General features: G+C 40.5%; 6 protein-coding genes across 12 annotated transcripts; 3 read left to right on the top strand and 3 right to left on the bottom strand.

The window, feature by feature from the left end:
* Positions 1-10,301: 10,301 nt before the first annotated feature.
* Positions 10,302-45,753, top strand: tmem131 (transmembrane protein 131). Its single transcript, XM_006790394.3, has 41 exons — positions 10,302-10,591; positions 15,922-15,983; positions 16,121-16,161; positions 19,151-19,219; positions 21,108-21,228; positions 26,137-26,253; positions 26,350-26,472; positions 26,561-26,641; positions 26,933-27,083; positions 27,165-27,221; positions 27,325-27,386; positions 27,475-27,583; positions 29,020-29,128; positions 29,228-29,381; positions 29,729-29,899; positions 30,153-30,263; positions 30,620-30,754; positions 32,754-32,858; positions 32,935-33,021; positions 33,170-33,322; positions 33,413-33,488; positions 34,786-34,900; positions 34,993-35,131; positions 35,220-35,329; positions 35,414-35,486; positions 35,631-35,782; positions 35,868-36,010; positions 36,483-36,669; positions 38,571-38,756; positions 39,496-39,651; positions 41,207-41,625; positions 41,709-41,890; positions 41,968-42,098; positions 42,348-42,466; positions 43,196-43,330; positions 43,423-43,573; positions 43,745-43,863; positions 43,955-44,036; positions 44,452-44,555; positions 44,638-44,795; positions 44,879-45,753. The coding sequence occupies exons 1-41, from the start codon at positions 10,423-10,425 to the stop codon at positions 45,155-45,157; spliced, it is 5,403 nt and encodes a 1,800-aa protein (XP_006790457.1). The 5' UTR covers positions 10,302-10,422; the 3' UTR covers positions 45,158-45,753.
* A 1,017-nt stretch (positions 45,754-46,770) lies between these two features.
* Positions 46,771-52,089, bottom strand: si:ch211-201h21.5 (inosine-uridine preferring nucleoside hydrolase). Of its 5 annotated transcripts, none has more exons than XM_087835892.1 (7): positions 51,975-52,089; positions 50,831-51,023; positions 48,757-48,945; positions 47,861-48,043; positions 47,605-47,716; positions 47,392-47,528; positions 46,771-47,314 (listed from the first exon to the last, which is right to left on the bottom strand). In XM_087835892.1, exons 2-7 carry the CDS (start codon positions 50,966-50,968, stop codon positions 46,949-46,951), a joined length of 1,125 nt encoding a protein of 374 aa, XP_087692018.1. In that variant the 5' UTR covers positions 50,969-51,023; positions 51,975-52,089; the 3' UTR covers positions 46,771-46,948. The 5 variants fall into 5 exon arrangements, with proteins under 5 accessions (XP_087692018.1, XP_006790465.2, XP_035763446.2 ...); XM_006790402.3 differs by having other exon boundaries at positions 50,831-51,039; XM_035907553.2 differs by having other exon boundaries at positions 50,831-51,043.
* LOC102783789 (basic immunoglobulin-like variable motif-containing protein) lies at positions 50,607-61,437 on the top strand. Of its 3 annotated transcripts, none has more exons than XM_087835890.1 (10): positions 50,607-50,654; positions 54,865-55,407; positions 55,491-55,620; positions 57,495-57,590; positions 57,685-57,789; positions 57,874-57,968; positions 58,047-58,179; positions 59,015-59,098; positions 59,176-59,272; positions 59,351-61,437. In XM_087835890.1, the coding sequence occupies exons 2-10, from the start codon at positions 54,933-54,935 to the stop codon at positions 59,645-59,647; spliced, it is 1,512 nt and encodes a 503-aa protein (XP_087692016.1). In that variant the 5' UTR covers positions 50,607-50,654; positions 54,865-54,932; the 3' UTR covers positions 59,648-61,437. The 3 variants fall into 3 exon arrangements, with proteins under 3 accessions (XP_087692016.1, XP_087692015.1, XP_087692017.1); XM_087835889.1 differs by lacking the exon at positions 50,607-50,654 and adding an exon at positions 52,200-52,594; XM_087835891.1 differs by lacking the exon at positions 50,607-50,654 and adding an exon at positions 52,200-52,434.
* zgc:172121 (uncharacterized) lies at positions 61,301-66,379 on the bottom strand. Its single transcript, XM_087835893.1, has 8 exons — positions 65,965-66,379; positions 64,221-64,288; positions 63,993-64,150; positions 63,811-63,914; positions 62,992-63,153; positions 62,704-62,909; positions 62,453-62,532; positions 61,301-62,370 (listed from the first exon to the last, which is right to left on the bottom strand). Exons 1-8 carry the CDS (start codon positions 66,121-66,123, stop codon positions 62,306-62,308), a joined length of 1,002 nt encoding a protein of 333 aa, XP_087692019.1. The 5' UTR covers positions 66,124-66,379; the 3' UTR covers positions 61,301-62,305.
* Positions 66,380-66,562: 183 nt separating this feature from the next.
* Positions 66,563-89,296, top strand: nme7 (NME/NM23 family member 7). The gene is made up of 12 exons (XM_006790405.3): positions 66,563-66,686; positions 68,778-68,879; positions 69,082-69,248; positions 70,797-70,907; positions 72,273-72,323; positions 72,443-72,650; positions 72,744-72,849; positions 79,074-79,138; positions 79,748-79,816; positions 80,572-80,673; positions 88,158-88,265; positions 88,770-89,296. The coding sequence occupies exons 1-12, from the start codon at positions 66,684-66,686 to the stop codon at positions 88,800-88,802; spliced, it is 1,125 nt and encodes a 374-aa protein (XP_006790468.1). The 5' UTR covers positions 66,563-66,683; the 3' UTR covers positions 88,803-89,296.
* A 103-nt stretch (positions 89,297-89,399) lies between these two features.
* On the bottom strand, positions 89,400-97,488 carry atp1b1a (ATPase Na+/K+ transporting subunit beta 1a). The gene is made up of 6 exons (XM_006790407.3): positions 97,253-97,488; positions 92,913-93,041; positions 91,514-91,666; positions 91,241-91,410; positions 90,319-90,396; positions 89,400-90,205 (listed from the first exon to the last, which is right to left on the bottom strand). Exons 1-6 carry the CDS (start codon positions 97,344-97,346, stop codon positions 89,951-89,953), a joined length of 879 nt encoding a protein of 292 aa, XP_006790470.1. The 5' UTR covers positions 97,347-97,488; the 3' UTR covers positions 89,400-89,950.
* Between the last annotated feature and the right edge of the window lie 46,050 nt (positions 97,489-143,538).

A 143,538-nucleotide genomic window follows, 5' to 3' on the forward strand; every position in this document is an offset into this window, starting at 1 on the left:
AGATTCATCACAGATAATTAGATGTTACTGGAGATGGGCTTCATGTGATGACTCCATGGTGACATTATCACAGGGTCCTAGGGGAAGGAGGAAATTTAAAGTAATATTAGTGAAGCAATCGCTGAGGGAGGAGGTGCTACTGAAGGTTTAGCCAAATATTACAGCTGTGAATGCGTACAGAAAAACAGAAGTGGTCCAAGGTCAGAGCCTTGAGGTATCCCCAATGAGAGGAGCAGATATGACTTTCATATGTGAATAAGAAATGAACAGGGAGTCTGTCACCTGATGAACAATAATGTGGGTGATCAAAGAGAGAGGCATCATTATGCTCACTCTGCCACATAGCCCCGCCTCCACTCATACATCACCTGCACACATAAGGTTAAAAGAAAAATCCCTTGGCAATATACGGAGCTTCAGTTCTAATCCCAGATTAGACTTGAGCACCTATTTCAGCCAGCTAATGCTCCCTTGGGGCAGGGGAACATTTTATCTTCTATGGGAATAATTTAGAGATAAAAATGTAATATTACTTTTTTTAAAAACTGACATATGTTTGTGTATTTTAACCAACAGGTGACATATGCAGCGAAATTGTATGCCAGTATTTTATTTTTCTGTATTTCAGCTGAGAGAACTATCGGTGTATTGTGTGCTATTTGTGTCTCATCAAAAGCATTTGCCAACACATTTTCAGCCTCTAAAATTATTGTTTTTAAATTATAATTCATATTATTATAATTATTTTAAAGTCATCACATTTAGCTTGATTGAATTTGAGATCTTTTATATTTTAAAGCTGTTTTCTTTTTAACTGCTAGTTAACTTAAATATAATTTAACTGTTAAATAATATTTTCATTTGGACAGTAGAGATGAAAAACTTGTGGATTTTGCTGTGTTTCGTCTGCCAGAAGGATTTAGCTATGTAATAGACTTTGGGATTGTCCTTAAAGTGGCTTTAGGGCAATCCAGATACACAGAAAAGGTGATTATGGTGTACAAAGAGGGGTTGGCCGTGAGATCATTACTTTCACTAAGAGACACTTTCACAGATGACAGACCAAACATAAAGTTAGTTTTTTGTTTGATTCCAGTTCAGTGTTGTGGTGAACCGGTCGAGCAGTGACTGTCTCGGTCCGCACGCCTCATTGGGTTTACTGTCCAGGTGCACCGGGATCTGTGAAAAGCGTCTTTAGTTCTCTGCCAGGAGGCACATGGTAATTACTGCATGCTAAACCCTGTCAGAGTGCAATTGTCTCTTGCATGTTGGCTTGACTATGCATTTCCAAATCAATCAGACAGGCATCAAATTCATTTACAGCCCTCAGCCTGTCATCGACAAGCTAAATATAAACTGAGGTGAACAGTCTCTAATCAGACCTGATTAACAGCTGGCAGCACACTTGTTCTGAGCTAAACAAGAAGCGGGGAACAGTCCCAAATAAAGAGGATCAGATGACCCGTGGAGAGTGGTGCAACCAAACTGCTGGTATACAGCAGCTTTTGTTAGGCTGACCTAAAGCCTGACCAGGACCATCAGCTTCCATCAACATCTTCATGTCCCAGATTGGTTCATTTCACCTGATTTTAAGTGCTTCTCATTATAAAAACATGAAAATCAGCAAAGAAACTCCTCTGACCATTTTCAATGGAATGTCTTTTATTTGCAAACTCATTTAAACAATGACCTAAGCAAACAGGAAAAGGGACCAAACTCAAGGAATAAACAAATGTTGTTTTTACGCATAACATCTAATTTAGCAACAAACCCATTTTAAATGGTATCTTCTGGCACTTTGTTACTAGCAGCATGTCACAAAAACACAACACACATTTGTTTCCATTTCTTGTGGCTCGTTTTGTGTCCATATCCATTTTAACCCACATGAAGCCATTTTTATGGCACAGGCACATGGCCAAAACATGCTCCTAATCAGAAAGCAGCTAAATAATACCAGGAGACAGTGGGAGAGAGTGAAAATGACCAAAGACCACTGCAGAATTAGCCTAGAAACTCTCTGAGTGGATTTTCATTTTGCTTGCTTCACTCATTATTCAGTTGTTTGAATGAACAGTATCACTGAAGAATGAAGCTGAGGACCGTTAGCCAGAGCTCGGGGCCTGCAACAGGATAACAAGATTAAGCTAATGTAACGAAACCGAAGGACAGCAGCCCCCTGAGGCTATTCTTGAACTAAATGGTGCTTTTCATGTTAAACATGCTGATGTGTTTGGGTTTATTGCCATATAAAACCATCATATATACTGAGCAAATTACAATATAGCTGAAGATTATGAGAGTGTCTTTATCTATTTGGTTAAATGTTGAACAAATTTGACCAAAAGATGGCAGCAAGTTAAAAACTGTGGATCAGATTGATATTTTTGTCTTCAGTCTACGCCATAGATCCCCACACCAAAACCAGACATCCACCACTGCCGCTGTATGGTTTGCTGAGTCCCACTGTTTCCACCAGTGCTTCTCCAGCTGCTTCTAATTCCCCTGTTTGTTTGTTTGTTTTTAACCTACTGGAAGAGAATGGATGATTTGGTGTTTTGGTGGTAAAATGGTGCAGAGATGTCACTGCCAAAACAGCAGCACAAGTATAACTGCTAGCATCTGCAATGTCCACCTACTCGGGTGTTAAATTAAACACAAATGCACAAATTAATACTCATAAAATAGAGAGAGAGAGAGTTTTTTGAACAAAAGTTGTTAACCACGATTACCATTTTAATTTAGCATATTATCAAGCTAGCATTTGCTAATTAAAAAAAGCACAGTTGCAGGAAATTAATGCTCTGCATGCACACATATATATAAATCTTATCAAACTACTGGGTATATTTTAAGCTTATTATGGCACAAGCATAAACTTCAGAAAGGAAAAAAAAGATAGAGAAACATTTTGTGGGATTACAAGGTTCTACTAAGATGGAGACAAAATGAAATCCGCCTTCCTTTGATTCGTCACCCATCTGCACACAATAAGCAGGGCCTCAGATGTGTCACGGCAGCCGATATCAGCTCAAGTGTCCGTGGCGCTGCCGTGGGTCCTTTTGTTCTGATTAGCTGCAGCCTGTTCATCAGTTGCTGGAGATAAGTACTTTCACTCGTCTGTATTTCATACCAAACAGAGGAGATGATTTATCCTCCTCCAAGCACTTAGCCTACACAGAGTTTCTATGACAACCTGAAGGAAACCTGTGTGGGCCTTTAGGGCTGCATTAATAATTACAGCTGCACATTGCTGTGGAAGTGCAGATTAACAGAATTCAGAGGCAGCACAGAGACCTTCCTGACCCTCTGACCTTCTCTCGGGAGACTTTCAGTTGTAAATAGTAATTCTAAGAGGTAATACAAAAGAAAAATAGTATGGAGAGGGCATCATGCCTTTACATTTTCTAAAATGTGCTGATCCTCTTTGAAGCTCTCTGATCACCAAATCACACCAACAGTCAACTCAAGTGGCTTTATATTGTAAAGGAAAGACCCTCAGAGAAGCCCAGAAGAGAAACCACTTGGCGACAGTGGGAAGGAAAAACTTTCTTTTAACAGGAAGAAGCCTCCAGCAGAACCAGGCTCAAGGAGGGACAGCAATCTCCTACAACCAGTTGGAAAACAGGGTAAAAGACCAAATGTGAAAGAAAGCCTGAGATTAATAATAACTAGCATACTAAATAAGTAGTAGTAATAATAATAAAAAGAAGAAAAAGAAAAAGAAGAAACTTAAGAACAGGAATCAGCAACATGAATGTGGTTCTCTGGGCGTTTGCTTCTGACACTTGCTGGCACCAGTGAATCGAGACCCCAGCAGGAAAACAGCTGTTAACTGCTGGTGATAGGTTAAAGATGCTGTTTTATAATCCACTCATAATCAGTTATTTTACCTGTGCCCTAATCAGCTGCTGTTTATTCAGTTTGCACTCGCAATCAGTGGACCACACAAGTGTTTGTGTACGTGATTCACATCAAAATCACAAGAGAATTTCATTCATTGAGCTCCTTGACAACACTGGTTTCACAAACAGAGAATGAAGACTTCGGTCTAAAAATCTAAAGAATGTTTTGCAATCATGTCAACATGAACTGGAATGTCACAGGAATGAATGCATCCTGAACAGGAAGAGTGGAGGGTGTTTGAGGGAAAGGGAAGGCACTTCATGATGTGGCTTTTGCTGTAAGTGCATGAGTGTACGTGCCATTACAACAGTGTGCCATGTTCCGATGGCTGCTTCCAGCAAGATAACAGACCGTGTCACAAAACTCAAGTATTATAAAACTGATATCTTAAGCTAGTTTCTTGACAATAAGTTCACTGTGCTCAAATCTCCTCCACACGCATCAGCACCTTACTCCTTACACCTTACCAACTAAGCACCTTACTCTGCTAAGCTAGGCTAGTAAGGTTTTAGAATGAAAACTTTATCTAGTGTTTGTAATTTTACACATAGTGCTTTAGGTTTATGTATGCAGTGGAAATACTGTGCAAAAAGCCACTAAACCTTAAAGAGGCTCAGAATGTCATTTGCCTTTAAAATGCAGTGCTAGTCTTTTTCACATCTTATTTTAATCAGATTTATGCAGATTTAGCCTAAAAGCTTTTACTCTTCCCTGCTCGTCTTAAATTTTTGTTTACAGTCTTTCTGTAGGGAAAATAAGGGTGATGACATGATTTCAGGACCCTGTTTACTCTCATAGTGTGAGCAGCTCATGGAGCTGTGGGTATTACATGTCTGCCCTCTGCTGGAGGCTTGTGAGATTAAACACACTCATTTGATGATTACATTAGATTAGATTATATAAAACTTTATTAATCGGTCAGGTGGGTTCCAGGTGGGGAAATTCAGTTTCCAGTATGGTAACTGCACTAGTTATTTCCAGTCCAGCTGTATTTCACATAATGCCACGTAAACTTTGCATAAGAATGTTTTGATACATCAGAAATCTAACACTTGGACTGCAAATAGCCCAAAACATTAATACATGCATAAGTACATGCAGCCATGCACGCATGACTTACGCTGTGAGTTGTGAGGTATTGTTACAGTCAGAACAAAGCGAAAGAAATATGAGTTACTTGCCAATAAATCTTCCAAATATTTACAGTGTTGCTTCAGGTTTTCCGATAGCAGGTGCTGCAGGTTTCTCTGAGCTAAAACATTCAAAGCATCAAAATAGCACAGACCCAAACAAAGTCACACCATTTTTGTGTCACGCTAAATATCTAAGGCACTCCAACAAGGCAGATGTGACCAATCAGATCTAAAATGAACAGATTTTACTTTATGATATGCTTCACAGAAACCTGAAGGTACACATTCCTGCATATATGAAAAGGCGTTGCCTTATGAAACACAGCATTTCAATATTGGAGCTCTATAGAAGGAAGTTGTGACAGTGTTTTTCCCCTATGTGTCAGCCCTGCTGCAAAGAATACCTCCAGAAGAGTTTCATCCGTCAAATCATGGCCACTAACTAGAACGTAACTGAATCAGCACAGCCAAAATGCTCTAACTCTATGAAATTAAACTACCCAGAAGCTGATTAAATAATAAATTACCTAATAGTTAATACTTTTATGATAAATAATCCTCAAAAAATCACTAATACCAGCTTCTGTGCCTGAAAAAAAGGACGCTGAGCTGCGATGTTTTGCATTTCCAAAAACTGGGCCTGTGTGTCTTGTATGTTTGTTGTAGAAGGAAATAAGCTGCTGCTAAACAGATTTTGTTTTTGTTTTTTTACTAAAAACAGATGGTTCGTTATGCCTGGAAAACAGTAACAAGATCACTATATTTGGCACTGACTTCCAAAGTGACAGTTGTTACTCCGCCAAAGGGGTTATGTTTTGGTAGCTTTTGCATGCATGTATGAATATGTGTCCCCAGTCTGTCTTTAAACACGATAGCTCGAAACATTTTAAATGAATTCTGACTTTGTAGGAGTGCAGAGTAGGGTCATGTTAAAAATTCATTAACATTTGGCTTACATCCACCCAGGTCTTTAGGGTCTGAGAAAAAGCCTTATAACTTTGATGATTCTTACTTGTAATAATAATGGATTGCATTTATACAGCGCTTTTCGGGACCCCTCAAAGCGCTTTACAATACCACTATTCATTCACTCTCACATTCATACACTGGTGAAGGCAAGCTACAGTTGTAGCCACAGCTGCCCTGGGGCAGACTGACAGAAGCGAGGCTGCCATATTGCGCCATTGGCCCCTCTGGCCATCACCAGTAGGTGGCAGGTGAAGTGTCTTGCCCAAGGACACAACAACCGAGACTGTCCGAGCCGGGGCTCGAACCCGCAACCTTCCGATTACAAGACGAACACCCAACTCTTCAGCCACGATCACCCCAGTGTGATGAATATTGTCAACATTTAGAGTATCATGTCACATTTGACCTCTGACCTGTCTTTTAAGGTCAGCAGACTGGTATTAAGGTCAAAGTGATATTTAAAGCTATATAGAACTACTTAAAACTGTTTCTTACTGCCATATTTGTACTGACCACATTTAACAAGTTGATTCCGAAACATGTTAAATTTTTAAAGAAAGTATTGTGTAGAGAGAGCGAATGAGCTGCCTAGTTAGTTAGAAACATACTGTAGTATAACTTATATTATAAGCTCAAGCTTTTCATGTCTAGTTATTTATAAATCAGCACCTACTATCCATTACCTACTCCTACATAATGTTTGCATAGTCAAAGTTAATGTCAGTGTTGCTACCCTTATCTGACATTTACTGAACTACAAACTTGTGAAAGTATGTTTAAAAAGGCAGAAGAAAATGAAATTAATATACAAAATGCAATACAGTTACCTTACAAGTAAATATTGCCCAGAGACTGAGGTGCCTGGGACAGATGTTCATGCTTTAAACGGGATGATGTATCAAGCCTGGGTGATTCCATGACTCCATACAATTTTACCTCTGAATGTGCTAAAGACATGACATGGGCAAAGTTGCTTTAAAGCCCCTGAAGATTAAGGATAACAGTTTGAAACATCATGCACTCATAAAAAAAATATTTATATATATTGTAAATGTGGCAGACTGTTGCATCATTCACTGGTTGGAGGTTTGCTTTTGTTTTGTTTTTTTAACTCGGTTGATGTTTTTGTTGCGATTTCATTATCTTTCCTGTAATGCTGACCTTCAGTTTTTGGTTTTTCGTTTGTGTTATCTCTCTCAGGGTGATATTTCTCTGTCCTCTCTCTATCTACAATGTATGAAAGCTGGAATATACAAGCCAAGGCAGAAGGAGGACTCAACTAAGCAGCAGTCTTTTGTTATTCAAATGTTGTTTCAGTTCTGTAAGATGAACCACCTTTCTGCGCTTCTCTGTTTCAGTGTGATTGAAATAGGTGACATATTGTCACATTGCACTCTGCTGTGAATTGAATTCAAAGTGACCCTAAATAGAAAAAATGTCATCAGCACTGTTAGATCTGAAATCAGAGATCACAGTTAAGCCGTTAAAAATATTTTGTATTACAAATGTGCCAAATGACTCTTTACTGACATCACATTAAAGGATTGCGGTGTAGGGATAAAAGGAATTTCCTGCAGAAGGCTAAATCAAGCTTAAGATGAGTTGGCAAGAAGTCCACGGTGTGCAATCTAGGAAATGAGAGAGGAGGTATCTGTTAGTGTTGCTCTCTATCCTTTGGTTGTTTTACTTTGAAGGTCAGACTTCTGTTGTGTCCTTTTTTAGTTTTACTTTTTTTTCTCTCTTGAGTAATCAGTCCACTGTGTATATATAGTCCCGTGTTCCACTTTGGAATTTTTATTTTTTTATTTTTTTGTGGCTTCTTATTGTTTTGGATTGTGTTTTATCTCTTGGACTTTGCTGTTTTTGGATTTGGTTATCAGATACTAAATTGCATCGTTCCTAGGAATATTCTGTTTCAGGCATCTGACATTTGGATCGGCACACATCACATGGTGACACGTGTAGATGGTTATTTGTCAGTGACACAGCACTATTACCTCAATAAAGATGTCAGCTACTCTGTTTCACTAACAATGGAACTGATCTCATTTAGTGACTTGTAGTTCTAGTTCAGATATTACAGAAATGCCTGGAAAACATGGAGACGTTCCTCTTTTATGTTTCACAAGCAAGTAAAACATCTAATTGCACCATAACTTCTTTATTCATCATTGAGACATGCTTCTAGAACCTCACATTTATATTAAAAAATGAACAAATTGTAGACACACTGTTGATTACTTTATTGATTTTTTTTTTTACCAGGTTTAAAAATATACAAAGACTGCTTGATAATAAATCAAATAAACCTATACAACACTAACTAACTTAAAAAATCTGTGTGTCACAGATTTGTGCATCATATCAATACTTGATGCTACATATAGTGTAAATGAGTAATACAGTTTATCCCCTGGGTAAAATTACTGACGATAACAAGAAGCTTTGCAGCCAGCAGTAAATCACCAACCTTTGTCCTCGTAATGAAACAAGTCCAATCTTTGTGTTATCTTACTATAGGTTTTGCAGATAGTCACTGTCCTGTAAAAGCTCTAGCGCTGCTTTTTTCAGTACAAGAGACTCTCTTATTCAGTTCAAGGTTCACAAGGAAACATTTGTTTACACCCATAGACAAGGCGTGAAGTGAAAGTAAACACTGATCCACGGACATCAGAGGGTTAAAGAGCACCAAGCAGAGCAGGTTGTGTCAGCAACAGCAATCTTCAGGCTCCACGACCTTGTGTTATCTCCATTTTTACCTCTAAAAGATTCACTGCGCACCTGTCAGCACTTGTCTGGATTTATCTCTTTCAATCAGTAACCTCTGTACTCCATAGTTACATTTATCTATAGGCGATGTTTTTTCTATATAAGTAAATTCTGTGAAGCCAGTATTTGGAGGATGTTCACTGCTGCTTTTCTGCTTTATTGAAAATGTTTGGACCAAAGGAAGATCACAGCACATGTACGAGCATAGTTCAGTGTGTACACACTGGTGTTGTTTGTCACATCGGTTGAGGTGTTTTGCTTTAAACAAAAATAGTAAAGCTCAGGAATTACTTACCTTAGAAATAATTAGTTGACGTAAATGGCAAAGAATTAGGGGAGATGTCATTTGTCTAAAACACTTGTCTGACACAAGTGACTTTGGTCTTTTGTAGCACTGAAATAATAATAATTCTGTAATGGAAACATTACAGCTTAGGAACACATTTTATTACTGCACCCAAGTCAGAGATGCAAACTGGAACCATTTAATAGAGAAACCCCAGAAGCCCGAGTAACTAAGGTATTATTTTCACCTTTATATCTTGTTCCTCTTGCAGAGAGATCGTATGCTGTGCATGTTGAAGGACTCCTGCTAAGGACAATCCGTGTCCACAGTCCATGTCTACAAGCAAGGGCTGGAAAACTTCAGCACCCAGTTTTTCTTTTTATAATTTAAATGATTACAGCACATAAATGGCAATTAAAAGTCTCTTTTTTCCAATAAACTTTATTTCAAGTGGTTAAGAAAGATCAAAGGAAAACCTCAGAATCATACGTTTTTAACAAAGAGGACAAAAATGCAGGAGAAAAGTCGACTTACACACAGGACTGACAGCGTTTACTATTATTACTATTTTCATTTCCTTTGTAAACACAAGAATAGTTGGATTTTTATTTACATTTACAAAAAAAAAGTTGAAGGACTATATGCAGCAATCTCATTTTCAACTATAGTCCATCCATCCTTTTCCACTTATCTGGGTCTGGGTCTAAGCGGACACTGAGGGATTCTCAAGCAGCTGACAGCATGTTCTGGAGGAGCGTTGTCTTTGCTTTGAGCACTTCTGTCTCACCCTATATATAAAGACCAAAATTCAAGACAGTTTTCTATTAGAAATATATATTCTGCACAAACAAGATGTAAAATATGACCAAAGTGAGAAGAATGAGAGCTGTGGTGGTGCTCAGGTCAGCATTGGTCCTTTCTTTGTGGAGTTTGCATGTTATGTTCTGATTGAGGCAGTTAAAGTGACTAACCTGTCTACTATGAATGAATGAATGAATAAATAAAGCTTTAAAGTATATATTCCAAAAATGACAGATTCTGTTACCAAATATTCCTCGTTTTTCAATTTAAATGTAGTTAGTTTTATACGTTTACGGTGTCATTCCTTTCTAGCGTTTAATTTGTGTTGTCTGAAAGGTCTCCGCTGGGCTTTGATCCTGTTATTGATCCCGGTGATAAGGTTGTTTAATGACCGCTTGCTGTCCGTGGCAGCCGGTGACGCGTCACATGGAGCGGAAGAGGAAGAGGGAGCTGAGAGAGGCCGACGTCCTGTTGGTAGTTAGCCGCCGCCGCTGCTCTCGGGAGTTTTTTTTTTCTTCACTGCTATGATTGACAGAGGCAGCAGAGGTTTACACGGGCATGTCCGCACACTTGCTCGTTTGTTATCGTAACAGAAAGACGTGCAGCATGGCGACTGAAGCCGGAGCCCAGAGCTGTCGCCAGAGGAGGAAACGGAGAGCTGCCTGCGTGGGGCTCCTGAGGATCTTATTTATTGCTTTTATTCACACGACGCGGGCGAATAAACAAGGTTTGGAACTTAGCTTTAGCAGGAGCTAACTTCCGCAGACATCTCACCAAGTGTGTGCTGTGCTTAGCGCTACCTTTGCGGGCCAACTTTACACCAGCTCGGTGCTAACAGTGACCCAGCAGTGCTGAATTATTATTAAACGCTAACAGGGAGCAGGCTGTGTTTAAACTGACAAAGAACTGCCGTTAGTTAGCCAAATGTATTTGGCCTTACTCTGGACGTTAGCTTCGTCTGTAGCATGTTGTCATGTTGTCATTCTTTCCTTATATGGCTTAGTTCGGCTAATAATTTACCTGTGAGATATGACAGGGTTTACAGCCTCGGCTAGCCCTAGAGCTGGCTCAGAGGAGCCTCTGGGGGAGCTTGAAGCACAGACAGAGGGGAGTTGTAGGGGACAAGCTGCCCAGCAGTACTTCCTCATACCGGGCTCAGTGAGGAAAAGCCTCGACTGTTTGTTTGATTGGGCTCCAGCCGCTTGTTATCGATCTTCTGATCGTGTCAGGTCACTGTGACTGGCACACAGCTGTCATCCAGGGCCAAGGTGGTCCCAGCCAGCCCCGAAACGTGCCTGTGAATTAGTCCACATGAACCTGGACCTCACAAGAAGTGCACTCAGGTGATTGCGTTACTTGTTGAGCAACTCTCAGAGCAGAGGTGTCAGACTCACAGTGGTTCATGGACCAAGCAAGAAAAAACCATTGCGTAATGTTAATATTCAAGCTTTATGAAAAACATTCCCCCAGCCCAAACGGACACCACTTATTTTAAAAACTATCAGATACTTGTTATATTATTATTTTTGTAGTTCATGGATGATGTATTGAGAAAACGAGTGTAAAAGGCACACGGGGACAGTTTGAGCTTTGTATCTCTGTCCAAATTCACGAGTCATCCTCTGTATATTACAGTATATTACACTCTTTATAAATAAATAATACAAGTACTTAACGTCTTTGTAATTCAATCAGCTCGTCTAGGTCGAGAAATCTAGAAATACTAAAAGTTTTCCCCTGTGAAACATTTTACAGATAATTTGTGTTGCTGTTTTGCTTATTCAATGACTTCACTGCAGTTTTCACAGTCTGCACTGGATTTAGGCTCGCCCTTTAACAACATTATTTTTGGTTAAAATGATTCAGAATCACAGTACTGCATTAGATTAACAAATATAATCCACAATTTTTTAGTTGATATTGTGATTTTGATTTGTGACAACAAACTCTGGGGAATAATGGATTTGTTCACCCTAAAAATTGATCCAACAAGTTGTAGTTCAACTAAAATGAATTTCTATAAAAACCAAAGCGTGTGAAGTTAATTAAAAATAGGGGCTTTTAATTAACTAACACTTAATTATTTTTTGCTGCCTGAAAATAATGCCTCACACTCCAGTATGGCACTTGAATGAATTCATGAGTTATTTAGCAACTCTTAGAGTCTGACTTCATCTTGTCATGCTTTTTACCAACAGTGCAAACTGAGTCAGCTGATTAAATTTAGGCTGTTCGCATATCAGAGGTTCACTACAACATTATTGTGGTCAAACTGACTCACAATCACATTTTTTTAAATTGGAGTAAGCCTGCTCGATCGTGACAATATTATAATCTCAATTTCGGTAGATATTGTAATCTAATTTTTTTCATTATGATTATTCATTAACTTGATAAGCATCATGCAAGTTTTTACCAAGTATTTCCTCAAACTTTAAACATAATTCAACAGAAGAAGAGGAAAAACGGAGGGTGGCGATGGGCTCAGGGTCATCCAGCTGGGAGTTAGATCCTGTACGGGATTTGAAGACTACGAGTGATCCAGAGACAAAGGCGACCGTTTCATTAATCCTCACAGAGGAAATGTTGAGTTTTACTTCCTCTGCATCGACCTTGTTGACTGAACGCTCTCTTTTATTCAGCTAAACTCAACAGTGAGTTTGCATTTTTAGGGAGGGGGAAAAGGGTGTGATTTGATTTATAACAGGAGCAAAAGTGAGAGCGTTGCATCAAAAACAAACTTCACGATGTAATAATTTTACCCTTTGTTTAGTATTCATGATTATTTAGCATCATCTTTTAGACGGTTAAGCTCTGGATAGGTTTAAATGGTCCTTCCCCAGGGTCATCCACAGAAACCTTTGAGTTTTACTACCTTTAGATCATTTTTGTTTGTTCCACAGACAAAGTGGCAGTGAAATTTTACCTTTCTGATTCAAACGCCCAGTGTAAATCTAGGAATTATGATTTTTAAGGATAATGTTTTGCATGACAGATCAGTAGAGACAGGAAAGCAGGGAGAGAAGTGGGTAATGCCATGCAGGGACTTTAACTCTGGGGTAAACTTGAACCCCGGCCCTTGCAATAGCTTCTGGAAAATGAGTCACCTGCTCAATCAGGTGAGCTACAATATGACCTTGAGGAATGATTTTCTTTCCTCTGGAATAATGCTGGCATCTCCAAACCAAAGATAGAAATGCATTTTGTTGAAAAGTTTGAGTAACTGCTGTCTTTACTGCAGTTTTTTTTTCATACTTTGTACAACATCCATGAGGCTGAATAGGCTGTTTTGGTGTGGATGGATCTAATCCTAACCCTTTGTTCACCTTAGCTGGAGCTGAACTAAACAGCGGCGAGTTTGAGCTCCTAGGGCGAGAGAAACGGACACGATTGAATAACAACACAAGAAAAACAACGAGAGCTTTGTAGCTAAAGTTAAACGCTAAGAAGTTATCTTTCTATCGTGACTGTTTTAGGTAAGAAAGTTGAGAGAGGAAAAAAAAATACTCGACAGCTGCTCGCTTTCGTGTTCTCTTATCATACTGATCTACTCGATTCAGACATTGATCTGTCTGTAATCTGGAGGTGGTGAGGCAGTGGCTATGACAGACACGTTAGTGTCACTGTGCAGCAAATAAGACAGAATTTGCATGTAGATTTACATAAATGGCTTAGAAGTGTTGTAGTTTTTATTTTTATTTTTTAAAGACTGGCGTCCTCTACGTGGAAACATTATCAGCATGTCTGCCTGCAAAGTACTTTTCACTCTCGTACCAGTTTCACTGCTTGTTTCTCCGGGTGTCCATTCTGAGACGATTTCAAGATCTCCTGACAAACTCGTAAGCTCAGGACGCCGAGAGCTAAAGCGGTGGAGTTTCATGTAAAAATCTGATGCCATGGAGTTTTGCATCTCTACCAATGCCACATCATCCTTGTGGACCACAGACTGGTGACACTGTATAATGAAACACCCACAGAGGTGTTGCCGGTGCTATTCCTGCCAGTCAAATGGCGACATCCACCCCTTTTTCAAGCCACTGTAAAGACATATAATTTTAACAGACAGTGAGCACGGCATACTGAGCTGAGGTTGGTTTTACTCTGCTGTAGAGATGGGATTGAGCTTAACATTTTTTATTTAGGACTTAAAAGATGCAGGACATCTGAGTGATTCGGTTTAATTTTGTGCAGACGTGTATTCAGAGCTTGAGACTTTCATTATTTGTTAGCTTTTTTTCGTGATGTACAGCAGAAAGTGTAGCTTTTTCACACCTCTGCTCAGCCTGATGTTGGCTCTGTCTCATCAGCTCAATGAAGTTGTGAAATGTTTCTTAACTGCTTAGATCCCCCGATTCTGCTCAGATATTCGAATTTAAAACATACATTGTAGCTTGCAGGGTGTTATTAAATATAGCAGTTAGTTTAACGTAACAATTACGCTTGCCGACAGTGAGCTGTGAACACAGAAAAAGGTCGATCTTGTAGCACAACTTGTGAGATCTGTTAAGTTTAAGGCAAAATTTAAAGCTCTGCAGATGGAAGGGACATCCGGCCTTTTAAAACCATGTCGATAATGGTGGTTGCTGAAGATTCACTTCACTTAACCCCACCCTGGCATTTATATAACACCCTGAAACAAACATGCAGAGTTGCTCTGTGTTCACAGCAGTGATTGAGACCTGGGTTATGCTCAGGTTTTGCTCCCGCAGTTGTGTCTGTTTGCGTATGTATTTTTTTTTAATGCTTTACAGAGAGCCTTTGGAGAAAAATGCTCTGGTGTAGTCCTCCAAAATCCCAACTACATATCGCTCAATGTGTGTGGCACTGCGCATCGTTCATATGCTGATTGGTTGATGAATGTGCCAGATCAGAGACGAGACTAACAGTGAAGTTCACCAGAGTGGGAGAAGCACAGAAAAAAACGTTAAAGAAAACAAAAACAAAACTGGTGGCTGCAGTGGACATGGCATTATTTTTAACGCTCAGCTCTTTAGCTCTTTGAATGTTAGAGTTTCGCTCTCTCCGTGGCTGACTAACACAACTTGAACACATTGGTTGTACCACATACTTTGGCACTGCCCCCCGGTACACCCCACTTCCCGAGACTGTTGGTGGCAAAACCTGTACACCTAACTGAGACTAAACTTAAACACAAAAAAAGTGTGAAAGAATGTTTTAGTTTAATGAAATCTGAATGAAAATTGGAGTTGAGAATCAAACTAAGAAAGTAAAATAAGATAGCTGGGTTTATTGGGTTGGTCAGGTAAATGCAGTATTGAAGCACATTTTAGCTGGAGACTGGGGTGAGGCTGTTCCCTCTCTACACTCTTAATTCAGATGTTTTGTATTTTTTGATTTGTTTTGTTTCCTTTTTCTACATTTTTTATATACTTAATGAAGGTTTTCAAATTTCAGAGCTGAAAAACACATTTAAGTTAAAAAACTGCAACCAGATCACTTTCACACCCACTCAAAAATCCGGTTTTGATCTGATCTCTTAGCTAATGAATGAGCTGCTTTTCTACTATGGTATATTTGAGATCAGGCTCATCACCTAGCCTTCTGGTGAAAGTAGCTTTGGATTAGATCCTTCTTTCGCCGCACGTGGAGCCGAAAAGGAGCACAGATCTGAAGGCTGAACTTTCTCTTGTCTCTAGTTCAGTACACAAGATTAAAGTTCATACAGGAAGTTTATCTTATTATCTAGTGGTAATATTATCTAAAGCAGGGAAGGACTGACTGACTTGTTTATGGGGAGCCACTATCAGAAAGGTTTATTTAATAATATTGTGAACTTGGTTTTTATTTTGTTAAATTCGACGGCAATTGGCAGCTGCTGCCATCTCCAGTCCATAAATCAGTCTGTACCTTTTCAGGGATTTCAAAAAGGCGCTTTGCCATGCAAATGAAGCGTTAGTTGGTTTTGGTAACCCAATCAGCAGCTCACACACATCAGTATGCTATGATTTTATTTATTGAACATTTACCCCTTTTAGCTTTGTTTTATGTAGTGTAAAAATGTGTTTCTCTCTGATCTTCCTATTTTTCTCTTTGCAGCATTCATTCAGTCAGACACAATACTAGAAGTTCTACATTTTGGCGAGGGCAGCCTTTTACAGGTAAGGCCATTAAAATGGTATTGTAACGGACCTTCACAGAGCAAGAAGAGGCTAAAGCCCTGCTCAACTACCAAATTAATCCCCTGGTTTTTGATATTGTGATTAATTCTTACTGTATGTTTGTGTTGTGCTTGCAGGGAGAGTCTGACATCGATTTTAGTTTATATCATCAACAAAGGTATGAGAAATCCTCCCTTTTTTATACTAGCATGAATTCAATAAAATGTTGTAGTTGTATATTTAAACTGTGTGCTTCTACATTAACTTGCCTGGACAACAAGCAAACACAAAGTGTATTGTGTTAAAGCAAAACAGGTTTTACTGCTTCAATGCGGCTGCTGTGACAGCATGTTAAGATCATTTAGGGGGTAAAATTATACAAAAAAAATGAAATTGTGGGTAAAAAGGGCAAATTTGTTTTTTTTAAAAAGTTATTTTCCTGCTTGAAAGCATTTCTGTCTTATAAATTTGCAATTTTTTGTCTTCTTTCTTAAGATTAAAGTCATATATTTACTCTAAATAAACTAGGAAAATGTTCTGTTATTTCTATTTCCTTCTTTTTTGAGAGAATTCCGTGACTCTATTGTGTCATGTAGTAAAGTCATTTACCAACCAGCGATGAAGTGTAAGCATCATCACAAGCTGATGGAGTTGACCACACCTTGAAGTGATGCAGATAATGTTTTTTTTTTTTTTTTTACGTGTGATGATCCACAAATATCTGTGCCGTTGATCATCAAAGGAACCTCTCTGTCTGTGTCACCCTGAGTGCTTTTCTGGCCACATGTTCTAGGATGAGTCGAGTCTAGCAGAGCAAACCACAGTGGCATTGGTTTTCTAGCCTGCAGCAGCTGTTAGAAGCAGGCAGGATTCTTTCATGCAGTCGAATGTGACTGAAGTGTTTTTTGTTTTTTTTTTGAGGAAGTTATTATTTGCTTCAGGCTCTTTTTATCCCAGCTTTGGCACAACAACAGGCAGAAGTGCTCAAACAAGTAAGGACTATTTTCATTACAGGAAGTGTGTAAAAAGTCAGTTGGTTGCATCATGTTCCTGTATAGCGGTTCTGAAGTGTCACAGAGGGCTCGCATACCTTTCAGATGGATGTTTTTATCAGGGTCCAGCATACAGCTCAGACAGCATGTAAACCATAAAAAGGTTATCTTTAGGGGCATGGCGTGACCACTCCCTAGACAGTTATGTTTGAGGTCAGTGTGTGTGTTCCAGTCCTTTTTAGATGTTAAACTTCCCCTTTTTTTCTTATTTTATGTGTATGTGTGTGTGGTGTTTCAAACCGGTCTGTCTGCGATATGAATTTGTCAGATAACCTCTGTACTGGTGAACAAACAGCTACAGTGGTGTTGTATATTTGGTGTGGCAATGCAGAGGCAGGCAGGTAAGAAACAAAAGGAGTCTTTATTCAGTGAAGGCAAAAAAACTGACTTAGTCTGAAAAATTTTTTTAAAAAAGGGGAAACCCAGCAATACACAAGGAAACATAAGGGAGGGAATCCAGCAAAAAAAAAAAAAGGAAGTAAAACGGGAATGAGACACCGGTGAGACTGAGCTTACAAAGTAAAACAGGAAGTAACCAAAAGATAAACAACTAATACTAAAACACCAACTAACAGTAACCAGGGAGCACAGAAGTCACAGGAAATGAAACACAAACTGAAAACAGAAAGTGGTACAACAGAACTACAGAACGCCAGAGGTCTGGTGTAGTAAGCAGGAGTAGGTGTTTTCACTGTTGTGAATATGGTTCTCTTCTTACTGGTGTAAATAACCACTGTAACTTGTGCTGGACCCCTGTTCTGCTCTGGAGCAGCTTGTGTTTGAGAGAAGAGATCAACAGGTACCTACTGATCAGTCAGAACACCACGTTTTTCATGCGAACGTGCTTATCGCCACATTAGGAAACCTGGTGTTGACTTATGCCGTTGATAACCACCTTTGTGACCACTTGGCGAGATTAAGATTAGCCACTGTTAGAGTAAGCGAAGCCTGGTGACGGAAAGATGATGGATTTCTTGATCACAGCCAAGCCCCTGGCAGCTTCTTAAGGTCTGTATTTAAGAGCCAGAGAGGATAATATTTATTATTTTAGTTGTGTTAAGTTTGTTTTATTATGATGACCTTACTTTAAAAAAAAAAAAAAATACACGCTCTCCTGACAGAAAAACACCGACAAATGGTTTTAATGATAATGTGATGTACCACAAAACCAACAGAATCTTTAAAAAACGACGTTTTTGACGTCTTTGGCCATGCTGATGTTAACTTGTCACTGCACATATGGAGATCTGTGGCCAGCAGGCCCAGTCCTAACTGTGAACTCCTCAGGCTGCTCCAGTTACATGCCGGCATTCAGCACATTAGCGCTGAGCCCAGTGACAGGATTCACAGCCAGGACCCATTTGACTCCTTAATGTCACGAAATTTGTCAGTAGTTGTTTCATCGATGGCAGAAGCAGATGGCAGTGTGCTGTGTGCTGCGGGAAGCTCATTGTGTCTCCTCACTGCTGATTCCTTTGTCTGGGTAGTAAAAAGGTGAAACTGATCTCCTGTAAGTTGCCAGGTAGTGTTAGAGCAGTTACCTGTGAGAGATTCTTGAAAAATAACAATGAAACATTTTCACTTGTATGCTGTGGTGTTTGTAAAGGCGGTACATATTTTACCCGAGGCTCCGCTGAGTGCCACGTCTGCATTGCTGATGAATTTTTCTTTTCATGCGATTTGCATAAAGGCCAAAAAGACGAGTTGCCTGTATTTAGGGACGGCCCTCTCTCTTGTTAAGATACACCTGCTGTCAAACAGGTTTGGCGAGCTGCGCGACGGGGCCAGTTTTACCCGATTCTCAAAACTAGTTGTTATTGTAAGGGGAGTGATACACACCAAGGGTGACACAAAGAGAGAGGTGGGGTTTTTTGTTGTTGTTTTTTTGCCTTTCCTGTGAATCTTTACATTTTCATGGAGACTTTACATATGGAAATCATGCTCTGCCAATGGGAGTGGTCACACTGCTGGTTAACGCACTCACAAAAAAAGTCTGAAGACTGACCGTGCGCTCATGTTTTTGACCTCTCAGTTGTTTGAAATGCACACCAACATGGAGGCTGTTTTTCCTATTTTGATTTTTCTGCTGCTGTCACACCTTCCTGTCTCTCGCAGCACGTCCACACACCGTGGGAATTGTCGACCTATACGATTTGAACCTCCAATGTTGGATTTTCATGAACAGTGAGTCTCTCTTTCTCTTTGGAGTGGTGTGATTTACGCTTTGATTCTCACATTGTTTGTTTGGTCCTGTTTGAACTTGCACTTGAGTGAATATTGGATCAGACTTCAATTTGCCTTACGGCAATTTTTAAAAGATAAAACCAGTATCGTGCCAAAGTCTTTTTTTGCTTTTTACCACATCCTTCACTAAAATGTTAGTCACCACAAGGCTGTGAAAGTTTTGATTAACGCCACATTTACATATTTACGGAGTTGAAATATGATCGTAATTCAAGGAAATTCACTTAATTCTCGCTCAGGTAACCAAACTATTTCATCGCTCAGTCATATTTTATACAGAAACGTACTTTTTCAACTCCTGAAATCAAGACATCTGCTACAGGAAATGTCACGATTCACTGCAAAACATCCCAGTGTAGTCTATAGAGAAACATACAATCAAAAAAGCTAAAGTATAATTAAACATACATATCAAAGGTTGTAGGAGAAGTTGACAAATTCATGGTAAACAAACCCCCCCCCCAAAAACTATAACCATACATGGAAATATAGAGCTGACCCCATTCAATCGTTCGAAAGATAAAAAGACAGGTTTCTTCTTCTCCTGTTTTTTAAAAAGTTTAATAAATTTACTGTTTGTTTCTGTGGGTCTGAGAGTAAACATGTTAAATAACTGATCATAATATTAACCAGTATTAGTCGTACTCATACAGCTCTTAGGTATTAGTCGTTCTGCAGTGCACTTCCACTCAGAGTGCACCTGCATGTCCACAATAAATTCTAAGAAAATATTTGAGCAATCTGTGGAATTCATTTTACAAACCACATATGCTTTAGCTCTTACAGACCCAAGCTTCACCTACGCAGGACTTAATATGTCACATTCCAGTCAGGCACACCCACCCAGCGTGGCTAAGTTTTACACGACCAGGGTGCAGGTTCAGGAGCGCTCGGAGGAGCGGGGGTCACTCGCACTCAGACACCCGGCTGTCGCCGGCCTGTCCTACTTTCTTAGTAAACAATTCGCTTATCAGCTGTGATTGTTTTAAGGGCATAAAAATTGTGTCACTGTGGTTGTGATGATGGTGGCTCGACTTTAGAATGATGACTTTTTAAAATGTATTTAATACATTTTTTGTGTCAAAGAGCATTCAGGGGATTATTTCAGATTCAACCAGCAGACAAAATATTTTTAGCAGAATTTGAAAACTAACTTCCCTCAATTTTATTTCACTCAGTAACGAGAATCATAAACACGCAGAGTTCCGAGTATCTGCGAGCTGATTTTCATAGCATACCGATATAACAGAAATCACAGGTTCACTCTGAGGCAGGAAATCAAAGAGTTTATGATGAGCTTGGGGTGTTGGGTTAACAATGCAGAGATAGTCACTCTTTTGAATGTCAAATCCTGTCCCCACAGGAAAGTTACACCTGTAGGTTAATGTACAAAAATCTCTGAAGTATCTGTTAACGTAAGACAGTCTAAACTGGTCGGTTCCCCAAGCTCATAAACCTTTAATTTTCCAGGCATGTTTATAAGTGCTGCTCGGTTTCTTCTTTGAATGCGTCATGGTGGATGCTCATATTAAACATGGCCAGTGTTTCAAACATTGGGGTCAGCATATGTAGTCCAAATTTTCCTGTCTTGGATCTCTTTGATCTGTATTATCTCAGTGAGAGGGGATATCCCTAATATGCTAATATGTTTACACAGAGGCACGAAGCCCAGGATAATGCAAAAACGATTAATTTGAGCTGTGAATCATGCAAAGCTATTGTAATACAGTCCAAGAATATAAAAATGGAAAGCTGGAGATGTGAGTTATGGCTCCACTTTACATATATTGTTATATACTTTAACCAAGCCTTCTCTTCTTCCTTCCAGGCCCGTTGGAATGCCAAAAATGGAAAAAGTTTATTTACATAACCCTAGCTCTGAAGAAATTAGTTTGATATCAATATCAGCAACAACAGCACATTTTCACGCATCCTTCTTCCAGAATAGGGTAAGTAGCTATCACTTTAAAATCTTTGAAACCACATTTATTTTGTGCGTTTGTGTGTGTGTGTGTGTGTGTGTGTGTTATTGCTGTGTGTAAGCAAGTTGATCGCTTATAATCTTGAAAATGAATTCAGTGGACTGACTTTGTGTTTATCAGTATTATCATTTTCTGTGTCTTCATACACACGAGTCAGACTGCATGGATGAATAGTGCACAGTAAACACACAGGAGAGAGGATAGACCTGTGACTCTCATGAAGTGTCTTTACTGATTGGTTGTCACTGGTAATGTGATGCTCTGCAACATACGGAAGCAGTGAGGAGTTTTTAATGTGTTTATTTTTGTCTCTTTTTTTAAAATTGTAGAATCAAAATTAAAGCCATCAAACTTATTTATTGACACATCAAATTATGTAAGCAAAGCAAAATATCTGTTATGTATTATGAGCGCAGTCCTTTAGAGTTGCGTTCACGCTGTTCTGACTCATGCAGTGTCTTTGTTCCCACACTGAGTGGAAAAATCCAGTTGAAATTCAATCATCAGTAAAATGTATTTCATACAAAAGACAAGAACATGTCATGTTTTCAGGTTACCAAAATATCCTTTAAACCTAAAAAAAAAAAAAAAAAAATGAAAACAAATGTTAACCAAATTAAAGTCTCAAGGATTTTCTTGTTAAACATTTGCAGGAACTTTTTAAATAAAACTTTGAATATTCACCACTTCATGAAACATGAATATCTGCTTTCATTTAGCCTGTAAATGTTGTTCTATTGCAACTAGGGAAAAAAAGGGGGGAGGGAAATCATCCTGCAGGGAAAATATGGGAGAAGAGGCTGAAGATCATGATGATGATATTTATGAGCTATTTGTAAAGTTAGTCTTGGATTTGATCATGCGCTCAGACATAGTTTAGTAAAGTGTGGAAAAATGATCACAGTGCCCTCACAGAGCCTGCTGGGAAAACAAAAAGTTGTTTTTGGGAATTTTCATCTGCACAGAGAGAACGATTATGGGATTTTGATCAATGCAGAGGCTACCCACAAGAAGGGAAGCCCTGGGGTTGCTGCAAGTAACAAGAATCACACAAAAAAAGAAAATGCCAAAGATCAAGAAATTAAAGAAAAGCACAAACGGTGTCTGCAGTGGCAAAGTTGTGTTTTTGTTGTTTTAAACTCCTCTATTAGGTTCTTTGTACCTCATGACTTTTTCTTCACTGCAGGGCTTAAGCTGAAGGCAGGCTTTTATACATGTTTTTGTGATTTCCCCTTTATGATAGTAGACACAAACAACGCTGCATGGACTGTGTTTCCCTGTATGCACACCAAAGCCTGCTCCAACATGATCAGAAATCAGAGTTGGAAAAAAACAAAGAAAAAAAAAAAAAAAAAATTCAAACGTTTCTTTGAAATGTAAATAATTTGTTTTAATTGAGTAAAAAAAACAATTACATTTAATTTAATAAATAAAAATAATGCTACAGTTTATTTTTTTTTATTTTATAAGTAGAAAATTTAAAACTCATATCTTTCTATGTGTGTTTACATATATTTGGTTGTTTTATGTTTTTCCTGCTCCATACCTGTCCTGTTTAAAATGTGTGTGTAATGTTTTATGATGACTACAAGTCTAGATGTGTTGGGCACGTGCTGCTGGAGCTTTAACCTTTCCGAGATGTCATTGAGGCAAACGGGACACTTTTGACTTGTTTACACTTTTTTTTTAAAATCTGCTTTTGTCATTTGGTAGTTTTGATGTATTTAGTTGTTTAGAAAATAGTAAAAAAAAAAAAAAAAAAAGAAAGAATAGCCCATGAATAAGAAGGTGTGTGCATCATGTGTACGTGCTTTTTGAATGCTTTTCTGTGCTTCATTAGAGTCCTCCCTTTATATGAGAAACCTGTTCTGTGGCTTCACAATAGGCAGTTTGTGTCTTAGAGGCTGAGACGCTGTCAAGGTGTTGCCAGTGAATCATCTTCTAGAACAAGGTGTTTGTGGTGACAACAGCCTATACAGGTGTGCAGCAGGGGAATCTGAGTCAGATCTTTTTGTGCGCTATTCTTTGAATTGGTGAATGCACACATTCTTAGGATTCCTATCTGTCATGGAGTGAGGCCTTGCTGAGATAAATGTGCTTGCTTTTTTTTTTTTTTTTTTTTTTTTTTTTTGTTATCATCTTGCATCATAACCTGAGGAAATATTTTCTGTACAAAAGTATGTTTGAGCAGTCAGCAGGAAGATCAAAGTCCTTTTAATAGCTGCATTTAAATGGAAGTACAACTTGAGAAACACCGAGTCGCTCTGTGGGACTGAAGCCAGTGCAGATTTTAAGGCGACGTTAAGGCTTGTTTGAATAGGCTTACTGATTCTAGGCCAGACAGGTTCACTCCTCCAGGGAGATTTCTTTTTTTTCTTTTTTTTTATTAACCATTAGAGAATTAGGCAGAATTAGGTAACCACACAAATATGAGAGCTCACATTTCAGTGCATTCCATCCCCTCCCATTCAGCCAGACTTTTCCACTCACCCTTATTCATGCAGGCCAGTCATAACTGTTTATGCAACGTGGCAGTTCTTCAACAATCACGGCCTTCTTTGCCGTTTCCCGTTCAGCTCTAGGTCACACATGTCATTGCTCTGATCGGTTAAAGTTGTGTCTAAAATGGATTTGAACTCATTGATGCCACTCATTTTAAAAAATCAGAAGTGAGAGGTTCTAGCTCATTCATATTTGTAGCTTTCTTGTGGTGTCCATTAATCTGGAACAAGTTTGGGTTTTTTGTTTTGTTTTTTTCTGTAGGAAAAGTGTCGCATTTTGAGCATATTTACTAAACGGGGCAAGTTGGTGTGAGCTTGCAACCGCGGAAATGTGCCGATGGGAGTGAAAGATTATGCAAAAACCGAAGACGCAGCTCACTTTCTTTTAATAACGCAGCACACATCAGCAGGTCTGATGAGAGGGCGACAAATGTACAAACCAGAATAGTGCAGCGTAAACTTTATGCTTTATGTTTCCCTCAAGAAACGACATGTGAACTGAGATCAACGAGTCTTTACGTTTTTGAGATAAAGGCAAACTCTTCTGTTAGAACTTGCTGGGAACTGTGCTATTAAATGTGAAATCTGACAGCTTAGGAGGACAACTGCACCATTACAAACTTCACACGAGCTTGTATGCAGTTAGCCTGTATGTGCTGCTGTAGCAGATATGTTTGGGGATCCTTCCTCTGATCACATGCTGTAGAACAACATGTGCTTTGAATCTTAGTTATGGTTGTACTAACAAGAGATTGCCAACAGGTCCCAACCTCATGAGTCTCTGCTTTAAAGTATGCGGTAATATTTTCTACCCATGCCTTTATCACTTGAATATATTGTAGAGTACATTTTTTCAAAATCCTTTATTTCATCACCTTCACTTTTGTTTTCCTAGTAATGTCTCTTTGAACGCAGCAAAGAGCAAGTTACAGTTTTTTTTTTTTTTTAAAAATGAACAGAGCATCATATTATTATTTATTTGTTTTGAGGAAAGAGTTGAATTGTTAGTCAGGCGATCAACTGTTTTTCGTTGCACGTGAATGGATACCTTTGGATTTTGGACTCAAATAGGTACAGGGTTTATTGCCCCTGACATGTGGTTTTTGTTTTGTTTTCCCTCCTCACATCCTACTAACATTAGGTTAGTGGTATATTAGCTTATTTTTTTACACACACAGAAACCAGAAAAAGGTTTGTAGACTGAAAAGACAAACTGGGTAATGTGCTAATCTGAATACCTGTTCATCTGGTATCCCTCCATGGCCATATGCCACTACACAGTCAGCTTCTTCCCTTTTGCACAATGTTCAGAGATTGTTGTGCACAAAAAGCTTGAAATTGTTAAGTCTGCTTAATTCCTGTTTGATGAAGGTTCAGAGTTAAAAACTTGATCACATAATAAACGAATAATGCACATCTTAAAGTGCATGTTTTGGATTAATCTCTGATCGGGCTTTTATTATTTAACCTATTACGTATCATCTAACACCCCTTTTTCAACATTTGACCTCCAACAGCAGGAGATTCTGCTTTGGCTGTAGTCTATACGAGTATATTTGAGAATGATTTTAGTATACAAACATAGATAATTTATTCCTCTTTTTTTAAAGGCAGCTCATGTTGTGGATTACTCATGTTGTTATAAATGCAGCAGGATGGAATCCACCTCAGAAATCCCCCTGAGCAATCGCCCACTGAAAAACCGTCACCACCAAAATGCTAAAGTTACCATGGAGCTGTGATGTTTTCATAGCACTGGACCTTTTTACGATCAGGTGTTGTGGAAGTGGGCGTTGAGATCTGTGAGGTTAGAAGTTTGTTGGTCAGTGCATGTGAATAACCTCATGGGATCTGTTTGGGTTCTCTTTTTAGAGCTGGAGTTGGTGACGTTATCCTTCAGGGTCAGAGTGGCTTAGCTATTGAAGTGAAGGGCCACATTTTCTTTAAGGATGGTCCACTAACCAGTTATCAGGCTGTATTCACCTACACCTACATACCTCTGCAGGCTTAGGGCACAGGTGTCGAACTGCAGGCCTCGAGGGCCAATGTCCTGCAGGTTTTAGATGTGTCCTTGATCCAACACAGCTGATTTAAATGACCTCCTCAACATGTCTTGAAGTTCCCCAGAGGCCTGGTAAGGAACTAATCATTTGATTCAGGCGTGCTGACCCAGGGTGAGATCTAAAACCTGCAGGACACCGGCCCTCGAGGCCTGGAATTCGACACCCCTGTGCTAGGGCATAAAAACTTTGTGTACAGAATCATCATCAATTAGCCAAATGTAACGAGGGGGGGGTAATTCTTTTACAGATTTGTATTCAGGGTTCTTTGGTGTCTCTTTATTAATGTCTTTTTTTTTTTTTTTTCTCAACAGATAATACCACCAGGAGGGAACACATCATTTGATGTGGTATTTCTTGCTCGAGTAGTTGGGAATGTAGAAAATACATTATTTATTAATACATCACATCATGGAGTGTTTACATACCAGGTACAAATTAAGTGGCACACCTTCTTTTCTCTCTCTCTCATTTTCTTTTGTGTGAAACATGTGATTAATGTTGCGTATCTGTCTTTGAAACTGAAGGTTTTCGGAGTTGGTATACCAAACCCCTACAGACTGCGACCCTTCATTGGGGCCCGAGTCCCAGTAAACAGCAGCTTCTCACCTCTTATAAACATCCACAACCCGTACAGTGAACCACTGCAGGTAATACGGACACATTGTACCCTTTGTTTATTTTATTTGCACATTTTATTTGATGATTGATTTGGTCTGCTTCTTGTCTTTGCTTCAGGTGGTTGAGATGTACTCCAGTGGTGGGGATTTGCATCTAGAGCTTCCCACAGGCCAACAAGGAGGCACTATAAAATTATGGGTGAGTCCTCCTTTTGATTTTAAAGCTATGGACCTGTTGTGCTTGTTCACATTAAACATGGCCGGTGTTTCCAATAATGAGGTCATTGTATGCTGTTAGTGATGTGGGAAACCCCACCCACCTGCTGTTCAAGCCAATCAGGCAAAAGTTGTCTTAAAGCGAGAGTAGCTAAAGGATTATTTTGACCCATGAATCATACAGATTAGAGTAAAATGGGAATGAGAGCAAGATGAGGTTTTTAAAGGACAGTAGGCGGTCCCACTGACGCTGACCAACCCTCCCCTCCTCCAGGAGATTCCCCCATTTGAGACAAAAGGGGTGATGAGAGCCAGCTTCTCGTCCAGAGATGTGGACAACCACACGGCTTTCATCAGAATCAAAACCAATGCTCCCAATGAGGACCAGTTCATCATCCTCCCCGTAGAGGTGGAGGTCACATCAGGTGTGCTGCTAAACCTTTGTGCGACAGTTCTTTTTAATCATTATTCCCTTCTAACACTCGTGTTTCACTCATTGTTTGCAGCCCCTGGTATATACTCCTCCACAGAGATGCTCGACTTTGGTACACTCAGATCACAAGGTTTGCTTTCCCTAAAGAAACGACATCTTTCAGTATTTTTCTTTTTCAAACTATCCCCCGACTCCTCCCTCTGATCTCTGCCTCCTACTTCCTCGTGTTGCAGATCGTCCAAAGCTGCTGAATCTACACCTTTTAAATTCAGGGACAAAAGATGTTCCCATTACGGTGCGTATCCAAAGCAAAATAAAGCATGAACACAACAATTATCTCAAGGCCACTAAGAATCCATGACTGTATTCATGCTGCTTTTCAGAGTGTACGTACAACACCGTCAAATGAAGCCGTCACAATAGACTTCAAAGCAGTTACACTCAAAGCTGGAGAGAACAGATATACCAAAGTCGCAAGTATTAGTTTTGATGGTAAGTTGAGTTTTACTTCAGTTCTCTTACTTGGCAGGTCACAGGAAGCTGAACTTGTCGCCGTCTCTAACACTGACCTGTGACGTGGTCATTCATAAGAGTTCAGCTGAATCAGCTGTTTCTTCTTCCTCAGGAAACTCATGAACATGATGCTTCTTTGGCAGCTTTCTTTATAAATTTATGTTAAGTAACATAACGTCACCTTCAAGATACTCATCTGTAGGGATGGGTATTGATAAGATTTTCACGATTCCGATTCCATTTTCTATTCTGTTTAACAATTCGATTCTTTATCGATTCTCTTATCGATTCTTTTTTTAAAAAAAGGAGAACACTAAGGTCAATTAGCTTAGAACTTTGTTTTATATCTTCTCTTTGAACAAGATAGAAATTTAGGAGTAACATGGCCTTACAAACCCAACAGTGAGATCTTAAGAGATCCAGCCTACAGCTCTTCAATGGGGTGTCACAGGGTCCCCGGGGAAAAAAATTGTAAATGTAAAATAATAAAATAAATATTCTTCTGTAGCAATAACAAAGTATAACATAAATTATTCTGTAGCAATTACAGAAGAATATCCAGTAATGTCCCTGCCTACAATTAAACACATTCACTTACCGAAAATTGGGGGCATCTGCTGTGGCAGCCTTTTACCACAAACTTAGTCACTGCTCGGTGACATTCGTCTATCCTGGCCTGAAAGGAGAAGCTACCGGTAGACTGCAGCGAGAACTGCCAGCATCTGAGCCAGCCAGACTCTGTCTCTCTCATCATGGTCACCTAAACGCACAGTAATGGCAGGTTTTGTAATAAGGCAGATTGCGCTAACATAATATGCACTGTTAGTTGATTATTTACCTGCCGCATTAACGGGAGAGGACGTGCAAACGTTACCGCTGCTGCTGGGTTGAGATTCACGAATCCGGAGCGGAATTAAAAACACGACATTCATTTAAGGTCATCGTGTGTTTTGTGAGCAAATGCTTTTGCATGTTCGTAGTGTTTCATCCCTTAAATGAAATATCTACTTTGCAAGTATTGCAAGTTGCCCTGTTGTCATCTGTTCTCGTAAAGTATAATCAAACTTTTGAGCGTTTGAGCCGCCATGTTTCCTGCCAGGTAAATGACGCTCCGCAACGTGGTGACGTCATTTGAGGCGACTGGAATCGATAAGGGAATCGTTTGCAAAAATGGAAAACAATTCCAAGGAATTGAAACAGTGGGAACCGGTTCTCAACAAGAACCGGTTTTCGATACCCATCCCTACACATCCGTATAAATGATCAAAAGCTTTAGTTGTTCTCCTTTGACTTAGTTTTTAGAAGTTCCTTCCATTTTCTTCCTTTCTGTTGCGCAACTTCCTCCTGCATGCCCTTGGATGTGTTTTGCAGTGTCTTATCTGCTCTCTGAATCTTTTTTTTTTTTTTTCCTGTAGCCTCAAAAGCCAGAAGACCATATCAGTTATCTGGAAAAATAACAGTTAAAGCAAAAGAGAAGAGTTATTCCAAGCTTGAAATCCCATACCAAGCAGAGGTTTTAGACGGGTAAGTTTTTCTGAGGATGAACAAGGAGAGAAATGAAAATGTTGCTGTAAGAGTTAATTTGAAGCTTCACTGCTGTGTGTGTGCTTCCTCTTGTGGCAGCTACCTGGGCTTTGACCACACAGCCACATTGTTCCACATCAGGGACAGCCCCGTGGACCCGGTGGACAGACCCATCTTCCTCACGAATGCCTTCAGCTTCGCAATCCGGATACACAACGTGTCCCTCCCCGAAGAGGCCAAAACAATGTTTAATGTGAGTAGAAATGCATTAAACAAAGAAACATAAAACAGTCAAAGCTGAGAAAAGTTCAACTGAATCTTTTTGGGTAAAATAATTTGAATAGACATGCAAAATGTTACCCTCGTAATATGAATATTTTCCACGTTACAGCCTCTCAAAGTACATTGTGCATATGCTCTCATGGAATTTATCATTGTTTATTGTAGTAAAACAATCACCTGCTTGTCGGGTCTCGGGTTGGAGATACTCACTGATTTCTCTGGAACGACCCATCCAAGGTCAACCCGACTGTGAAGTCTGATCTTCCAGCATCGCGCTGACATCGCTTTCATTTATTTATGTTTTTCTTTCTGTTTTAGGTGCAGAACTTCAGCACGCCCATCCTCATCCCCCCACACGAGTCGCGTTACATCTTCTCCCTCCTCTTCCGACCAGTTCGACCATCAATCCATATAGACAGCAACATCCTGCTCATCACAAACGCATCAAAGTTTCACCTGCCTGTTCGGGCTTACACTGGCTTCTTGGAGGTACGCAGTGAACGTGAAGTGGGTGCAGACGGGCGAACTCGGTCTATCATTGTAAATACAATTGTTTACTCTTAAACAATAAAATAATATCCACTGAAAGCTCCTGTGCTGGTTATAGATGCTCTTGCCTCTCAGTGGTTTGGTTCACTAATGCCAGACTGCATCATAGCTTCATAATACATCGCTGTTGAATCTGGTACTTAAATCTACTTTAGAGTGTGTAACATGCTGTTTTTACTGCCTGTTTTTACAGCCTCTGGTTCTGCCTCCCAGTCTGAAGGAGAACCTGCTGGACTTTGGTGTCCGCAGTGCAACAGACACCAGCAGCATCATATTTGTAGTGGTCAACAGTAACCCCATAGAGGTGAGAAGCCGTACAAGTTAATATTGGAGTGATCGATTGTAAATTGTCATAGCTCGGCATCTCGGGATGAAAGTTTCAGGCCTTTATGTGTCCTTAGGCTTCTAAAGCTTTTCCCCCCATGGACGTGCTCAATTTCATAAGATTGCAAAGTGCTGAGTAAAACTGAGTTAGCTGTCGTGTCCTTATCTTCAGATAAACCTGGTTGTGGTTTGTTGGTTAAAAATTCCACTGTAGATGAACGGATGCTGGTTAGGGTTAGGCTGTTGGGTTGTTTCCACAGTGTAAACCAAGTAAAGTAAACACATGCTGCTTGGCAAAAGTGAAAAAGTGCCACTTTGTTCTTTTCTGTCCTCCAGCTGGAGATTAAGTCCTGGTTGGTCACAGGAGACAGTCTCTCCATGGAGCTGCTGAAGACCGAAAAAGGAAACACAACGGTGGCCCAGGGTCACCTGGAAGAGCTGCAGAACACCTCAGCCTCCCATCATAAAACGGTGAGACCTCCACAGCCCGAACGCCATCACGCTAATCCCCACAGGAAGCTAGAGTGAGCAGAGCAAGCTTCAGTCTGATGCAATCAGTCCAGTGAAATCCTACGACATGAGTTTCACTTCAGCTTTTGTGGTTGTAGTTTGTGAGGACGGGAGTTTCTCGTGAGGCACACGAACAAGGTCATCACTTCTGTATTAAATTATGAAAATTCAAACTTAAAAATTGTGACAGTTTATAAATATCTATGTTCATGTTTTTTGAGAAAAAACATGAATCTCACATGAAAAGGTTAATAAATAACAAATAACTGTTTACAGTTTACAATTTTGACTTTTTTGGTTCTAATAATTAACATAAGCAAAAGTATTTCATTAATCTGAAGCTCCCGGTTCTGTTTTTCAATGCTGACCATAAATGCCCTGTTATGGAGGCTTAAAGAAGATGCAGCTTAGCTGGGCCTGGTGTCCTCCAGTCAGTGCCCCCCATCCTCACAAACGGCTGACTCACATTAACCTTAGTATATTTAATGAATGCAAAATGCAGAATTTTACCTCTTTGCATTATAAAACCTCAAGTACAAAAGATTTTTGTATTTTTAGCAAGTAATTTGAGGTCCCACCTCGTCCACAGGGTGATGTGAAACTTGAAAGTTTACCCAAAATGCACTATTTCAGGTTTTCTCCAGAGAGTTATCAGGAAACCGATCAAACACACAGCCCACTGCCGCTTGTTTCTGTTCCTGTGTCACAGGCGTTAAACTGCTGCAGTTGGCTGAAACTGTTGATCTAAGATTTGAGCTTTAATTTGAGAGGTTTCTCTCTTTGTACAGATTTTATCTGGAATGAGGTTTGTAACACAGATCAGGCTGCTGCCTGGCTGAGTTAATGTTGTTTTTAGTAATTCAGACTACTGTGAGTAGTTAAGAGATCACAAGAAACAGGAAGTTGTTTAAAAGTAGAAATGAGAGACGCTGAGCAGAAGTTGGCAGAACCACAAAAGTATCATAAAAAAAGTCTAGAAATCTGTAGTTCCTAAATAGATAAGACGTTACTAGCCGAGGAATAAATGGTGTAATGAACTATTTCTCTAATCTTAAAAAGCATAAAGATAATAACACTGGACAAAAACAAAAAAGAGACTTAATTATTGGAGGAAACGGCTGAGACAAACTTCATGTAGCAGCATATTTTCCTCAGTGTTGCTGGTAGCTAATACACCACTTGGCCTGCTGATTAATGAAGAAACATCTTCTCATATTACTGAGGCTGCCAGACCAGCTGAGCTTGTAAAGTAGGCCCTGAAAGCCATTCTAGCTACCGTTTGAAGCACTCAGAGATTCCCTCAAGTCAATTTATCGAAAAGCTCCGTGAACCGCAGTGTCGTACAGCTAAACAAATCAGAAAATGAAACAAAACGATTAAAAAAAAAAGAAACCTCTCAAGGTTTCTCAAACTCCAAAGAGTTTGGAAAGTATTAAAATAAAATAATAAAAAAACTGTGACATGCATCATGTTGTTCAAGTAGTATGCATGTCACAATTTGTCATTGATATAAAAAAATCAAAGAATTAAGTTTTGTTTGTTCTTTGATTTCAAGTTTTTTCCTTCTAAGCAGCATCTCAGTTTGAATCTGAGAGGCCTTCTTACTCAGATAATCTTTTCCGTCATTTGGTTGTTTGGTTTTAAACATTTTAATCATCTTAAATCCAAATTGAAACTATGTTCTTGATTGTTTTTGGCTTTTAGAGACCCATTTCAGTATTTATTTCCTTTTTAAAGGGAAGGCTCTGGAACCTGTGAAAGAAATTTACTGCCTGTGTGCTTTGCTGTCTCGGATGTGGAAGCTCTTCAACCACAGTGTCAAGATCGGAGATAAAACATTGTTATTCCAAGCAATTTGATGATGTGTGCAAAGAAAACAAAACAAGAGGGGACGGACTTTAGAGAAACTGTAGCTTGTTCACAAAGTGCTGAGAGACAGAAAACCCTTTTGTTTTCACAGGTTATATTAGCATCCGGATATTACGCAGCATTCAGAGTGACACTAGTGGCCAAAGCTCTGGAGGGCACGTACGACGGGGCTGTACACCTCACCACAGATTATGAGGTAGGCTGGCTGGTGTGTAGTTTTCAGGCAGTTTCTTCAACATAAAAGCATAACCTGGTGTTGTTTTTGGCCTCAGATATTAACCATCCCAGTGAAAGCTGTCGTCGCAGTGGGCACATTAAACAGCTCTCCCAAACACATCATTTTGCCACCTTCATTTCCGGTAAGTAACACCAAATTGATTTCACAACTGAATTCACAGCCGTCATGTGCTGGCAGCATGCAGAAGTGTTTAAGTTAAAAAAAAAAAAAAAAAGCCAGCTTCCTGTTTAATGCCTGAGGTGTTGGATTAAGTTACTTGTCTTCTTTAGGGGAAGGTAGTTCACCAAAGCTTTAGCATACAGAGCTCCTTCACACAGAAAGTGAGACTGCAGCAGATCCGCTCCCTGACAGAAGACATCCGATTTTATTACAAACGTCTCCGCAACAGCAAAGACGAGCTGGAGCCCAGACGGAAGTCTAAGGTACAAAAATCCTCCCAGTCCTCAACAACACAAAAAGTGGGTCACGCTTTCTTTTGAGACACAAACGTACTTTTATTACTTGTTTTACAGGTGGCAAACATTTATTTTGACGCCGGCTTGCAGTGTGGTGATCACTGTTATGTGGGCCTGCCATTTGTGCTTAAATGTAAGTTTTAGTTGTTATTAAACTCTGTGTTTGTGTGCACGTCTGTGTTTTTAACAACAAACCCTTCAGACCGGACTTATGTCTCTGTGAGGAGGTGGGATCCTTTTAGTGTCTCAAATTTTGATGTTTACTGATGATTTGATCCAGAGGAAGTATGTATAGAGAGAACAGGATGGGACCGAAGATGGAACCCTACACCAGCACAGTGCTGCTGGTGAAGAAGAATAGTTTACAGTAAACATAGAGAAGGATCTATTATTCAGGTATAGGATGAACCAGCGTAGTGCAGATACCAGCACTGATGTGCACGCGTTGTGGTCAGTGCTGTTAAATGCAGCAGTGGAGCCAAGGAGGATGAGGATGGCACAGTCCCCAGAGCCCGAGCAGATCATTGCAAACTTTTATCAGTGGATTCTGTTAATGACTTTTCCCCAGACTTTTAAAAGAAATGGAAGTGTGGAAGACAGGCTGGTAGTTTTTTGGGTAAGATGGGGTCCAGGTGGTTCTTCAGCAGGGCTTGAACAACTATCTGCTTAAAGAGAGATGGAGCAGTACCAGTAGCCATAGAACTGTTGTTTAATACAGTTTTACAAACTCGTTGCAGCCCTTTTGGGTGAATTCCATCTGGAGCAACATCTGCTCATTTTGAAGTGACGTTTTTTTCCTTCCCTAACGTCGCTAAGTGAGAACTGGAGGATTCAGAGTAAATTTGGATTTACTCTGGATTGAATATTGAGTCTGATACTGTCAATTCAGTTGATTTCATTGTTCTGTGTTTAATAAAAGTTAGCTGCAGGAGTGCTAACACAGCATGAAGAAGCTATTCTTTGTTTGCAGTCATTTTTTTTTCCCCACGACTACAAGTTTTGGTCAGACGATGATTTTTCCACCGTAGCAGCTTCAATCTTTCCTTATTTAGTTTATTTGGACTCTTTCATCGCAGCTTCATTAATATTATTTGATCTCTCCACTCTGTATGTGAGGAGGTGCACACACTGAGACTGAGAGCAAGGAAAGGAGATGTGAGGTGTCTGTAAACAACAGCAGTAAAGTCGACTCAGAAATATATAAAAAGAACAACTGAAGTGTTATTTCTGATATTATTATACATGCATAGCAGACAGATAATACCGATGTTTCATTTTTAAATCTCACATAATCATCAGCACGTGGCATCCCTAATCCTCGAGAGATGTGGGTTTATGGTCGAGTCCCATCCCTAAAATATAAATCTAGTCTGAGCCCATGGTTGAGAATTCAGTGGTTAATTTATTATTATTTTTTTTTCCTTCCACAGCTGAGGCTAAACCTCATGGGCTGGCGTTACAGGAGGATATCTGGGACGCCGATGTCGATCTTCACCAGAAGCTCCTCAGACGTTGGAAAGAGCTCAAGGAGCGCTCTGTGCACAAGTAAGCATGTTGTGCATTCAAAGCGCACTATGAAATAAAAGTTCTTTCCAGGATAAAATAAAGTAAAAATGTAACTTCTTTTCTCACCAAAGGATCGAAGCTGTCTTTGAAGTTAACACAGATCTCCAGAAAAACGTGCAGGCTAAAATAACCGCACACCTGACGTGGCCTTCACTGGTCAACTCTTCACAGAGAATCACGTTCCCCCTGACCAACACCAACAGCTCCTCTGTGAGTACTCGCCCATTAGCACACGGCACACAGGTTTTGCGTGTTTTAAACATGTTTCAAACTCAGGCATGACATCGTTTCTCCGCAGGATGAGGAGGTGATTTTGCAGAACCCTGCAGATGTCCCTGTTTATGTCCAAGTACTCCCCTTGGCGCTTTTACCAAACCCCTCTGTGTTTTCTGGAAAACTGGCCGACAGGTAAGAAGTCACAACAAAACTCCTGCTTATTCTTTTTTCCCTCAGCTTACACTGACAGTCTTCTTTACTACTTTTCTTTTTCAGGTTTCCTTTAGGAAACTTATCCAACATCAATATAAACACAAACACCTTCGAGTTCCAGGTTCACAGAAATCAAGTAAGTCCATTGTTTATTTGGTGGCTTTTCAGGAAATCGGAGAATCGGCTGCTTATTGTGCTGCTAATCACTGTCCTCTTGTCCGTGGATCTGACAGCACGTGGAAGCTGTTTGTCTCTAACAGTCTCTCTGTTTGTGTGACAGACATCGCTAATGAGGAGCAGTACAGGCTTTGTAGAAGGCTCAACCAGGCCCTTTGTGTACAACCTCCTCCTGCTGCCTGGAGAAGTCAAGTCTTTCAACATAAGATTTACTCCCATTGGAAACCACAGCGTCTCCTCCCTCCTCATAGTCAGGTAATACCACATTTTAATGTTAGAAACTAAAACAAAAATGCACTCCTCCATTGAAATGAATCACTTTACTGGGGCATCTGTTTAGAAACAACCTGACGGTGATCGACACGATCATACTTCACGGACGAGGCACGACAGAGAGCCTGAAGGTCGGAGGGAAGCTTCCAGGACAAGGCAGCTCGCTGAGGTTTAAAATGACTGAAGCTCTGTTGAAAGACTGCACAGAGAGTGAGTTTATAAACGATGCAAGAGAGCGGTGTCACCCAATCAATGTGAGCTAGTCGTGTTGCAGCGTTGTAGAGGTTCTTAAGTTCAACTGTCTGTTGGCAGGAATATGTACTCATTATGTTAGTAATTGGCCTGCTGGTCTATTTTTCTAAAGATCAGTAAATCTGCCAGTGTTCAATTTCAAAGGCAGCCCCATCCACGAGAACTCATAGATGTGCAAAGTAAAGCTCAATAAATGCAATGAAATAAAACAGATTAGGCATGTAAAATATCACAGAGAAAAAGACAACATTATGTATTAATTAAACTTCCTAAATGAAAATATCCAAACACGCAGGGAGCCCTGCTGTTAATAGGATTTATTCCAGTACATTTACTGTGTGTGTGTTTGTGTTTCAGTATGTTCTATCTATTTTTTCCTCTTTTGAAACATTAAGTTGAATCTTTTGATTGTCCCTGTTTTTTGTTTCAGAAACGAAAGTGAAAGAGCCAAACTTCACTCTGAAAAGGACGTTCAGAGTGGAGAACACGGGTTTGCTCCCGATCACCATCAAATCGGCAGAAATCAATGGACAAGCCTGCGAAGGATTCGGATTCAAAGTTCTCAACTGTCAAGAATTTGCACTCAAGCCAAATGCTTCGAAAGACCTCGTCATACTGTAAGGACTCACTGCTACACATATACCTCCATCATCAGTGGTTTTCCTGTGTGGGTGTGGGCGTGCGTGCGTGCGTGCGTGCGTGCGTGCGTGCGTGCGTGCGTGCGTGCGTGCGTGCGTGCGTGCGTTCCCCCCTTCGCCACACGAGCCATCCCTAATATGGCCATCTGAGGCGCAGAAGCTCATTTAAGTGCTGTTTAAATGTTCTCTTTGTTGGTGTTAGCCAGTCTGAAGAAAGTTAGCTTCACTGGGGAGTAGTTAAAAGTGCTTTTGTCAGGCAGGGGAATCAATAATGGAAACACCTGCATTAATTCAACTTTGTCCAGTAATGCTACAAAAACACAGTCACTGATACTGAAACGTTGCTTCCCTAAATTTGTAAAATAAAACGTAACAAAGAGGTGTCAGAATCTGGCCCAGCGGTGTGGTCAGGAGAGCCATGCTGTGATTGGAGAAGAATTTACGGCTGCAGAAGCCCTGAGGCAGAAATTTAGCCTTTCTTTACCCTGCCCTGACAGGTGTTTGAAAAGAGTGCTCAAACCCACATAGCAGTGAGACTGAAGAGTGGGAATATAGGACACTATGACAATGACTTATCAAACCTATTAGGGAATGACAGTTTATAAAGCTTTTTCACTCGTATTTGAGGCTTACTTTATGCTAAAGCTAATCTATTCTGCTAATTTCTAGCTCTTTGTGGTCGCCCTCTCTTTAAAGCTGCTTTATAGATCAGCTTTCAACCTTTCGTTTTTGATAATGTTTACAGTTGAAGCTAGATTGGTCAACCCTGTTGGGTTTTTGGGGGTTTTTTTCATTAAAAGTTTGCTTCAGAAGCACTTTGAAATCTCTCCTATAGGGTCGTTGGTGTGCATTTTATTGTGTACTAAATTTTTCCATATTCAACCTCAGGAGGTCCTCTGAATGATGAAGAATTTTTACTGTTGTTCCTTTTTTGCTTTGTGATAAAAGTTTCGTGTTTATGGTTGCACCACCCGTGAAAACATACAAATGGACGGATATCAGAATATAAAAGAATATATATTATTTGAATGAAGTGAAAATGTATTCAAAGTGAAAAGGGTTCCAGAATAAACTCCTGCAAGTCATGACTCGAACATTCCAAATAGGAACAATGCACTTGGACACAAAGTGTGTGTGTGTGTGTGTGTGTGTGTGTGTGTGTGTGTGTGTGTGTGTGTGTGTGTGTGTGTGTGTGTGTGTGTGTGTGTGTGTGTGTGAGATATGAAAAGAATAAGCTGAGTGAATTCCATAAATGTGTTTTCATGGCTTTGTTTCGTTTGAATTCCTGTACTTTTCCAGGGCGCTGTTGTTATTGTGCAGACACAGAAACACCCAGGTGCTGACACACCTGAATACAATTCAAACATTAATAATGCATCTCATGTCCCAATAGTAATACTTATTACTGTAGATCTTTCTAACTGGTGTATTTGTCATATTTACCCACCTATTTGATGAGTTTGAATAACAAGGCTTTGTTTTTGGTAGTTTTTATATGTACGCAACCTTCTTGCTGTCCTTGGTTTGTTTCTGCCTCTGTAAGAGTTTACCTGTGATATTGGGCTGTAAATATAATTTTTGATCGGGACAGTCAGATGAAACACAATGGATGTTTTTAAAGATTTAGACACAGAGAGAAATTTGTCTGGATCCTCTGAGGCGTGTACGTTCAGACAAAAGCCTCTCAGATGTTTATTAAAGGCAAAGAAACATTGAAACCAGACACACCCTTCATCTTTATACTGTACATATCTTTGTGTATATAAATAACTCATTAGCTCATAAATCATAAAGATACCTTCCAGGTGTTTCCTCCCACGAGCAGGTTTCACGTGGATCGCAGGACAGGCTGCTCAGTGTTCTCTCTCCTTTATTGTCAGGTTTACACCCGATTTCACTTCCTCTCGAGTGATCCGGGAGCTGAAGCTGGTGTCGTGCGGCGGCTCAGAATTTGTGTTTGTCCTCAATGCCTCGTTGCCCTATCACATGTTAGCCACATGTGCAGAGACCCTGCCCAGGCCCACCTGGGAGCTCCAGCTCTACATTATTGTGTCTATCATTATGAGGTGGGTGTCGCCGCACAACGCAAGCAAAACATGCAGAACACGGTTCCATGTGACAATCAATTCATTACAAAAAACTGAGTAGCTGTAGAGTTGACTTCAGGGTTTTAACCTGAATTTCTGCAGTTAGGCCATCAAGATTATGTTACCCTTAATGTAACTTTTAATATTAATACCTCTTCTCCTGCTCATAACCAATGCTCTTCTTTCTTTATCATTGGGATTGCTCTTTTTTATTTTAAAGCAGGATTAGATTTACATAAAACTTTATTTGCTTGCCAGAAAAGTAACAGCAAAGACTGTATGTTCACTAAAGACAGATGAGGATGAGGAAAGAGCAGAGAGGATCTGTGTGCACGCATTTCTGCTCTCAGCTATTCATGCAGCTCCACCTTCACACACCCACAGGGAACAGGGTGGTGTTCAAGGCTAGCAGGTGCTCTTACCTGGAGACAGAGCTGCACTTTTATTAATGAGCCCGATGTTTGTTTAAAACACTGAAACAAAAAGTGTTGTTATAGCAGCAGCCTTGTCACGCTCACGCTGTAACCCTGCACTCAGGTTTAATGGTAGGATACTTAATCTAGTTCTGCAGATAGGTCACATGTTTGCATGGGATTGTTTATAAGCCTCAATTATGCTTGTATAGCAACGGCTTTGGAATACAGTTTAAACTAAGTTAGCAGAAAGCTTGATCTCAATCTGACAAACGGTTCATGTGTGCTGTTTGTTTGTGTTACAGTTCCATGTTTCTGATAGTGATCACCACGGCCTACCTGGAGGCTCAGAGCATATGGGAGCCCTTCAAGAGGCGCGTGTCTGTGGAATCCAACTCCACCTTGGAGACTGGGAGACCCTTCAATCTCAGGGACATTGTGCAAATTCACACTGATTCAAAGTAAGTGTAAATGCTCAGTGACAACCTGGGCAAAGCCCGATCACGTGGCACAAGCGGGTGTGTTCAAAGGTGCGAGCACATCTCGGTAAAGAGAACTGATTTTTGAGATGAGAAAGAGGACGTAAAAGTGGTGCAGCAAACGCACATTAAAAATGGGCCTTTCAAATGTTTGTGTGCAGAACTTAGAACAATTTTTAAAGATAAAACAGGATCAGTGTCCAACCTCTAAACATCTGAATGTGAGGGTGAGCGTAATATTATTATTATTATTAGTGTCGTTTTCACACCAAACTGAATTTTTTTTTGGCTCCTAGCCACCTAACCACAAAAAGAGCTGGTGCACACTTACCTGCGTGACTCTCACCTGGACACGTTAAGCCCGTCCAAGCGTCCGTAGCCAGCTTTTCAGTCCTTTTCAGCATGTTGAAGTCATTTATTAGGATGCTGTTCGCACATAGTTCGGATCTCACCAAACCTGGAAACCGACCGTCCATCACCTCCAGCTGTTCTTCCCCGGGAGCGTGAAGCTTTTGTGTGTGTGTGTGTTTATTGTAGACTAAGAGCTGCTTTCTTGTAGAGTTGGCAGCTGAAGTTAAAATACATTTTTGATCCACAACCTTGATGGGCACCCCAGCATTTCCCATTTGTTAACATCCTTAGCTCTACACATTGCGTCCATGTGAGCTCTCCTTATATAGGTATCATTGAAATTTATAGAATTCACAGATTAATAAATTACTCCAATGAGCATCATTTCTCTGTAATGTCATTTTTCATTCATTCAAAATTTAGACCTGCAGTCCAGATCTGGCCCTTATAATCAGGCACTCCTTAAACTTCAGGCTTCAGTCATTAAAATGTCCAAACATTTGAAGATTTTAGCTGTTTTTTAACTGGATTAATTGCCTCTGACACACCAAGAAGATTGCTGATGGCCGTTTGCCTGTGGCTAACCGCTTCCTGCAGTTTTTACCATATCTGGCACTGAAACAGCTTGTTGGCCGTTATCACCGGCCATTCAGTCGATTTGAATTTTAATCGGAGGCGCACTGAGATGGAGCACAAAGCAAAACTTTATGGTTGCGGATCAACTTTTTTTATCTCGTGCTTGTTCTCAGTACAGCCGAGAATTCAAATCGAGAGCAAATAGTTCTACATGCAAATCTTCTCACTCAGCAGCCATCTTTAAAGTGTTCTGGGAGCCTATTTGAGCATTTATTTCAAGAAATTATGAAATTATTTTAAATAATCTATAGACTCGGCAGTCAAACCTCCGAGAAGGTTTGATGATTTTGCCTCAAAATAAGATTTTGAAAAGCTTTTTTCCCCTGAAAGTTAAGCTTCTGTCACCGTTGTTCCTGTTAATGCTCACTTAGTGCTCAGTGTGTCACTCAGAGGATGAAGTGCTTCTGCCTGCAGAGAGCAGGGGCTTCACAGATTTGAACCGCCGTGTTTGACGCTCTTTATCACCGCCCAGAGACAGTTTAAATGTTAAAACTATAAATGTGCATGTACAGAGTTACTTACAGACTTCTTTGTGAACACTCATCTATAGCGACCCACCACAAAACTCCAGAGGTTTATACGCATCCACCAACGGGTCAGCTCGGGGAGGCCGACAGAACAGCAGCCGTCCCTCGCCGGACTCCGACGGCCAGGGTAACAGGTCCAGGATCAGCTTCACCCGCCCACCTATGCAACCTCCTTCCTCCCAGCTCACCAAAGGAAGTTCAGCCTCTGGCAACGAAGGCCCTCCAGCTCCCTGCCAGGTGACCAACCGCAAAGGTCGCAGCACCAAACAGCCTGACCTCCAGAATCCAAGCTTAGGCGGCCCGTCGCTGCCTCACAGAGGCATCTGCCCCGACGACGAGTTCGCCAACCTCATTGGTGCCATGGACAACGACCTCGACCGTCCAGAGCCGCTCAGTCCCGAAACTCTTCAGGAGCAGAGTTCTCAGTCCATACCAAGCAAAGGTACAGACACAACTTTTAATGAGAGGAGAAATTCTCTGTGGTCGTTCACAGCGTTTTACAGTGTGTGCTGATATCGTTTGCAGTGTCTGAATCCAAAGGGAAGCTGCGCGCTAAAGCAAAAGCCCAGAGAAAGAAGGAAGAGAAGGAGAAAAAGTCAACAGTAAAGACTCAGGGAGACGAGCTCAAAGATCTCGCCGACAACGACGACAGCTCCTCCACGACTACAGAGACCTCCAATCCAGATGTGGAGACAAACATTAAAGAGGTAAAAATGTTGAAAAGTACGCGCCAGCTCATGGTCTCTGTTTGTTGTTTGCTAAAAATATGCATCACTTTTTCCAGGAACCAGTAAAAAAGAAAGGAAGGACAATAACCCCGGAAATGGCAAAAGAAGAAACATCAAATTTTCTGATAAAACCCAAAACGAAGAAACAAGTAATCACAAAGAAGGAGAACCAAGCTGAAAAATCCAGGTTTGAGTCCTTTTTTTTTTTTTTCTTCTTCATCCTAAAGTGACTAAAATAACACAGTGGACTCATTTATGACCTCACGTTTTCCACAGAAGGCTTTTCTTAATGTTCTATTTGCATCTGATATCTGACCAAAAACATCAGTGGCACACAGAAATGCTCAGTGTGACTCCACGCAGTCACCTACAAGTTAAAGTACAAGCCACTGCTTCCACTTTGTTCTCTTTCTGAACAAATCGTTTGTGTTCTCAGTTCTCTCGAGCTGCCCTACGTAACACCACTGGAGACCAAGCAGCGGAAGAACTTCCCCTCCAAATCTCTCCATCCTCTCACCAGCATCACAAAGACGAGACCTCTACAGAAACCTAGATGTAAGTTTTGTATACAATAACTTTATTTAATTATGCCATCCAGAATTTGACCTTCATACTGTGAATATTTTCAGTATTACAGGCCTTCGAAGTACATAAGGGTTTTCTCCTTGTTTTTACTGCCATTTTTGAGGCTTCATAAATACAGCAGATATTTACCTGAAATTTCCAGAGCTGAAAAACACATTTAAAGACGGCTCAGTCCTTTAACTTTTAATCGGTGTAGCACCTGATTATTTATCTATCTGATGGTCTAAAGCCAAGATATAATCATGTTTTTGTTCTTTATGGGTTTTTTTTCCTTTGAGCGTCACTATGATGGGCTCATACTTTGAATAAAAAGCAGCAGTTTAATGTCTGTGATGTAGAGGAGCAGAATCAGAAAGCATTAGTACCCTGCATCTGTTTCTAAAAATTCACTGCGGGGTCATATTTTCATGTGGGCTGGGTGGCTGCTCAAAACAACTTACAGAATATTAAACGTCTCCTTTATACCTTTAAACATAGATTTCATGTGTCTGTCTTCGAAATTACGAGGAAGTAAAAATAACACGAATAAGCAGTGCCAAAGTTCAGTCATATTATAAAGGTAAAACTTTGCATGGTGTCATGTAACATGCTGAAAAAAAAATCAGCCAATTCCTAGAGTCAGATCCACTAAGGCCAGCAGGCAGCTAAGAGGCACTTTCCACAGAATGACCTTGGTGGTTTTGGCGTGTTTTTCCACAGTAGACGGAAAGCTGGAGGACGGGCGGCCTTCCTTTTTCCCCAAAGCGTCAGAGCTGGGACACAGCAGCAGCTCTGAAGGAGAGAAGGACTGCGCTTCACCCGAGTGGGACGTCCCTCTTTCCAAAAACAGCATCCGTAAGTCCAGACCCAATCGGTGGCGTCAGCTCGCGTTCAGACCGGTCTTCGACGAGTCTAACAAGCTGCTTTACTCCCGTCTCCTTTTGCAGCAGCTGACAGTCTTCAGCAGATCTCCCTGCAGACGATAAATGCAGATCCTTTCCTGAAGCGATCGGCCACAGCTGGGACCTGCTCCCCTCCACCCACCTCCCCCAGCTTACTGTCTCGAGGAACCTACAGCAGTGTGGTCAGCAGCAACAGGTGATTCACATGCAGGACAGTCAGTCGTTTAGGACTCTTGTTAACAGTGAGAGGCGCCAAGGCCATAGACAGGACATGTTTTATCTTGATTTGTCAGAATAAAGCATGCTGCAATTCTAACAAGAGAGTACTGAACACATGCTGTTTTAGTAACGTGCTGTATATTCACAGTGAGATAAACCAGAAGAAAGCCCCAGGAAATAAACTGCCTGCAGCCCTCCCGCAGCCGGGCAAAAACGGGAACCTCACCTTTGCTGACGCTGTAACTAAAGGTTATGACAAAAGCCCAGGTGAATATGGAGCGCTGAATCAATCCTTTATGTTAGTGGGAACATTTTTCCCACTGTGCTTTGTTTACGGGATGTTTTCTGCCTCCCTCAGGTGGCTCTGGTGCAGGTAAAACTGACAGCCAAGGCAAGAGTCTGGAGCACATGAGATCCTTTGAAAGCGACAGCTCAGACAGGTAACAGGAAGGAAAGTGTGCACCAGCACAAATATCTCATTTTAGAGGCAGTTTACTGCAAATTGAGCTGAAATTAGTGTTGAAATAAGCATGAGGTGATATTCTGCTCTGCCACAGGAGTGTTCATTTATTTGGAATGACAGAGCAGATATTATGATGCTATTGGCGCAGGTGAATGGCTCAAAGCTGTGAACAGGTGCCAAGGCTTCGGTTCTGTCCTGAAACTCGTCAGAGTTCTCTCCACAAATGTTTGGATTGGATTGAAAGGAAGTGGCTGTGTCCTTGTTTGTAGATCTGCACACTGCTGCACAAATTTCCACTCTCTTGCGATCGTGGCCTGACAGTAATGTGCAGTACTCTGGATCGGTGTCCCAGGGCCAGCTCTATTAACTGAGCGTTCCTTTTTATCTTAAAGCTCTGGACTGTGGAGTCCAATCGACACGACCAGCAGTCCAAACTACCAGTCGGCCAACTCTTTCTCCGCTTTTGGCTCCAACAACCACTTCAACCTGACAGGAGGTAAGCAGACGGACGCAGAGCATCGTGTTCAGATTGTTCACAGCCTTCCAGCTAAAATGTGTGTGGTGTCTGTTGTTTTTAGTGTTCAGTGGAATGAGTCTCCAAAAGCCATCTGAGCCTCAGCAGAGCTGGCCAGAGTTCACTACCGCCGTCCCCTCCTCCATCTGGGACATACCGAGCCCCACTGATCCCCTGCACTCCTGGACCAGCACCCCCAGCTCTACGCCCGCCTCAACCACAGTGAGATCTTTTCTATGACATGATGCAGTTCGCAGATACTCCGACTTCCTGTTCATGATTTTATTAATTTTTTTTCCCCTTAGTCACTCCTGGGAAATGGCCGCAACCCATGGTCTACGACCACACCCTTCGGCAGCTCCATTTGGTCAACGAGTGCAGAGCCAGCCTTAAACCCTTTCCCTCCAACCACCACCTCGACACCTCTGACGGATCTCGTCAGCAGCTCCGCCCCATCGCCACCGCCAGCCGTGGTGGCTTCCACCGAGATGAGTCGGACCTTCAACCCCTGGAGCATGTGGGGCCCCACCGTGAGCAGGCGCAGCTCTGAGCCGTGGCCCAGCTCCTCCAACAACACCAACTAAGAAGGCCACGCCGTAGCACTTAAGTTCTCTGTACTCATAAAGCAAATTCTCATGTAATCAGATTCCCGACATGAAGCAGCCTGGAGCGATCGCCAGCCTGGCGCTGCGAATAGGTCTCTGCAGCTTTTTATTCCCGAGGGGTGGGGGTGGGGAGTGATGCTCACTTTTATTTGAATTTCTTTTAACAGGTTTCCCTAAAGTTAAGAGGCTGATAGCATGGCGAAGGCTGCGTTGGTCCTTTAAAAGTGACACTTGGAGCAAAATCTCTAAAGTTCAGTATTAATGTTGGAACAGACGTCTATTTGAAGCCATAAGTCCTGCTTTCACCATCACTTGGATTCCTATTGGTGGCTTTGAGGTCTGTCATTGCACCAGGCTTTTATTTGGCTGCAGGGATCTTGACTAAATCCAGAGTTGTTCTTCATGAAACAGCCCCCAAAAAAGCTTCAAGAAAATTCATGTACCCCCTACTTTTTTTTCTTCTTCAAAGCCTTCTGTGGGAATAAATTGGTCAGGTGATCAAAAAAATATTTAAGTTTGAGGTTTGTATTGTACATCACCTCGATTTGTCAGCAAAATTAAATAAAGGATTTCAGCAGAAACGCTCATGTTTCAGGTTTTTTTATTCCATTGAAACATTTCAAGCTTTAGGATTTTACAACAGCTTTGCATGATTCAAAATGATCCTTCTTTATATGACACTGGGCCTCATTGCAGCCCCTCAGTGCATTCTGTGTCTAAAGCCAGGCTTTATGACCCAAGACGTAGAAAAACCTCAGAATGAGTGAAGAGCCGTCTGAAGCTTCGGGTACAGACACTGACCTCATTACACAGAGCATCCATGACTGGACGTGGAACAGCAGAGAGGTTTAGGTGGTTGTGCGCTTCACCTGAAAGCCTGAGCCCTAAAAGTTTACCCAAAACTACTATTTGAAGAAAACCGATCAAATATCCACGGTAACAATGCTGGTTCTGTTCCTCATACATAAATATGTGTATATGACACGATATCCCATTATCCTAAAAAACAAAGTAAAAAGTCGATTGACAAAGTTATGATAGGAAACATTTTTAGTTAGGAATATTATATAATTACTGGCACACAGTAACATACAGCCAATGAAACCCTCCAAAGGGTATTTCTAAAGTTAACGTAACACGTGTTTAGTGGAGCATCCTCATCTTATGTCTCAGATTGTAATTTTTAATGTAAAAGATTTTACGTTAGTGCTGTTACGTTACATGTTACTGATGCTAAAAGTATACAATTTTATTCTTTTTCCAATAATAATCAGTATGATTTGGTGTGTTTGTGAGATGAGTACAAACAACTTTCATGTGACAAAGTTTCAAGCTTTGTTACCCTCAATGTTCGATCCGTTTTCTGATTATTAATCGTAGAAAAACTTTACCAAGTGCATTCTTTGTAAAAAAAATTCACTCATCTTTTAGCTGTGAATCCTCCTATGTCCAAATAATTTTCTGATATAGCTTTTATTTTTAGATTGTGACACTTGAAGTGGGTCTAAAATTGATTTGGTTGCAGTTTAAATGTCCTTAGCTCTGATGTACTCTTGAGGGATTTTAACTCAGAAAATAATCACAATTGCCTATAACAGTAAACGGTTGCATTGCTTTATTAAATAAAACATTCCAAAAAATCCAGCTTATTGTGATGGGTCAGGTGGTTAAATTTAGTAACCATCCTCCCTGACATCATTTGTGGCTATAAAATGATGTCAGTCAAAGGGCACTTAGTGATGCAGCCGTTAAATGAAGGAAGTCCAGACTTTACTTCTTGCAGGGCTGTCTGAGGGACTCCTTCAGAAGCTCGCTGAACTTGGCTGTGTCACATTTAGTCAACACAAACACGCTGTGGCTCTTCTTCAACTGATTTGTGCGATCCAGCGCCAACATGCCTCGAGCAATGGAGCCCTGGAGCTCCACGCGGACGGGACACTCGATGCTCTCCGTCACCACGCTGCGGTCGATGCAGGCCGCCATCGCGTAGGAATCATAGGAGACAAAGCCCGGCCCAAAGTACACGTCTCTCTTAGTCGTCATGGCCTCTCTGGAATAAGCCCAGCATTTAGACGTTATCATCCTCATGAAGCGTGCAGCTGGAGCGTCCTGATTGACGAGCTCCTCAAGGAACTCCTGCACAAATCAGGAATTTCAGTTTAAAGTGACCCACACAGCAGGGCCATGCACTTCTCTAAGCGTGGAGATCTTACCCACGTCAGTGCGTTTCTGCACGCATATTCCCACGATGCCAGGTAGGTAGGACAGAGGAACTCCTCAAGAACAATATAGGCTGACTCTGGATCCATGGCGAAGTTAAACTCTGCACACAGAGTCACGTTTCCTTTTCCTATAAAGGCAGAAGCACCATTATTCACTCCTGAACGCCTCACGCTCGAACACCGGTCACCACGAGGCCGTTTTACCTTCCATGTTGCCGCCCATGATGTACACGTCCCTGAGCTTTTGGGGGAAATGGGGGTCAAGTCTGACCGCCAGCGCCAGATTAGTGAGCGGGCCGAGAGCCACCAAGGAGACCTGTGGAGGACATGTTTTCTTCCATTAGTGTTTTCTCAAAGGGAATTGTTGAGATCTGTGCCTAACTGAGTAAAGAATCATGCTCATTGGGAAACGCATCACAATTTAGGATCAAATTGTGACTAAACGAAGGAGTTTTTGAACCTGGTTCTGGTTTTCGGACACCAGTCTCATCATTGCGCTAACTGCATGCTCCTTTTGGATTTTCTCCTCCCAACGAGGATCTTTCTCCTTTATCACATCTCCGAGTCCATCACTTCCAAAGTGGTCAGTGGGTGAGTTTCCCGCTCCAACCAGAGGGCCAGCAGAACCTCGAAACACTGGAATCTACAGGAGGAAGTTCAGATTAGTGCAGCTTTCCTTACAGATTAACACCTGAGTTCTGCCGACACAACACTGCTGGTCAGGCTCAGCAAGACTTGTCACAAAAATACCAAAGATTACAATATATTAAACTCCGCCAAGGAGGTTACTTTAATGCTGCCATTTGTGTTTATGTGAGCAGAAATTCACTAGTCCAGGAGCCTTTCTCCTAATCTGGTTAAACTAACATTTTATGAACATGCATGACAGGAAGTCTGTTACTGACCCTCAAAGGCAGACAAATCCCATCTGTTTAAACAACCAATGGATGATTTACAAAGGTATAAAAAAAAATCCTTAAAGGGACCTCAGAGAGGGGAGTTTAGAAACAGATCATTGTTTCTAAACATAACATCTGTGTGTGTGATGCTGTTTTTATTTAATAATTGATATTTGAATAGCTGGAGGTCTGTGCTCTTCTAATTTCGACAATACTCTAATTGTTGTGACTAATGAGTCTGTGTGCTACATCAATACTTTGAAAAGTAACAACTTAAAGTCAGACTGTTTCTAAAGCACATTTAAACACACGTGAACCAAAGTGCTGCACAGCAGGTGAAACATTCAGTAAACAATTCATATAAAATGAATCATTTAAGAACATTACATCTATATTAAAATACACAAATCTGCATTTTCTCAGATTGTGATTGTTCAGACAGCTTCAGTAAACGTACCCCGTTACGCTCACAGACTGAGAGCACCCTCAAAACGTTCTGACACACGTTGTCGACCGTCGTGTTCCCAAACACGCAGGTGACGCCCAGGATGTGGATGTTAGGCGCCGCCAACGCCATCATTATTGCCTGAGCATCGTCTATGCCGCAATCGGTGTCGATGATGATTAGCTTCTTTTCCATGGTCTCCTGTAAGATTACAAACAACACAATACATTGACAGTAAACCAGTAAAATATGATGAGCTCCTAACAGGCGGACATATGCACCACCTGGTTTTTCATTAGAGAGCAGTTTTTCACTGCTCTGCCTATCAAATATCTCCAGGATCCTGATTCTCAGCTCACACACTAGATCCTGCTCAGTATTCAGAGCTGTCTGAAGGACCTTTGTCATCATTACCTGTATCTGCTGAGAGAAACTCCTCAAGTGGACTTCTGTACCTTTGGAGCCTGCCTCGGTTCTTGTTGCCTCACACCTGGCTGTGGCAGCACAGGTAGGTGGAGACACTCATACAGATTAACTTCTCCTCAGTGACCCTTTGGACTCTGAGGTTACTCTTTCTGGCCACAGACAGTTTTGTTTTGTTGTTTTTTTTTTTTTGACATTTTAATCTTCAAGTCTTCAATCAAAGATTAAACAGCAGTTTAATATTCCTCACCATGACCTCTGAGGAGTGTTATCCTGTTATCAGGTTTGATTTACCCCTCAGCGGTCTTTGGGTTGACTGGCCCTTTTTCTTTTCTGTGTTTGTTAAAACAAGAAATGCCAGGGAAATGCTCTATTAGCAATGAAAATCCTACAGATAATACTAGAGTCAGTGGTGTCATTTTAGTTCAGAAAGGTACTGAAAGGCGCATTTAAAATATTTTTACAGAAAAAAAAAGAAGTTTTGACACCAATATCACATCAATCATATTTGTTACTTGTTACGAAGAGCAAAATATCCCACACAAATCTGACTAAACTGGGAGCTGCTTCCACAAAAGAGAGCCCTGAAAACTGAAGGCTTTTCAGAATGTTTTTTAAAACAACCTAATAATAATGAACTCAATTACTTCTGGGCTGAATTAATAAAGTATTTAAGTAAGTAAATAAGTGAGGTTTGCTCATAGGGGGTCATCTTGATTGTTAGCTCTTTGTCTTACAATGAAAAGCATCTTGATGCAACTGTTGATCTGATTTGGCGTTATGTAAATAACGTAAAGTGTTATTGGTTATTCAAATAATATTATCAACTCAAATGTGTTAAATAAATTCTAGTATTGGAACTGAAAAAAACCCATATCTTAACCATGAACAAATATTTAAAAGAGAAGTTGACCCAAGGTTCTTTAAAACCCGGTTTCTAAAAAAAATTAAATGAAATTAGATTTTTTTTAAAACAAAAAAACGTTTCAAACTACATGACAAGCTGAAAGGGTTGTTTTGTTGTGTTAACTAATTATTATGGAAAGTTATGATCACTGTGATTTAGTGACCATTGTAACATGTTCAAGCACACTGCTCTGTATAAACTGCTTTTATAACTTTGAAGTATCCGTATCGGTAAGACTGGCCCTGTATTTTACTTGTTATCATATAGCACACCACCAGGGACAGGAGAAGTCATGCTGCTAGTGATTCGGCTAAGCTAAGCTAATAGCAATTAGGTTAGCTTCCTAAACAAACAATGAGTGAATATTATGCGTATAATTTGCAGATGATTCAGCAAAGAGTGTGTTTCTGATAAAGGACGTGAAGGTTACAATGTGAAATGAGCCGTTACACAAAAGCATGTAAGGATGTAATGCACAGATTGACCTGCTGAAAAACACCACTGTAAGTAGTAACAGGAACCGGAAGTGATCCAATAGCAAGCCACGACCGCCAGAGGACGCGCAAAGATCAAAGTTCAGGTTTGCTTATAGTTTTTAGAGTCAGGTCACCTGTTAGAAGAAAGAAATCACAGTATGTCCACTACAAAAACGGCCAATCTGTATTTATAGAGTGGTCGTGCGGTTTAAACTGCAAGTAATGTAATTATGTTTTCGCTTTTAAAGGTTTAAGTCGGATCTCCAATGAACAGACTCACCTTAGATCTGCGTGCGTGAGCTTCAAAAAGCCACCGCAGGCGCTCGAGCAATTCGTTAGCCGCAGAGGGACACATTTCCGGTCTCTTTCTTATAGCCGTCTCCCCTCTGTCACACTGTCTTGTCTCAATCTCTTCCATTTTTCTTTCCTCAGTCTTTCTTACTGGTATGAGTACAGGGCGTGGCACTGGTAACCTTTAAACGTTTAAAACTGCCTTGAAATAATGCAGAAAAATATTAACCGTTATGTTATTATTCATGCTGTCATTATTAACATTTTTGTAGCTATACTGTTAAAAGTGACATACACTTTTAACAGTATAGCTGTGATCAGCAGCTATGCACTCTGTGTTTGTGTGCATTGTGGTACAGGGGTCGTCCTCTGGACCACAGGGCGATGTATAAAGATGCTTGGGACAGCGTCTGCCTTCAGTCTCAACTTTCCCTTTTTAGTACAAACTGATCTGCCTCAAAATGTGCCTACAGACTAACTTCATTATATTTATTTCCATATACACAGAAACTAACTCTACAGTAGATAGTTTCATTTACAGGAAATGCAGCTCTACATGTCATTACATGTCTATAGGTTTATAAAAGTTTATGTTACATTAGTAACTGATGATTCTTTGCTAAATATCAGCAGGCAGTTTCCCATTCAAGCCTACTGCATGTCTGCATTTAACCTGTTCTCGGCAATACCAATGGAGGTATTGAGATTCTCAACTCCTGGGTTTTTGGAAAATGTTTTAAGTATATGCCTTTCTGTGTGGAGTTTGCATGTTGTCTCCGTGTTTGCGTGGGTTCTCTCCGGGTACTCCGGCTTCCTCCCACAGTCCAAAGACATAACTCTAAATTAGCCCTGTGACAAACTGGCGACCTGTCCAGGGTGTACCCTGCCTCTCGCCCTATGACAACTGGGATAGGCTCCAGCCCCCCACCCTGAAAAAGGATAAGCGGAGGAGAATGGATGGGTGGATGGAAAAACAATGTTAACTTGTTACAATGACGTTAAAGCCATAGTAACAACTGTTAACGCCGCGGGTAACGGTGACCGTTTACTCACCGCATACATATATATTAATGAAACTACATATAAGATAGTATTTTTTTTTTAAACTAATGCATTTAGAGATTAATAATTACCACAAATAATAAATGTATCGACGGATGTGTCTCTGAGTCTACAAATTTAAATTGTCCGGTATGCACTTTCAGGAACTATCTGAATGTATCACGTGACGCTGACGAGACTCGTCCATTCAAGTGCTCTACTGTGATTGGTTTAAACTGAGAAATAATTTTACTGAGACGGGAAGAGGAGGCGCCAAACTGGACACGTCCAAATATGTAGTAAATTTAATGCAGTGCAATAACATACACATGTGTGCGATGAAAAGTGTTTTTACTCATTTAAACTTTCTGTTTTTTTAACAATCTTATAAGAATTTAACAACGTTGATATTTCCCTTCCTCCCGGTTGCTCCTCAGAATGGTATAGTCCGATGGACCTGCTCAGGAAGAGGCTGCGGGTCAGGAGGACGACGTTTGTTGCTTATTTTCGGCTATTTTCCACATTTTTCGTGCTAATGTGTGCGGCGATTTGGTAGTTTGCTCTCAGCTTTATCTTTTTCCGCCTCCCCGCATAGGGTTGTCATTACTGAAGATTTTATGAGTCTATCTGTGATGCTGAAAATGACGGCTGGGCGTGTTTACGTCCGCTAACCAAATTTGGATGTTTGTGGGTGATCGCAGCAGCTTTACAGGTGAACCGTTAGTTAATGTTTATGTGGATATCAAGAGCCATGCTGTCTGTGTCTATGATAGGTGACTCATTGTAGGCTAAAGGCTAAGAGGAACAGTGCTTGTTTGTCTCTCCGTGAGCCTGACAAGTGACACTCGGGGTTATGGCTTTGAAATTTGTTATGTTCATAGTTTCAGGTGTTTTCGTTAACGTGGACCAACATTGGGTTTGCCAGGGGACAATTTAAAGACTCTATATAAATGAAGGAGCTAGCTTGCTTTACAATTGTATAAGACTCTCTGCCTATTAACACTCCACTTTGTCTATAAAATTTCTTTTTTGATATCTGCTTCATGTTTTTCCACCATCCCTTCCAATGAAGATCTGAGCATCTTCAGCTCTACCTCCTGTCTCCAAACCATACATGAGAGCAGGTCTCATTACCATCTTGTAAACCTTCCCTCTCACTCTTGCTGCTCTCCTGTCTTCACCTCGAGTTAGTTACCCCAGTTATTTAAACCGATCTATCTTCGTTACCTGTGCTCCATCCGACTCTCTTTCATCCACAAACATGTATTCAGGCTTGCTTTTACGGATCTCCATTCATCCTCTCTCCAGTATATACTTCCACCTCTGCTGCCACTTCGCAAACGCATGGCACAACATATAAGAGCCACCTCCACGTGACAAGACTCAGCAGTCCATCTGCATCTAAAGGACAAAGGTCACTCTTTCGAAAATGCCAGTGTTCACATTTTGGACAGAGAAGACAGATGGTTTGAAAGAGGAGTAAAAGAAGCCATTCATGTCCACTGTGAGCGACCATCTTTGAACAGAGGCGGTGGCTTACGACACCAACTGTCTGCCATCTATAATCCAGTTTTGAGATCCCTTCCCAGACGCCTTAACGCCCACTCACATCCTGGGCCATATGACCTCAGGAAATCACATGATAGGGTGGGGCTAGGTTTCCCAATGAGCTCACCCGAAACCTTGGCTGATTATGACCTACACCCGTTTTCACACCTTGGCTCATGTGATTGGGTAGAGGATCATTAGGGGGTCCTTTTGTCCCTCTTGGGGGGAAACTCCCACAGGGTTTAAATCTGGGACTCTCCACCATTTGACCCTTAGAACTGAAGAAGCTTCTCGGATGAGAGATGAAACGTCTTCAAGCAACTTAAAGAAGTCCAGACGCTTTTCTTTCCTTAGACTTCCACCTCTGCAGACTCCACTTGCTCACTACGGATCAGTGTCATCTGCAAACTCCTGCCTGACCTCATCCATCAGCCTCTCCATCACCACTGCAAAAAATGTAATCTCACCCCCAACTTGAACCCATCTTTCACTCTTAACACACATCTGCCCACTGTCTTGCTGTCCTCATACATGTCCTGCACGACCTTAACATACTTTTCTGCCACTCCTGACTTCCTCATGCAGTTCCTCTTTTGGGGCCTTATAATATCCTTTCTCTGATCCATGCAGAGACCGTCAATCTCCTTCTGACCTTTTCTGTACTCCCCCATCAATACTCCCTAAGCACACATTACATCTGTAGAGCTCTTTCTCAGCATGAAGGCATACTGCTGCTACTTAACCTAGCTTCAACAATTCTTTCCCACAGCTTCGTGGTGTGGAGTTCTGCACACCACCCTTGTTCTTGAAGATCAGTACCAGTGCACTTCTTCTCCATTCCTCAGGCATCCCCTCACTCTGTAGGACTTAATTACATAATTATTAAGCAATCTTGTTGAAAACTCCATTGGCAATTTTTGATAATGATGGATTTTGCTAGTTATGGTAACTGTTAGACTAAGAAAGTTGGTTCATGTGTTTCAGGAGCTTTTTGGTTCTGCATTCTCTCCAATGTATGATCCAAATACATTTGAAGGCAGGTGATTGGATGCAAATTCCTTTCACAGAAGCAAAAATATTAAACATCACGTGCAACAAAAAGGCAAAAATAAAGTAGAATAGTTTGGTAAAATAAAATACAGTAATGGAAGACAAGCTCAGTGTGGTAAAAATTACAAAGAAGAAGGAGGGGGAGAACAAATACTCAGAAAGAGCTTGGTGAATAAAAATCTGTTGTGATATGTAACATATGTAAGATGTGTCTGTTTGTGGCAGCAGAGCTGAGCTATCCTGATGTAATACAGATGCTTCTGTGTCAGATAAAACTGTTAGCTGACTGATTTCTCCTATCTGAGTGCACAGCGTGAGGTCTCTATCTCTGCACTTTCATCTTCTTCTCGTATATTTTGAATAACCTCCTTTTCTTCCCTGCAGAGGTCACTTCTCCATCATTGCGTTCCGCCTCGTCCGGTTCTGTTGCCAGTCAGCTCAGCGGCCGCTCAATGCCTAACACCTCAGAGGGTCAGGGAACAAACCTGTCTGGGTCTGTGGAGCCATCAGGGCTGCAGCGGACCGCAGACAGGGAGGAGGAGCACAGCCTGATTCGGTCCCTGGCCCGGGATGCCGCGAGGGTGAGGCGGGCTTCTAGTGCTGAGCTCCACCTGCCGTGGACCTGCCCGGTCACGCACTCCCGTGAGAAGTTCTACACAGTCTGCTCTGATTATGCCCTCTTAAACCAGGCTGCCTCCGTGTACTGCCCCCCAAACGCAGGCAGGGACGCGCTCTCGAAGAAGCAGGATGACGGATCCCCACGTGTAAAGCCCAAACCCTCCACAGAGCTCAGTGCCGCACACACTGGAGGTTCCCATGGGGGGGCAGGCGAGGACTGTGACATGGAGGACGTGTCCAAGCCTATTTTGGCCTGGGAGATTGACACGGCAGACTTCAACACTGCATATACAAGGAAAATAAGAGCAAGTAAGAAAGGTCTGGAAGCGAATTTAATCAGTTTGGTTTACATGATGTCACACTTTGATGTTTTTTTTGAAACACTTTTTCAGGCAATGGTAAGAAATGCGGCGCTAAGAAGATGAAGTCATCCGACAGACCCAGCAGGAACCTGCAAGATGTCCCTCCTCACGCCTCACTGGAGGAGATCAAACAGAGGAAAGTGCTCGACCTCAGAAGATGGTAATGTTATATTTAGCCTCCATTTTCATTTCCTCCATTTTCGTGCAGTGACTTTTACAGAAAGGAAAGCAGAGACCACCCCCTCCATCTCCTTGTACACACAAACAAAAAACATCTCTCTTTACTATTTACTCACTATTTAACAAGATAAACTGGATCAGATTAAAACATACCATTCATGCTGTCTATCTGCTCTCTACATGGACATCTTCACATTTTTGTATCTACTATCTGTTTAGAAAAAGAACCAATAAAACGCTATGAAAACACCTCAGTATACATGAAACTGTTTTACTGGAAAGTCGTGGCCAAAATATCAAAAGTAAAAATAATCACTCTACAGAATAATGTTCTCTCTCGGTGTTAAATTGTGTATTATTTATATTACCTTAAACATATAACTGCTGTGTATGTTTAAGGTTGAACGCATTTTAAATAGTTATTCTGTTTAATGTTTAATGTCCAACATCACATGTTTGCGATGATCTCTAAAAAAGTTAATGAGCTGATAAATACAGGTCTACAAAAGTATATTAAAATATTAATCACAAAAAAATAATCGGAATTAAAAGCGTTGTGTGACGTGGTTAATGGTCAATATCTATCGGGGGATTAAAATATGGATGGAAAATGTTGGTGGAGTGTTGGCAAAACAGCTGGTTAAACCTATTACATTTAGAGATTTTTATAGATGCTATTCTGAAAGTGCTGCTGAGCCTGCACCTGCTCAGCTTGCCTGTTTTATTAGACCAGACATGGTCAGCGCCACTGTCCATTATGTCCATTATGGTTATAGCTTCCCTTGCTAATGTACTAAAGGAGTTATTAACATCCTTTTCAAACTTCATCTTCTCTACATCACACATGTCGGCTGAGGTGATTAGCCGACGGTAAATCACTGAAGCTCTTTTACTTGCTACTCCACCACTAAGCTGTGTTTCCACACAAAGGGTCAATCATAATTGATATCAGAGCAGTGAAAGCAGAGCCGGGGTTGCTTCCCTTGCATTCTTGTTTCCTATCAGACCAGACCAGAGGTTTGTCCAAAATGTGCATATGCAAACCATCAGAAAAAAGCTGCTGGCCTCTCAGCTCCGGTCAGTGTTACTGGGAGACGGACACGACTATATAACAGTGGGAGCTATGGTCTCCAATGTGCATGAAATAAGCGCAGCTTTAGCGACAACTGCTGACTGTGGCCACAAGATGGCAGTCATGTAGAGGATGGATGGAAACATGCCAGGAGCTTTTTGATTGTCTGAGATAAAAGGGGAGAGATTGATTTGACTCTCTGCACTCTCCATTTTCACTGCAGAGCTTTAGAGCCAGCTCAATGCCCTTTTTTGTCCCCTGGGGTCAGGATTTCCTAAAGAAGGGCAGTAAAGTTTAGAAACCAAAGAGCGAGGACACGGTCAGCGCATTTGTGTTTATTTGAATGAGTTTTTCTTTCACAGCACAGACAACAGCTGTCTCGTTTTGTTGTCGCTGTGGCTGTGACAGCTGCATCTAGAAGTGTTCATTTATCTGAAATAGTAATTGCACAGGCGGATGACTGAAAGCTGTGAGGCCAGTGCCAAATGTTTGCCTCTGTCCTCCGGGTTTTTTCTGGAGTAAGACTCTGCCATTCTGCTGAATGGTTGCACATTGATTTAAGGCAGTGAATATTTGTTACCTTCCTACTGTAGTCCAGCATTTCCTGTTATTTCTGGCAATTTTGATCAACCACGATGAATACTTGAAGAAATTAAACCCCACATAAAAAAGTATTTTCATTGCAACCCCGGTGATTCTCCAGAAGCTCTTGTCTTCTTTCGGAGAGGACCTGTTACCTTAACAGAAGTCTGTCTTTTGTGTTATAATCCATTTTTCTGCAGGTACTGCATCAGTCGGCCACAGTATAAGACGTCTTGTGGGATCTCCTCGCTGGTTTCCTGCTGGAACTTCCTGTACAGCACGCTTGGCGCAGGAAAGTGAGCAGCCTGCATCTTATCTCATATTAAAAAAAATCAGCTTATGAAGTGTGGGCGATGAATAAAAGGTGTAAATGTTTGTTTGCATTGCCAGTCTGCCACCCATCTCTCAGGAGGAAGCTCTGCATATTCTGGGGTTTCAGCCGCCGTTTGAAGAAATCAAGTTTGGTCCTTTCACCGGCAACGCTACACTGATGCGGTACACAAACCTCCCGTCTTTTACTTTTTAAAAAAAAAAATTGAAAGAGTGCGCAGGTCTGCAGTCAGTGCGTTTTCCTCACAGGTGGTTCAGACAAATCAACGACAACTTCCGAGTGCGAGGTTGCTCCTATATTCTGTACAAACCACATGGAAAGCACAAGACAGCAGGAGAAACAGGCGAGTCAGCTGATCCACTCAGCGCTGTTATTCTTACAGGTGTGCAGCTTGAGTGATTAAACTCGTTCTTCTTTTCAGCTGAAGGAGCTCTGATGAAACTGACACAAGGCCTGAAGGACGAGTCCATGGCCTACATTTACCACTGTCAGAACCACTACTTTTGCCCCGTGGGGTTCGAAGCCACGCCGCTCAAAGCAGCAAAGGCGTACAGGTAACGCCACGTCACAGCAGTTAGAACTGCTCGTTTAGATCAGTGCTCACTAAAAGCTGTGTTTTGAGATTTTTCTGCTAGCCCCTGCACGAAATATAATGAATGAGGTTTCGGTTTACTGCATTGATCCACATTGAAGGCTCATTTTATTTTATGTTGATATTTACTTGATGATGCTCGTTCATTTTTTTAAAACTTTTTTTTTAACTTTTTAATTTAGCTTATTTCTTTTTGTGTAGAGTTGTTTTGTTTTGTCATATTTCTTTGTTGCATTGTTTGCTGTAAGTTTACGTTTGTTAGAGATTTTATTTGATCTTTTGGCTGCGTGAAAAAGACGTTTTAATGGGACTCTTTGCAAAGTCTTGACTTGAATTAGAGGGTAAGTAACAGGAAACTGTTTATTCTTAGAGGTGCTCAGGAAGTGTGAACACCTCTTTAAAAGCAGAGGCTTCGGCACATTGTTGGTTTGGAACATTCAGGTGTGTGCTAGGTCTTCCCAGGAGTGGACATCCCAGCATATTCACTCCGTGCTCAAACCCTGCAGTGCTCAGAAAAACTCCATAACTCTACAGGCCACATAAGCATGTTAAAGGTTAAATCCATGAAAGCACACTTTAAAAAACTTAATTTACCTAATTTTATGACCCTCTGAAGAACAGCAGATTTTTTTTATTATGTCCTGAGATGTAAAATCTTATGGACTTAAACAAGAGACTTTACATTCTTAATATCGCCATATGAAGATCTGTAGTCTTAATAGCTCTTTTTATAAAAAAATATTAACAAATTAGTTGACTAGTTTTTAGTAACAGATGTTGTCCTGTTTTCTGTGAAGGGGCGCTCTTCCCACTAACGAAATGGAATACTGGATCTTAATCGGGGAACCCAGCAGAAAACATCCGGCTATTCATTGTAAAAAGTATGTTCCTGTTCAGTTTTTACTCCATTTCCACGTCTGCTGCTGTTAAGCAGTTTAACGGGCAGTTCTCTCTGCAGGTGGCTGGATATCGTGACTGACCTCAACACCCAAAATCCAGAATACCTGGACATTCGCCACACAGAGAGGGGGATTCAGCGCCGCAAAACCAAAAAGGTTCCAATTCTCAGACCAGCTGTTTAAATGTTTGTGTGTCTGAGATGGTGAATAACTAAAAGGCTTCTTCATTCTCAGGTAGGTGGAAACCTGCACTGCATCATGGCCTTCCAGAGGGTCAACTGGCAGAAGCTTGGCCCCTGGGCACTGAATTTGGAAAACCTGCGGCACGACTTTCACCAATCTGCCACGGAAAGGGCCCACGCGAGCGACGACAGCGAAGAGAGGACGTCAGCCAAGCGGATGGCCCAGCTGGGACGCTCGCACAGCATGGGAAGCCAGAAAGACACCAGCTGGAAACGCCAGTCCAACAGCACAGAGTACAGACAGCGCAGCTCGCCCGACAGCGACCTCGAAGAAGACATCACAGACTGAAAGGTTCTTAGGGATGAGCAGGATGAGGACTGAGTATCTAAACAGTAGTGAAGTTAGGAAGTTAAAGAATAGGTCTGGAGTTTTCTGCAGTTTACTGTTGATAAACGGCATGAAAACACCAAAATGCACTGTTAGTGAAGCGTTAGGACTCTTTAAATCTCCAAAAACAGCTCAGATACGTAGTTTTATTTTTTAAAATCATCTCCTAAAACGGCTCGATGCCTCCATTTCTTCTGCTTATCCAAAGTCGGATCACTTCTAGGCTCAGCAGGTTATGCCAGATATCCTTTTTCCCCAGTGACCTTTCCCATTCCCCCTGCGGCATCCCAAGGTGTTCCCAGTCAAAATGAGATAAGGGTCTGCTAGGGGGTCTCCTCCCAGTTAAAAACCTATAGAGGGAAGTGACCAGGAAGCAGTTTTTATTGAATTTATTGACAGTAGAAGCTTTACAGAAATCACAAGAGTCCTTTTTGAATATTTAAGACTACCACATGTTCAGCTCATTTTAGATAGATAGATATCTATATTCTATACCCTAAAGAATATTCTCTTTAGGGTGTTTTCACTTCTTGTTTGTGAAAACACCCGTGGCCATATCCTTTTTCTTTGCTCATTTTGTCCTTTAGCAGTGAAGACAAGCAATATGGAGACAGCTGCTTCACAATCATTACAGAGGCAGTTCCATGACTGATCCACATGACATCTCTGGCCCATGTAGCATTGCGTGCAGCTTTCAGGTCAGCAGTAACTTGAAATGGTTTTCCAGCCTTGTGTTTTCAGTCGGAAGCAGTAAACCGACAAACTAAAGAAGTAAACTTTGAGGCCATCAGTCGTCTGCGTCCTTCTAATCGGGGCGACATTGACGCAGTTACAGTCATTTCCTCTGGAAAAAGGTTGAGTGTTGGGGCCAAAATGCCCAACCTTTAAAAATTCAGCAATAATTCTCAAATACATGTTTCCCATGTAAATCGTCCCGACTTTCTCTTTGTAACACTACGGCAAGTTTAGTTCTTCGGTCTGTGGAAATCTGGATTGGCAGCAGCAGAATTTCTTCAGTAGCTCTGTGCTGTTGTGTCGAGACGCAGCAGCAGAACTGAAATTAATAAACTCATTTGTAGCCGCCTGTTGCGAAAAGCTCAAATATTTGACCAATCAGAAAATGTGAAACACTTCTGCAAAATATCCGAGCAGAACATTTTCTTCTAATAGAAACAGGGAGGATGCTTTGGTTTGCTGTAATCATTCCCGCTTTTCATACTGGGTCCGAAGAGATTTGGCCGCAGATCATAAATGAATAAATCTAAAAATAATAAATAAAAGGAGCTTTGGGAAGTCGGACCCACTCAAAGCAAACCTCACAGCGTTGCCGCTCATCACAAACATGTTTCTGCAGGTTTAATCTAAACTGCACCGACACATCCACTGTACATTCTTTCAGACGAAGCTCATCGTTCAGGTACAGGAGGTGGGCTCGTTTCTCACCTGGCGTTCAGCAGCTCGTCCAGTTAAAGTGTCGTGAAAGCTGCTAGCGTTGTGTTGTGTTTCGTGAACTCTCCGGGGGGACGGTAGACAATCCTGGTGTTTAAACACAGGAGCTGTAGAAACTTCGGACACTCAGAGTGACACTCATGGTTTATTTCAGACACGAGCAGTTCCTTTACATGTTTCTTTGCACCTTTTGTGGGTCCGTTTGTCTCTGACCCACACACACAGTCATTGTGTACCTAAGTGGGTTTGATGTAGTGGTTTATTTATTGACTTATTTTACAATAAAATGGGATTTTTAAGAATTCCTGCAGCATTCGTATTTTTTTGTTTAACATTTATTGTGACTCTTCCGGTGTTGCTTTTATTCACACGGCTCTGAGTCTCATTTCACGTCAAATAAAGCATGTAGAACCCTTTTTACCATGAAAGTCTTAGTCACAAAATGTTTTTATTTACCTTTCCTGCTGGATTGAGCAAATATGACAAATTCATCAATCCATTCTCTTCATCCATCCACTTATCTTTGTCAGGGATGCAGGGAGGATGTAGCGTATCCTAGATACCATCAGGCGAGAGGCGGGATACACCCTGGACAGGTCACCAGCCAGACGCAGGGCTAACACAGAGAGACAGACAACCGCTCGCACTCATAGTCACACCTATGGGCAATTTAGATTCTCCAATTAACCTAACCCCACTAACTGCATGTCTTTGGGCTGTGGGACTGTGGGAGGAAGGCTGAGTACCCGGAGAGAACTCACGCAAACGCACAGAAATTTGTGAATCAGATTTGGACCCACCTGCATGTTTGCAACTAGGAAAGCTTATTTTATAAAACAAAACAGCTGATTCTGAGCTGGTGTTGGATGGGAGCCACTAATTTTAACTTGCTCACTGGCATGTTTAAGCAACTTAGTCACAACACGACTGAATCAGAAATGATAATTTATTCTCTCTCTTCTGAGTCTCCTCACGCTCTTATAGTGAACATAAGCTCTGCATAAACAAGAAGGCCCGCTCAGCCAGAGTGTGAGCACCAGCATCATGTCATCAATCACAGATTTCATTATAATTTGCAGAAAGTCAGCAGTGACAGGTTTCTGCCTCCTTCGGCTTGTCCTGTTCTTGTAGGCAGCCAAGTTTTGAGGCCTCTCTGCAGAGGCTGGAGGTTCAACGCCCCTTTAACTGCTGTCTTAGCTCTGCTATGTGAGCAGGGCCGATACGACAGCATCCCCCTGTAAGACAGAGAAGAGCTGCTCAGAGAAAATGCTGCAAAACAGAAGAAGACTGAGTATAAGAGAAAGCAGCTGAGCTCACCTATCAGAGCAGCGCCCTGCTTCACCCACATGTGGCTCAGATCAGGCGTCCATCCTGATGGTTTTCCTGATGTTTGCCACCTTTGCATGAAAAAAGATTCTTTACTGAATCCACACAGATATTTAGCAGATTTTCTTTTTTTCTCTTTAAGGAATCAAGTTTTTATGGTAGCTTTATGTTGTATTTACAGAATGTAAACACGTTGATGTGAGGCGTTTAGACAGTCGTGTGTTATTTAGCTTCAGACTCACCCCCGCTCAGTGTCCCACTCCTCTCCGCTGTTAGGGTACACCACCCAGCTCGTGTTTGAGACGTGCAGCGGTCCAGCAGAGTCCAGCAGCGACTCCACCACGTCTGGAGGACAGCAGTTGACTCCCACAGCGAGCAGCTGCGTGGATCTCTCAGCGACCCGCACGGCGTCAGCGAACAGGCTGCCGTCCGATATACGCTTCTCGTCCTGATGGCGAGGCGAGTCATTGTGTGACTAACAACGAACTAATACGGATCTTTCGTCATCGCTGTTCACCGGCAGCGATTACCTTACAGGAGAACGACAGCCAGGCTTTCGAGTTTGGAAACTCCCTCAGCAGCTCCACCACAGCCTCCGCCTCTTTGATGCTCGGGATTGTTTCAAAGGCGATGAGATCAACTCCCGCAGCTGCTAAGCAGTCAATGTGAGGCCGGTGCCAAACTTTAAGCTCCTTCAAATAGATTAAAGACACCTGAGAACATTTATTCACACCTGTCTCAGCAGTAAATGGATCTATAAACTTACTGAGAACAACATCAGAAGGATCAGGCAACATAAATAATCAAATCTGACCCCCTTAGATTCAGAATTGTGCAAAATGTTCCCTTCATACTGTGAATATTTTCAGTTTAAGGCAAAGTACAGAAGACCTTTCATATGCTCATATGGTAATATGAGCTGAACGTTTACCCAGAATCCACGTTTTGAAGTATTCTCCAATGGATTATCCAAAAACATCCAGGGTACCTATGCTGGTTTTTGTTCTCCTGCGTCAGAGATGTTAAACTGCTGCAGTTTTGCTGCTAATTATTAGTGTACACAGCTTAAATGTTTAAAATTACAATTAAAATGTCATATAGATCTCTGTTGTACTCAAAATGCTAAAATTTGTTTGTAATTCTGAAAATAGCCATAGTATTAAGGTAAAAAGTGTCATAGTGTCATTAAATATACTGAAGTTATTGTCCCAAAAAAGAAGGTACTTAATGATTTTTCATGAAACGAACCGAAAATATAAACAGAACCAGAACCAGAGATATAAACAACTATTCTGGGCAATCTTCTCAAAGCAGGCATAAAGTCCAGTAGGTGGCTGAGGGGTACTTACTTCAACACTCATCTGCTCTGCGTAAGCTCCAGTGTACTCCGAGCCATCGTGGAGAAAGGCCCCGTACGGCCCCACAGAGCCTGCCACCAGGGGGCGTCTCTTCCCTTTACAGAGAAATAAACAGTGAGATTATATCACAGTTTACAGCAAGAGTGGGCTCAGCTCAGCGTAAGCTCTCCTACCTGACTCAAACCTCTTCACCGTCTCTTTGGCCAGATGAACTCCGGACATCAGCAGCTCTCTGGCGCGTTCAGCGCTCACCTCCAGGTGGCTGATGAATCCTGGGATACTTGCCTGGTATGTGGCTGTCGTGATGACATCAGCACCACTGAGGAGGAACCTGTTCACACAAAGTGTATACATTGAGCGCTGATTGATTTGTATTTACCAACATTTTTGCATGGACACACCTGTAATGAGCATCTCTTATGGCCTGAGGATCAGTGTGCAAAAGCCTGGCGCTCCACAGAGGGTCTCCCTGCATATGTAACACACACACACACGAATTTCAGTCCAGATTCACAGAGCAATATTAATAAAAAAAATCTTATATTTGATCTGTAAAGACCAGATAAAAATATTCTTCACCAGTTTACGTACTTTATATTTAATAAAAACACAAGTTTTGGTATAGATCATGTACTGGAAAGTAACAATACAGCATCTCAACCTTCAGAGTTATTATAGTTTTATATTTTCTAGTTTTAATCTTTTTAGTTTTTGTAATTATTATAATTTACATTATAGGGAGGGAATGTGTCAAGAGGGCAGATTTGGGAAATTTAGTAAAGATAATACAATGGAAAAAAAAAAAAGCTGTGAAAATCAAGTGACTCACAGTCACAGACAGGCTGTGAGAACAAGGCCAGAGGATATATTCAGGTCATTTAACCATTTCTCTGAAAATAAATACAAAACCATGCAGGTATTTTCTTCTGTAAAGATACAGAGTACACTCAGATCACAGATGGGCCTTTGATGCTCAGGTTTGACTGACTCTGTAAAGTTCAGCAAGCTGTGATTCTAAGTAGGGAATATCTGCAGTCTACATCCCAGGTGAAGCATTGTGAGCAACTAACAAGTCCCAAGTTGCACAAGTTTCACCAGCACGTGTAAAAGGAAATGCAGGTGTGGTGACGACTGGAAGCTTCTGGGGTGGAGTTTTTCTAACTTCACAAACAGATGTGCTGTAGACAAAGAAACTTAACGTGAGAAGAAAAAAACACTTCTGTTTTGTTTTGTGCGCTTTTGAATCTCTTAGGATTCAGTGGGTTGGACTTCTCAGGGCCACATATGCTCCCATCCAGGTGACGTCTTTTTCAGGGAAGGCCTTGCGTATTTCAGCAGGATGATGGTAAACAGCATACTTCATCAAATCTGAGTCTGGGTGCTGAACTGCAGGCCTGTAGTCCAGACCTTTCATCAAGCAAAGCGTCTGGAGCATCATGAAACCAAAAACGCAACAAAGCAGATTCAGGACTGCTGAGCAACTAGAATCCTGTATCAGACCAAAATGGGATGATATTCCTCTCCTGGTAAGTCCAGCAGCTGCTCTCCTCAGTTCCCAGACACATGGCCTCGTCCCACCCTTTTTTTAAAATAGATATGTTGCTCCCATCAACTTCAAAATAACCTTGTTGTTAATGTTTTTTCTCTTAAAATGGTACTCAGTTTTCTGTGTTCTACTGTGAATAAGATATGGGCTTATGATTTGCAGTCATTTAACTGTGTTTTTATTTACATCTTACACACCGTTCTGTAGACTGTTGCTTTAATGCTTGTATTTAAATTTAACCCTAATAATCCTAACTTCAAATTTTATTTTATTTTATTGAACATTCTCTTTATTTAGAGTATTTTGCTACATGTTTGATGTTTAAAATTGTAAATATACAGAAATAAAACACTAAACAGACTTTTCACATATTTAGTTTGTTGGGATCTGATAAGCCTGGCTAAGGTCTCTGAACCACAGCTTTAAAATTACTTTTAAATTACTTGTATAAGTCAGTAACACAACTACAAAACAAATAGCACAGCCACCATGGAGACATGGATTGACTGAAAATAGACACAAAACATCTCCAGAGAGAAATTAAATTAGTCTAATCAATAGAAAATGGTGACCTGTTGCAGGTTATTTTTATGATTTACCTGCAGTTTGGCTCCATGCGCTTCGAGATCAGTTGCCAGTCCACCATCTAGGATCAATGGCCCTTCATCATTAACCATTTGTGTGAGAAGAGCAGAGGAGCCCATGGAGCAACACTTAATTAAAAAATTTACTGGAGAATTCTTTGCACTGCTTTTCATAAGAAGATCATTCAGTCAAGTTACTAACGCTGACTCCTCTGAAATAACACCACCGGGCAGCTTAATTATTCACACAGAAGAGAGTGAAGTGCAACATCAGATCCTTCATGTTTCATAATGTTGTTCTTCCGGGTAACAGTGGAATGAAAAGGTGCGTTTATGGCCGCTCAAAACTGAACTTCTTCGCAGCATCAGCAGACCGCCACTAGATGTCCTCCTACACAATAAATGCACAGTGTATTTCACCAGAATCCGATTCTTGCTCGGTCCTTTACTTTATAAACAACCACTTGAGCAAGACAGCGCAGCTTTTCTTTTGTACTGCTTTATAATTATCATGTATACAGTTTAATTAATGATATTCATCCAATCATTTATGACTAATATATTACATTTTAAGGTCTGCATAAAAACAAATAACAAAAACTGTGCTGAAAGGTCAGACTTGCCATGAACACGTGAATGCACCTCTGCAGTTACTATAGAAACGAAGTACGGCTAATGTTTGCTAGCTAACAACAGTGTGCTGTCACGCAGAGTTTACAGGGATGTTTTAAAAGATGGTGAGTAAATTCCCTCCTGTCATCAAACCGGGGGGCGTGAGGGTTTCGGTGAAGGTAAAAACTTCCGTTAGAGCCTGAAACAGGTTGCTGTTTGCTACTGTTAGCATAATAAATACAAGCTAGCCGAGTAGTTCTACACATCAGTGCTTCAGGCTAACGGGTTAGCCGTTAGCTCCTTTAAAAATATCATTTATGGCTTATACACAGTTTAACTACAGATACTACAGGTAGCTGTGTGGTTAATGTCTAACGGTGAACATCAGCTATGATTAAATTAGCTAAAGGTGTAGCTGAGCAGGTGCTTTTAATGTTGGTATACCTGGCATCAAACATGTTTCTACTCAAAGAGTTTCTATCCATTCAGCTGGTGCCCATGTTTTCTGTTTATTCTATTAACTAGGATGAGTGGAGGAGGTGGTCTGAGCTTTTAGTGGTGAGAGACATCCTTATCTCTCACACGGTGCGTTAGACGACTGATTAATGCTAAACTGCAGACTGGTTAATCAATCAATCAAATTATATTTGTGTAGCACCTGTAGGAGGTGGGTGCAGATACTTTAAAGAAAACAAAATGCAATGAAACAGAATATGAGAGGAAGAAAATTATGAGCATCTTAAAAATAATTGAAAACATAAAACATTACAAAGTAATGATATTACTGATATTTTAAGAGCTAATTGAAGAAATAGTAGATATAGAGTGTCTTAAAAGAGGGGGAGGAGGGCAGTCATTTATTATGAAAAAATAACCCACTTTGAATTTTTCTTAATTAATCAGACTAACAGCACCAAAACACTGTTACTGATTTATTTGTCCTTGAAGAAATTGTATTTATTTAGCCTACATTTTACTGCCTCTGTGCCTTTCCAGTGGTGCCATCCCACATTGAAGGAGCACTGCTTTGAATATACAAACTAAGAAAGTAATAGTAACACTGATGTTTTGCTTGTTTGGGATAAGACCCGGATCATCGCCAGGCTTCATGAAGCAGTGGGGCAAGAGATAGGGAGCGTTTTCTTTGCAAAACCAATTGGATTAATGATGAGCAGAAGACCAGGAGACACCTTCACCAAATCATCCTTTAAACATGATAACATTGGCCTGGCGGTGATTAGGACAATCACTGCAGCAAAATAGTCTGTGAAATCACTTCCTGTGTCTTCCTAACTGCTTAATCTTAATAGGAAATGTCATGAGGAAGATAAGGAGTGTGGAAACGCAAACTTCAATGTCCTGAAGATAGAAGACAGAATGCAGAATGCAATATTTGCAAATCTCATGAGCCCATATTTTATTCGCTGTAGAACACCCAAAAAATGATCTTCTCTGTGGTATTTTTGGTTTTGTGATGCTCGAAATGTTTTCGTTTGGCGAAAGGTCTGATCTGCAGGAAGTGACTTGCAAACCGAATCCAGGCTTGTGTTGCTTAGTGGCAACAGTGCTAACCGATCGTTATCCGTGTTTACTGAATTGTTTTTGGTTGACAAGGTGAAGTGAATAAAGTCTGCTACTAGTCAGGTGAGCATACCTAATCATATTGAGTCATAACATTTCTGTGCTTATTAATAACAGACGCCTTTGGTTTGTAAAAAGACAGATTTTGTAAATATTGACCACCTTATGTACTGCATTCATTTTCTGTTAATAAACACATTTGTGGAAATGGACCAAAATGTAAAAATAAACCTGAACTGTGTGGATTCATGCCTCCTAGTTTACATCTGTGAGGCTTGCGCATTCACCTGAACATTGGCCTGTGGTTTCAGGCGACATGGTGACCTTTTAAAAGCTCAGTATGTTTTATTTGTTGGCACAGATTCAAGGTTTTCCTGGCTCAAACTGGGCATTTGGGGTTGAAAAAACACACATAATTTGTCCTCATAAGTTAGTTAGTTTCAGTTTTTTGAAATAAATGGTCAATTTTTTGTTATTTTTTTACCATTTTATAATAAGAAATGTCTAATATGCTGGGGGAAATTAAATCGTGTGGGTGAAAAAAGATTTTCTTTTGGCTTTTTGGGGGTTGCCAGAAATTCTCCTTTGCAGAAAGAAGCTTAATATCTAAGTTATATTTATTTATTTATTTTCAGGAGGACCGGTTTGCCCTTCTTACCGAGTGGTATGACCCCACCTCCGCCCTCCTGCGGCGTTACCAACTGTTTTACTACCCCAGAGATGGCTCAGTAGAAATGGTACGCTTTTGCTCCAGTGCTTACTTTTTGTCTCTCTTTTTTTCTGCCTGAAGGTGTGTTTATGAATGTTCTTTTTTGAATCCAGAATATGAATACCTTGTAGTGGAAATTGTAAATAGCTTATTTGTTTTAATTAACTCCATATTGATGAAAATTTCAGATTTTTTCTTTAGCATTTCTGAAAAATATACCTGTTTTACAGTTTGATGTAAAGAACCAGCGGATATTTCTGAGAAGGACCAAATACAATGACCTACATCAGGAGGACTTATTTATTGGGAATCGAGTGAACGTGTTCTCACGACAGCTACATCTGATCGATTATGGGGATCAGTACACAGCAAACAAACTCGGCAGTAAAAAAGAAAGGTATGATCATTCATCTAACTTACATTTGGGGGGGTGTCTACCCATGTAGACACGATCGATCTATTTGGAAAGTTATGGCCTTACAAATAAATCCTTTAACTGTAACCTAGTGACAGACATTAAAAACACCCACGTAGAGATTACAGTAAAGCTGTTGGCGCTTGAATGTTGAAATGAGTGATTTTTATAAACGTTGACAAGCTGTGTAGACACAGAATAAAATGTATATGGAAAGACTAAATCCAGGTGTGCAAACACTGTAAAGACTTACCTATGAAGACTGGGAGCTGAATAACAAAGTACTGAATTAAAAGCTTGAATGCTTTTATAAGTGAGAGTTTCCAGTGCTGGGTTATGAGTGACTTTGTTGATATTGGGTGGATAAAGATTATCTATTTAAAAACGAAATGTACAATGTAGTATAGTATACAGTAAGGGAGGGTGAATGCTCTGAAGTGACTGTAAATTAATAAAGATCAGTAGAGAAGTAACAGGAGCACTACAAAGATACGGGACACTGTGAAGATGGACATCGATAAGTGGAGAAAATATGGCTCAATAGTGACATCACCAGCAACTGGATAGTTGAAAGATGATCAGTGCTGAAGAGGAGGAAGAAGAAAACTGGTCGGGGAGGACACCAACAGACCTGCAGGAACATTAAACAAGCTGCAAGAATTTCTGACAGGAACTTCCTGTACACCACAGGTCACAACATTAACTGTGTTTTTCATATGTCTGAAGCTGTGTTTTGGTCTGATGAGAACAAGGTTGTACTTTATGGCCACAATTCCACAAACTACGCTGCCCATGACCACAGAATACCATCCCCATGGTGAAGTACGGTGGGGGCGGCATAATGCTTTAGGGGTTCTATAGGTGGAACTGGAGCCTCAGTCAAGGTGACCAATTTTAAATACCAGTCAGTTAGCTAGTCAAGTCAGTTAGCACACAACCCTCAGATGTCCGCTAGAAAGCTGAAGAGGAGTTTCAGCTATCAGCACAACAACCCCTCTGAAGGTCGGATTAAACGTTTGGAATGACCCAGAGCCCAGATCTGAATCCAGCTGGAGGTTTGTGGGAGGATCTGAAGAGGGCTGTGCAGAGAAGGCGCCCTCACAATTTGACAGATTTGGAGCTCCTTTGTGAGGAAAAGTGGGCCAATAGTGGAGGTCTAAATGTGCTGCAATGACACGAACTTAAAAGGCTTAATGCTGTAATTTAGTGAGGATTTTTAAATATCTGTTAGTTTGAGGGTGTGGATGATTATTCTACCAGTTTATTGTAAGTTTTCACTTTTTTCCCCCTTAAAAGATTTATTTCTTTTTTATTTGACAGGCTAAAGGTCACATCAAAGGTGGAAAAAAATCTATTTATCTTGAATATTACAAAAACCTGGTACTATAACTGTGTAGACTTTTTGTATCCACTGTACCTACATTATTGTGTTTGTGTCCTGAGTGTCCTGATATGCAGCCTTCTGTTGCCTGTGATATCTGCTGTCCAATCACATCTCTTATTTTCCCTCTCTTCTCCCTGTGTCTCCAGAACGCTTGCTTTGATAAAGCCAGATGCAGTCACCAAGATCGGAGATATCCTTGAGCTGATCCACTCCTCCAACCTGATAGTGACCAAAGCCAAGATGACAAAGCTCACGTGGTAAAGTCACAACCTCTCTGCCAAACATCCAAAAATAATAATACTAATAATCTCACTGTGGGAAAGTATCAAACAAGCTGTGGGAGAAGGAAACACGGGCTGTTTGGTGCCAGTGTCCTTGTATAAACAGACGGATGGCTCTCTGTTCTCACACACATTAGGAACATATGGCGAGCCAAGAGGCAAACAAGGTCTGATTTTTATTAACCTCACAACATTAGCCCAGTCTCACCCTGATCTGATCTTTCTGTGTTTAATTTGAAAGTACAGTTTGAAGTATAATGCTTGTTAAGTTGAGTGAACTTTGAGTTCAGGGGGTTATACAACAAAGACATTGAACATATCTGGGATTTCTGTGATGGCTCAACAAGACCTAAAAGCCCAGTCCGGGATAACAGTCATATCACAATGGTGGTATCAACTTTCTCTTTATGTTCAAGACTCTGAGAATGCTCACATAAAATGAGTGGTCTTTGACTCATCTGTTCACTCTTCTGCGTAAAATTAACCTGTTTTTTATTGATTATTTTGTATTTGTATAAGTTAAATACCTGGGGTTTATGTACAGCATTTTGTCTATGCATTTGTCTGTAACCTGCTGTTTCTGCATCTAAACATCCTTCTGCTTTTAAATTTGTGGAGTCAGATCATCAAATCCAAGGATATCCCCTTTTTATGACATGTCGCAAAAACACAAAAACACAGATCCAAGAGTGGAAAAACTGTGTGAGCATTTACAGCAGTCTGCAGCCCTTTGAGCTCTTTTGGCTCAAAGGGATTACTGTGCACACCCTAACCTCATTATTAGAAACTTTGACCATGTTTAACATGAACATCCTCCACTTAATCCACTGTAGGCTCAAGGTTTGAATTTACTGCCATCTTTGGCATTGCCTGTAATAAAATTCAGAAGTTTTACATTTAATTTTGCTTCCCAGAAGTAGCAGAACTTATAACTGGGTCAATTATTTGCATATTTTAAGCAAAATGTACTGTAAAAAAAACTCTTCTGAGTAGTAATTGTCTCAGAATATTTTTCTGTAATTGGTACCAGTTTATTAATCATAACTCTTATCACCTACACATTTGAAATTGTGGAATTTTTATTTCTAGCCTTGGTGGAATCATGGTTGGGGGGCGGGGGAGAGTGCCTATCATTTACTTCCCAAAATCCAAGGACATGAAATTAATGTTGATGTTAAAATGTCACTTTATTTGAATAGTGTGATTGTAGAATGAGTTTATTACCGCAGATAAAAAGCTGGGAGATAAGAAGACCGATGACCTCTATGAATGTCTCTGTCAGTAAACAGCGTCATTTTTCTGCTCATTTACTCATTGTTTTATGGGTTTCTTGCGTTGCAGGAGCCAGGCAGATGACTTTTACACTGAACATCAAGGCAAGCCGTTCTTTAAGTGAGTGCCCCGGTGAATGATGCCTCAAATTTCAGTAGAAAAGATATCTGATAGCAAAAAATATTATTCAAAGTAATCCTAACAGTAAATGTAAACAAACACGTTGCTCCATTTCGCAGTAACCTAGTGCAGTTTATGTCCTCGGGCCCGGTGGTTGCCATGGAGCTGATGGGTGATGAGGCCATGTCTATCTGGAGGGGGCTCTTGGGATCTTCAGACCCTGCTGTGGCGCGGAGGGAGGCGCCACAGAGCGTCCGTGCCCAATTTGGAACAGATTGCATCAAAAATGTCGGGCATGGCTCCGACTCACCCGCTGCAGTAGCGAGAGTGAGGATGTTACTCTGTGACCTCCAGACTTTATTCATCCTCACATGTGCCCTGGTAGCCCAGATGTGATCAAAGTTTTCTTATTCTTGTTAGGAAACTGAATTTTTCTTCCCTTCCACGATTGGGCACGGTCCCTCTAACACAGCCGTCTTTACGGACTGCACATGCTGCATCATCAAACCCCACGCTATATCCGAAGGTAAGGAGAACACAATTACTAACTGTAGCTGCACCTGAAGGTGAACCAAATCACACACCACAGTGAAATTTCAGCAGACGGAATTGGATACAAGCAGTTAGCCACACATTCATCAGCTCACAAAAAGTGCCGAAACATGTTCAAATCCATGAATTTGGTTAGATATGGCAGACTTCTTCAGAATACTCCATGGTTCTTTTCCCACCAACTGTTTAGTTTCTCTCTGCTAGAAACTTATAAGTTTAAGTCTTTTTTGCTGGGGGCATTTTTTCAGCCTTTATTTGACGGGGCAATAGAGAAAGCCCAAGTTGAGATAGCACACTGGAAACAGTCCGGGGGGGACTGAACCCATGTTCATGCTGCCTTTCAGCATATGACTTACCCACTCAATGTTTTTATTTTATAAAATAAAATACAGGCCTGCAAGACTGAAAGAAGGTAACAATACAAATTGCAAACAAACCCATAAGTTGACTCTTTTTCTGTTTTGTTACTGTATTGTTACTCTTTTGCAAGCATGTCCTGGCTAAGACAAACAGCAGAACAATCAGCATTGACTAGTTACACAGCAAAAATACCAAAAATAATTAGACCAGTGTACATGAGCTGAAGCCTAAAATAGAAAAACAACCAATGTTTAGAACATTTAACACCACTGAAACCTGAAATATCAGTACTAATATTCAGGCAGCCTGATTGCCTCCAGATCTTAGAGTTAACTTAGTTAATTTACTTAAATTAATCTAATAGTCAGACTATAGTCAATCAATAATAGTCAGACTATTATAAAGAAAAACCTGGCTAACATTTGCTATTAATAAAATAACACATTTTGCTTTTATCTTTTATTCAGGGTTTCCCTCACATAGAGCTCAGGTATAATGTGTGACATTTATTTATTTATTTCATGTTATTTTATCATTTGAGAATTTACTGTTGGGCAATCCTTGTTCAACTCTTCCTGTTTCCCTACCAGTAGGTTGAGGTAAAACAAGTCATCCACTAACTGGAAGGTTGCTAGCTTAATCCCTGTATCTGGTTCAGGTGCCAGTTTGGCGGGTTCACCGAGGCTGCAGAACAGAACAAAAACTTCTGTCGCAAACTCCAGTTAAACATGGTGGAGTTGGAGTCCATCTGAAGACAGACTTGACATTTTCTCTGTCATTTATTGTCACCACGTTCTGTTTATATAAAGTGTGAAGTATTTAGGAAAGCGTGCGTGCTCCCTTTCATGCGCCTCCTACCCAACTTACAGCTTTGGGGTTTTTTTGTTGTTTTTTTGAGGGTTTGTTTAGTTTGTGCTCTGGCTCCTCCTCATACCTTACCTCCAATCGCTCTTACAAAAAAAGACAAAGAGGTCTGAAGCTTTTGGTTCTGGGAAATCTTTTAAAAGGTTTCTCTCTGAGGGAGTGCCTTTTTAGCTAGTTTGACGTGATGTTGACACATGTAGCTTTTGCAGTGGTTTTCTTTCTTATTGTGTTTAATTGGTGGTTCCCTTTTGGTTCCCTCAACACAAGGAACTGGCTCCTGTGACATTAACCTTCTCACTAATAGTCAGGACCTTTCATGTGTCATAATTCCCTCTGCCTTACAGCTGCGCAGACAGACTATTGATTCTCTTTTGAAGGATTTTTATAAATACTAACAATGAAGTTGTTATTTTTTGAGAAATAGTTGTCACAAAGTCCCACAGCAGTCCTGAGTTTTCAACCTCGATGAACACAGTTTGGAAACCACTGATCTAAATAATCAGTTTTACCATAAATGCTTGCACATGAGTACTGTTGGTTGACACTCATTCCATGCATGACTGTTATTGTGTTTGTGTCACAAGGAGGCACTGCGTGGTTACCACATTTGGATTTGGATTTTTCCAAATCCCTGCCCTGATCCCTTTTCACAGTGCATGCCTCTGGAGCTCTGACCTGTGAAATCTGAAATTCTCTGGATAAGAGCTGAAGTATGCACACACAGAGTTGTTGATTGAGGAGAGACCTGGGCTCGTTGTCCTGGAGCGCTGTGCATTAGAGTAAACAAGCTCACTGGGGTCCCTCATGAATTAATTCAATTTATTCCTCATTTAGCCTCAAGTGTTTGTCCTCAGTGGTCATTTGTTTAGTATCAGATTGGACCAGGCTCCCTGTTATTGCTGTAAATGCAAGTAACCAATAATGGCATTCCTTTCGGCCTTAGTTATAACAAAGTCCTTCTAGAAACAAGTCCTGCCACTAAACAGCCGTGATGACAGTTATTTCAGGCTAAACTGAGCACCTTCCTAAAAGAAAAATTCCACCCAAATCTGATTAAACAAAACGTAAAATGTTTGAGCTGGGTTAAAAATCCATTTCCATTACAGGTTATATTTTAAAAAAATTTCTGGAACAGCAAAAATAATACCATTAACCAAGGGTAGTGTTAGTTCAGGCAGCACAGCTCTCCCACAATCTGAGCAGATCAGCTGATATCAGTGCCAGTCCACATCAGCTGATATCTTTCTATAAATCTAACTGGCTAACTGGTTGTGTGTGGCGTGTTATTTAAGGTGCTTTAATTTGTACTCAGTAAGTACTGCAACTGCAAACTGCTTTGCAACCCACCTCCGCCCCAGCTGTCATTGATGATCTGTTCTGTGTTGCTGCTTTCTCTAGAAGTCCCGGAACAAAGTCTTAGTTTTATTTTCCCCAAGTAGTAGTAAAGTAAGTATGCCTTATCTTACTTACACTTACTGTTGTGGACCAGACTGAAATTGCGTTCTGTTAAGGCACAGGTTAACCGCCTGTGGCATGGGGCTGTTTGACCAGCTCACGGCCTTTCCAGTGATGGCATTTCTAAACTTCACAGTTACGCTTCCACCTGTAAAGTCTTGCAAACACATTTTTCCTGCTGTCGGTACTTTTTACATTAATGGAAAAACAGAAAGAGATGCATGGAGACTGTAAAATTGATTTCAAGTGCAGATAAGATGTTAAACCCAGCAAGATGGTTTAAAACAGCAAGGATGAGTTGAGGAACAAGAAGACTGAGACAGACTGAACCTGGGTGCAACAAAGTACATTTTTCTCGAGTTGAGAAAATTGGATTCCTGTTTTTTTCCACAGGTCAGTGAAACTCTGATGTTGTGGCCTAGAGGGTTGGTGAGGGGAACGTAGTGTTTCTGGTTAAGAGATGTTTTATTCCACAGTGCAGACTATTCTCCTTGGGGGACATTTTTAAAATGCACACGTGTGTGTGTGTGTGTGTGTGTGTGTGTGTGTGTGTGTGTGTGTGTGTGTGTGTGTGTGTGTGTGTGTGTGTGTGTGTGTGTGTGTGTGTGTGTGTGTGCGCCAACACCCTGCTGAATTGCATGCTGCTCTCTTGTATGACTTCCTGCCACACCTAAAGGGAATGGTGCCATTGTTAACGTTACACCTGTGGTCTCCCTGCTGTGACTTGTTCAAATGCTGTGAAACATGCGTGAGAGAGAAATGGGAAAAAAAAAAACTTGCTTAACTTGCACTCAGGCTTTCTTTGGTTTCTTTAGGGTTTCGTTGAGCAACTATTAATCTCAAAATCTGCTGCCGTAGTAAATGACCTCAGATGTGAAGTATGTGTGAATGAAGACTTGTGGCTTATGATGGAGCTGCTCATTTGGTGCTGTTGTAATTAAGTCCACTTTAATTATTTTAAAAAGCTCTCCCCTGTGTTATACTCTTATTTATTTATTGTTTGGGTAAAAGAAGAAGGGTTAGGGTTAACCCTGGTACCTCTGCTCTGTTATTTAGGCTGTTTTCACTCTGTTTAGCTTTCAAGAACTTTTGTTTTATGTTGTTACAGTACAGACTGTTTATCTTTATTTAAGGAGGATCTTGCACAATCTTACAAAGTCCAGCCACAAATTTCTCTGTGCTCATTGTGGTCTGGTGGCTTAGCAGGTATTTGCTGACATAATGCTGGGAAAGCTGTGCTGTAGGCACAATAACTTTTTTTTTTTTTGCTCATTTGTTTTCTGATATTTAAAGGGGCAGTCGCCTCAAAATCAGGTCTGCATTTGTTGAAGTCAAATCATTTTTTGTAGCAACAGATATTGAACAGTTATGTAAAGCTGAGTAAGTTAGTCATAAAGCAGTGAAATGCATTTAAAAGGATGGGGAAAAATTGCTGGACACATACACTGTATCTAAATATGTGTATCAGTATATTTATTGATATATTGATATACGCTCTGTACAGCACTTTCCAACTTTATTAGATCATCTGTCATAAAAAAGGAAAACATACAAATTTTAGGAATGTGTTAGAAACTTCTCTGGTTACCTCATTACTTATACCCAAATATTAGCTGGGACACTGGAAGTGTTTGAGAAGTCAGATATTAATCAAGTATAACAGTGAACCCTGAAAGGTTAGTTTTCTGTTCAGGATTGCCATAAATAACTGTAATTTGGCTAGGGCTGTCAACATTAACACGTCATCACAATTAACATGGTTAAAATTTTTAATGCAACTAACCCATCTAATCCCTGAAATGTCTCTGTCAACGCATTTCAGGCAGTTTGTCCAAAGTTTGTCCATTCTGCACTCCAGATGGGTTAATTGTGTTAAAATTTTTAACCGTGATGACGGGTTAACGCATTAACGTTGACAGCCCTAAATTTGACATCTTAATCAAAAAATAATAATGATTCTTACTACTTTTTTTCTTCTTTCCTGTTAGTCAGTAAATTTGAAAATATATGGATAATAGCAATAATTATGCGCTCAGGTGCTCTACCAGAGGCCTGAACAGAAATGAGAGAGAGAGAGAGAGAGAATTATTAAAATGTTTTTGTTTATATGTTTTGTTTGTGTCTTCCTGTGAAATGTAACTTTAGTCGACTTCAGCTTATATAGTTTTGGTTTTTAAGTGTTTTCAGTACCTTTCCTTTGCAATTTCATTAATTCATTTTGATCTTCTGACAGTTTAATTGATTCTGCATAAACAATTTTATTTTTCAGATTTCCAACTAACAATGAGATATGAAACTAGTTCAGGATCAGAAATGGGTTACAAAATAAAGAATAATAATAAGTAATTTTGAACACCAAAGTTTAGTGTTGTTAGTTCAGCTTTTATTTCTTGAGATTAAAAAAAATCTAATTCAAAAATTTTTTAAAATTCCAAAATAAATTTTAATAGAAAATCACAAAGAAATGTATCCTATAGCATCATCCGTAAGGATAATTGAATTTGGCCTGTAAGTGCATATTGTCCTGTAAATTATTTGTGTTAAATTTTAAAAATGCAACTTTTAAAGTCTGTTCCTCCCTCCCCTTTTTTTATCAATGCTTAGAATAATTAAGAATTTTATTAAACTGAATTTAGAAAATTGTTCATCCGTCCATGTTCTGCTGCTGCAGCTGAGACCAAACTGAGATCATCAGTGCCCAAACAGCCCCGATCCCTCGGGGATCACTTAAAAGGCTAATTGACGTGACAGCTACATTTGAAGGACTCAGCCAATCACATCAGTGATGAAGGAAGTGGTGACTCAGACATGACTGGAACAGAGAAGCTACTGTTGCCAGGCACCCAGAATCTGATCTCCTAGCAACAGCACCAGCTGCTGAGAGCGTGTGCCGATCCTGAACCGGCTGCTGCCTGGGGAGGGCACAGAGGACGCGGGAGCTGCTTCCTTCCCTCACAACTGGACTGAAGGAGATTCATCGATGCCAAAAGTGCAAGTCATGAATCCACACGGTGGCGTTTAGAGTTAATGGAAAGTCCGGTCTGACGAGCACACAGACGACATTTTATCAGGAAGTCAGACTAAGATTATGGGACTGGCGCCCTCATTCAGTTATGTGTCTGCATCAGTCTGACCTTCACTGTCACTACAGCTCTGCCAGATTTTACAGTAATAGATGGCTGCAATGAGACGTGCACCTTTTTCTAAATAGTAGGCTGTCAGGAAGAAAATCATTTTTTTCTCTAACGGGATGCTCATAACACAATCTCAATGCAAAGGAAAAACTGAAGTCACTGCAAAATAAACACTTAATGATGGCTTCACTGCACGTTTACTAATAATAACTCTTAACTTCAGAATATTAATCAGTTAATCATGACTGCTGCTGCAGAGGCTGTTTGTTTTGGATCTCACTCCAGATTTTATTGCCCCACTATACACTTTACTTATCAGCCTGGGTAAACTTGACAGAAAGATTATAGAAGATTGCAGATATGAACTGTTCTGATATATCCACAGGTCTGGCTGGTAAGATCCTGAACTCCATATCCGCTGCTGGATTTGAGATCTCAGCTCTTCAGATGGTAAATCTTCTTCCACTGGTCCTCATGCAAATTAGTGGTAATGGTAGACGTTCATATGAAATATACCAGAGTTTAAAGTAATAAGGCCTGTGCACACATATTTTGTCAATAAAGATGGGGATAGAAAGCATTCTTAAAGGAAGCTAAAACTGCTTGTTTCAGACAATCTGAACTGTGAATCATGCAGAGCTATTCTAGAGGAGCCTAAGTTGTAAAAATATGGACCTGGAAATGAAAATAACAGGTCCCTGATAAATGGAAAAAGAATTCCAGGAAACAAGATTTTCTGCTAAAATCCTTGATCTGAATCTGCAATCAAATAGATGCGATGTTAAACACAAGCAGAGAGGGGACGTTCTTACCAAGCGGCTGCACTGAGCAAAGTTATACAGGTGTTTTCCCAGGAATACTTGGGTACGGCATCATACACAGAGTCAGAAAGTAACAGAAGATAAGCACAGAGCATCCTAACTGAGTGAAGTCTGTCCATTTGATTAAAGCTAAATTTTTCTTGTCTGTATCCTTTTATTTTTCATCTGTCATTTCCTGGAGTTATCTCCATTTGTAATTTCCTGCTTGTTTTCCATGTCTAATAATTTTTCCTCGCAGTTCAACATGGACCGGGTGAACGCCGAAGAGTTCTGTGAAGTCTACAACGGCATCGTCACAGAGTATCCTGTGAGTATAAACACTGCCTTGTTGTGCCCCTACAGGAAGCCCTAGAATCACTGCCCTGCCCCTTGCTACTTTTGATGACACCAAAACAAATTCTGTGCGATAAGGAAGTTATAAGGTCCTCAGAGAGTAACAAGGCGTGTCAGATTCCCAGCCAGCAGCCCATATTTGAAGCTCAGTTTTTGATTGTTGCTAGAATGAGTATGTAAACTGATCTAAGTTTAAAAAAAAAAAAAACAACACACACACATTTTATGATAATCATCATTAATAAACAAATTGAATGTTGAACTTGAGTAAATATTTATTTTTACTGAAAGTATATTAGTAATGCATACAGATGATTAGTAATCTTAGTTGTTTACATCATTAGTTTGTGTAAAATGAACTGATAGGAGCTGATAGGAGACATTATGTAATAATGGCGCCAATAGCGTCAGATACTGCTGTTAAGTCAGAGATACGTCTTTAGTGTCAGCCTTGTGATGCATGTGTGGCACCAAAAATGAAACGATTCTCATGGTCCATATCAAACGTGCACTCACTGGAGTGTTTTTGGACACCTGATAATATACACCCACAGCAGCAAGCACGAGGAGGATGAGTGCGACCAATATCTGGAATCAAATTATAGAAACATATTTTCTAAACTTAGCAGGAAGTCTTATGTTTATAAATATAATATAATAATATAAGTACACAGTGTCACTCCAAAACAATAGCACTAGGTGGATTTTAACTCCGCTTGGTTCCCGCAGAACATGGTGACCGAGCTGTGCTCTGGACCCTGCATGGCCCTGGAGATTCATGGCACAGACGCACCAAAGACCTTCAGGGAGTTCTGTGGCCCTGCTGATCCGGTGAGTGTTTCCTGTTTAAATTCTGCAGGAGCAGCCTGTTCAACAAGTGAAATGTCAAAATGTTCATCAATATTCTCTGCAAACGATTATCCATCCATCAGCCTGTCTTTAAAAGGGAGTTTTCCAAATGTCCTCTTCACAAAGAAATGAAGTGATTATACAACATATAACACACACATGCACCTAGCTTTAAGTAATCCAGCAGCCCAGCGATAAATCCTCCTTTTATGAAAGGTCTTAAGTTGTTCAGCATTACACGGTAAGTATCTCGTCTTAAGAGATAACATTTCTCTGCTGTGGCTTTACTTTTTATTGTCCTGAGTAGATCCAGTTTAGACAATTATATAGCGCTCCTCCCCCCTTCTTTGTGCAGCCTTACATACCCGTTTGCTTGGCTAAATCTTCTGCACCTTCTTCTTATTCACCTTCTTTGGGAAACATCTGCTGAGAAGTAATTAAAGCTGGCAGCTGGACAGCAGTGAAGGAGAACCCTGATATTTCTAATTAAGACTGAGCTCACTATTTGGTTTTTGGCTTCGACTGGTTTGATGCTGCTTACAGGAAAAATAATACATAGCTCAGTGTTGAAGGAAGAGTTTTGGGGTTTGGGTTTTTTTTGTTTTTTTTTTAAAGCTTTTGTTTGTTGTCAGACTAGACAGATAAAAAATATTTGAGTGTGTGTGTGTGTGTGTGTGTGGTATTAATGAAGCCTGAGCTGCGTGACTGTGCTGGTGTGTGATGTGAAATCTGACGATCTGACGCTCTGCTCGGTTACCATAACAGCGACAGACTCCACACCTGCACCCGCTACAGGTGCAACAGCTGCTGACAACTCAGCTGTGATTCTTCTTAAAATATCAAACACTCAACTTGTTTTTCACTTGTAATCAGCTCTGCTGAAGATTTAAGGCTAAGTTAATTAGCTAATGCGTTCCAGGGCACATGACTCTACGCCGCTGCTCATTGATGCCGAAATAAAGACGTGTTTTCCACTGCTCAGTCTATAACAAATTATTCTAAATAGAATACAGGTCTAGCGTACAGGTGTCTGTCCAGATTTGGTACTTTTTGATTTTTTTTTCCAGCATTTTTGAACCCTCATAACTTGAAAAGCACAGGAGGATGACCACATGAAATTTTCAGGCTGAAAAAACACATTTAAGTTCTGTTACCAAAATTCAGTCTGTTACCAGGTGTATTTATGAAATGATGAGGATTCTACAATTTCAGCCCATTACTCATTAAAATGTTCATAGGGTGAAAGAAAACTTTCCATTGATCCGGTAAAAATATTCAAGTTATTGAAGAATCAGTTGGCTACTACAAACCTTTTCAGATTTGTCTGATTTATATGGAATAACCCAACAGAAGAAGAAATGTGTTTAGATCAGTGGTTCTTAACCTTGTTGGAGGTACCGAACCCCACCAGTTTCATATGCGCATTCACTGAACCCCTCTTTAGTGAAAAATAAAATATGATTTTTTTCAAATTCAAGACATACATATGTTTTTTACTGGTGCACAAAATGAGCCATGCATGTCATAGTGGAGGCTCTGCCGAACCCCTGAGACCGACTCACCGAACCCCTAGGGTTCGATCGAACCCAGGTTAAGAACCACTGGTTTAGATTAATTGGGAAATTATTTCATTGACCCTAACAAAGATTAATAGTTATTGTAGTTAACAAAAAACTAAAAGTAGGAATGAAAACAAAACAAACACAAAATGTACAAACTAATGAAAATACAATAAAAATCCACATTAAAAACAAAACATTTCCAAACTGAAATGAGTAAATGCAATCTAAGATCTAACTTAGCTGAAAAGTAACTAAAAAGTTAATAAATATAATGCATAACTTTTGCAGCTGTGGTTCCGATTAGTCTGAGGAGACTGTTCACTGAGCTGCTGTCATTTCTTTTTAGCCCTCTTGCCCCATACAGGACTCTAACCGCTTTGATTGCTTCAGAGTTTTCTGACTAACTGGGAGGTCAAACAGTTTAATCACCACATGGCCTCATTCTCACCTCGTTATAATCTGACAAATCACCTAAACATCAGCACTCCTACTCTTCAGAAGAGTTCACCTCTGTGATCCATCAGATTAGTCACATAAGGGCAGAGGTCTCTGAGAAGAAAGTCGGGGCGGGATGATTAGCTGGATTTTAATTTCAGTTACAATTTTGGCTTCTGCAGCTTCAGAAGAACAAGAAAACACATCAAAAGATTTGACTTTTGCCATTTTTGTGTTGTGATATAAATCAAGTGCACCCTTTTTGTTTCCAGATCAGCTTAAGCCAAGATGGCCTTCTGGGCAAGAAGACCCATCTAAAAGATGTAAAATTTTCTACTGTAGGTTTGAGCACAGGTTTAAGGCGTCAGCAGGTCTGCTGTATGAGCGGATGGCCTTGAATGGATTTAATTCAATTTTAAAATAAATTCCAAATTTCACTGGAAGCCAGTGAAAGAAAGCAGGAACGGGGCTGATCACCCACTGGCTTTTGTTATGCATCAACTGAACAGAGAACTGAAACATGCACTGACAAGTGAGTTAAAGTGATCTAGACGGGATGAAAATGAAAGCGTGTATTAACGGTTACAAATTACTGGCTGACAGAAACGGGAAAAGGCTGGATAATATTAGATGCAGATGATTTCAGTGGCACTGGGTGGGATACTTTATGAGGACAATAACCCGAAATTCTTATTACACTTCACACACAACCGTCATCAGATATGGGAGGCGCTCTCATTCTGTTATGCAACTGATGCTCACGTGCATAGGTCATGCTTAATCTGATTATCGAGTACTTTATTACTTCCTTAATTATACAAAAACACTGTCCATGCCTACTTATAGTTTAAAACTGGATAAATGGTTGAGTGCCCAACATTACAGGCTAACATTAGAACCAGCTCTGCAAGCACAACCCCACAATCTATCCCAGGAACCGCTGCCCGCTCTGCTCGTTTTCTGTGGACAGACACATGTAGCTAAATCCAGCCAGTCCAGTCGGTACAGAGTTTGACCACATCATCAATGCGCACAAAAATATATAAGCAGCTCAGTCAAGAGTACAACAGTAGATTGGAAATGGTTTGCATTTCACTCATAATGTTGGAAACAGAAAGTCAGGGTTTTTTACGTTTTAATAACCATGTTGTAGTTTCTAAGACATTTATGTCACCTCATACAAATTAAAACTCATAAGTTCAGTTCATACAGTTCAGTTTAGTTAAATAATGAAGATTAAATATTGACAAAAATCATGGTTTTTACCCCCGTAAACTTCGTTATTTTTCAAACAGCGGGCACAGTAGGGAATGTTTTCTTATCAAACGTAGTGTGTGCGTACGTGTGCGTGCATGTGTGCGTAAAGACACTCCCGACGTCACTATCAGGCTGACAGATTAGACTGCACAAACACTGTCACCCCCACAAGTCTATTCATAGTTAAGGGTCAGTTGTTTGTGGTAAGAATAGACTATTGATTTAATTCTGTTTGACTAATCTATACACAGCACAGATTCAATGACCTCGAACCCACTTCATCATGCCAGAGTGGATGCTAGATCAATTTAATCCCAGTGTTTCCATACAGGAGGGAGCAGAAACGATTCGAATATACAGCCAAGCGCATTAACTAGGCATAAAGAGCGCTGGTATATTCACACCTCCACCCTTCAGCTGCACTCACTCAGTCATAAGATTGCACCGTGTCTTGTGATGTGTCCTCTTATCAGAGTGGACAGACACAACGGTCGTCTATACAGCTTAACTTTCTTAGATTATACGCTCCCCCGCCCTTCAATAAGCAGCATTGATGGCCACTGTGTTCCAACTAAAGATATTACTGTAAGAGATGATCCGACAGGCCCAAACGTCCCGTTACACAAGGCTATCAAACCAGCCCTGCATTGTAATGGTGAAAAATATGCTTTTCCTATTGATTTTTGAGGCGTAATGGTTTAATGGAAAAAAGTATCGGCTTCTCTGTAGAGGTCTCCGTGCTAAATTTAGTCCAGTTTAGAGCACCCAAAACCCTAACGATGGAAACTGTAACCAGACACGTTCGTTGTTCCTTTTAAAGTTGGCTTACTGAGACGTCCGAGCCCATATTTCATTTTGGCAGCAGCTTCAGGATCTGCTTCTCTTTTATCTGTTCCATGGAATGAAAATAAAAGAGGAAAAAGATAAACAAGAAATCGTTTCCAGCGAAAGACCTGCAAGGATAGAGGTCGAAGACAAGATACACTGCTTAGTTGAGTTTTTCCTTTTTTAAAGAAATAACACAGCAGCCAATCATCTGTTCCCTCATCTCCGTGGTTTAATTTCAAACCTGCAATGTTTTGTTCAGTTTTATTTTTTTTTTGTAGAGCCTTTTTATTGTAACTTCAGATTTTTACACTGTTTTTGTTTGTACTTTCTCTCACTGAGCTGTTTTATTTCCCTTTTAATTTTTTCTGTCTGAGTAATTTCTGCCTTATTGAAATTTCTTTCTTCTTACATTTTTTAGAGGCTGTATTTAATGTTTTGTCTAATTAAAAAAAATATTTTGTAAAACTTCAATAATGGTGATAGAAAACTCTCAATCTAAGCACTTCACTTTTTGTAGTATTTGTAACTTTAGGCTCAAAGAGTGCAGTACAGTGGGTGTACTCAAGTATCGGTTCAATGTCTTGCTCTTCTCAGCAGGGTGGGACAGTCGGCAGGGCGTTAAGGATCAGGCATATCTGGATGTTCATGTGACCACTAGGTCCCTCTGCCCCAGTCTTCGCTGGCCACCAGAGTTAGCAGTTGTTATGTGAGCATCAGTCTGGTACACTATGGGACTCATTAAAATCAAATTAAACACTGACAGCAGGCCACTCATGGGTAGATAATGCAATTACAGAGAGCAGTGTTTTGCAAAGAATTCTTTTATTGCTAAGTAAATCTTCCCCTGACTTCCCCTTTGCCATCGCTGGCTTTAGTCTCATGTGGCACGGGACACATAAACCAGCTGCAGATCTGCACAGGATGTTATACTCTTGTTTCCCACCAGCAGCACACACACTCAGCAAACAGCCATATTAGGAGACCTGTTGATGTTTCTGCTGTCTTCCAGAGGTGATGAGAATCTCCACAAAAATTTCCAGTTGTATAATTCATTTGAACCATAAACGCAGTTGCAAGAACTTAGAAGTTAATGTTAGGCTGTAAATAAGCTGTACCGCAGGTGCGCGACTTTAATGCACCGTTAACCGCTTGTATTTAGCATGATGATGCCGAATGTTGAAGGTGTTTTTACTGTTGTATTTTATGTTGTAGAAAAAGTGTAGGATTCACCATAACCACAGGCCTTATTCCAGGGATCCACAACCCTCACTCCAGGACGAGGGAAGTCTGCTTCCTTGTTAGCATGCTAACATGTGCTTGATCAGAAACTGGTAGATTGTAAAATTGGAGTTGAACGCTGGACATCCATGGGTGTTTTCTGAGCTTAATCAGCCAATCACAGTCTTTGAAAAGATGTCCCCCTTTTGTCTACGACTTGAATTCAACCAAACTTAGTGTTCTGAGAGTGAGGGATATCTTCTTCTGTATGGCCTGAAATAATGACAACTTTTGACCTCACTTTTCAACCAAATTTCAGCGTTGTTTGCACACTCAGTAAAGTCATCTTCATTGTCTTTTGCATGAACTGCCATCCCTGACTTTGTTTCAAGAAGTCCGAGGTGAAAGAAATTCACCATGCTTCTGGTAGTCTTTTGCGACAGTTCCTTTTTTGATGTAATGGGCGTTAGTTGGTGGTTAGTTTTTAAGCTGTAAGTGTAATTTTTATGGCAGCCTGGTGGAAAGCCGCCATTACTGACGTCCTAATCAAATGTCTAACCTTAAAAGGGAGCTTTAAAAAAAACTCAGTTGACACAAAGTTCCCAGCTGATCTTTAGCTACGAGTCCTTGAGCCTGTAGTCTTTATTTTCCTTTGTAGTCTTTTACGTGTTGTGTAGTGCGATTGTTCGAACAGCAGATAGGTTTCCAACTGGTTTTTTCGAAAGACAATGCATCTCTTTGAGAGGAAGCCTTGGGTGATTTGTGACCTTCAAACTGGTTCCTGCCTTTTGTCTGCAGGCTCATAATCCACCGAAGGATAAACAAGTCAGAAATGTTTCCCTGCTGCCGAACACAAAGACCACACAACCCTTGCTGTGTTAACACCATCATATTTTTTGCTTTTCCCAGCATATCAAATATTACTTCACGTTGCGTAAGATTTGCTTTAGATTAAACAGGCATTTTGGTAAATGAACTATTCATCTGACACCCCTCTCCTGATGGCAGACATTGTTGGGAGGGTTTCATTTCCTGGAAACTCAAGAGGATGAGACAGGCCAGCTCTGACCTTAGTAGTGTCAGAAATAGACTCTGAAGATAAATGTGCTGCATGGAAGAAGGTGGCTACTGTTTTATAGCAGTCGGACAAAAGTGTTGAATAAAAAGACTTGATTTGTAGCCCGTAAGAAATTAAAATGAAAAAAAATTAATTTTATACTTAACTATAAATAAAGGAAAAGGGATTGGTTTTAGTCGTAAAGTCAAATTTGTAAAACAGGGTCACAAAATGCTTTCTATATAAATACAAAAAACCTCAATGGAAACAAAACAGCTTAAAATTAAAGATTAAAAACTCAAAATTTAAACTTCAAGGATGGTTTCATATCAAATTTTAAAATGTAGATGGTAAGTTAAACATGTAATAGATATGAGGTATAAAAATATTTATTATAAAGTCTTCATATAATCAAGCCAGTTCGCAACAGCAAACGCTCGGTCACATTTAAATCACTGCTAGCTGTCTGGATCTTCTACTAACCGAGTGTCTGGTTTATTTTTTATTTTTTTGTTGCCCTTTTTGTATATTATTGAAAATCTAAACCATTTCTTAGACTTGACTTTCTAGCTGCGGGCAACAGTTTAAGGTTCCAAATGTGATTGTAAAACTACAAGTCAACAAGTTACCCATCATGAAAATGAAATTAAAAAAGAAACAACAAAAATATTGGAAAAGGTTTGAAAGGTTTAAACAGCCATTCGTTGTACAATACTCAGGATTTAGTGTGTTACATATTCAGGGAGGGTTTATGTATTTATTTAATGAAGGTTAGTTTGCTTTGCCTGTTGGTCTCAGGAAAAGACGAGCAAAAAGTGAAGTCATTTTTGAAAATCTGTGGTGAAAATGTGCTTGAAAAGCGAGGCCCCCACCCCTAAGTCAGTGGAAAGTTTGCTGAGTGTCGATGTTTTGTCACTTCCTCCACAGGATCACATGTTTGGCCGCTGAGTAATCACTCTGCCGGTACAGGATGTTGACTTTCACAACTGTCCACAGACTGACACCAGGATAGAGACGGCGTCACAGCGCCGAATTCACTTAATTTAATGTTGAAGTGCAACGCTAATGAACAGTGAACACGTGATAATCCAGATGTTTCCATCCGACAGGAAATTGCACGGCACCTTCGTCCAACCACGCTGCGCGCCCTGTACGGCAAAGACAAAGTGAAAAACGCCGTCCACTGCACAGACCTCCCCGAAGACGGTGTTCTGGAGGTGGGTGGCACATGCGCATGTTGTGCACTCCATACACTGAAACTACACCCATGTGTTAGCTGCACAGCTCCTCTCATTCTTTTCAGATAGATACGATGAAGAAACCCTGAGCCCCTGCATAAATAAGTACCTCACATTTAGCGAGAACAAAACCTTCCTGGACTCCAAGGCCATGTCCAGTCTCATGATTGCGCTCTGTGGGCCGGGGCAGCCTCAGATCACACTGGTTTTAGAAAAGCAAGAATGGCAGAGGAATTTGAAACAAAACCCATTGTTTTGCAGGGAGTGGGCCTGACCCATCGTGCGTCATTGTTCAGGAAAACTCCTGATCTGTAGTCTGGACAAACGCCTCCTTGTTGAACATTAGCCTATGACTGACTGAGCTGCCATTTTCCCCTGACTGGAACAGTAGCAAAGAAAGGGCTTGTGCAGAGACATTTGAGGTGTCAGACAGTGTTAATTCATCAGATGTTACTATAAATGTCCCTTAAATTCCTTTTCCAGGTGCAGTATTTCTTCAAGATTTTGGATGGATGAAAACCACGTTGAACTACACAGTCAAACACTTCCAGTTTTCTCATTTCTGTTTATTGTTCCAGCCTTATGCAGATTAAATAAAGTAACAAGAGCAGACTTCTGACAAGTGTTTTGATCTTCAACACTGAATTAAGTATTTTTAACACCAACTAAAACGTATTACACGGGATACTGCATTGCCTCTGATGTTCTTTAACTTTTTGACCAGCGACTTTGGTATTAGATTCATACGTTACACTTTTGGGAAAAAAAAAAAAAAAAAAAAAAAAAAGTACAACTGCATAAATATAAAATTCGTCCACCATGAAAATGGCTAAAACATTCAATAGCAAGTAGCATCACATGTCGCGTGATGTCTCCAGCAAAACAGATTTCAGAGAACTGAGTCGCCACTGTTTCTGTGGAGGTGACGGTCATCTAGGCTGGACCCACAAAGCGCTACACTACGAATCAGAAAAAAAAAAAAAAATTAAAAAAAAAAAAAAAAAAAAATTGCATGAAAGTATCAAACATAAATGTAATCAAACCATATCTAACAGCTAAGGTGAACAAAACAAATGTGCCCCTCCTCCAATAACCGGGACGAAGAAGCGCAAACACAGAGCAGTTATTTATTCAGACGTGGGCCTTAAACGTTCAGAGTACCATGCCAGTAATTCAGTTAGTCAGAGCACATGAACACACACTCCTGTAAACGCCAGCACATAGACACGAGCACACACACACACACGCGCGCACACACCTTGGACCACTAAAGCGGACATAAGACAAAGAGGTTACAGCTGGGACTAGACTACAGCACTGGACACTTCAAAAATATATAGAAACCACGTAAGGGTGAAGTATTTCGGGACAGAAAACAACTCGCTACACGTCAGTAGTGGAATTGCCGTTTTACAGTAAATGGATGAACGTTTCCCATGGCTCAAGGAATCTTTTCATGTACAGTAGAATAAATATTTGCTATTGCTACTTTTGTATTTTACATTCTAACCCTCGACGAACACACAGAAAAGCTAGTGTAAAGCACACGGATTAAGTGTAGGTCCTGTATATTATGAATGTTCAAAGACTAGTGGTGGTTTTTATCTGAACGGTTTTCTCTAAGTTGTATTCGTTTTCAAATTGAGTGCTCGCTGTAGCTCAGGTCACGACACGGTGAGCTTTATGTCAAAGCGTCCCTGGTAGCGGTCCTTCTCGCTGTAATCGATGTTGTCTCCGAATGCTTTGCACTCGATGCGGATCTCCTTTCCCTCCGTCACATTGACGAACTGAACGGCCATCAAGGGCTGCAGGTAGTCGGGGTGCAGCTGTTTGCCGTAATATGGGTAGTACTGCAGAGGAAAGCCTTGGCCTATCCCATAGTACTTTATCTCTCCGATCTGGCCTTCATCCTCAGCTCTCTGCAAACACAATACTCGAGTGAGACTTGCAGCCGGTCCTTTTGAAGACAAATATTCATTCTCTCTGTATCTGTGCACTGGAAGGCCACAGCCGCACGCTCTTGCAAACGTACCTTAGGCTTGCAGTAAATGGGGATCTCGTTAGGGCTAACTTTTACCGGCAGTTCTAGTGATAAGTTGTTTGAAGGAGCCTAAAGAAAGAACAAACAAGCAATAACTGGTTTAAATTAAACTTTCACTTATTGGTGCCTACATTAACCACAATGCAACTTCAAGCTCCAGCTCCTCAGAAGTTTTTTCCATTTTCAAACATAACGGAAAAAGCTTCATGGAGAGTTCACATGTCTGTAAGGTTTTGAAAGTTGGTTTTCCCTTTACAGAAATGCACTCCCTGTAATATTTTTTTTTTTTGGGGGGGGGGGGGGGGGGGTATTCGCTTTTCTGTTTGTGGATTTGGGTTTTCTGTTTGCGCTGACCCCTTAGCTCCCCTGACACCACACATCTGACCTTTGAGACAAATGATTGCCAACTCTACTCTGTGAGCAAGAGCTCACTGCAGGCACATCTCACTTGTTTTAGTCATTTGAGAGGCAGTGAGACTACGAGTAGATGGGAATGAGATGTTTTTCCATTGTCATTTACAACATCTTTTTTTCCTTGAAAAGGCAGTTCTGCTAGCTCTATAGTGCTACGATTGTTCGCTCAGAAACAGTCCACTAAGGTAGCCAGATGATTGAGTACAGATTGCTTTGTGGCCTTAAGATGTAAGTAAAGCTTTACAAGTTTACAGCCAAAATGGGGGATGTTAGCCAGCTAGCTCTAACTTAGCTACACAGCATATTACCTCCAGGATGGCTGTGCTATTATTATACTTATATTCAGGTATATAAATACAGAGCAGCACAGTCCAGGACTACAGTTTACTTCATGCCTGCAGGTTAAATTAATGTCTGAGGTGAGCCTAAGCTCATTAAAAGGACTGGTGCCATTTTGTGCTACTTAATATTAGCCTTTGAATTTAAGCGGTAACTATACCTTTGGTCGGAAGTTCACAATTCTGTTGAGCTTTATGATAACACATGGGTTCCCCTCCATGAAGCCATAATCAGGGTCTGTGCCTGAGCAGTTTTTCAGCAAAGACCTAGAAAACTTGCAGACTTTCTTCTTTTCTTCCATACTTCGATCTTTGTACGTGTCAGGAAGCGCTGAAAATGCCACAAGAAAGAAAACAAAATTTAAGTTTAGATCTTCAAACATCCACTCATGAGTGACAAATGGTGAAAGCTGATTGCATTGTATGATACTTGCTTCCACATTCCTCGTAGAAGTCCCGATTCTGCTTTGTCTCATTGTACATCTCAAGGAATTCGTTCATGCTTTGGACATACTTGCTGTATGAACTCGGATCACTCTTCTTAAAAGAAATTTCAGATTTGTCTGAGCGTGGGGTGTGTGACAGACCTGCAAAAACACCACAACTGGTTTGGTAGGAAAACAAAAGTCATGGGACAAAAAATAAAAACATCTTATTAAAAAGAAAAGAAAAAAAAACAGTGTGAAAAAAAAAAAAAAAGTGTAAATATCTTAGAGAAGCAACATGACATGTGAGCCATTGTGAGCATTCTCCATTATCTAAGGACAATGTGAGGGTCTTGGGGATTTCCTCTGAGAGCTCCTCACAGCAGTAATTTTCCACAGAGTTGGTGCGCGAGGCGTGGCGAGGGGAGAGTGTGACAGTGAGAGTAGCTAGAGGCAACATGACAGCCGCGAAACCCTTCTCGGCCTCGCCGCAGGACCTGTTTTATTTGCTGCCGCAGATATGAGCGGGACTCGAGCTGCCGGTTGAGATGGCGAGAGGAGAAGCAGCAGTTTGAGTGTCAGAGGAGGCTTGTGAAAGTTCACCAACCCCCACCCATCCACTCTCACGTGTGTTTCTCTCACAATGGAAACTTTTAGCCTCTGAGTGGGAGGCGGGATCACGCTCCGAAAGGAGAGAGAGGGAAAAAAAAAAAAAAAAAAAAAAAAAAAGAGAACCTTTCTCGCTGCTTCCTTGATCGTGCCACTTCTGGAAACTTGCTTCAGCTCAGAGCCCTCCACGCTCACGCTGTTGTTCTGCTCACTCTAATCTCTGATTGTCAACAGTCGTGAACAAAACGGCAGCCACATGCAGCCCGTCATCTAGAATGGCTGCTAAAAATACTGCTAAGGGGCAGAGCATGTGCTGTGCAAACCGCAAGATGAGGCTTGGCACTCAAATCAGTCTCAGAGCGCACAGGAAATTTTTTAAACTGCTGCAGCGTTGTCTGATGACACTCTCACGAGATTACACATTAGGTTTCCCCCCCTTCAAGCCTTTAAAAGCTGTGGTGGAAAAACAAAACTTTTTCTCTTCCTTTGAAGAAACAAGCCGCAAACTGTAGTCACGCATGTACATGCAGTCGTGTCAGCTGTGATGCATAATCATAGCACACGTTTTAGTTCCCCTGTTGCCCGCGGGGGGAACATCGACCGGCTGAGGGGAGTGAAGGACAAAATGGCCGAACCTATTTAAGGTCAGAAAGACTGCCGATAGAGGAGCTGCTCAGAGGCACACCCCTCCCAAACAGTCGTCTGTAACGCCCACGAAACACCAACAGGCTTTTTGTCTGGTCGCTGAGCTGATGCAGCAGCAAAGTCAGAAAGGTGAGGAGGAAGAGGATGTGCTTACCTGGGGGAGCAACTCTGTCCTGATAGGTGGGTTTGTCTTTGCTTAACGTTAGCAGCAATGCCTGAATGGTCCCAACGAAAATTCCAGCCAAGCATCCGTAGAAAATCAGATAGAACAAGAGGATTTTAACTGTAGAGGAAGGAAAAGAAATCAAATTACTGAGATGAAAGACGCAAGAAAGAAACTGCTTCAAATGTGAAATATAACATCGCCTCAGATTTCAGAAGTCACAAGCACCTGAAGGTGATAAGATGGACTGCTTTATTAGAGCATGCCTAACATCAGCTACCCAAAACCCAGGAAAATGTACTCTTCCCAACAGCAACATATCCTTCATAAACCCCTTTCCCAGGTTCTTTTCACCCAATTTAAAGCTTAAACAGATCACGCAGAAGGTGGGATGGCTGTGCTTCCAGAGCAACAGGATGAGTCACTGTTCAGTCCTGCAGACCCCCCCACCCGGCTGCGTCACCTTCAACGATTAGGATTAAAAGAAAAAAAGAAAAGAAAAAAAAAAAAAAGGGCCCTTATTCATGCTCCTGTGCATAGAAACGTGATGAATTAAGGCAAACGCTTCATTACACGAGTGAACAAAACTAACGGCACATGCTTCCCTGTATGATGCAATCAAACCCTCAGCATCATATTTCATGATTTTCCCCCATCAGATTTTTGGTGTTCCAGAGGAAAATAAGTTTTGAGATCAAACAAACTTGTAAATTGTAAGTGTGGTTTAATTTCAGCAAGCTTTAAAAGGTTTTTGTTCAGATGACCAAAACAGTGGGGAATGCTTAAACCTCTGTTAACTAAGGTAACAAAGAGTCTTTCTTAGTCTATGCTCAACAATTGTGCTTAAGGGCGTAGCCACCTCCGAAAAGCCCCCGGACACCCAGTTATGATCTGTGGCAGGTTCAAAATGCTGATTTTGATTTTCTATCAAGAAGAAAAGAGCTCAGCGAGCCTGAAAGCAGGTTCACTTTAAGGCCTTCAAAGGCCACTTGGCTAGCTGCCTGTGATAGCAAAGACGCAAGCAGAATTTGTTTGGTTTTTCCCCTCAAATCCCCCTCAATACAGAGCATGATTAGATTCTGGGATGAGTCTAGTCAGGCCCCAAGCGGTGGCTGCTAGTGTCCTATGAAGCAGTGCCTGACAATAGTCGCGGGTTTCTGACAGTTCTGTGAACTCCTAGGAGTGCGCCATCTCGGAAAAATATGCTGCAATAACCGCCTGCTGTGCAGGGGAGGTGAATTTGCAAAACAAATAACGGCTTATTCCTCGTGTGCGCGCGCGCGCAAGTGAAAAGAAGTCAAACAGGTGTGGCATGCGCCGGGAAGGACTATCCAATCGGGTGTTCTTTACCCGTCTTGGCCTGTTGAAATCAGAACAGGATCAGCCACAACATTAGAACCACCTGCCTGAAACTTTGTACCCTCTGTGTGTGCGCTGCAATGGTGACTGGCAGCAGACTTTTTTTGGCTTTATCAGAACAACATTTGGGGGGGGTCTTGAGGTCAGGCCAATTTCACGGTGTGCTTGCTTTGCTTGACTTGCTTGGAGCAGTCACCTTATCATGGGGGAGGGAGATGTTTGAAGGCACCACAGATGTTGAAAGAAATATAGTGGTGGAAGTGAAACTTCATTAGGAGAAAAGAGCTTTTAAAAACCTCTCTCTGGGGCAAATTCTAACTTTTGGGGCAGTTTTCAGAGCTGACTGGAGATTCTACGCCTCTGAAACTCAGCTCATTTTAGATCATGCTTCAAAATGGCTGCCAAGTGGCACCACTAGGAGGGCTTTGATGGTCTGTGTCAAAGTAAAGACCCATTGGATTGCCAGGAGATTCCTCAGAAGCTTTCGTCGTGAGGGCGGCTGTTCGCGCCGTTAGTAGTTTTAATGTCGTGGCTGAGTATGTGTACAGCCTGTTGTCTGGCTGTCAGTTTGTGTGATTTCACCTGAGCGATCGGAGCGGCCTGAAACGCTGCAGGGCTCAGAGTAAAGCAGCATGGAGCGAGCTGTAGGGGGTGGTGAAAGGCAGCTTCTGAATTGAGAGCACCTCCCCCAGCAGGCTGCTGCAGCACGCCGCGAAGGGACTGTCCCCGCATTCATACCACATGTGTCTCCACGCTCGCAGAGGCCTTCACCAGCCCCGCAGCCTACTTTCCGTCTGGCATGTCGAGACAAACACGTGGAGGAGACGTAACGAGCGCCAAGACTGACGCTGTCACCGCGCCACTTCCTGTCTGTCTTTCTGAAAAGTGCAAGCGACTCACATGGCACACAATTAGCACGAGTGTTTTACTGAAACACCGTTTAATGTGCTAATGATTTACTCTGTACTACACACTGTATGTTTTAAAGTTTTGCAGATTTTAAATTATAAATCTACCAGCACATGATGCTGCAGGTAAAGGCACCCAGAGGTACCAATCTGTGTTATCTGTATTTGAATGCCTTTGTGCCAGTTGATGAAACTGTATTTGAACTTTGATTAAATTAAACCCAGCTATTTGTTTAAAAAACAAATCCCTGGTCCAGTCAAACATGTTTTTGGGCTTTCACTGAAGCTATGAGGATGATTTTGGGGGGGAAACAAAACAAGAAGGCTTAAAATCATCATCTGTCATTTTATTTAGTCAAGCTCAGATACTTTTGTTTATTAAAACTGGGACAAAATGGCGGAAAAAGTAACAGGAAAAAGCAGACTTCTGTTAAGTGACGTTAATTGACACCCCTCCACCCCAAAAGGCCCATTTCAAACCAGAAAAAAAGTCCTTTATGGAAAAATCTGACCGTCATCCACCATGAAAACACTGAGCAGATGACGGTGCTGTGTTCATGATCCGGATATGTTTGTAGTCACCTCAAAAAAAAAAAAAAAAAAATCCAATCAGGGCTTTTTTTTTTTTTACAGTCTTGAAATGAAAGAAGACTTTGAAGCGTAAGAATATTTATGTGCCATTTAATTAACCCAAACTAAAATAAATCAGTGGTTATGAAATGGCCAAAAATAAGACAACCACAGAGGCTTGTGTCAAGTTAGGAGATACAGACTGGATCACACTCAGAGGCTTTTTCTGAGCCTCAAAAAAAAGTCTGTGTGATCAGCGCTGTGGCCTGAGATGCTTTGAGCAGACATACCTGTTGCTGCTAAAGCAACATGGCTCACTGCGTGTGCTCCACGGGACACTGAACTACCAGCCTGGTAACCCCACACCACCACCTAGAACATGGAGTGGGTGAAATGTTCCACCCGAGAGCAGCTCCTGATTTTAATCGCCACACACAGCCGTGCTTTGAGCCACAGAGAATTACCGTTTCTCACAAATAAACGTGTTAGTTTGAAGCTTTCATTAAGCCCCGAAGAATGCGCTTTAACGCGCGCACACAGCGACGCCTCATTTCTTCCAGGATAAAAATACAGAGAGGGGCGGCCCGGGAGACATGTGAGTCGTGATCACCGTGTTACCGTGCGGCGTCCGGAGAGGAGGGGGAGACGTGCACATACACGCCATATCTGACGTGCAAAACGGTTTAACGAGCCTAATTGGCGCTATGTAATGCAGGGCAGTGATCCCATCAAACCATCACCCGCTGCGGACCGCGGTAGGCGTCTTAAAGTATTGAAAACGGCGCTGAAACGATTAGAGCCGGATCCAATAATCCCGGGTTCGAGTTAAAACGTGGGGAAGGCAGAGCTGGGCCCGGGTGTCGGGTCCAGGGATCAGCTGCTCGGGTTTATTAAAGGCAGGAATAAAATGTCCTCAGCCCTTCTCCTGCTCCCCGCGGAGGGCTGACACTCAGAATAACAAAATAAACGGCGGCAGCCACCAACTTGTTGGTTCAGGTAAAAGTCTCGGCTGTCCTTCAAGATGACCTTTTCAGAAAAGACTGCCGCTAATCAATGAGCTGATCAGGGCTACGCCTTCGTAATGAACACATATGACCGCGGGAGCCCTGAAAAATGCACAGAAACACCCCAAAAGGAGGAAATCATTTACGTCCACGGAGACCAAATTGGCTTATTGTCCTCATTTACTGTCCTTGTTTTGGACTCCAATCGATCCGTACCGAGCACTCCTTCGTGTTTCACCTTTTTTCACTTCATTCTCGTCTTAAACACCAACTTGCGCACGCAGCCTCCGTTAAAAAGGCAAAGTCACGACTCGGCGCGCCTCCGGGTGGGAGCTCTAACAGGTGCGAACGTCTGCACCGGCAAAACATTGAGTCAAAATACAAATAATCCGCTGTGAGCACGGTCGGCTTCCACTCTGCTCCAGCCCAACTGCTCCATCAACAACCAGCAGCCCGCCTGCCGGAGATAAAGAACAAAAAGAGTACTCACACCAGCTGCCTCCCGTGCGCCCTAGAAACTCCTTCTTTTCCGAATTCCACACAAATTTCTTCCATCCTCCGTCGCTGTCTTTATTTCCAGACATGGTAACTCCCCCCCGTGTCGCTTTTTTTCTGCTTTAACGGCTCTGCTGCGTCTCAGTTCTCAGGCTGAGACTGTCGACTGTCCCTCGCAGGAAACAGAAAAGGACAGTCGATTGCGAGTCGCTCCCACTTGTACCGCGCACTATTTATCTCAGAGGGGAAACCAGTGACTCCGCCTGCAAACTCTGTGAACAAGTCCAGCCCCGGAGAGGAGGGCTGAGGCTAGCAAATCACAACCTGCCCCTGCTCTATGCAAAACAGCCAAACAGAGAGCGGCAGTTAGAGGTAGGAAGGCTAATCAGCACACGGAGAGCGCGACCAACGGCTGCTGCAGACGACTTTCAGTCAGTCTACGTTGCGGTCATGGCATCAACCTGACTCTGGGAAAAATATGACCTGTACTGTCAGGAAACCTCCAGGGTCGGATCTAGAAGGGTGGCGTCGGGTGGCATGTGCCACGCTACAATGATCTCTTGCCACCCTAGTTGTCTATTAAAATAAGCTAGCATTAACAACTTGAGCCTAGCTACAGTTAACACTGAATATAAGAGGGGGAAGTTATGGGAGTGATGGCAGCACGACAGAGTAAACGAGTGAGAGAGTTTTGAGATGGGAGAGATTTGCAACGTTTAGCGTGAAGTGTTATCTTGTATAGTTAGTGTGTTGTGTCGTTGTTGTTTTTTGTGTGTAAGTGAGGGTACTAATGAATTTCACAATGGCAGATTGCAATGTAGGCAAACGTCTCCAGGTGGAAAACAAACAAAAAGGCTTTGATTTTGCCATCCTATTTGATTTCCATGCCACCCTCATGCCACTCTAAGAACATTTCTCTAGATCCGCCCCTGCAGGGGTCCAACATGAAGCTAATGAGGAAGTTAAAAAGCTGCAGTTCCTCTGATGGCCACTGGAGGCTTCAGCAGGGAATCAGGGCCCATAGACTCCATAGCAACTGTATAGAGTTAATTAAAAAAAACAACCTTTTTTAAAACATTATTAGTGTTTAATGTTAGAGGCGTGCCTCTTTGACCGACAGGTGGATAACGACACAGGTAAGGATGGTAACTGATAAGAATTTAGTGATTCTGATTCCTCATGTTTACCAGTTAATGACATAAATCTATAGGCTACAGCACCACACACCAAGACAAACCCCTATTCTTCTCATATAATCTTACTCTTAGTAAGATTAGTAAGAAGTAACAAGGTATGATTGGAAAGCAAATATGAAAACCAGCACAAAGACACTTCAGAGCAATCACCACAGAGACTTTAGAAACATGAACAGGTGAAACGGAGGCTGCTCATCTGTTTGTTACCCGTTTAAGTTCAGGGTCTGGCTGCTGGGCCGGATCAAGCAAAATAGACCCAAACTCACCAAACTTCAGCCAAGAGAGAGTGTGAGAGGATCCACCCACAGCACAAGGTTAGAAATGAATGATGTGCAGTGTGGTTTCTTTTACTCTTTATAAACATCCCGACCCCGCTTTTCATGTCCACACTGAAATGTTAGTCAGACCGAGACTGATTTTTTTCTCAAATATTTGGTGGAGAGGCTGAGATTTATGACTGAATAGATTTTGGGGACTCGCATTTGTTGAAAACGGAAAAGACAAAGAACTGCGACACGTTAAACAAAAGGAGAGCCTCGGACCAGGAAACAGGGCCAATACATCAGCAGCGAACATTAGTCACAAAGGCTGCGTAAGGATTTTATGAAACCTGTTTCTTACAAAAGGACAGTCTCACTTAAACACAACAACCTTGTTATTATTATTAGATGGTAGCAAATTGCTGTTTTTAATTAGAATAACAATACAATAACTTTAGAATAAAAATCATTCTCATTTCTGTTAAAGTCTGAGTTATGTACGAAAAAGGTGAAGCAACAAACTGTCATGTGACCAGAACAAAAAAGAGGAAGAGATGTTCAACATGAAAGGATAAGGGAAGGGAGTGACGTACATTGCAGCATGACATTTAACTTTAACCTGCAGCTCTAAAAAGCACCTAATCTGTTGTTTTTGGTGGCTGAATTCATCTTTTATAGAGGTGATTACAACTTTAGCGCTGAAGTTCAGAGTCACACGATTGTTAATCACATTAATCACAGATCCCGCTATGGTGAGACATCCGAGAGCGAAGTCATGACTGGACACCCGAGAGGTAGTCATCATTGCCAAATATATTAGTGAACACTGCATAAAACAAAGGAATTTCACAAGGAGCTGAGCAGAAGTAGATGGCACTGCTTGATTCATGGTGGTTTACAGAAGCCAGCACTCCAGGACAGTCTGGGTTTTATCAAAGCCTACTACCATGGGTGAAGTGCAGTTAACATATCACTGTATTTTCCTGCTTATATTATCCTCAGTAAGGGAAATCTGTCACCATAAAGACAGAGCCTTTTGCCGTTGTCTGTGGAATATGATGGAAACTAGCACATGCTAAAAAACGAACCAATGAAGACCAAAATGACTAACTCTGCTGGGTGAAGCCAATGGAAAGCTATTCTCAGTTTCTGTTTTTTTGTTTGTGTTGTTTTTTTGTAAATTTTGACTTTAAAGTTTTGTGGGATAAGTGACACGGTCCATGTGATCTTCACAAGAACACTGTGGTTAAAAACGTGCTGATATGCAGATGCAGCCCAAGTGAAACCAGCCAGACAGAACTGCAGCTAAAATAAGTTAAAACTGTTTCAACAACTAAAAAATGTTGACGTGTATGACACCTTTTAGACAACTTTAATTTTTTAATTGTCAGGGATCTTGTATAACAACACTGATTCCATGTGAGAAAAAGATGCCTTTTACTAGATTTTGCTGCTAGCTTCCCAGTTGCTGCCCTTAGGCAGGTGCACGCAATATTAAACGATCTATAAAATATAAAATGCATACCAGAGACATACAATAAAACATGAATGCAATGCTTAAAAGCGCTGCATCTACCACTCCCACCCACAAAACACATTCACCGTGTTGATAATTGTGCATGCATTGTTTGAAGCAAACAAGAAGTGACATGTTCTTCTGTAAATTTCCTCATGCAGCAAATTTATGATCTTACTTCTTGAATAAGACAGACAGGACCAAGTAGAAGGTTTATCACCTGTATAAAAATGTAGGCTTCCTTAAGATGCAGAAACACCAGCAACACAATTCTTCTTGTAAAAGAATACTGTTAGCTCAGAGAACACATACAGAAATATAAATTGCCTGAGGTAGACGGCGATTAAAAGGTGTGACAGCAACGACGACTCCATGTCAGTTTGTGGGAGCAGATCTTATCAAAACAGAATTTCTTTGTTATTACATGTTTCGGAAAACTATGTTTACGAAATGAGAAGAGAAATATTCAGAAGTTAAAGTTCAAATATATAGAAAAGAAGAACGAAAAAGCACCTTAACTTCACCAATAATATTAAAAGTGAACAGTGTAATGCACTGCTTTGGAAAGCCATTGATAGTGCAGTGATACACAGCAGCCCACTGTTAACAGGCATCGAGGGTTTGCCAAGATTACCAGGAGGTGCAGCATTCTGAGAGCGACTGTGGATGGACTGTGGTATGCAGCATTTGAGCTGGTCTTGAGCTCACCAACAATTAGTGATGGGTCGGTCGCGAACAAAATGGCTCTTAGAGCCGGGTCTTTGACGTGAACGACGTGAGCCGGCTTCTTATCGCGAGCCGTGGGTTGTTGTTTTTTTTCTTTCTCTCACCCTCTCTCTCACACTTTTTTCCACTTCACTCAGCATGCGTGCCTTGTGCTTTACGCTGGGAAGAGGGGCGGTAGTTACACTCAGTAGCACAGGAACAGAGCAGGAGGGAGAGACAGAGAAAGAGCCAGGGACAACAACGTCACATTATGCTGGGCTTACACTGTGCGATTTTTGGCCCATTTTGAGTCGTGCGACCGTTTTGGCGATCGGCCCGATTTTGGCCTTCATTGTGCGTCGTGCATCCCGTAGTATACGTGGGGTAACGAGAAGCGATTAACTCCTCACGACCAGCTCCCGATCATCAATCGCTTGGTCGTGAGGGTGTCAACACAGTTTCTCACACTGCGCACGCGCAAACACAAATGTCAGCGAAAAAGACGGCGCAGCACGGCAGTGCAGCGTGTGATCTGGACACAAGCGATGGAGGCACTTGTAGAACTTTGGAAAGCTCATCCGAGCCTTTTCAATGTGGCCTCACAAAATTATCACCACCACAACAACCGTGAAAATAGTTGGATAGACATTGCTGCTCAATCACAGCTGCCTGATCAATGTTTGTCATTAGCAATTTAGCAAAGCTGATGGCGGTGGTGTGCGTGTCTGTGTGAGTGAAAGACAGAGAGGGAGAGCGAGCGACAGAATTTCTGTTATAACCTTCATTTTATGGACGCACAGTGTGAGCACTCGAGTCGCATCAGAGCATCGGGTTGTATAGCGTGAGACCCTGCATCGTGACCTACGAACTTCTAACCCCTGCGAGTCAATCGCACAGTTTGAGCAGGAGCTGAAACGCGCTACTGAAAAAATCGCACAGTGTGAGCCCGGCATCGGAAAGGTATAGTAATCATCCACAACTATTTTCAGTTGCAGATGATAAAGGATTCAGAAAGTTTATTCATGCAGGTCCATATGACAGAGAATATGCATGTTCTTTTTGTTTTCATATTATAATTTCTATTTAATTGTGTTGTGGTTTGCAGTGTTTTGTGTTGTTTCACTTTAAATTTGTAAAAGGAAAAAGCTGAAAATTTAAATAGTTCAAAGTTGAAATGTGAATAGTTGATTTTTGTATTATATGATTTATTTATTACATTTTATGTGGAGTGAATAAATAAAAGTATATTTACGGTGGCCCCTACAGACAAAGCACATACAAACTTCAAATCACGTACGAACTCTGAAGCACGTACAAACTCCAAAACACGTAAAAACACATACAAACTCCAAAACACGTAAAAACACATACAAACTCCAAAACACGTAAAAACAGGTTAAAACCCCAAAACACGTACAAAAGACAACAGAAGTGCTCCAGGATGCTAGGCCCAGTGTTGAGCTTTTGTTACCTAGTGGCTACACAAGCCAGCAAGTACCAACGACCGGATTTGGTGTTTGGTAGTAACAGGTAAATGAACATTTCTTTTTTTAAATTATTTGACTATATATGAATGGTTGTGTATAAATACACAAACAATACACATACGCTTTCATGCTTTCAATTTCAGTGATCTAGGTAGCTCTGTTTTGGAAGTTCAGTTCGTGCTAGTGTTTTGGAGTTTGTACGTGTTTTGTCTCTAGGGGCCACTGCATATATTTATATATAAACATATATAAATAAAACCACTTTTTTTTTACATTAGTAATTCTTTTTGTGCATAATTTTATGTTATTGTTAATAATAAATTAATTAATTAAAGCAACAAAACAACCTGAAGAGCCGGTTCGGAGCTGGCTCTTTTTAGTGAGCCGAACCGAAAGAGCCGGTTCTCTAAAAAGAGCCAGAAATCCCATCGCTACCAACAATAGTGAGTCTATGCAGAAACCACTGTTGGATCAGCTCTTTGAATATGGACCAAAACACCTCAAATCAAAACATGAAAAAATGAGGTGTAATAAGAACAAGAGAAAAAAGAACTTCAAATAATGAACTGTTTTCATGCCAAGTTCACAGAAATGTCTTACAGTCTAAATTTTAAAAGTGATGTGATAAAGTGAATGTAATATTGCTAACTAATATTAAAAATACATTCAGTCATTGGACTTTACCACTGTCTGGGATTTTCGGGGTGAACTTTTCTGTTTCCGATTAGGAACCTTAATAAATTCTTTGAATCCATTTAATTTCCCAGCATTTTGGTACGGGCTAATTTTTTGCATTGTTTGTCCAATAAATGACTGTTACTGAGCTGCTTTGCTTGTTTTTCTTTGCCATAGTTTTAATCTGGTATTCCTGTTCTTGACACTGACTGGTGATGATCAATGATAAATGTCATGCACTAGGCTGGATGCTGTGAAAGGAAGGGCTTTTCTTTATCAGGTAAAGGATCCTGCGATCATCCACCATTTCATCTTCAGTAGATGCCAAAACCTGTTTTAATGCATTTTAATTTTGAATGAACAGTAGAAATGTGCAAAAGCTATTCTCTTTCATGTGTGAGTGTGTGCTGTACTTCATATTTCTACTTCACAGACTGTCCACAGCTGAAACAGCTCGCACTTCATAGCTAAACTATTTTCCACTGGCTTAGTTTCTTATTAATAGATACATTATTTACTTTTTTTGTTGTTGTTTATTGTGACTAATTCAAATTAGAAAGTCAAGTCACTTTATTTAGAAACACATTTATCAAGTGGCACTCATCCATTAGTGGACCACTTCTGGATGAGTGAATGGACTCTGCCGGTGCTTCTGTCATCAATGTCCAGCTCCACTTTCAACAAAACCAAATATGCAAAAATATAAATTACGTCAGGTAGAAATAAAGTGACTTTCTGTCAGGGGAAAGCAAGGCAAGCAGTACTTGTCAAGTGTAAACTAAAACAGTCTGTCAGTTAAAATATACCAACATAGAAACATCTCTCTTTTCATCTCATATGGCAGTAAAGAATACATTAACACAGTGCATTTGAACAAAGTGTGACTTTGTGATTTAAAAGATAAATGATTAAAATGGAAGTGAGTCACGAACATCAAGGACATAATGAAGTCTATTATTGAACTTACAGAAATGTAAAAATTAAAAGACACAGAGGTACATTAGGAAGCCATAACAGCAAATGCTCAATTCGCTTTAGCTTAAAATATCAAGCAGGAACAGTTCATCTCAGTTCATTTTGAATTTATTTTACATGCTGTCAAATTAAATAAATAAATTAAAAAAAAACAAAAAAAAAAGCCCCAACAATCATATGATCCCCTAATGAGCAAGCACTTGGCGACAGTGGGAAGGAAAAACTCCCTTTCAACAGGAAGAAACCTCCGGCAGAACCAGGCTCAGTGAGGGGCGGACATCTGCCGTGACCGGTTGGGGGGTGAGTGGAAAAAAAAGGTTTTTTTAGGTGTCATCTGCCTCAGAGTGGAACCGCTTTGCTGGGCGGTATCACTTGTTGCTGATTTTCAGTTCTGGATCTTTGAATTATTCTCTTTAAAATATTTTCCTGATGTAGGATTTCTGAACATTAAAGAGGAATAATTGCGATGAAAACTAGCCCCACAAGGAGAATTAGAACGAAGCCCACAATCTTCAGAACATCTTTCCACCAGCAGCGATTGGATGTTTCATTTGCTGCTGGGTTGGTGATGTGGGCTCTAAAACACTGAACAATGGCTTCATCTACTGCTTGATCCTGTTGTATTATCAGTGATTCTAGATTCCTCCTTCCACTAAATTTCTTCTCTAGCTCCTTGAGAATTTTCTTACATAATGGTTTGGTTGTCCTTATATGTGGGCAGGAGTTTTCAGCCACAGGGAGGCCCTCCAGTGTCTGCGACACCAGGCGCTTTATGTGTGCGACATACTCCTCTTGGCTCCGGCTCTTAATGGCGTGACATTTGGAGAGTAATTTTACTGTGAGCACGGAGACAAATAAACGAAGCTGATCCTGGCTTTTTGCTCCCATTGGAGCCCCTGAGGGGGGAAAGGGATCAGCAGATTTCTGCATTGGTTGTCCATCCAAGGTGGATTCAGAGTTTTCCTTCACTGGAATGACTCCCTGTGGTGTATCTGTAGATACAGAGTCTTTGACAGTCATTGTTGACCGCTCTGTATTTTCGACAATGTTTTTTAAGGTGACCTCGGGATAGTTTTCCTTCACTGGAATGACTCCCTGTGGTGTATCTGTAGATACAGAGTCTTTGACAGTCATTGTTGACCGCTCTGTATTTTTGACAATGTTTTTTAAAGTAACCTCGGGATAGTCTTCCTTCACTGGAATGACTCCCTGTGGTGTATCTGTAGATACAGAGTCTGTGACAGTCATTGTTGACCGCTCTGTATTTTTGACAATGTTTTTTAAAGTGACCTCGGGATAGTCTTCCTTCACTGGAATGACTCCCTGTAGTGTATCTGTAGATACAGAGTCTGTGACAGTCATTGTTGACCGCTCTGTATTTTCGACAATGTTTTTTTAAAGTGACCTCGGGATAATTTTCCTTCAGTTCGATGTTTTCTATGTCTTCACTTATAGAAGGTATAATAGTAATTAATTAATAGTAATTAATTAATTTTGGGGGGGTTGTCAGTGTTTTCAGCTCTCTGTTTAAACTTTCTCAAAGTTGAGTGTGTCTCTGGGTTTAGTGTCAAACTGACTCCTATTTCAGCCCTATAAGTAGAATGCAGACTGGATTACGTCACTAACACATCAAAGGACACGTTCCAATGACGATGACGTCACACAAGCACGTGCGCACGCCCACTCACACACACATTCTTGTTTTTGTGTTACTATGGGGACATAAGAAAACCACTTGCCTTTTAAGAACCACACTTTAATTTCTTGCTATATTTGTGATGAAACTCCACAATTCATTCCACAGCATTGTGGGTGGTTGTAAAGGTAAGTGTGTAAATAGTTAAGAAAAAAAGCTTTTAAAGCATATATAGTTATTACCACCATTTTAATGATATATCAGTAAAGAAACTCCCTTTTTACCTATTCTTGTTCTATACCAGCCCTGACATTGTGGTTTTATGTGACTGGTGATAACTACTGTTCAGGAGAATACTGCAGAGGGTCTGTGTCAGCATAAATTAATGTAGCTGTATGATGAAGTCACCAGCGGTGTGTCAAGTACCCATGCGTTGGGTATCATGGGAACGTACTGGTCTTGGCAAATGGCAAATGGTAAATGGACCCCTTTTCTACTGAACTTGAGTGCTCTCAGGACTCAAGTTAAGCAGGACACACCCACTTAAATAAGAGGCCTATCCTGATTCCCTGTAAGAAGTATTTTCTTATTTTATCATTTTCAGTGATCAAAATAAACATTTACATAAACAAGAAACCGAATGTTTGATTGATTTGATTGATTCACAACAGCCCATTTTTTTCATTGCATACTGCTGTGAATGTCATATCATATGACATGGTCATGATATTTGACTCAATTTAAGTCTAGCGTTTTCATTAAACTGAACTTGAATGGCTTCTCTTTTTAAGAGATTATAATGAGACTCAGTGGAAAAAACTCATTTGTGACGAGAACAGTTAAAAGCACTAAATTCGTGTGTTTTTCTTGTAGTTTCTGGATATGTGCAGTCAGTGTTGGGGAGTAACGGAATACACAGTTGCTGCCCTTAGGCAGGTGCACGCAATATTAAACGATCTATAAAATATAAAATGCATACCAGAGACATACAATAAAACATGCATGCAATGCTTAAAAGCGCTGCATCTACCACTCCCACCAACAAAACACATTCACCATGTTGACATTGTGCATGCATTGTTTGAAGCAAACAAGAAGTGACATGTTCTTCTGTAAATTTCCTCATGCAGCAAATTTATGATCTAACTTCTTGAATAAGGCAGACAGGACCGAGTAGAAGGTTTATCACCTGTATAAAAATGTAGGCTTCCATATGATCAGTGGCGGTCCTAGCCTGTTAGGCGCCCTGGGCGAACACCCCCTCTGGCGCCCCCCACCCACACACACACACACACACACATACATATGAAGAGGGAGAGAGTATGCATGGTATGCAAACGGCTACTAAACAGACATCATACTTCGTCATACAATGAGAACAGGACAAATCAACAATTAACACTGACTAATTAATATTATATTATTGTATATATTGTTTGGAGTTTAGTCTGTTACTGTTACTATTTTTACCATTTCTTCTTGGAGGAACTGTAACCCACATAATTTCCTTACGGATTAAGAAAGTATTCTGATTCTTAATGTTTTAGGATACATGACCTGCCATTATCCAATGACACATCTGCTTACCTGTGTCTTTTGCTCATTCCTCCTTGTAGGAGCCATAATTAAATGTATTGAATTTTAAGGATCACTGGGTTTTTATTTGTTTGGTTGCTATGGTGATGTGTAACGGGAGTCACATGGGTGCTAGCGGTGACATTAAGAGGGCGTTGTCAGTCTGTCATTCACTGGTTTGATTTTGACAGAGAGGAGGGCTGGGTAGCCGTAGTTTTTGTTGACCGCAGCAAAACGAGTTTCCCCTTGTTGAATTAGAGCCTGTGATGTTTTAAGAGTTTGAATCGCGAGCCGATCACATTGCTCTGTAAACTTTTCAAGCACTTTAATAACAACCCGTTCTCACTCCCGAGGCGTAACATGCCGACGTTTTGTCACGTCCCGCGGCGTTCCTGAGGAACGCAAAAGGAGACCTTCGGCGTTCTTATGGTACGCGGCGGGTTATGGCTGAAATCCAGTGCAATGACGCTCCCGCGGTAATAGACGTTCCAGCCCTGTATTCCAGCCCTAAACCTAACCTTATCCCTAGCCCTAACCATAACCTTTTTCCTGATCTTAACCAGGACTTTAATGATGTTAAATAGCGTGTTTCTAAGCGATTTACAGAAAAAGAGCGAACATGTGTAGATTGAGTCCATACGGTTCTCATATTTCCTCATTTTTCCGAGGTCGTCATTTAGGAACGTGGTGGATAGCCGAAAACGTAATATGTTGACAATTTGTCACCTAGCGTAAAATGTTACGCTTTGGGAGTGAGAACGTGTTGTTAATAAACAAGCAAGCAATTCCACCTCTCGCATTACTGCGTAAAGTTGACAGCGCGTCAGGCAAATAGGCAGGCTCCATCCCCGGCCTCTAGCGACTGTGGAAGTCGCTACACTCCTCTTCTTTTCTCTTTTTTTAAATTTTAAAAACGGGTTGTGTGTGAGACTTTAAATAAACAAAATATAAAATATGCATTTTAAATTGTTATTGATCCCTTCACCCCGAGTCCTAAAGTGTATATTTATTTGTTTTACTCTTAAATATTTATTGTTTGTTTGCTTGCGCTGCTGTAACTGGAGCCTCGTCGTCTCGTCTCTCTATATACTGGACTGTATGCAGCGGAGATGACAATAAAGTTTACTTTGACTTCAGCAGCGAGCAGGCGCACCGAGGCCCCCCACCAAGATGCCGCCCCCCACCACGATGCCGCCCCGGGCAACCGCCCGTTTCGCCCGTATCTAAAACCGCTACTGCATATGATGCAGAAACACCAGCAACACAATTCTTCTTGTAAAAAAATACTGTTAGCTCAGAGAACACACACAGAAATATAAATTACCTGAGGTAAACGGCGATTAAAAGGTGTGACAGCAACGACGACTCCATGTCAGTTTGTGGGAGCAGATCTTATCAAAACAGAATTTCTTTGTTATTACATGTTTCGGAAAACTATGTTTAGGAAATGAGAAGAGAAATATTCAGAAGTTAAAGTTCAAATATATAAAAAAAAGAAGAACGAAAAAGCACCTTAACTTCACCAATAATATTAAAAGTGAACAGTGTAATGCACTGCTTTGGAAAGCCATTGATAGTGCAGTGATACACAGCAGCCCACTGTTAACAGGCATCGAGGGTTTGCCAAGATTACCAGGAGGTGCAGCATTCTGAGAGCGACTGTGGATGGACTGTGGTATGCAGCATTTGAGCTGGTCTTGAGCTCACCAACAATTAGTGATGGGTCGGTCGCGAACAAAATGGCTCTTAGAGCCGGGTCTTTGACGTGAACGACGTGAGCCGGCTTCTTATCGCGAGCCGTGGGTTGTTGTTTTTTTTCTTTCTCTCACCCTCTCTCTCACACTTTTTTCCACTTCACTCAGCATGCGTGCCTTGTGCTTTACGCTGGGAAGAGGGGCGGTAGTTACACTCAGTAGCACAGGAACAGAGCAGGAGGGAGAGACAGAGAAAGAGCCAGGGACAACAACGTCACATTATGCTGGGCTTACACTGTGCGATTTTTGGCCCATTTTGAGTCGTGCGACCGTTTTGGCGATCGGCCCGATTTTGGCCTTCATTGTGCGTCGTGCATCCCGTAGTATACGTGGGGTAACGAGAAGCGATTAACTCCTCACGACCAGCTCCCGATCATCAATCGCTTGGTCGTGAGGGTGTCAACACAGTTTCTCACACTGCGCACGCGCAAACACAAATGTCAGCGAAAAAGACGGCGCAGCACGGCAGTGCAGCGTGTGATCTGGACACAAGCGATGGAGGCACTTGTAGAACTTTGGAAAGCTCATCCGAGCCTTTTCAATGTGGCCTCACAAAATTATCACCACCACAACAACCGTGAAAATAGTTGGATAGACATTGCTGCTCAATCACAGCTGCCTGATCAATGTTTGTCATTAGCAATTTAGCAAAGCTGATGGCGGTGGTGTGCGTGTCTGTGTGAGTGAAAGACAGAGAGGGAGAGCGAGCGACAGAATTTCTGTTATAACCTTCATTTTATGGACGCACAGTGTGAGCACTCGAGTCGCATCAGAGCATCGGGTTGTATAGCGTGAGACCCTGCATCGTGACCTACGAACTTCTAACCCCTGCGAGTCAATCGCACAGTTTGAGCAGGAGCTGAAACGCGCTACTGAAAAAATCGCACAGTGTGAGCCCGGCATCGGAAAGGTATAGTAATCATCCACAACTATTTTCAGTTGCAGATGATAAAGGATTCAGAAAGTTTATTCATGCAGGTCCATATGACAGAGAATATGCATGTTCTTTTTGTTTTCATATTATAATTTCTATTTAATTGTGTTGTGGTTTGCAGTGTTTTGTGTTGTTTCACTTTAAATTTGTAAAAGGAAAAAGCTGAAAATTTAAATAGTTCAAAGTTGAAATGTGAATAGTTGATTTTTGTATTATATGATTTATTTATTACATTTTATGTGGAGTGAATAAATAAAAGTATATTTACGGTGGCCCCTACAGACAAAGCACATACAAACTTCAAATCACGTACGAACTCTGAAGCACGTACAAACTCCAAAACACGTAAAAACACATACAAACTCCAAAACACGTAAAAACACATACAAACTCCAAAACACGTAAAAACAGGTTAAAACCCCAAAACACGTACAAAAGACAACAGAAGTGCTCCAGGATGCTAGGCCCAGTGTTGAGCTTTTGTTACCTAGTGGCTACACAAGCCAGCAAGTACCAACGACCGGATTTGGTGTTTGGTAGTAACAGGTAAATGAACATTTCTTTTTTTAAATTATTTGACTATATATGAATGGTTGTGTATAAATACACAAACAATACACATACGCTTTCATGCTTTCAATTTCAGTGATCTAGGTAGCTCTGTTTTGGAAGTTCAGTTCGTGCTAGTGTTTTGGAGTTTGTACGTGTTTTGTCTCTAGGGGCCACTGCATATATTTATATATAAACATATATAAATAAAACCACTTTTTTTTTACATTAGTAATTCTTTTTGTGCATAATTTTATGTTATTGTTAATAATAAATTAATTAATTAAAGCAACAAAACAACCTGAAGAGCCGGTTCGGAGCTGGCTCTTTTTAGTGAGCCGAACCGAAAGAGCCGGTTCTCTAAAAAGAGCCGGAAATCCCATCGCTACCAACAATAGTGAGTCTATGCAGAAACCACTGTTGGATCAGCTCTTTGAATATGGACCAAAACACCTCAAATCAAAACATGAAAAAATGAGGTGTAATAAGAACAAGAGAAAAAAGAACTTCAAATAATGAACTGTTTTCATGCCAAGTTCACAGAAATGTCTTACAGTCTAAATTTTAAAAGTGATGTGATAAAGTGAATGTAATATTGCTAACTAATATTAAAAATACATTCAGTCATTGGACTTTACCACTGTCTGGGATTTTCGGGGTGAACTTTTCTGTTTCCGATTAGGAACCTTAATAAATTCTTTGAATCCATTTAATTTCCCAGCATTTTGGTACGGGCTAATTTTTTGCATTGTTTGTCCAATAAATGACTGTTACTGAGCTGCTTTGCTTGTTTTTCTTTGCCATAGTTTTAATCTGGTATTCCTGTTCTTGACACTGACTGGTGATGATCAATGATAAATGTCATGCACTAGGCTGGATGCTGTGAAAGGAAGGGCTTTTCTTTATCAGGTAAAGGATCCTGCGATCATCCACCATTTCATCTTCAGTAGATGCCAAAACCTGTTTTAATGCATTTTAATTTTGAATGAACAGTAGAAATGTGCAAAAGCTATTCTCTTTCATGTGTGAGTGTGTGCTGTACTTCATATTTCTACTTCACAGACTGTCCACAGCTGAAACAGCTCGCACTTCATAGCTAAACTATTTTCCACTGGCTTAGTTTCTTATTAATAGATACATTATTTACTTTTTTTGTTGTTGTTTATTGTGACTAATTCAAATTAGAAAGTCAAGTCACTTTATTTAGAAACACATTTATCAAGTGGCACTCATCCATTAGTGGACCACTTCTGGATGAGTGAATGGACTCTGCCGGTGCTTCTGTCATCAATGTCCAGCTCCACTTTCAACAAAACCAAATATGCAAAAATATAAATTACGTCAGGTAGAAATAAAGTGACTTTCTGTCAGGGGAAAGCAAGGCAAGCAGTACTTGTCAAGTGTAAACTAAAACAGTCTGTCAGTTAAAATATACCAACATAGAAACATCTCTCTTTTCATCTCATATGGCAGTAAAGAATACATTAACACAGTGCATTTGAACAAAGTGTGACTTTGTGATTTAAAAGATAAATGATTAAAATGGAAGTGAGTCACGAACATCAAGGACATAATGAAGTCTATTATTGAACTTACAGAAATGTAAAAATTAAAAGACACAGAGGTACATTAGGAAGCCATAACAGCAAATGCTCAATTCGCTTTAGCTTAAAATATCAAGCAGGAACAGTTCATCTCAGTTCATTTTGAATTTATTTTACATGCTGTCAAATTAAATAAATAAATTAAAAAAAAACAAAAAAAAAAGCCCCAACAATCATATGATCCCCTAATGAGCAAGCACTTGGCGACAGTGGGAAGGAAAAACTCCCTTTCAACAGGAAGAAACCTCCGGCAGAACCAGGCTCAGTGAGGGGCGGACATCTGCCGTGACCGGTTGGGGGGTGAGTGGAAAAAAAAGGTTTTTTTAGGTGTCATCTGCCTCAGAGTGGAACCGCTTTGCTGGGCGGTATCACTTGTTGCTGATTTTCAGTTCTGGATCTTTGAATTATTCTCTTTAAAATATTTTCCTGATGTAGGATTTCTGAACATTAAAGAGGAATAATTGCGATGAAAACTAGCCCCACAAGGAGAATTAGAACGAAGCCCACAATCTTCAGAACATCTTTCCACCAGCAGCGATTGGATGTTTCATTTGCTGCTGGGTTGGTGATGTGGGCTCTAAAACACTGAACAATGGCTTCATCTACTGCTTGATCCTGTTGTATTATCAGTGATTCTAGATTCCTCCTTCCACTAAATTTCTTCTCTAGCTCCTTGAGAATTTTCTTACATAATGGTTTGGTTGTCCTTATATGTGGGCAGGAGTTTTCAGCCACAGGGAGGCCCTCCAGTGTCTGCGACACCAGGCGCTTTATGTGTGCGACATACTCCTCTTGGCTCCGGCTCTTAATGGCGTGACATTTGGAGAGTAATTTTACTGTGAGCACGGAGACAAATAAACGAAGCTGATCCTGGCTTTTTGCTCCCATTGGAGCCCCTGAGGGGGGAAAGGGATCAGCAGATTTCTGCATTGGTTGTCCATCCAAGGTGGATTCAGAGTTTTCCTTCACTGGAATGACTCCCTGTGGTGTATCTGTAGATACAGAGTCTTTGACAGTCATTGTTGACCGCTCTGTATTTTCGACAATGTTTTTTAAGGTGACCTCGGGATAGTTTTCCTTCACTGGAATGACTCCCTGTGGTGTATCTGTAGATACAGAGTCTTTGACAGTCATTGTTGACCGCTCTGTATTTTTGACAATGTTTTTTAAAGTAACCTCGGGATAGTCTTCCTTCACTGGAATGACTCCCTGTGGTGTATCTGTAGATACAGAGTCTGTGACAGTCATTGTTGACCGCTCTGTATTTTTGACAATGTTTTTTAAAGTGACCTCGGGATAGTCTTCCTTCACTGGAATGACTCCCTGTAGTGTATCTGTAGATACAGAGTCTGTGACAGTCATTGTTGACCGCTCTGTATTTTCGACAATGTTTTTTTAAAGTGACCTCGGGATAATTTTCCTTCAGTTCGATGTTTTCTATGTCTTCACTTATAGAAGGTATAATAGTAATTAATTAATAGTAATTAATTAATTTTGGGGGGGTTGTCAGTGTTTTCAGCTCTCTGTTTAAACTTTCTCAAAGTTGAGTGTGTCTCTGGGTTTAGTGTCAAACTGACTCCTATTTCAGCCCTATAAGTAGAATGCAGACTGGATTACGTCACTAACACATCAAAGGACACGTTCCAATGACGATGACGTCACACAAGCACGTGCGCACGCCCACTCACACACACATTCTTGTTTTTGTGTTACTATGGGGACATAAGAAAACCACTTGCCTTTTAAGAACCACACTTTAATTTCTTGCTATATTTGTGATGAAACTCCACAATTCATTCCACAGCATTGTGGGTGGTTGTAAAGGTAAGTGTGTAAATAGTTAAGAAAAAAAGCTTTTAAAGCATATATAGTTATTACCACCATTTTAATGATATATCAGTAAAGAAACTCCCTTTTTACCTATTCTTGTTCTATACCAGCCCTGACATTGTGGTTTTATGTGACTGGTGATAACTACTGTTCAGGAGAATACTGCAGAGGGTCTGTGTCAGCATAAATTAATGTAGCTGTATGATGAAGTCACCAGCGGTGTGTCAAGTACCCATGCGTTGGGTATCATGGGAACGTACTGGTCTTGGCAAATGGCAAATGGTAAATGGACCCCTTTTCTACTGAACTTGAGTGCTCTCAGGACTCAAGTTAAGCAGGACACACCCACTTAAATAAGAGGCCTATCCTGATTCCCTGTAAGAAGTATTTTCTTATTTTATCATTTTCAGTGATCAAAATAAACATTTACATAAACAAGAAACCGAATGTTTGATTGATTTGATTGATTCACAACAGCCCATTTTTTTCATTGCATACTGCTGTGAATGTCATATCATATGACATGGTCATGATATTTGACTCAATTTAAGTCTAGAGTTTTCATTAAACTGAACTTGAATGGCTTCTCTTTTTAAGAGATTATAATGAGACTCAGTGGAAAAAACTCATTTGTGACGAGAACAGTTAAAAGCACTAAATTCGTGTGTTTTTCTTGTAGTTTTTGGATATGTGCAATCAGTGTTGGGGACTAACGGAATACACAGTTGCTGCCCTTAGGCAGGTGCACGCAATATTAAACGATCTATAATATATAAAATGCATACCAGAGACATACAATAAAACATGCATGCAATGCTTAAAAGCGCTGTATCTACCACTCCCACCCACAAAACACATTCACCATGTTGACATTGTGCATGCATTGTTTGAAGCAAACAAGAAGTGACATGTTCTTCTGTAAATTTCCTCATGCAGCAAATTTATGATCTAACTTCTTGAATAAGACAGACCGGACCAAGTAGAAGGTTTATCACCTGTATAAAAATGTAGGCTTCCATATGATGCAGAAACACCAGCAACACAATTCTTCTTGTAAAAAAATACTGTTAGCTCAGAGAACACACACAGAAATTTAAATTACCTGAGGTAAACGGCGATTAAAAGGTGTGACAGCAACGACGACTCCATGTCAGTTTGTGGGAGCAGATCTTATCAAAACAGAATTTCGTTGTTATTACATGTTTCGGAAAACTATGTTTAGGAAATGAGAAGAGAAATAATCAGAAGTTAAAGTTCAAATATATAAAAAAAGAAGAACGAAAAAGCACCTTAACTTCACCAATAATATTAAAAGTGAACAGTGTAATGCACTGCTTTGGAAAGCCAATGATAGTGCAGTGATACACAGCAGCCCACTGTTAACAGGCATCGAGGGTTTGCCAAGATTACCAGGAGATGCAGCATTCTGAGAGCGACTGTGGATGGACTGTGGTATGCAGCATTTGAGCTGGTCTTGAGCTCACCAACAATTAGTGATGGGTCGGTCGCGAACAAAATGGCTCTTAGAGCCGGGTCTTTGACGTGAACGACGTGAGCCGGCTTCTTATCGCGAGCTGTGGGTTGTTGTTTTTTTTCTTTCTCTCACCCTCTCTCTCGCACTTTTTTTCCGCTTCACTCAGCATGCGCGCCTTGTGCTTTACGCTGGGAAGAGGGGCGGTAGTTACACTCAGTAGCACAGGAACAGAGCAGGAGGGAGAGACAGAGAAAGAGCCAGGGACAACAACGTCACATTATGCTGGGCTTACACTGTGCGATTTTTGGCCCATTTTGAGCCGATTTTTGAGTCGTGCGACCGTTTTGGCGATCGGCCCGATTTTGGCCTTCATTGTGCGTCGTGCATCCCGTAGTATACGTGGGGTAACGAGAAGCGATTAACTCCTCACGACCAGCTCCCGATCACCAATCGCTTGGTCGTGAGGGTGTCAACGCAGTTTCTCACACTGCGCACGCGCAAACACAAATGTCAGCGAAAAAAGACGGCGCAGCACGGCAGTGTAGCGTGTGATCTGGACACAAGCGATGGAGGCACTTGTAGAACTTTGGAAAGCTCATCCGAGCCTTTTCAATGTGGCCTCACAAAATTATCACCACCACAACAACCGTGAAAATAGTTGGATAAACATTGCTGCTCAATCACAGCTGCCTGATCAATGTTTGTCATTAGCAATTTAGCAAAGCTGATGGCGGTGGTGTGCGTGTCTGTGTGAGTGAAAGACAGAGAGGGAGAGCGAGCGACAGAATTTCTGTTATAACCTTCATTTTATGGACGCACAGTGTGAGCACTCGAGTCGCATCAGAGCATCGGGTTGTATAGCGTGAGACCCTGCATCGTGACCTACGAACTTCTAACCCCTGCGAGTCAATCGCACAGTTTGAGCAGGAGCTGAAACGCGCTACTGAAAAAATCGCACAGTGTGAGCCCGGCATCGGAAAGGTATAGTAATCATCCACAACTATTTTCAGTTGCAGATGATAAAGGATTCAGAAAGTTTATTCATGCAGGTCCATATGACAGAGAATATGCATGTTCTTTTTGTTTTCATATTATAATTTCTATTTAATTGTGTTGTGGTTTGCAGTGTTTTGTGTTGTTTCACTTTAAATTTGTAAAAGGAAAAAGCTGAAAATTTAAATAGTTCAAAGTTGAAATGTGAATAGTTGATTTTTGTATTATATGATTTATTTATTACATTTTATGTGGAGTGAATAAATAAAAGTATATTTACGGTGGCCCCTACAGACAAAGCACATACAAACTTCAAATCACGTACGAACTCTGAAGCACGTACAAACTCCAAAACACGTAAAAACACATACAAACTCCAAAACACGTAAAAACACATACAAACTCCAAAACACGTAAAAACAGGTTAAAACCCCAAAACACGTACAAAAGACAACAGAAGTGCTCCAGGATGCTAGGCCCAGTGTTGAGCTTTTGTTACCTAGTGGCTACACAAGCCAGCAAGTACCAACGACCGGATTTGGTGTTTGGTAGTAACAGGTAAATGAACATTTCTTTTTTTAAATTATTTGACTATATATGAATGGTTGTGTATAAATACACAAACAATACACATACGCTTTCATGCTTTCAATTTCAGTGATCTAGGTAGCTCTGTTTTGGAAGTTCAGTTCGTGCTAGTGTTTTGGAGTTTGTACGTGTTTTGTCTCTAGGGGCCACTGCATATATTTATATATAAACATATATAAATAAAACCACTTTTTTTTTACATTAGTAATTCTTTTTGTGCATAATTTTATGTTATTGTTAATAATAAATTAATTAATTAAAGCAACAAAACAACCTGAAGAGCCGGTTCGGAGCTGGCTCTTTTTAGTGAGCCGAACCGAAAGAGCCGGTTCTATAAAAAGAGCCGGAAATCCCATCGCTACCAACAATAGTGAGTCTATGCAGAAACCACTGTTGGATCAGCTCTTTGAATATGGACCAAAACACCTCAAATCAAAACATGAAAAAATGAGGTGTAATAAGAACAAGAGAAAAAAGAACTTCAAATAATGAACTGTTTTCATGCCAAGTTCACAGAAATGTCTTACAGTCTAAATTTTAAAAGTGATGTGATAAAGTGAATGTAATATTGCTAACTAATATTAAAAATACATTCAGTCATTGGACTTTACCACTGTCTGGGATTTTCGGGGTGAACTTTTCTGTTTCCGATTAGGAACCTTAATAAATTCTTTGAATCCATTTAATTTCCCAGCATTTTGGTACGGGCTAATTTTTTGCATTGTTTGTCCAATAAATGACTGTTACTGAGCTGCTTTGCTTGTTTTTCTTTGCCATAGTTTTAATCTGGTATTCCTGTTCTTGACACTGACTGGTGATGATCAATGATAAATGTCATGCACTAGGCTGGATGCTGTGAAAGGAAGGGCTTTTCTTTATCAGGTAAAGGATCCTGCGATCATCCACCATTTCATCTTCAGTAGATGCCAAAACCTGTTTTAATGCATTTTAATTTTGAATGAACAGTAGAAATGTGCAAAAGCTATTCTCTTTCATGTGTGAGTGTGTGCTGTACTTCATATTTCTACTTCACAGACTGTCCACAGCTGAAACAGCTCGCACTTCATAGCTAAACTATTTTCCACTGGCTTAGTTTCTTATTAATAGATACATTATTTACTTTTTTTGTTGTTGTTTATTGTGACTAATTCAAATTAGAAAGTCAAGTCACTTTATTTAGAAACACATTTATCAAGTGGCACTCATCCATTAGTGGACCACTTCTGGATGAGTGAATGGACTCTGCCGGTGCTTCTGTCATCAATGTCCAGCTCCACTTTCAACAAAACCAAATATGCAAAAATATAAATTACGTCAGGTAGAAATAAAGTGACTTTCTGTCAGGGGAAAGCAAGGCAAGCAGTACTTGTCAAGTGTAAACTAAAACAGTCTGTCAGTTAAAATATACCAACATAGAAACATCTCTCTTTTCATCTCATATGGCAGTAAAGAATACATTAACACAGTGCATTTGAACAAAGTGTGACTTTGTGATTTAAAAGATAAATGATTAAAATGGAAGTGAGTCACGAACATCAAGGACATAATGAAGTCTATTATTGAACTTACAGAAATGTAAAAATTAAAAGACACAGAGGTACATTAGGAAGCCATAACAGCAAATGCTCAATTCGCTTTAGCTTAAAATATCAAGCAGGAACAGTTCATCTCAGTTCATTTTGAATTTATTTTACATGCTGTCAAATTAAATAAATAAATTAAAAAAAAACAAAAAAAAAAGCCCCAACAATCATATGATCCCCTAATGAGCAAGCACTTGGCGACAGTGGGAAGGAAAAACTCCCTTTCAACAGGAAGAAACCTCCGGCAGAACCAGGCTCAGTGAGGGGCGGACATCTGCCGTGACCGGTTGGGGGGTGAGTGGAAAAAAAAGGTTTTTTTAGGTGTCATCTGCCTCAGAGTGGAACCGCTTTGCTGGGCGGTATCACTTGTTGCTGATTTTCAGTTCTGGATCTTTGAATTATTCTCTTTAAAATATTTTCCTGATGTAGGATTTCTGAACATTAAAGAGGAATAATTGCGATGAAAACTAGCCCCACAAGGAGAATTAGAACGAAGCCCACAATCTTCAGAACATCTTTCCACCAGCAGCGATTGGATGTTTCATTTGCTGCTGGGTTGGTGATGTGGGCTCTAAAACACTGAACAATGGCTTCATCTACTGCTTGATCCTGTTGTATTATCAGTGATTCTAGATTCCTCCTTCCACTAAATTTCTTCTCTAGCTCCTTGAGAATTTTCTTACATAATGGTTTGGTTGTCCTTATATGTGGGCAGGAGTTTTCAGCCACAGGGAGGCCCTCCAGTGTCTGCGACACCAGGCGCTTTATGTGTGCGACATACTCCTCTTGGCTCCGGCTCTTAATGGCGTGACATTTGGAGAGTAATTTTACTGTGAGCACGGAGACAAATAAACGAAGCTGATCCTGGCTTTTTGCTCCCATTGGAGCCCCTGAGGGGGGAAAGGGATCAGCAGATTTCTGCATTGGTTGTCCATCCAAGGTGGATTCAGAGTTTTCCTTCACTGGAATGACTCCCTGTGGTGTATCTGTAGATACAGAGTCTTTGACAGTCATTGTTGACCGCTCTGTATTTTCGACAATGTTTTTTAAGGTGACCTCGGGATAGTTTTCCTTCACTGGAATGACTCCCTGTGGTGTATCTGTAGATACAGAGTCTTTGACAGTCATTGTTGACCGCTCTGTATTTTTGACAATGTTTTTTAAAGTAACCTCGGGATAGTCTTCCTTCACTGGAATGACTCCCTGTGGTGTATCTGTAGATACAGAGTCTGTGACAGTCATTGTTGACCGCTCTGTATTTTTGACAATGTTTTTTAAAGTGACCTCGGGATAGTCTTCCTTCACTGGAATGACTCCCTGTAGTGTATCTGTAGATACAGAGTCTGTGACAGTCATTGTTGACCGCTCTGTATTTTCGACAATGTTTTTTTAAAGTGACCTCGGGATAATTTTCCTTCAGTTCGATGTTTTCTATGTCTTCACTTATAGAAGGTATAATAGTAATTAATTAATAGTAATTAATTAATTTTGGGGGGGTTGTCAGTGTTTTCAGCTCTCTGTTTAAACTTTCTCAAAGTTGAGTGTGTCTCTGGGTTTAGTGTCAAACTGACTCCTATTTCAGCCCTATAAGTAGAATGCAGACTGGATTACGTCACTAACACATCAAAGGACACGTTCCAATGACGATGACGTCACACAAGCACGTGCGCACGCCCACTCACACACACATTCTTGTTTTTGTGTTACTATGGGGACATAAGAAAACCACTTGCCTTTTAAGAACCACACTTTAATTTCTTGCTATATTTGTGATGAAACTCCACAATTCATTCCACAGCATTGTGGGTGGTTGTAAAGGTAAGTGTGTAAATAGTTAAGAAAAAAAGCTTTTAAAGCATATATAGTTATTACCACCATTTTAATGATATATCAGTAAAGAAACTCCCTTTTTACCTATTCTTGTTCTATACCAGCCCTGACATTGTGGTTTTATGTGACTGGTGATAACTACTGTTCAGGAGAATACTGCAGAGGGTCTGTGTCAGCATAAATTAATGTAGCTGTATGATGAAGTCACCAGCGGTGTGTCAAGTACCCATGCGTTGGGTATCATGGGAACGTACTGGTCTTGGCAAATGGCAAATGGTAAATGGACCCCTTTTCTACTGAACTTGAGTGCTCTCAGGACTCAAGTTAAGCAGGACACACCCACTTAAATAAGAGGCCTATCCTGATTCCCTGTAAGAAGTATTTTCTTATTTTATCATTTTCAGTGATCAAAATAAACATTTACATAAACAAGAAACCGAATGTTTGATTGATTTGATTGATTCACAACAGCCCATTTTTTTCATTGCATACTGCTGTGAATGTCATATCATATGACATGGTCATGATATTTGACTCAATTTAAGTCTAGAGTTTTCATTAAACTGAACTTGAATGGCTTCTCTTTTTAAGAGATTATAATGAGACTCAGTGGAAAAAACTCATTTGTGACGAGAACAGTTAAAAGCACTAAATTCGTGTGTTTTTCTTGTAGTTTTTGGATATGTGCAATCAGTGTTGGGGACTAACGGAATACACAGTTGCTGCCCTTAGGCAGGTGCACGCAATATTAAACGATCTATAATATATAAAATGCATACCAGAGACATACAATAAAACATGCATGCAATGCTTAAAAGCGCTGTATCTACCACTCCCACCCACAAAACACATTCACCATGTTGACATTGTGCATGCATTGTTTGAAGCAAACAAGAAGTGACATGTTCTTCTGTAAATTTCCTCATGCAGCAAATTTATGATCTAACTTCTTGAATAAGACAGACCGGACCAAGTAGAAGGTTTATCACCTGTATAAAAATGTAGGCTTCCATATGATGCAGAAACACCAGCAACACAATTCTTCTTGTAAAAAAATACTGTTAGCTCAGAGAACACACACAGAAATTTAAATTACCTGAGGTAAACGGCGATTAAAAGGTGTGACAGCAACGACGACTCCATGTCAGTTTGTGGGAGCAGATCTTATCAAAACAGAATTTCGTTGTTATTACATGTTTCGGAAAACTATGTTTAGGAAATGAGAAGAGAAATAATCAGAAGTTAAAGTTCAAATATATAAAAAAAGAAGAACGAAAAAGCACCTTAACTTCACCAATAATATTAAAAGTGAACAGTGTAATGCACTGCTTTGGAAAGCCAATGATAGTGCAGTGATACACAGCAGCCCACTGTTAACAGGCATCGAGGGTTTGCCAAGATTACCAGGAGATGCAGCATTCTGAGAGCGACTGTGGATGGACTGTGGTATGCAGCATTTGAGCTGGTCTTGAGCTCACCAACAATTAGTGATGGGTCGGTCGCGAACAAAATGGCTCTTAGAGCCGGGTCTTTGACGTGAACGACGTGAGCCGGCTTCTTATCGCGAGCTGTGGGTTGTTGTTTTTTTTCTTTCTCTCACCCTCTCTCTCGCACTTTTTTTCCGCTTCACTCAGCATGCGCGCCTTGTGCTTTACGCTGGGAAGAGGGGCGGTAGTTACACTCAGTAGCACAGGAACAGAGCAGGAGGGAGAGACAGAGAAAGAGCCAGGGACAACAACGTCACATTATGCTGGGCTTACACTGTGCGATTTTTGGCCCATTTTGAGCCGATTTTTGAGTCGTGCGACCGTTTTGGCGATCGGCCCGATTTTGGCCTTCATTGTGCGTCGTGCATCCCGTAGTATACGTGGGGTAACGAGAAGCGATTAACTCCTCACGACCAGCTCCCGATCACCAATCGCTTGGTCGTGAGGGTGTCAACGCAGTTTCTCACACTGCGCACGCGCAAACACAAATGTCAGCGAAAAAAGACGGCGCAGCACGGCAGTGTAGCGTGTGATCTGGACACAAGCGATGGAGGCACTTGTAGAACTTTGGAAAGCTCATCCGAGCCTTTTCAATGTGGCCTCACAAAATTATCACCACCACAACAACCGTGAAAATAGTTGGATAAACATTGCTGCTCAATCACAGCTGCCTGATCAATGTTTGTCATTAGCAATTTAGCAAAGCTGATGGCGGTGGTGTGCGTGTCTGTGTGAGTGAAAGACAGAGAGGGAGAGCGAGCGACAGAATTTCTGTTATAACCTTCATTTTATGGACGCACAGTGTGAGCACTCGAGTCGCATCAGAGCATCGGGTTGTATAGCGTGAGACCCTGCATCGTGACCTACGAACTTCTAACCCCTGCGAGTCAATCGCACAGTTTGAGCAGGAGCTGAAACGCGCTACTGAAAAAATCGCACAGTGTGAGCCCGGCATCGGAAAGGTATAGTAATCATCCACAACTATTTTCAGTTGCAGATGATAAAGGATTCAGAAAGTTTATTCATGCAGGTCCATATGACAGAGAATATGCATGTTCTTTTTGTTTTCATATTATAATTTCTATTTAATTGTGTTGTGGTTTGCAGTGTTTTGTGTTGTTTCACTTTAAATTTGTAAAAGGAAAAAGCTGAAAATTTAAATAGTTCAAAGTTGAAATGTGAATAGTTGATTTTTGTATTATATGATTTATTTATTACATTTTATGTGGAGTGAATAAATAAAAGTATATTTACGGTGGCCCCTACAGACAAAGCACATACAAACTTCAAATCACGTACGAACTCTGAAGCACGTACAAACTCCAAAACACGTAAAAACACATACAAACTCCAAAACACGTAAAAACACATACAAACTCCAAAACACGTAAAAACAGGTTAAAACCCCAAAACACGTACAAAAGACAACAGAAGTGCTCCAGGATGCTAGGCCCAGTGTTGAGCTTTTGTTACCTAGTGGCTACACAAGCCAGCAAGTACCAACGACCGGATTTGGTGTTTGGTAGTAACAGGTAAATGAACATTTCTTTTTTTAAATTATTTGACTATATATGAATGGTTGTGTATAAATACACAAACAATACACATACGCTTTCATGCTTTCAATTTCAGTGATCTAGGTAGCTCTGTTTTGGAAGTTCAGTTCGTGCTAGTGTTTTGGAGTTTGTACGTGTTTTGTCTCTAGGGGCCACTGCATATATTTATATATAAACATATATAAATAAAACCACTTTTTTTTTACATTAGTAATTCTTTTTGTGCATAATTTTATGTTATTGTTAATAATAAATTAATTAATTAAAGCAACAAAACAACCTGAAGAGCCGGTTCGGAGCTGGCTCTTTTTAGTGAGCCGAACCGAAAGAGCCGGTTCTCTAAAAAGAGCCGGAAATCCCATCGCTACCAACAATAGTGAGTCTATGCAGAAACCACTGTTGGATCAGCTCTTTGAATATGGACCAAAACACCTCAAATCAAAACATGAAAAAATGAGGTGTAATAAGAACAAGAGAAAAAAGAACTTCAAATAATGAACTGTTTTCATGCCAAGTTCACAGAAATGTCTTACAGTCTAAATTTTAAAAGTGATGTGATAAAGTGAATGTAATATTGCTAACTAATATTAAAAATACATTCAGTCATTGGACTTTACCACTGTCTGGGATTTTCGGGGTGAACTTTTCTGTTTCCGATTAGGAACCTTAATAAATTCTTTGAATCCATTTAATTTCCCAGCATTTTGGTACGGGCTAATTTTTTGCATTGTTTGTCCAATAAATGACTGTTACTGAGCTGCTTTGCTTGTTTTTCTTTGCCATAGTTTTAATCTGGTATTCCTGTTCTTGACACTGACTGGTGATGATCAATGATAAATGTCATGCACTAGGCTGGATGCTGTGAAAGGAAGGGCTTTTCTTTATCAGGTAAAGGATCCTGCGATCATCCACCATTTCATCTTCAGTAGATGCCAAAACCTGTTTTAATGCATTTTAATTTTGAATGAACAGTAGAAATGTGCAAAAGCTATTCTCTTTCATGTGTGAGTGTGTGCTGTACTTCATATTTCTACTTCACAGACTGTCCACAGCTGAAACAGCTCGCACTTCATAGCTAAACTATTTTCCACTGGCTTAGTTTCTTATTAATAGATACATTATTTACTTTTTTTGTTGTTGTTTATTGTGACTAATTCAAATTAGAAAGTCAAGTCACTTTATTTAGAAACACATTTATCAAGTGGCACTCATCCATTAGTGGACCACTTCTGGATGAGTGAATGGACTCTGCCGGTGCTTCTGTCATCAATGTCCAGCTCCACTTTCAACAAAACCAAATATGCAAAAATATAAATTACGTCAGGTAGAAATAAAGTGACTTTCTGTCAGGGGAAAGCAAGGCAAGCAGTACTTGTCAAGTGTAAACTAAAACAGTCTGTCAGTTAAAATATACCAACATAGAAACATCTCTCTTTTCATCTCATATGGCAGTAAAGAATACATTAACACAGTGCATTTGAACAAAGTGTGACTTTGTGATTTAAAAGATAAATGATTAAAATGGAAGTGAGTCACGAACATCAAGGACATAATGAAGTCTATTATTGAACTTACAGAAATGTAAAAATTAAAAGACACAGAGGTACATTAGGAAGCCATAACAGCAAATGCTCAATTCGCTTTAGCTTAAAATATCAAGCAGGAACAGTTCATCTCAGTTCATTTTGAATTTATTTTACATGCTGTCAAATTAAATAAATAAATTAAAAAAAAACAAAAAAAAAAGCCCCAACAATCATATGATCCCCTAATGAGCAAGCACTTGGCGACAGTGGGAAGGAAAAACTCCCTTTCAACAGGAAGAAACCTCCGGCAGAACCAGGCTCAGTGAGGGGCGGACATCTGCCGTGACCGGTTGGGGGGTGAGTGGAAAAAAAAGGTTTTTTTAGGTGTCATCTGCCTCAGAGTGGAACCGCTTTGCTGGGCGGTATCACTTGTTGCTGATTTTCAGTTCTGGATCTTTGAATTATTCTCTTTAAAATATTTTCCTGATGTAGGATTTCTGAACATTAAAGAGGAATAATTGCGATGAAAACTAGCCCCACAAGGAGAATTAGAACGAAGCCCACAATCTTCAGAACATCTTTCCACCAGCAGCGATTGGATGTTTCATTTGCTGCTGGGTTGGTGATGTGGGCTCTAAAACACTGAACAATGGCTTCATCTACTGCTTGATCCTGTTGTATTATCAGTGATTCTAGATTCCTCCTTCCACTAAATTTCTTCTCTAGCTCCTTGAGAATTTTCTTACATAATGGTTTGGTTGTCCTTATATGTGGGCAGGAGTTTTCAGCCACAGGGAGGCCCTCCAGTGTCTGCGACACCAGGCGCTTTATGTGTGCGACATACTCCTCTTGGCTCCGGCTCTTAATGGCGTGACATTTGGAGAGTAATTTTACTGTGAGCACGGAGACAAATAAACGAAGCTGATCCTGGCTTTTTGCTCCCATTGGAGCCCCTGAGGGGGGAAAGGGATCAGCAGATTTCTGCATTGGTTGTCCATCCAAGGTGGATTCAGAGTTTTCCTTCACTGGAATGACTCCCTGTGGTGTATCTGTAGATACAGAGTCTTTGACAGTCATTGTTGACCGCTCTGTATTTTCGACAATGTTTTTTAAGGTGACCTCGGGATAGTTTTCCTTCACTGGAATGACTCCCTGTGGTGTATCTGTAGATACAGAGTCTTTGACAGTCATTGTTGACCGCTCTGTATTTTTGACAATGTTTTTTAAAGTAACCTCGGGATAGTCTTCCTTCACTGGAATGACTCCCTGTGGTGTATCTGTAGATACAGAGTCTGTGACAGTCATTGTTGACCGCTCTGTATTTTTGACAATGTTTTTTAAAGTGACCTCGGGATAGTCTTCCTTCACTGGAATGACTCCCTGTAGTGTATCTGTAGATACAGAGTCTGTGACAGTCATTGTTGACCGCTCTGTATTTTCGACAATGTTTTTTTAAAGTGACCTCGGGATAATTTTCCTTCAGTTCGATGTTTTCTATGTCTTCACTTATAGAAGGTATAATAGTAATTAATTAATAGTAATTAATTAATTTTGGGGGGGTTGTCAGTGTTTTCAGCTCTCTGTTTAAACTTTCTCAAAGTTGAGTGTGTCTCTGGGTTTAGTGTCAAACTGACTCCTATTTCAGCCCTATAAGTAGAATGCAGACTGGATTACGTCACTAACACATCAAAGGACACGTTCCAATGACGATGACGTCACACAAGCACGTGCGCACGCCCACTCACACACACATTCTTGTTTTTGTGTTACTATGGGGACATAAGAAAACCACTTGCCTTTTAAGAACCACACTTTAATTTCTTGCTATATTTGTGATGAAACTCCACAATTCATTCCACAGCATTGTGGGTGGTTGTAAAGGTAAGTGTGTAAATAGTTAAGAAAAAAAGCTTTTAAAGCATATATAGTTATTACCACCATTTTAATGATATATCAGTAAAGAAACTCCCTTTTTACCTATTCTTGTTCTATACCAGCCCTGACATTGTGGTTTTATGTGACTGGTGATAACTACTGTTCAGGAGAATACTGCAGAGGGTCTGTGTCAGCATAAATTAATGTAGCTGTATGATGAAGTCACCAGCGGTGTGTCAAGTACCCATGCGTTGGGTATCATGGGAACGTACTGGTCTTGGCAAATGGCAAATGGTAAATGGACCCCTTTTCTACTGAACTTGAGTGCTCTCAGGACTCAAGTTAAGCAGGACACACCCACTTAAATAAGAGGCCTATCCTGATTCCCTGTAAGAAGTATTTTCTTATTTTATCATTTTCAGTGATCAAAATAAACATTTACATAAACAAGAAACCGAATGTTTGATTGATTTGATTGATTCACAACAGCCCATTTTTTTCATTGCATACTGCTGTGAATGTCATATCATATGACATGGTCATGATATTTGACTCAATTTAAGTCTAGAGTTTTCATTAAACTGAACTTGAATGGCTTCTCTTTTTAAGAGATTATAATGAGACTCAGTGGAAAAAACTCATTTGTGACGAGAACAGTTAAAAGCACTAAATTCGTGTGTTTTTCTTGTAGTTTTTGGATATGTGCAATCAGTGTTGGGGACTAACGGAATACACAGTTGCTGCCCTTAGGCAGGTGCACGCAATATTAAACGATCTATAATATATAAAATGCATACCAGAGACATACAATAAAACATGCATGCAATGCTTAAAAGCGCTGTATCTACCACTCCCACCCACAAAACACATTCACCATGTTGACATTGTGCATGCATTGTTTGAAGCAAACAAGAAGTGACATGTTCTTCTGTAAATTTCCTCATGCAGCAAATTTATGATCTAACTTCTTGAATAAGACAGACCGGACCAAGTAGAAGGTTTATCACCTGTATAAAAATGTAGGCTTCCATATGATGCAGAAACACCAGCAACACAATTCTTCTTGTAAAAAAATACTGTTAGCTCAGAGAACACACACAGAAATTTAAATTACCTGAGGTAAACGGCGATTAAAAGGTGTGACAGCAACGACGACTCCATGTCAGTTTGTGGGAGCAGATCTTATCAAAACAGAATTTCGTTGTTATTACATGTTTCGGAAAACTATGTTTAGGAAATGAGAAGAGAAATAATCAGAAGTTAAAGTTCAAATATATAAAAAAAGAAGAACGAAAAAGCACCTTAACTTCACCAATAATATTAAAAGTGAACAGTGTAATGCACTGCTTTGGAAAGCCAATGATAGTGCAGTGATACACAGCAGCCCACTGTTAACAGGCATCGAGGGTTTGCCAAGATTACCAGGAGATGCAGCATTCTGAGAGCGACTGTGGATGGACTGTGGTATGCAGCATTTGAGCTGGTCTTGAGCTCACCAACAATTAGTGATGGGTCGGTCGCGAACAAAATGGCTCTTAGAGCCGGGTCTTTGACGTGAACGACGTGAGCCGGCTTCTTATCGCGAGCTGTGGGTTGTTGTTTTTTTTCTTTCTCTCACCCTCTCTCTCGCACTTTTTTTCCGCTTCACTCAGCATGCGCGCCTTGTGCTTTACGCTGGGAAGAGGGGCGGTAGTTACACTCAGTAGCACAGGAACAGAGCAGGAGGGAGAGACAGAGAAAGAGCCAGGGACAACAACGTCACATTATGCTGGGCTTACACTGTGCGATTTTTGGCCCATTTTGAGCCGATTTTTGAGTCGTGCGACCGTTTTGGCGATCGGCCCGATTTTGGCCTTCATTGTGCGTCGTGCATCCCGTAGTATACGTGGGGTAACGAGAAGCGATTAACTCCTCACGACCAGCTCCCGATCACCAATCGCTTGGTCGTGAGGGTGTCAACGCAGTTTCTCACACTGCGCACGCGCAAACACAAATGTCAGCGAAAAAAGACGGCGCAGCACGGCAGTGTAGCGTGTGATCTGGACACAAGCGATGGAGGCACTTGTAGAACTTTGGAAAGCTCATCCGAGCCTTTTCAATGTGGCCTCACAAAATTATCACCACCACAACAACCGTGAAAATAGTTGGATAAACATTGCTGCTCAATCACAGCTGCCTGATCAATGTTTGTCATTAGCAATTTAGCAAAGCTGATGGCGGTGGTGTGCGTGTCTGTGTGAGTGAAAGACAGAGAGGGAGAGCGAGCGACAGAATTTCTGTTATAACCTTCATTTTATGGACGCACAGTGTGAGCACTCGAGTCGCATCAGAGCATCGGGTTGTATAGCGTGAGACCCTGCATCGTGACCTACGAACTTCTAACCCCTGCGAGTCAATCGCACAGTTTGAGCAGGAGCTGAAACGCGCTACTGAAAAAATCGCACAGTGTGAGCCCGGCATCGGAAAGGTATAGTAATCATCCACAACTATTTTCAGTTGCAGATGATAAAGGATTCAGAAAGTTTATTCATGCAGGTCCATATGACAGAGAATATGCATGTTCTTTTTGTTTTCATATTATAATTTCTATTTAATTGTGTTGTGGTTTGCAGTGTTTTGTGTTGTTTCACTTTAAATTTGTAAAAGGAAAAAGCTGAAAATTTAAATAGTTCAAAGTTGAAATGTGAATAGTTGATTTTTGTATTATATGATTTATTTATTACATTTTATGTGGAGTGAATAAATAAAAGTATATTTACGGTGGCCCCTACAGACAAAGCACATACAAACTTCAAATCACGTACGAACTCTGAAGCACGTACAAACTCCAAAACACGTAAAAACACATACAAACTCCAAAACACGTAAAAACACATACAAACTCCAAATCACGTAAAAACAGGTTAAAACCCCAAAACACGTACAAAAGACAACAGAAGTGCTCCAGGATGCTAGGCCCAGTGTTGAGCTTTTGTTACCTAGTGGCTACACAAGCCAGCAAGTACCAACGACCGGATTTGGTGTTTGGTAGTAACAGGTAAATGAACATTTCTTTTTTTAAATTATTTGACTATATATGAATGGTTGTGTATAAATACACAAACAATACACATACGCTTTCATGCTTTCAATTTCAGTGATCTAGGTAGCTCTGTTTTGGAAGTTCAGTTCGTGCTAGTGTTTTGGAGTTTGTACGTGTTTTGTCTCTAGGGGCCACTGCATATATTTATATATAAACATATATAAATAAAACCACTTTTTTTTTACATTAGTAATTCTTTTTGTGCATAATTTTATATTATTGTTAATAATAAATTAATTAATTAAAGCAACAAAACAACCTGAAGAGCCGGTTCGGAGCTGGCTCTTTTTAGTGAGCCGAACCGAAAGAGCCGGTTCTCTAAAAAGAGCCGGAAATCCCATCGCTACCAACAATAGTGAGTCTATGCAGAAACCACTGTTGGATCAGCTCTTTGAATATGGACCAAAACACCTCAAATCAAAACATGAAAAAATGAGGTGTAATAAGAACAAGAGAAAAAAGAACTTCAAATAATGAACTGTTTTCATGCCAAGTTCACAGAAATGTCTTACAGTCTAAATTTTAAAAGTGATGTGATAAAGTGAATGTAATATTGCTAACTAATATTAAAAATACATTCAGTCATTGGACTTTACCACTGTCTGGGATTTTCGGGGTGAACTTTTCTGTTTCCGATTAGGAACCTTAATAAATTCTTTGAATCCATTTAATTTCCCAGCATTTTGGTACGGGCTAATTTTTTGCATTGTTTGTCCAATAAATGACTGTTACTGAGCTGCTTTGCTTGTTTTTCTTTGCCATAGTTTTAATCTGGTATTCCTGTTCTTGACACTGACTGGTGATGATCAATGATAAATGTCATGCACTAGGCTGGATGCTGTGAAAGGAAGGGCTTTTCTTTATCAGGTAAAGGATCCTGCGATCATCCACCATTTCATCTTCAGTAGATGCCAAAACCTGTTTTAATGCATTTTAATTTTGAATGAACAGTAGAAATGTGCAAAAGCTATTCTCTTTCATGTGTGAGTGTGTGCTGTACTTCATATTTCTACTTCACAGACTGTCCACAGCTGAAACAGCTCGCACTTCATAGCTAAACTATTTTCCACTGGCTTAGTTTCTTATTAATAGATACATTATTTACTTTTTTTGTTGTTGTTTATTGTGACTAATTCAAATTAGAAAGTCAAGTCACTTTATTTAGAAACACATTTATCAAGTGGCACTCATCCATTAGTGGACCACTTCTGGATGAGTGAATGGACTCTGCCGGTGCTTCTGTCATCAATGTCCAGCTCCACTTTCAACAAAACCAAATATGCAAAAATATAAATTACGTCAGGTAGAAATAAAGTGACTTTCTGTCAGGGGAAAGCAAGGCAAGCAGTACTTGTCAAGTGTAAACTAAAACAGTCTGTCAGTTAAAATATACCAACATAGAAACATCTCTCTTTTCATCTCATATGGCAGTAAAGAATACATTAACACAGTGCATTTGAACAAAGTGTGACTTTGTGATTTAAAAGATAAATGATTAAAATGGAAGTGAGTCACGAACATCAAGGACATAATGAAGTCTATTATTGAACTTACAGAAATGTAAAAATTAAAAGACACAGAGGTACATTAGGAAGCCATAACAGCAAATGCTCAATTCGCTTTAGCTTAAAATATCAAGCAGGAACAGTTCATCTCAGTTCATTTTGAATTTATTTTACATGCTGTCAAATTAAATAAATAAATTAAAAAAAAACAAAAAAAAAAGCCCCAACAATCATATGATCCCCTAATGAGCAAGCACTTGGCGACAGTGGGAAGGAAAAACTCCCTTTCAACAGGAAGAAACCTCCGGCAGAACCAGGCTCAGTGAGGGGCGGACATCTGCCGTGACCGGTTGGGGGGTGAGTGGAAAAAAAAGGTTTTTTTAGGTGTCATCTGCCTCAGAGTGGAACCGCTTTGCTGGGCGGTATCACTTGTTGCTGATTTTCAGTTCTGGATCTTTGAATTATTCTCTTTAAAATATTTTCCTGATGTAGGATTTCTGAACATTAAAGAGGAATAATTGCGATGAAAACTAGCCCCACAAGGAGAATTAGAACGAAGCCCACAATCTTCAGAACATCTTTCCACCAGCAGCGATTGGATGTTTCATTTGCTGCTGGGTTGGTGATGTGGGCTCTAAAACACTGAACAATGGCTTCATCTACTGCTTGATCCTGTTGTATTATCAGTGATTCTAGATTCCTCCTTCCACTAAATTTCTTCTCTAGCTCCTTGAGAATTTTCTTACATAATGGTTTGGTTGTCCTTATATGTGGGCAGGAGTTTTCAGCCACAGGGAGGCCCTCCAGTGTCTGCGACACCAGGCGCTTTATGTGTGCGACATACTCCTCTTGGCTCCGGCTCTTAATGGCGTGACATTTGGAGAGTAATTTTACTGTGAGCACGGAGACAAATAAACGAAGCTGATCCTGGCTTTTTGCTCCCATTGGAGCCCCTGAGGGGGGAAAGGGATCAGCAGATTTCTGCATTGGTTGTCCATCCAAGGTGGATTCAGAGTTTTCCTTCACTGGAATGACTCCCTGTGGTGTATCTGTAGATACAGAGTCTTTGACAGTCATTGTTGACCGCTCTGTATTTTCGACAATGTTTTTTAAGGTGACCTCGGGATAGTTTTCCTTCACTGGAATGACTCCCTGTGGTGTATCTGTAGATACAGAGTCTTTGACAGTCATTGTTGACCGCTCTGTATTTTTGACAATGTTTTTTAAAGTAACCTCGGGATAGTCTTCCTTCACTGGAATGACTCCCTGTGGTGTATCTGTAGATACAGAGTCTGTGACAGTCATTGTTGACCGCTCTGTATTTTTGACAATGTTTTTTAAAGTGACCTCGGGATAGTCTTCCTTCACTGGAATGACTCCCTGTAGTGTATCTGTAGATACAGAGTCTGTGACAGTCATTGTTGACCGCTCTGTATTTTCGACAATGTTTTTTTAAAGTGACCTCGGGATAATTTTCCTTCAGTTCGATGTTTTCTATGTCTTCACTTATAGAAGGTATAATAGTAATTAATTAATAGTAATTAATTAATTTTGGGGGGGTTGTCAGTGTTTTCAGCTCTCTGTTTAAACTTTCTCAAAGTTGAGTGTGTCTCTGGGTTTAGTGTCAAACTGACTCCTATTTCAGCCCTATAAGTAGAATGCAGACTGGATTACGTCACTAACACATCAAAGGACACGTTCCAATGACGATGACGTCACACAAGCACGTGCGCACGCCCACTCACACACACATTCTTGTTTTTGTGTTACTATGGGGACATAAGAAAACCACTTGCCTTTTAAGAACCACACTTTAATTTCTTGCTATATTTGTGATGAAACTCCACAATTCATTCCACAGCATTGTGGGTGGTTGTAAAGGTAAGTGTGTAAATAGTTAAGAAAAAAAGCTTTTAAAGCATATATAGTTATTACCACCATTTTAATGATATATCAGTAAAGAAACTCCCATTTTTTACCTATTCTTGTTCTATACCAGCCCTGACATTGTGGTTTTATGTGACTGGTGATAACTACTGTTCAGGAGAATACTGCAGAGGGTCTGTGTCAGCATAAATTAACGTAGCTGTATGATGAAGTCACCAGCGGTGTGTCAAGTACCCATGCGTTGGGTATCATGGGAACGTACTGGTCTTGGCAAATGGCAAATGGTAAATGGACCCCTTTTCTACTGAACTTGAGTGCTCTCAGGACTCAAGTTAAGCAGGACACACCCACTTAAATAAGAGGCCTATCCTGATTCCCTGTAAGAAGTATTTTCTTATTTTATCATTTTCAGTGATCAAAATAAACATTTACATAAACAAGAAACCGAATGTTTGATTGATTTGATTGATTCACAACAGCCCATTTTTTTCATTGCATACTGCTGTGAATGTCATATCATATGACATGGTCATGATATTTGACTCAATTTAAGTCTAGAGTTTTCATTAAACTGAACTTGAATGGCTTCTCTTTTTAAGAGATTATAATGAGACTCAGTGGAAAGCACAGTTAAAAGCACTAAATTCGTGTGTTTTTCTTGTAGTTTCTGGATATGTGCAGTCAGTGTTGGGGAGTAAGGGAATACATGTACCGCCGTTACGTTTTTAAAATACAAAATATGAGTAACTGTATTCCGTTACAGTTACCGTTTAAAAAGGTGGTATTTAGAATACAGTTACCTTGTTGAAATAAAGGGATTACACGGCGGTGTTTTCCTGTTTCATATGTTAGGCTATGCCCTCTCTATGTTTGGTAATTCCACGCCATTGGAAACCCAAACAAAACACGCATTAAGAGGCTCAAATGCCCGTGTTTCAATCTCACGTCTCATAATGACGTGAAGAAATATTTTTTTAAATGATTTAATATGAAGGCAATAGGCAGAGTGTTACAGGTATAGCCCTAAAGAATGTAGCGTCATGGGCAGTGCAGTCCGTGCTGCAGGGAGAATGGACTGCCATACCAGTTACGTGTCTGTGAGCGAGGGAGGGAGAAAAAGGAGAAAAGTACGAGCTGTCACCGAGCAGAAACAGGAGCTTGAAGCATGTAAATATATTAATAACCACTGCAGCCAAAAAGAGTGCCTGACGAGCCCAGTTATAAGTAAGCTATTAGGACTCGACTGTACACCGTGTTCGTGTTTTCCTCCGAAACAATAAGTTCCGTTGGAGCAGCCTTTCAACGCCTCTCTCTGTCTCTTGCTAGCAATGTTGACCCAGACAGCAAAGTAAAGCTAGTTTTTGGCTAAACATCTAGTTGGTATTGGTATGGCGAGTAACCTTCAGTAATAGTAGTAAATCACACAGCAGTAGTACATTCATGTAGTTGTAAACAAGCATGATAATATATTAAGTAATCCAAAGTATTCAGAATACATTACTCTCATTGATAACGTAATGGAATACGTTACAAAATACATTTTGAGGCATGTATTCTGTAATCTGTAGTGGAATACATTTTAAAAGTAACCTTCCCAACACTGTGTACAGTATCAGTAAGGGTTAAAAGTGAGGATGAAGTCACATACCGTAGCAAGCAGAAACATCCAGATAGCAGCACACAAGATGGGATTCAAAGAAGAATACTGGACATTAGCCAAAACCTGGATCCACAACCTGGTGGATGTTAAAAAATTAACCTAGTTGGAATAAATGGACTGATTCTTATATAGCGCTTTTCTACTCTCACGGAGTACTCAAAGCGCTCTATACAACATGCCTCATTCGCCCAATCACACCCATTCTCACAAGCACTTTATCTATACGTAGTGCTTTCTAAGTGCATTCACACACATTCATACTCCGATGGATGCATCGGAGAGCAAGTTCGGGTTAGTATCTTGCCCAAGGATACTTGACATGCAGACTCAAGCCAGGGATCGAACCACCAACCTTCCGATCAGTAGGTGACCTGCTCTACCTTCTGAGCTACAGCCACCCATAATGGTAGGTACAATAAGAGTGTACCTACCTGGCATATAGTTGTGGATTTCTACAATGTATGTGATGTTTTCTGGTTTTCCTCAGACTGACTTTTCTTTCCTAAATAGCAGCTTGGCTGGCTTTTGAAAACATAAGGGTCATAGTGAGCCGATGTCCTGGTGGGGTTAAAATATGTTAATGTAAACTGTAACTGGATGAGCTGAATTGTTTGCCGTACAGTCTTAGTAGTGAATGCTTGCTGTAGAGTATGTTGATTGAGATTATGCCCTGCAGGGCTGTCTGGGTTACACAGCAAAATCAATAAACTGAACGTCACATTATTTTCCATACAGTGATCACAGATAGAGATGTCTCTCTACAAACCGAACCCATGAGAGTTCTACCAGAGTCAATCCGTGGTCAGCTTACTATATTTTAGCCTTGGTGGCTATTCTTAAAGTGATGCTGTATGGTAGCTCAAAGACTTACAGAATTATAGAGCATTTAATGCCACTGTAGCCTTTAGCTGAAAATAAAAGCTAAAGCTGTCATTTAAACATAATGTAATTGGCGTAACGTATTGGTTGGCCATCAGCCCTTGAGTTCTGTTTCTTTATTTGGTCAACCATAGAGTAACTGAAGCTGTTCTGTGTCACTTTTAAACACCCTTTTGTTCGTCTGGTAACACACAGAAATTTGCGTGACTGCACCTCTGATTTATTAAAAGGACAGTTAAACATTTTGAAAACATAATCATACCCATTGATCAGCTGGGAGTGATTTTCTGGCAGGAATAGAAAGGCTTTCCCTGCTCTTTGCCCTGTATCTGTGTAGTATAAACAGAAATTGACTTTATTAGCAGGGTTTAGCTGATTGTCTCCATCTGTAAGATCATTAACCATTTCAGGGTTCAGTTGCTCCTTCGGTTCCTTCAAAATCATGATCTGACCCCTTTCTGACAGTTTAAAACAGCCCAATTCTTTCTGTTTCAATTTTTTTTTAGTGTTGCTGTTTTACCAAGTGTTAAAATAAAATGTAATGTCCTGATTAGTAGAAACAAATGGACAAAACTTCAGGTGTTCAAGAGAAAATCTGAGATGATCCATCCACAACACAAGGTTAGCAGTTGCATTTGGATTGCTTACTCTGTCCTTTGAGTTCCATTTTTGAGGTCCAACAACGACTGTACTATTAAAAGAGATTGAGAGTTTTTAACGTTTCATCTGAAATTATGACCCCTTTTTATAAAGGTTTTAATGTTTTAATGTTTTGTATCATTGCTTGGTATGGTAATTTCTCCTTGACCATTAAGACCAGACTTGGTAACCTGGTTAAAGTGGCTGGTCAGATTTCAGGGAGGTCTCAGGTCCAGCTTGTTCACTTTTATAACAGGCAGGTGCTGATGATGGCGACCTCTGTCATGTTAAGACCATCCTCTCTTTAGAGATTTTCAGCTGCTTCTCTCAGGTTGCTTGCAGTGAAGACCAAGACACACAGAGTGTCTTTTATACCTTCTGCTATTATCATGATTAACATCACTAAACCATAAACTGCACATTGCACTTTGTTAATGCTACTCATGAAATTTGGGCTGGTTTCTCTTTCTCTCTCTCTCTCTCTCTCTCTCTCTCTCTGTGTGTGTGTGTGTGTGTGTGCTGACATGTTGCAAATCAATTTCCCATTGGGGACAATAAAGTTAGCACTGACTATGAATGACTTTAAAAAGAAGAATTAGGTATGTTTGAATTGATCTTGGATCTTCTCTAATCCACACAGAGTCAAATATAAACATATACACAAATATCACTTAAATCTTTTACTAAGTGTCCACAAATGTTTACTCGGGTTGAGGTCCGACTTTACGGAAGCTTAATGTTAGTCTCTTTAATCATTCCAAAACCAGTTTATATGTCTGTGTGGGATCCTTGTTCTGTTTAAACACCCAATTGTATCCAAGTTTCAATCATCTAGCTGTCAATTTGAGGTGAATTTTAAGAAGTTGGAGGTAGTCCTGCTTTTTCATTATTACATCCAGTTTGTGGGATATACCAATATCACTGGCAGCAAAACCTCCCGAGAGCATGATGCTACCACGCTTGATAGTTGTTACAGTGTTCTTAGGTTTTTAAGGTCTTGCCTTTACTTCTCCAAATATGTGGATTAATATTTATTTCATCTGACCACAAAACCTTTCTTGGGCACCCGTTTCAGTCAGGTTGAAGGTGTGAATTTTGGAGCAGGGAGCTTAATTCTGCCCTTTCAGGGCATAGAGATGTAAAAATGGCTTCACTGTGGACAGTGATGCTGGTGTTCCAGCAGTTTTCAGTTCATGTCAGGCTTGAGCCTGGGTGGTTCCTGTGTTGCTGCTGAATATCCTAACAAATTTTCTCTCATCTGAGGGTGACAGTTTGGGTCCTCTCCCAGACCTCGGCAAGGTGGTTGCACATCTGAGTTACTTGTATTTTCATACTGTTGTTTGGACTGTTGTTCTTGAAATCTACAGTTGTTTAGAAATGGCTTTACAAGACCTTCACATTCTTTCCGAGCCCCTCTCTATATAAACCAGGCTGTTTTAGTGGATTTGGTACAAAAAATTTTCATATTTTACAGGATCCTTATAAAAAATTAATGTAAATATTCCAGCAGAGAACAAGGCCAAAGTAGTAAATGTAAGTGAGATTATTTTCTGAGAAGCAGGAAGTGACAGAATATAAATTGAATTGACATCTGTGTAGCTTAGAGTTACTGGCCATTCAAAGTGCATTTTATAAACCATCACAAAACATTTCATCTCACATCCATTTTGCCATCACTTTAAAACCAACAGTTAACCTCTGACATTGTTGATGGTTTATTGAAGAGGGGTTTCATCTTTCATCTTATAATGGAATATAATTGGATTTTGCCTTCAAAAGGAAAGGAGTAAACTTGAGACTGAGAATATTGTGTACATTCAGAAAGAGATCCGCTTGTTTAGGTTAAATTCATAATCATACTATAAACATTACTTTGAAAATGTTATCTATGTAATGTAGGCTTGTGGTTCCTGATTTATTCTCTTGAATTAAAACACCCTTCATCTTTTTCACAGATCTTATACTGATGACAAGAGAGACAAATAAAGTTAGACTAGCTCAGTATAAAGAAAAAGTAGCCTGTTCTCTCCAAAGGTAAAACTGTTTCAAATACATGTATTATCCCTGACACTGAAACCTTTCCCCTCCTCTAAAACAGCAGACTGTCTGACTCCACTGTGCCCATTCAATCCAAACTAAAAACTCATCTTTGTCTAAAATTTCAGTTAATTGCTATCATACTGCCCCTATAATTTAAATGACCTATAATTATCTTTAGTGCTTTGGGTTGGTCTCACTGAATCGATTCGTGTCTAATGTTGCACTATAATCCTGTTTACACTGTGACATATTTTTCTTTGCTTTACCTATGACTTGTTAGGATGCCTGGGTCGTTGACCCAGAGGTTTGAGTTTATTATATTATTTTTTCTAGTCTTTGGTTTCTTTGTTAAGAGTTCTTTCTTATGGTTTATGTCTCTGTGTAATCCTTAGTTGCTGTCTCCCCTGTCTGCTATATCCCCGTGTCCAGTCAGTGTCTGTGTCTGCCCTGGTCCCACGTCTCTGTTCCCTCTGTTGTAGTGCCTGCCTGTGAGTCTGTGTCTGTAAGTTCAGTCTGTGTTATGTTTCCTGTTTTATTTTGAAGGTCCTTGTCTTATGTTAATGTATCTGGTTTTGCTTCCCCTGTTTTGTTAGGCCTGATTTGCCCCAGCTGTGTTTCCCTCCTGTTGCCCATTCCCTGATTGCTCCCTCTGTGTATTTAAGCCCTGTGTTTCAGTTTGTCAGTGTCGCAATCTACCATTTACTATGCTGTGTGTTCTGTCTGCTTGCCTAATTTTATTTGGAGTCTCAGTTTTGTTACCTTTTTGAGTTCAGCATTAAAGCTGTTTTGAGTTCTTCATCTATGTTACTATAAAGTTACAAAACCAACCCCCGGGAGTGACGTCAGTCCCAAGTTAGTGCATTCCAGAAAAAGTGAGAAAGAACAGGATTTGTTTTGCTTCTTAGCATGGTAGAGCCATTCAGGTATTACTAGCAATATAGCATAATGCTATTTTTTTTGCTTAAAAAATTGTTTCGTAGTTAGACCCTGATCAGTGCACTGCATATGCCTTATTTAGTGAGTCAGAAATACATTTTTCTCAATTTAATGACTGTTTGATCAATTTTTTACAGTTATTATGTAAGAATTCTACGTTGGACAAAAAGAGAAAATGACATCAGGATAAACTAGAATGTGGTTACAACGTGTGGCATTTATCAGTGTCCCTCTCACCCAGGATCCTGTTAATTTGTCTCCATAATTTTCTAAAACAGCATCGTGGAAGCTTTATTTAAACTTGATTCTCACTGTGTAAAATAAAATGGAACTAAATCCATATTTTCCAGTGTGAAATGTAAGCGTCACCTTCAGCAGTAGAGGGTAATAGTTGTGTTTACATGCAACCCCACCACCCATCGGCATTCACTGACCTACTTCTTCAAATTGAGCAAAGATATAAATTTGCAGTCTGAGTGTGTCATTTAAAAAAATGGGGGGGAAAAGTGATGTGAGTAAATTGATATTATGTAACGGGACAGAAATCAGCAGGATTTGACAGATTCAGTCTGGATGTTGACATAAGATGGTTCACCAGGTTCCCTTTCCAGCAGTGAGTTTAAAAATTGTCAAATTAGTTTGTGACATGACAAGTGACCTTGGACATAGTTCTCCTTTAAGGTGACATCAAACAGTTTTGATTTGAAATTCAAATATGCTGGAAAAGTCTCCGATGAGCAGTAGGAGGAAAATAAATTCTCAGATTAGTGAAAAAATGTTTACGCTCTGATTTCCTCTGAGTCATTTGAATATTATCAAGAGAGGGAAATAGAAAAAACATTAGCTAAGTCCATTTGTGTGTGTGTGTGTGGTTTTTTAATCCACTTCCACTGCAGATGAGACAGATTTGTGTATAGACTGAATGACCTTCATTGTATTACATAGCAAACAGAAGTTAGTGAAGTCCTGTTATTAGCTGATAACTACATACTCTGTACATACTAATACTAAAGCTTCAGAATGTAAAGTCAAGTATTAATGGCTGACATCAAGGCAACTGTGGCCTTTTTCTATACAGGCTATGAATGTGCCTTGAAATTTTTATACAGTCTGCTGTGACGTCTTGATCAACTATTGATAAACCTCACTCTCTAACCTTAGCAAACAGACCACACTAAAGCTGTGCTTGGAGGTAGTTCGCATAATACTATAGAACTGTTACTAGACAGTAGCCACAGTTTGCAGTTACAGGATTCTGGTCAATTAAATTCTGCAGTGCTTTGCAAGTTCTAGAAAACCAGGGACCTACAAGTCTGGAAAACTATGCTATTAAAGATGAATGTCCAGGATGTATATTTCTTAGAGAGCTATAAATAATATCTATATTTAAAAAAAAAAAAAAGAAGCTATTTTTTATTCAAAAATATGATTTTAATGAAAAAATCATTGGTCAGACATATTGAAAAAAACATTGCCCAAAGCATCACACTGCCTCCACTGCTTCCTATAGTGTATCCTGGCACCAGGTGTTCCTCGAGTAAATGATGCAGACACACCCAATCATCCACATGTTGACAAAGAAGACGTGATGTGTGAACTAGTGAGCAATTAGCATTATGCTATATGAAGTGGGTGCAACACTGAAAATATAAAACTCTGTCATTAAAGTAAGGAGGCTTCAAATTTCCATTTGACTTTCATAATTATTACTGAGACCTTTGCGGTAGAGGAGTACAGCCACAGGAAATAAGTTTGTTCTTGCTCTGACTCTCCAGGATCTGTCAGAAGAGATCAGAGTTATTGAACTGTGCTGGTTGTCCAAGCAGAACTGTTAAAGCCTATTCACTCAATTTGTAAGTGACAGTGTCAAAATATTAAACATATATTAGGGAGATTTTAAATATATCTGTAATCAGAGAAAATAGATCATGTAAATTAGTTTTGTTGTAGTAAGGTTCCCTGTCTGTTAATCATTTTGATGCTCGCACATCATCTTTCAGATTACTTTAAAGTCTCAGTGGATACAAATAAATGAAAACAGGGTATCAAGTGCCTGAAGTACTCGGGGTGTGATTAATTTCTGGGCAATTATTCCTACTTTCATGTTATCACTACTGTCAGTGAGGCTTATCTCCGCCCGCCTGCCTCCCTCAGCAACCATGGCTCAGACACAGCCTCCAAACAACCACGACGCATTGTTCTAACGAGGTTACAGCCTGAAGCAGAGTGATTTGTTTTGTCCACGTTACCATGGTGGCCTTTTGGCTGGCCTCTTAATTTCATCAGTGAAGCACTATTAAACAGCAAAGGCTTTTGGGAAAAATGCACCATGCCGAGAGACCTTTTGACATCCTCACAGTTGCAGTTGCGCAACACGACATGCCAGAGATAGTTACGTTTTTAAAAAGCTAAGTATCTCACTATTTATTTGTTATTATAGCCACAGGTGACAATATATTTTCAAAGTCAATTATGTTAAAGGAGACCTGTCGTGCTTGCTTCTGGCACCATATTTGAATTATCGGACACTAATTAGCCCTTATTTATCTCCGTGGGCCTTAGTGGAACCCCTGAGTTAATCTGACTCTAGACATTTTAGTTTCTTTCTCATTAAGACAACTTTTTTTTCTGAGTGGCTTATCAAGCTGTCACTTACACCATTTATGTGCAATTTGTGATTTCCATGCTTTGAAAGCTGGTGATCAGATGAACACTTGTTCTTGTACTTTTTAAAAATATACACCTTATTTATTGAAATTATACAAGGTGCTCAGGATGTAGCACCTCGATGACCGATGTTTATTAAGACAGTATCCTAATATTTAATGAAAATATTTGAGCCCCTGAAAGCATCGTTATTTTATTCATTAACCAACTAACATAATTACAGAAAATAACATGAAAGAGAGAGAGAAAGAGAGCAACATAAAAGAATTATCCCCACTCAGGATTTTGGACAGGATGTTGTGGTTCATGGTCTGCACCTTAAACTCAGGCGCCTGATAGTATCTTGTGTGACCCTCCCTATAGCGACTGCTTCCATTAAGAAAGCTGCTGAGAGGCTGCGTTGAGGTCTTTACTGCGATGTATTCCACAGAGTCCATTCTGAAATCCACTGAGGATGAGGATGCTGATTTTATTAAAGTTAACAGTAATGGCAGCAAGCATTACACCGGAATCAATCAGTGAAGCAGAAGTGACGAGAAGTCACAGGAAATATCTGAGCCATACTCACTCTGATGAAATCACAGCCATTGCACCAGTTACTGGAAACCGATATAACCATGGTAACCATTTTGACTCCTAAACTCTCCGCCTGTTAAATGCTTATTTTTTAACCACACCCTCAAACTCTATCGCAGCCTTCTCCATTTCACAACTGTGTAACACAACAGCAAGATGAGCGTTAGCCTTGTCATCAATTTAACTCAATTCAGTTTTATTTATGCAGCACCAAACAACATCAGTCGCCTCAAGGCGTTTCATATTGTAAGGTAGACTCTACAATAATACATACAGAGAAAAACCCAACAATCCTATGAGCAAGCACTTTGGTGACAGTGGGAAGGAAAAACTCCCTTTTAACAGGAAGAAACCTCCGGCGGAACAAGGCTCAGGGAGGGGCGGGGACATCTGCTGTGACCGGTTGGGGTGAGAGAAGCAATCATCAATATTATCAGCCTTATGAGTAATAGCATTATATGTTCTGAAAGTGATTGCTAACATTCCTTACTCTATATGGGAAAATAACTATTTGGATAAAGGATAAATTACTAACTTGTTTAAGGAAATGATGTTCTCTTCCTTATTTCTTGTTCCAGTTCTGGATGTTCATTTTAAACTGGTTCCCACGCAGTTTAAAAGTTTTCATCAATACAGTTAGCTCTGTATGATGTGAAAGAGAGCACAAATCCCCAATATGGTCACGCATCTCTGGCTGAGAGTATTGAAGCACTTCCCACTCACTGTTCAAACCAATCAGATGAAACCTGCCTCAAAGCAGTAGTTTCTAAACTAAACTCTCACCCTATCCCTAACATCCTTC

The sequence above is a fragment of the Neolamprologus brichardi genome, chromosome 23, assembly GCF_056152115.1.
Source record: "Neolamprologus brichardi isolate AB-2024 chromosome 23, ASM5615211v1, whole genome shotgun sequence".
Taxonomy (NCBI): domain Eukaryota; kingdom Metazoa; phylum Chordata; class Actinopteri; order Cichliformes; family Cichlidae; genus Neolamprologus; species Neolamprologus brichardi.

Bases quoted from the DNA above. Each gene is read 5' to 3' on its own strand.
- tmem131 (XM_006790394.3), top strand. From the start codon at position 10,423: ATGTCCGCACACTTGCTCGTTTGTTATCGTAACAGAAAGACGTGCAGC. The intron at 15,984-16,120 runs GTAAGGCCATTA...TTGTGCTTGCAG, and splicing joins GCGAGGGCAGCCTTTTACAG to GGAGAGTCTGACATCGATTT. The intron at 42,099-42,347 runs GTTTGAGTCCTT...TTGTGTTCTCAG, and splicing joins AACCAAGCTGAAAAATCCAG to TTCTCTCGAGCTGCCCTACG.
- si:ch211-201h21.5 (XM_087835892.1), bottom strand. From the start codon at position 50,968: ATGGAAGAGATTGAGACAAGACAGTGTGACAGAGGGGAGACGGCTATA. The intron at 47,717-47,860 runs GTTCAAAAACTC...TGTCCTCCACAG, and splicing joins TGTCCGAAAACCAGAACCAG to GTCTCCTTGGTGGCTCTCGG. The intron at 47,315-47,391 runs GTAAGATCTCCA...TGATTTGTGCAG, and splicing joins GCAGAAACGCACTGACGTGG to GAGTTCCTTGAGGAGCTCGT.
- LOC102783789 (XM_087835889.1), top strand. From the start codon at position 52,564: ATGTTTGTGGGTGATCGCAGCAGCTTTACAG. The intron at 55,408-55,490 runs GTAAGAAAGGTC...ACACTTTTTCAG, and splicing joins TACAAGGAAAATAAGAGCAA to GCAATGGTAAGAAATGCGGC. The intron at 57,591-57,684 runs GTGAGCAGCCTG...TTGCATTGCCAG, and splicing joins AGCACGCTTGGCGCAGGAAA to TCTGCCACCCATCTCTCAGG.
- zgc:172121 (XM_087835893.1), bottom strand. From the start codon at position 66,123: ATGAAAAGCAGTGCAAAGAATTCTCCAGTAAATTTTTTAATTAAGTGT. The intron at 64,289-65,964 runs GTAAATCATAAA...TTACATATGCAG, and splicing joins CGCATGGAGCCAAACTGCAG to GGAGACCCTCTGTGGAGCGC. The intron at 63,154-63,810 runs GTAAGTACCCCT...ATCTATTTGAAG, and splicing joins CAGAGCAGATGAGTGTTGAA to GAGCTTAAAGTTTGGCACCG.
- nme7 (XM_006790405.3), top strand. The intron at 79,139-79,747 runs GTAAATCTTCTT...TTTTCCTCGCAG, and splicing joins AGATCTCAGCTCTTCAGATG to TTCAACATGGACCGGGTGAA. The intron at 80,674-88,157 runs GTGAGTGTTTCC...TCCATCCGACAG, and splicing joins TCTGTGGCCCTGCTGATCCG to GAAATTGCACGGCACCTTCG.
- atp1b1a (XM_006790407.3), bottom strand. From the start codon at position 97,346: ATGTCTGGAAATAAAGACAGCGACGGAGGATGGAAGAAATTTGTGTGG. The intron at 91,411-91,513 runs GCAAGTATCATA...TGGCATTTTCAG, and splicing joins CTTCTACGAGGAATGTGGAA to CGCTTCCTGACACGTACAAA. The intron at 90,206-90,318 runs GTACGTTTGCAA...TTGTGTTTGCAG, and splicing joins CCATTTACTGCAAGCCTAAG to AGAGCTGAGGATGAAGGCCA.